Source organism: Brachycentrus maculatus, unplaced genomic scaffold (assembly GCF_059751285.1).
Source record: "Brachycentrus maculatus isolate JH-2025_06_01 unplaced genomic scaffold, ASM5975128v1 h1tg000294l, whole genome shotgun sequence".
Lineage (NCBI taxonomy): Eukaryota > Metazoa > Arthropoda > Insecta > Trichoptera > Brachycentridae > Brachycentrus > Brachycentrus maculatus.
The window spans coordinates 977614-1102655 of record NW_028281045.1 but is presented as its reverse complement, the minus strand read 5'-3'; the positions used below and the strand labels follow the sequence as shown (position 1 = coordinate 1102655).

The 125042-nt window shown below is 32.6% G+C and overlaps 1 protein-coding gene across 2 annotated transcripts; it reads right to left on the bottom strand.

Annotated features, from left to right (window-relative positions):
- Positions 1-20294: 20294 nt before the first annotated feature.
- LOC148305007 (membralin) lies at positions 20295-112453 on the bottom strand. 2 transcript variants are annotated; one of them, XM_088267397.1, is made up of 8 exons: positions 112288-112453; positions 111420-112024; positions 108979-109237; positions 100672-100771; positions 99245-99491; positions 97329-97419; positions 66590-66647; positions 20295-20522 (listed from the first exon to the last, which is right to left on the bottom strand). In XM_088267397.1, exons 2-8 carry the CDS (start codon positions 111923-111925, stop codon positions 20428-20430), a joined length of 1356 nt encoding a protein of 451 aa, XP_088123523.1. In that variant the 5' UTR covers positions 111926-112024; positions 112288-112453; the 3' UTR covers positions 20295-20427. The 2 variants fall into 2 exon arrangements, with proteins under 2 accessions (XP_088123523.1, XP_088123524.1); XM_088267398.1 differs by having other exon boundaries at positions 108985-109237.
- Positions 112454-125042: the final 12589 nt, after the last annotated feature.

Sequence of the window (125042 nt, the reverse complement as noted above, 5' to 3'; positions counted from 1 at the left end):
ATACCATCCGTCGATTGAAAAAATGAATAATAAAATAATATAATACAAATTACATACGTTTAATTTTTAAAATAAAACGGCTAGTTCTGTTAAGGTAACAAGGCTTTCTTTCCATTTTTGGAAGTAAAAAATATTTATCGATATTCCCATGTATCATCCTACTGATCTTGTGGCTAATAAAGATACTATGCCATGTTAGAATTCAAATACATGGTAAGATATAATGTATCGGAATCGCTCCAGGCAAAGGGATTATCGCAAGGCAAATCAAATTATCTTGGAATAGTACAGCCAGCGAAGGAAACTTGCCAACATATGGAAATGCCAAATAGGTTTTTCTTGTTATATAAGTGAACTGAACGTAATAAGCTGGTGTGATATTCGTTAATTTTCTGTAAATATATATTTTCAGACATTACACAATTAATGCCACGGTTTTTTATGTTAAGAAGAACACATCATTCCTCAGTAATTCCTTCTCTGTCCAAGCGGCTAGACTATGGAATGAACTACCTCTCCTTGTAAAAAATGCACTTTCTCTAATAACTTTTAAGAAACGTCTGAGACATTACTATCTATCATTAGAATCCTAACTGTCCATCAAATATCCTACCTTAGTTTTTCCCTCTACCTCATTTCCTAAACTCTCTTTTTACTTTGCCTTCCTTATCAACATCAATTTGTAATTTATGTTCAAGTAATATCTACCCTCTGATTGCAAACAGCTATAGATGGTATCAAACGTTTTGACCAATGTCACTAGTCTGTTTTTGGTTAGTTGTAAGATATAGCTTTTTAACAATAAGCCCGCCAATGTACAAAATAAAGAAATAAAAAAGTTCTATTTAAAGAAATGTGTATAATTAATTTTTACATTTTTTGACATCTCAACAAAGATTAATATGAGTATGGAAGTCTGGATATTTTCAGCGCTTATGACCTGTCAAAAGCTGGCAAAGTGATCACATGCAATATTCATCCTTCTACCTGCCTACTACCTAGGTCCTAAGCCCTGTGCCCAGACTTCGGTATTCTTCTTCAGCTATGTTGAGATATCAAATTAAATATAAAAAATAACTATTTATTGATTTGGCGTTTAATTTGTAGAACTCCATTTTAATTTATGTATTAATTTAAAATCAAATACAGATTTTTTGAGTCTACTAAGTTAGTAGACTCAAAAAATCCGTGTTTGATTTAAAATGAATACATAAAATAAATGATAACTCCTAAGTAGAGAAACTTCAACTGGAGAAGTATTTGGACACACTCCAATTATTGTGAAAAAAATATGTGTATGTATGTATATATATATATATATATATATAATATATATATATATATATATATATATATATATATATATATATATATATATATATATATATATATATATATATATATATATATATATATATATATATATATATATATATATATATATATATATATATATATATATATATATATATATATATATATATATATATATATATATATATATATATATATATATTTATATTTATATATATATATATGCCATCGCTTAAAGCAATTTTTAAGCTGACGTCAAATAACATCTTAGCAGAATCTTAAAGGTAGCTACGATTCTTTCAGGCTTAAATCGCGGCATTTTTCATTTGATAGATTTAACAAAATGGTTTCATCGAATACAGGATAATAGAGCTGAAAACCGGGATAATACGGATTATCATCATCCCCGCCATGAAACATTCATTTACGCGTGCAAAAGAAAAAACAATCAAAACGAGTGATACTTAAGTCGCGAGCTCTCCGTTTTGTGTAAAATAGCGCTCGCGGAAGGCTAATCCACAAATGGGGCGAATCGGGCAAAACGGGCAAAACAGGCAAAACAACAATGCCAGGGCACTTTGCGCAAAGGGTCGGAGCCAATGGCCCGTGAGGCCTGCAGCCGGGCCTGCATACTGCACATTAGATATGTGTCGCCTACTCTCAAAATCCACCAGATCCATGTAAGTCGATTTCACAAAAAAATGCAAAATTCTCCGGGTAACATTTATGTTCCAAAGATTTGTATATCTTTAGATAAAATATTATAAAATTTTCACTTTTTTTTTTAAATTTCAGTATTTAAAAAAAAACATGACCTATAATGACGTCATCTTAATTTTTGACCTAACCCCGCTCTCTGATTAGCCGATATGGGTGAGAAGTTTCATGAATATAGCGGAATTCGAAATACAACGCTGTTTTTTAGTATTTTTAGCAGGGTTTTCAAGTATATAAATATTTTAAACAATAAAACCCACAAAAAATATCGATATTTTTTTTAAAATATCGGAGGGCATGTATGACTAGATGTATGGATGTGAAGGAGGCGAGGAGTGTATGTCAGGACAGAAGAGTGTGGCGTTCCATCCTCTCTGCCTACCCGTGCGGAGAAACGGCGTGATGGTAGTGGAAGTAGTATAAAACCCACAATTGGCATTCCGATAGAGTATTTATTTTTAAATCTTATAAAATTGGATCTGGCGGATTTTCAAAGTAGACGACACATATAGTCGCTCATTAGACTAATGACCCAGGAACATCTAAAACCCCGTCGGACTGGGAAATTAAAGTTTAGTGCAATATTAACGACCGCCGAGAGGCACCGGCGGAGCTGAGCGATCTACGTTCGCGTGGAATCGTTCTGAAAGGGATGAGAGGTCAAGCGAGAATTATTATTACCTTCGGATCCCACTATTAATAAGGGTGGTTAAATTAATGCTTGAAGTATGAAACCGTTCAAATTTACCAAAAAGACTGGGCCTTATTTTGAACTGATTAGAGGACTGCTGGGTAATATATCCAAAATTAAACAAGGTTTATTTGGTTGAATTCTACATTTATTTATGTATATACGTGACGCGTTTCGTCTTTTTTATTTTTTTATTTTTTTAAATTTTATTTTCATAATACATAGATACATTCAATATACATATTCATTTCATACATACATTTATTATACGTATTACGGCTCTTTAGGCATGGCCTGTGTTGAGCCGAATACTAACATGGTAATACAAAATTTATATTTTTATTTTTTTAAATTTTTTAATAATACTTATCTATCTATTTTTTTAATAAGATCTTTGGACACGTAGCTCTTAGAAACAGGGATAGCCTGGAACGACTGGTTGTGATTGGTAGCCTGGAGGGGAAAGGGAGAGGAAGATTCCCACACGGTGGACCGATCAAGTTAAGAAAGCACAGGCACCTCGGTGGTTGGAGCGTTACGTGCAGCGTAGCAAGGGATAACAGGAGAAGAGTCATTGCTTCCACCAGTGTCACAACCCTCAGTAATGATGGGTAAGACAGTCAAGAAGAATCTTACCGATGCAAGTAGATATAATATCGATTCCTGTTGGCAAACCTATGAGGTTTGCGTGAAAAATAAAGCCCGAAGTAAATATGTAAGCTTGGGCCATTACGTTAAAAGCTCTCGGTATAATTGTTGAACGAATCGGGTGTTAATTCAAATGATTGAATTTTTATTTAATTTTCTCTCGGCGACTCTACGGTCGCGTTGAAAGGGTGGCGACAAGATAAATATAAATATGCAAATAGACAAGGGGAGCGGGACGAAAGAGAGTTCAGATGAAAAATAAAGTACGAGCTATTGAGTTTTCATAATCTCTACGTTATAATTTGAACGCGTTTTTAAAGTAAATTGAAAAGACAAAAAAGTGGTAAAAAAACAAGTGTCCTTATTTACAAATTTAAATAAAGAACAAAATAACGAAAATTAAATCCTTGGTTGAGAAAAAGCGCGCTTTATACAACGAAAGCACAATGTTGAAATACTTTTCAGGAGCACGTTTTTTTTTCTCCTTTTAAATCCGTGCGGGAATATGTAAATATTTTGACATCTCAACCCAGATGAAGAAGAATACGGATGTGTGAGTAAAGCTTTTAAATAAATAAAGCTTGCGTAAAAAAGACTCAAAACATAGGAAAATCTGTACTGTCATACCCTCACGGCGATAGTGGTCGAGCGCCGAACTTTCCAATCGGTAACGAAGCAAGCCCTTGCGACCGATTTCCGGTAGGAGACAAAACGAGAAAAGGTAGTAAAACGAATTTTCCGTAATTTATTTCATATTTCCTTCAATATTCCTCCACGACCGAAGAAAAATTTAACCTTCCAGCGCATTTTTTCTTCCCGCAAAATGTCTTCTTTGTGTTCCGTCTCCGCTTTTGGCGAACGTCCACCAGATCGCGTTTCACAAACACTCTCGGCTTCCCATGCTATCTCTGCTTACTCCTCACTCGTTCTGCGCCCCGCGTCTCTTTCATATCCCAACATGCTCTTCTTCTCCTCGTTCACCACGCCTCCACCCTTCGGTATACAAATTCCGTCCGCGGGATGAAAGGAAAGTCGGTAAGGAGGAAAAACTGCAAGTTTTAAGAAGTCTGGTAATTCGATCACCTTAGCTGCGGACGTGAGATATCAGAAAATATTTGGCTCACTCCTTTCAACAACGTCATATATCAAGAATCGTCAATTTTCAATTGTGCATGTTTTCGGAATACCCAGAAAATGAACTATATCCCAGTAAAAGCGGCATATTTTTAACTTAATATTTACCCGTTACAGGGCAGAAATTTTTATTTTAGCATTTTAAAGAAAAAGTTTTGTTTAATTATTTTTTTAAATAAACCAAATATTTTTCAAATGGAGAAAAAATATTTAGGTTTTACATAAAAAGATCTGTTGCACAGTAATAAGTTCAAAAAGAGGGTTGATATTTATTTTTAATACATTTTACTATATTTTTAGACTTTAAAAACGATCTCCTGAAAAATCTAGTTTTTTTATTTATTATGACGTTGTTGAAAGGAGTGAGCGATTTATAAAATAATATGATAAGAAAGTACACAATTGGGTTCTACTACGTACATCGACCTTAATGTATGGAAGAATTAAAGAAGACTTAACACAGAAGAAACATCTTGTCATCAAGGTGCTTATCGAAACAGGTTGGAAAAAGTACCAAAAATAAAAGTGGTTTAAAGTTATATTAATAGTTAATAGTTTTATGTCATCATGTTTATAATTTTGTCCGCCTCCGTAGTGTAATGGTCAGCACGCTCGGCTACCGTTCTGGAGGTCCCGGGTTCGATTCCCAAGGGGGGTAAAATAAATATAAGTGATTTTTTCACTGTAATATTTATTCAATATTACCATGGACTGGTACCTGAAGCGGAGGGCTGATCACCCTTCCTTCATATGTAAACGATCAAGATAACACTGCGTTTAAATGACACAGTGCCCTATGCACCATTGGGGTGCGGATAAGGGTTTTATTTTATATGTTTATAAAATGTGTCAAAAAGTATCACCAAAAATAATTCAATATATCTTTATTTCACTTTAAAAGATAGATTATGTGTCTTTATTTATTATTTGAACTATCTTACTAAAATTGATACAACACGATACGTTTCACAGTACTTATTTTTATCATAGACAAGCGACGAGTAAATAGCTATAATCTGGGAAATAAACCATATTTCTACTATACGAGTGCTGAATACTATACTGTCTGCGGTTTATAGTTTAGTCCAGGTGAAATGATGAAGAAAATGTTAAGGTTCAGATTGCAAAGAGCTTACAAACAAACAAGCGTTTGTGAGGAAATATATATATATTTATATCTATTTTATTTTTTATTCGCATCTTTTCAGCTCATTGCGATAAGGTGAAATTTGTATTATTAAATTTGTATTACTTATATATTACACATACTTATACCCTTTTTTCAGGATTTTTTAATAAAAAAAAAGTAATGCAGTCATGGTCAGTACTATTGTACTATTGTATTTTTAAACTTTTTTGTCATATCAATGCATTATATCTTAACTTTGTAAAAAAATCAGTATCAAAGCTAACAGCAAAAAAGTTATTAATTTAAATTTTACTTGGTAATTTCAACTTTTATTTAAGCACCCTTGCGGTGGTATTTTACAGAAATGGTTTTTATAAATTTTCGATAATTCCTATGGCTATAATTATGATTAAAATCCATTGTGACACGTATTTCGATGAATTCTGCATCATTAAAAATTAGTTACGATCGCGGAAAAATAAATAAATTAAAACATGTGTAACATAATTTTTTAACCACGAGGAAAACTATATTTTTTTTTTAAATATAAATCTTTAAAATTTTTCATTCTTAAAAATGAATACATAAAATTATTACTAGGCATAAACGCCAACATATTGAAATAATAAAAATATATATAATTTAAAAATAATAATAAACCCATAATTAAAAAATATTACAATGACTAAAAAGCCTACGCCTATTGTCCATGTTTACAATGATAAAAAAAATAGATTAAAAAATGAAATAAAAATCATTCATTCTTCAACGTCTCAAGAATACAATTCTGAAATTTAGACTTAGTTTCACATACGGCGTATGTAAATAATACGGAAGTACCGAACATGTGTCATGATAGATATGAAGAAATAGTGGTATTTAAAAAGTGAAATTAAATATTAAAAAAATGGATACATTGTGGATGGATCTACAATCCACAAACAAATAATACTACCTACAACATTTTGAGTGAGGCCAAATACTTATTCACAAATCCCGATTATCTCCAATCATAAGAGTATTTATCATATTATTTTTTGACATCTCATCAAAGATGAAGAAGAATAAATGCCCAGACTTCCAAATTCTTCTTCATCCTTGATAAGATGTCAAAAAATAATATAAATAATACTAGTTTCATGGAAACAAATAAGAGCGATAAAGAGGTGGAAGTAAATATAAATTTCATATATATATATATATATATATATATATATATATATATATATATATATATATATATATATATATATATATATATATATGAACCAATTAAGAAACCTTGTTCTTGAATCACTAGAACTTCACTAGAGACATCTATTGGTGAGGTGTAAAGAAGCTTTTTACTGAGCAGAAACTCTTATATTAGTACGTGAGGTCCGAATCCTGGATTATAATCACACACACATGAGAAACGCCAGAAAATGCCATTTTCATTTAGAATAAATGCCCAGACTTCCAAATTCTTCTTCATCCTTGATAAGATGTCAAAAAATAATATAAATAATACTAGTTTCATGGAAACAAATAAGAGCGATAAAGAGGTGGAAGTAAATATAAATTTCATATATATATATATATATATATATATATATATATATATATATATATATATATATATATATATATATATATATATATATATATATATATATATATATATATATATATATGCAAAATTAATCACAAAGTAAGATGTTATGATATTTGCAAATGGCGTCGTACGTCAATTATATATTGACATTTGTGAGCTAGACAGCTGCAGTATACAAAAATATTAATGAAACGAGCACAAATGTGTATCAACACTGTCGGCAGCCACTTGACGGAAAATCAAATTGGAATATTCATTTTGCACCATCCCGAATCTGTTTGTATACTTCAGCTGGCTAGTTCACAAATATCAAATATGATTGACGTACTACGCCATTTGCAAAAATTATAACATCTTCAGATAGGGTGATAAATTTTTCTCCACTGCAATAATAATATCAAAAAATATAACGTAACGTTTCATGAATATTTCATGATATCGGGTTAAATCGTTTGACACTTCAATTTGGAAAGTTTTAATTGGGTTCTCTAATCACATCATCCTTAATCACTTTAATAGATAATTCCAATAAAACAGCCGATGACGTCTGCGACCACCCTCCCTTCGGCGGTGGGATATTAGGTCCATATTATTTTTGACATCTCATCAAAGATGAAGAAGAATATGGAAGTCTTAGCATTTACAGGGCTGACGACCGCCATTGGCTGGTTTAACTGATCACTTTACACACGTGTAACATTCACCGAGTTCTACCCACGATTGACAACCACACGACTCAAATTCTTGGAAGTTCTACATATATTAAACAATTTAGAAACCTTGTTCTTGAATCACTAGAACTTCACTAGAGACATCTATTGGTGAGATGTAAAGAAGCTTTTTACTAAGCAGAAACTCTTTTATTAGTATGTGAGATGTCAAAAAATAATATGAACATAACTCCTGTAATTGGAGATAATCCAGATTTTGTGAACAAGTATTTGGGCACACTTAAAATGTTGTCGTATAATAATTATTTTACAATACATCCCTAAAATGAAAAAAAAACTCACGAAAGATAATTTTGTAGTTATTGGAGGAATTTTCAATATTTTATAGTGGAATTATTTTGGTGTATCTCTCCGCCGAATGTGTGGCAAAACGATGTTTAATAGATGTTCGAATGGTGATCATATAAGGAAGGAATTCAAGGCTGAGATAAGCATTAGAGACAAAATTTAGAAAGGTGTATTGAGATGGTTCAGGTATGTGAATCATATCATCAGACAGGTAAATTATTTTTGAAAGATGTCTTAATTTGATATGAAATGTATCATTATTCCTTTTTTTATGAAAGAACATGAAAGTTTGAGCATCCCGGGGCTAACGACCTGGCATTTGGCTGGCTTGAGCAATGACTTTATACACTTGTGTAACGTTCACCATTCTGCCCATTATTGATTATTATCCATATTACATTAATTCTTGAAACCTGTTTATATAAGCAATAATGGTCTTGGATTCTTCCACATACCGGTAAGGTTTTCGATACATTCGTGGAGTAGGTCGATTGTTGCGCTATGAGTCGAGGGATTTGGGAACCTTTAAAATTGACATCTCATCCATCCAGTAATCCAGTAATGTAAATAATATTTCTATTGGTAAATTCTGGGCATAGTTCGAGTAACTAATTGGCTCAAGAAGCAAAGGGGACGATAAAAAGGATGGGAATATAATAGACGGAAAAGCGAAAAATACCGCACAATGTATCTCTGATTAGAAGTAAACAAATTAGAGCCTAATAGGTCGTTATAATTTCAAGATATCTCATTTTCTCAATAAGCCACAGCTGGAGAGTTGACCTAGAAGAATGATAAACAACATTTTTGTGCTAGGGATGAGACGATATTCAAACCCCCCTCTCGACTACCCGACTTCCTCGTCAAACACGTGCCGAGGAGGCTAAATAATCAGTCGAATGACAAGCGGAAATAGTGATATTGACACAAGCAAGCAAAACATTTCAGGGTTATGCAGAATTCACGAGTGATGAAGAGCCAAAGGACACACACTTTTTGGCGGAAGAGCATTCTCTGGTAAACTGGATTAGGGATAAATAATAAATGGGCATTTGCATAACAGGTGACCGCAAGAGTCGTGGTCGGTGGGCAAATCGAATGAACCCAATCCGGAAGTGGGTTTAGATTGAGGTTTAATTGACTGGGATGGACGTGTGCCATTTTTAAACTCGATGACATGGGATGACCAACTTGAGCTTTTCTACTAAACTATATTCATTCAGAAAGATTCAACAAGTGATCCAACTCAATTCACGTCAGTCCACAATGAATATTTGATATCTTCAGAAAACTGATTTTTAGGTTGATTTTCAAAATCGCCTATTTATTACCATCGTGTGATAGTTCTTTTATTTTAAGTACATTTTTTTTTAAAAACGTACAAAAATTAAAAGTCATTAAAAGTTCTTGGACAGAATACGAATTATTGTAAATGATGTATAATATCGACGGCCCTTACGTAAAGTACTCTATCTGCAAATCTGTAACTTAACAGGAGAGAGCTTAGAAGATTGTTTCAACGTATTTTTTTTATTGGTTAACGGTTTTATCTGAAGTTCTCAACTAGTATTATACATTCAAAAACACGATAAAATAATGTAATAAATCGTTTTAAAACTTTATGCTTTGTCAAAATTACGTAACTAGCGTTTTAGGAGTTCAGTTCATTTCGAAAATTCGATGCAGATAGCATCTTAAACGCCTGAAAACTAAGCGTAATTTATTTATTTATTTGTTTGTTTATATTTGTAGACAACGGTCAGTTGATAACATACACCAAATATCTCAAAATTGGCAAAAATTTAGTTAGAGTACTTTACGTAGGGCACGTCGATATTATGTCGAGAAATGAAAAGTTGTTTTAGTGGTTTTGTAAACCAATAATCGGACTGTTAGTAATAATAATTTTGGATAATTTATACAGCGCCATATTCGTAAAATACTATCTCAAGGGCGCTCATATTGTTGGCGCCAATTTGGTAAAATAAATTGATTGAGGATCAGGAGGTGCCTTCGAAATTAAAGTTACGATATTATTCACGATAATGTTAAAATATTTGAATAGATGTTGAGTACAATGCAGCTGGTATTTACAAACAAAGTTTCCCAAACTTTCTTGCCCCGTGGACCACTTATTTTGTATCTGTAGACCCCTTGCCAACTTAATAATTATTTTTCTTTACTTATCCTTTCCACATTGATGAATCAAACAAGTCCGCGCAAAGCTCTTAGTACTAGGATTATATTTAATAAAATTTGCATAAAATGATAAAACTTAAAACCCTCACCGCAACTTGAATGCAATTATTATATAAACACTACTTAAATTCATTTAATTTAAATTCATTTCGTCAGAGAAATTATATCAAACAATGGTTTTCAACCCTTGCAATGTTGTCTAGCCTTTTTTTCTAGCCTCTCACCAGGCTGATGATGTCGGTAATGACGAAACCCGATCACTTGACAAATACGATAAAGTGGAACAAACTAAAATGTTATTATTTTATAACATAAAAGTATCGGATTTAAGTATAATCTACAGACAATCATCAGGGGTAATAAGACATTTACAGAACGCGTAAATATTTATGATCATCTGCCTAAATGGTAATACGGATCCCCATTTTCATTTCAAGCCAATATCGACAGTCAGGGGACTTTATAGACCACTTTGGCAAACGGTGTTTTAAAATATTACGATATTACGCAGAAATAACGCATCCTGGACCAAAACCCACTTCAACAGTCCATCGCATCATAGGCACAGTTGGTTTAAAAACTAACAGGATATGCTTCAAACAGACTGAAACAATGTTTACCGAACGTGTGTGCTTTGCATTTTACCCAATTCATATTTACAACGATAACAGAATTTCCCTTCATGTACTTTGGCAGGTAAACATAATTCGAGTTTGTTGTGACTAATAGGTAACTGTTACCTGTTACCCAAATGGGATGATATTATTTTTCATTTCTCGGTTTGTATGTCTTTCCAGCTTAATTTTTTTTATGACGATTTGTCAAATATATCAGGAGCTGGAAACGCGTGGTGCGCAACCAAATTAATGCAATGATTGGCGTGATTAGCTTTGAATGATGAAATCAAAAAAACCGAATGAAGTAACGACTTAACGAAAGTTCTTATTTAGTTTGTTTTTAATTTATTATTAGATTAAAACCAATATTTTTAGCTTTTCCACTTTTTTATTTGACCAGCGACCGAGTTTCGTCGTTACCGACATCATCAGACTGTCGGTAACGACGAAACTCGGTCGCTGGTCAAATAAAAAAGTGGAAAAGCTAAAAATATTGGTTTTAATCTAATAATAAATTAAAAATGCAATTCCATCACGAAGTGTCAGTGGATAATATAAATCTATTAGTTTGTTTTTTTTTAACTGGATCGCCCATGCATAGCTTACACTGCCGTACAGCCTTAAAAGTTAGAGTGTTCTTTAAAAACACACGTTGGCTTTTACAGACAGGTTTACTGTCTACTATATACGGCAACATATAGCAACGGTATTTTTTCATATTTTAATCTACCATAATGCATACCATCAAGCTTGCCTCTTTTACAAGGCATCAGGACGTCCGCCGCTGACAATTCGTAGGCAGTTCTCGTCTGAACTTCGGGACGCAGACTTGACTTGGGAGGATACAAGGGAGCTGGCAGCCAACCGAAGAGCCTGGAGCATATGCATAAATGAAGCGAAACCCTCGAGAAAAGTGATAAAATTAAAATATATTAACTTTTGAATAAAATCGTTCTTGCAGTAAATCAATCAACATTTTTTTTAAATGCAGTCCTGATTTTGTTTTTATTTGAATGTATTGACATTCTCGCGGATGCGAAATTTTAAAGATCGTACCAATGTCGGTGAATTCTAATGGAAACTTTACATGAACATTTTTTCAAGAAGGAAAACAGTCAATTATTAAAACCGTACAATCGTTGATACAACTTTCTGACGTTAAACATACAGATTTACACATTAACAATCCCAATATAACAACATGGTAGTAAGTCATAACCGACCAATGGCAGACACACGTTTTACGGCGTGAAAAACGAGACAAATTATAAACTATAGTCCAATATACAGCAAGAAAAGTTCAAACAAAATGACAAACCCCTTCACCGAAAGCGCTTTTCTTCATAACCAACTGAACGAGGGTTGTTATTATTGATTTCACCCTTTTTGATCGATGTTTCGGTTCAAGGGGATGTTACAGTTTTCGTGTTGTAGGCAGGGTTTATTTCAGTAATCCCAACATCGATGGGAATGTCATGCCTCGCCGGGAGGATCAAATTCGGAAAACGGGGTAAGGGGAAGGGATGAAATCGAAGAGTGGTGAGGGGTGACGTTGTACACTAACACAGATACTCCAAATATATGTTTATATAAAGATGGAATCAAATCTCAATACAAACATAGATTCCTCATAAAACTGAATACAAATTAAAATACAGTAAAACCTTTATCCGCCTCCATAGTGCAATGGTGAGGACGCTACCGTACTGGAGGTACCGGGTTCGATTCCCAGGGGGGAGGTCAAATAAATAAAAGTAGTTGGTAGTAGTGATTGGTAGCTGAAGCGAAAGCTGAAGACCGTTTCTTCATATGTTAACGATCAAGATAACACTGCGTTTATATCATGGAGTACCCTATGTACCGGGTGCGGTTAAAGGTTGCAAAAAAAATTGAAACGGAAAATGAAATTTCATAAAATTATAACTTTTACTGTTTTACCAATAAATATGGTACATATAACTATTATGCACGTATTTTATCGTGTGTCTAGATCAGAAATGTGATAAATTAACAAGAAAACATGAAAAAATAACTCAATAAAACATTATATCTGGGATGTAAAGATTTAGTTGATATTTCAACGAAAATGATAATTCTATCCTTACAGGGACATCTTTGGTCAAGTGTCGTCAGTAAATTTGTATAAAAATTGTAAGAAATAATGCATAACAAAAAGCTTTCTTTACTGATTTGTAGATATCTCACTAAAGTATCTATATAATGTGAACTACCACGCATGGGTGCGTGGCTTAAACTGCGGCTGATTTGCAAATGTAAAAACATACCTACCGCCAAGGTTTGGCGACAGGAAGGATGATGGGTTAAACGGAAAAGAAAAGTTTCCGTCGAATTCCGTATAAGATAATCGGAAATATATTTGTATGAAGTTAGGCGTCGGAGGGGTCCAGAGTGATTTCTGCCGGTCGCGTTAAAGGTTCAGAGTGTGAAGGCCATTGTCGATGCCAGGTCATCCGGATATTTTGGAGAAGGGTTTTCAGACATCGACTCTAATTCAGAGTGAAAACTTTTCAAAGGGGAAAACTTGCGCTTTTAAATGTGAACTTGAGCACTCTTGAAGCTCGGCGAGAGCCATTCAGAAATTTCTCACCCCTCAAACAATAAAATACAAAAAAATACAACACTAGTGTATTGCAGGGAACTTTATAAGTTAAAAAATATATATATATCGGATTTTAAGCATTTATTTGTTATATTCTCAATATTATTAATGTTTAAAGCATTTACTTTGTGGTTGGTCATTTTCACTTATATTTTTTTTTTACAAAAATGTTAATAATATTAGTATATAACCACTCACCGAGATTTTTATGTCTACCGGTTTTTGCTGTTGTTTTGATATATAATATTGTTTATTATATTTTAATTTATTATATGTTATAGTATTATTGTTTACATGCTGTGGTAGTGATTGGCCTGACGAAGAGACGGGTACGTATCGAAACCGGTAGACATAAAAATCTCGGTGAGTGGTTATATACTAAAATTATTAATATTTATTTGTTAACTACATATATACAAACATATAAATACATACATTAATACGTATGCATTCATTAAAATAAATTATAAACATATTTAAAATATTTTTTGCAGAGACCCACCAAGCCACCTTGTGTCTGGTCGGTGGAGTCCGTTTTACACACGTTTTTTAACCTAATTATGCACACAAAAAAGAAATAATAAAAATAATAATAATGTTAATAAGTATTTTACAATTTTCATAGAATTAACCATTAACCAATCAATTATTTTGTTTTTGTTCCATATTTTATTTTTACCTCTTACCTCCGTCGGCAACAAATTAAAAATAATACAATTTAAAACCTACATAAATTATTCAGAGAGACACCATTTTTTGTTTAATTTGAAAGGTATCATTATGTCATTTGTATGAAAAATAACATCGTTCATGCGAGTTTTCATCGACTTTCATCGAGGTGAATAGTAATATCATTGACTATACTAGTATAAGCATTCACCTGTTGATGAAAGCAACTGTATCATTCGAAACTAGTCGTTAAAAATAAATATAATACTCAGGTGGTAAAACAAGTGCTTTCCTTTACAATATAATCGTATCTTACCACAAAGAGAATGCCGAAAAAAGAAATAAAAATTTTAAAAATGTAGTTTTAGAAGTAAATTCAATAGAATACTAGAATTCTATAGCTATATACCGTCAGTCCATTGAATCTTCATATTCGTATGAAAATGCCATAACAATTGTCACAAATGTTATTTTTACAAAAAAATACAACTTACTCAAAAAATCAGTGTTTGATTTAACATTTAATACATTAAGTAAATTCAACTTTAAGTATAATAGCAAGTATTTTATTCAGGCTAAAAGATTACAATAACAGGGATTATTCAAACGGGGATTTTAGAGATTTTTTGCTAATATACCCATGTTATTTGACTTTGGGACAATGAAGTACCTACCAAGCCCCCGTGTAGGAACATGATACACGTGTAAGGGAATAATACACCTAATTAGCTAATCCCATCGAGTAAACAATCATGTTAATGATATCTCTTTCAAAAGGAATCTGGAACGGGCACACAAAACAACAGGAAGTTTTTTGAAAACAAGCCAAGCAGGAGACTAATTGAGGATGATGACGGCTTAGCTTTTCCGAGATTTATTTTGATTAACTTCCCTCGCCGTTGCCGGAAAGGCACCCCTTTTCTTCTGGAAATAATATTATTTTTATAATTTAACCCCATCCCATCGCACTCTGTGTAAAGACGCGGAAAATATGGTCCAGAGAAGAATAAAGGCAATCTCCCGTCTGCCAAGAAAATATTAACGAATCAAGTCCGCTACGGTGGTCGGGTCGAGATCAAATGGAGGCATGAATCCGAGCAAATTGTTTGTATAATCGCCGGGAATCGTATCGCGCGCGCCCGAGCGAGAGGTCTTTTAAAGAATAATCGCAAATTTTATATTGCCAAAAGGTAAACTCGACACTCAAAGGCACCTTTCATTAACATCAAGCGTGAAAAAAGGCTTTCATTTATACAATGCTAGCTGAAGCCGGCGAAGCTTTGCTATTGCCAAATACGAGTGTATACGTGTGCGTCGGTATGTTATGTGTATGTATATTATATATATATATATATATATATATATATATATATATATATATATATATATATATATATATATATATATATATATATATATATATAAATATATATATATATATATTTATATATATATATATAAATATATATATATACATATATATATATATATATATATATATATATATATATATATATATATATATATATATATATATATATATATATATATATATATATATATATATATATATATATATATATATATATATATATATATATATGTATATATATATGGGTAGGCAGAGAGAATAGAACGCCACATCACTCTGTCTTTGCCAACATTATTCGCCTCTTCCACGTTCATGCATCTCCTCATACATACCCGCCAATCATTTCGACACTTAAACTGACCGCTTTCAAGTATTTGACAAACCTGATCTTCAAAAAAAAAATTATGACTGTATGATTTATGTATTTATTTATATATTGTTTTTGAAATACCATAATTATAAAAATATATAAACCATAATTATAAATATACCATAATTATAAAAAAATATATAAGAAAATAATAAATAAAAATTACCAAAATCATTTGTATTCTGTCATAAAGAGAATGTTTTCTAAGACGATCATGCTTATCTAAAATATTAGATAAATTGAAATACATTTTTCTAATTCGAATAAATCCTCTCCATTTAAGTTTACTACTAAATTACTCAAGAAAATTGTATTTCAAAACGTTTTTGTATCTTCAGTTAAGTTAAAGATGCGTAAAAATAAGTAAAACAAGACTTTTTGGTAAGTACTGTATACAACCGAGTTTGTAAGGGAATTCTATGAAGCTTAACCGTAATGTATGTAGGTAATATAAAGATATTGTCTTTTATGCGCGCCCGCAGTCAGCTCAATTAAACGGATGTAGAGCAATTTCTCCACTCTTTTCTCTAACTACACGGGATATCTCGCATCTCACAATTAATTCGCAAAGACTTTCCCCGAATCGTATCCAGCAGCTACCTATTCGAGTCACACATTTTTATGGATCCGCAAAGTACGGCTCTCGTGGAGAACGATGTTTCGGCTTTTAACCCTTTCCGGTCCTATGTCGAATGTCATTCGACATCGACTTTATTCCGGTGAGTCCCATGTCGAATGTCATTCGACATGGGACATTTTTTTCTTCATCATTTTGTGTTAAAATACAAGCAAACATATTTTTTTCTCACTCGTATTTAGTGTAAAATGTAATGATGAGAGAAAAGATTGTATACATTCAAAATAAAAATATTTTTTTAACACAAGTTTAGTTTTAATTTTTTTTTTAAATTTGGATGTATTGTTTAACCCTGAAATGCTGTAAATCTATTGTGGACCTGGTGGATTTTTTTTATGGACCGGAAAGGGTTAAAGGTAGGCAAGCGGACGGTCGTATACTCACTGCTAGGGGAGGGCTACTAAGATGTACGGCGTAGTTGGAGCGGAAAAGGGCTGAAAGTGGAGTCGAAAGCTGAAATTAATTTGGGAGATGAGAGTAAACGTATTCCAAAAGAGGCCGATACGTTTTATACTTCATCTTCTTCTTCTTTGGCTAAGTTTTCTAGACTGAACCTTCAACTAAGTTTGGAGTAAGGTCCTTAGAATAAGAGTTTAATGCCAATGCCCAAATTAACTAGTTGCTCGACATACTTATATAAAATAAAACCCAGTGAATGAATTAATTTTAAAAAATTTGGATATTTGTGTTCATGATTAGTTATATTTTTTTATTTGTTTCCTTTAAACACGCTTCTTCTTAACTTATGTTTTTTTAAATATTTTGTATATGAAAAGCATTGATAACTTTGCGGTATGGTAATAAAACATTCTCCTTACCATCCATTGTTTACTTTGCGTGATACCACTTTTTTGAAACACTTTTTTGTGACTACCGGTTTCGGAATATCATTCCATCATCAGGACATTAAAATTAAAATAAAATTATTACGATTTGACATTTGTATAAAAATCAAATATTTTTATACAGACGTCAAATCGTAATAATTTTATTTTCATTTTAATGACCCGATGATGGAAAGATTTTCCGAAACCGGTAGTCACAAATAAGGGTTTTAAAAAAGTGGTATTACACAAAGTAAACAATGGATGGTAAGGATAGTATTTTATTTTTTTGTATGCCTATTTATTATACCCGTTTATTATTTTATATTTCATATTTTATCCTGTGTTAGTTTTAATACATATTTTTATAATTTTCTTATTTGTGTTTCAGTCGTATTAACCTTAATGTCCCAAAATTAGTAATGCAAATTACTCATCGGGAATATTATATAATATATCGTAGTCATACAGGAGAAAGTGACCAAGTGCATTTCTTACAAAAACGTGATCATTGACTATTTAATATCTTACTAGCTTAATATTGCCCAAAAAAAAATTCCAAAGGATTTTAAACTTGTAAGTATAATATATTGAATTGGTAAAAATGACTAACTGCATCGATGTTTATTTTGTTGCCAAGCAAAGGTGACTTAAATGGCCCTCCTGAACATTTTACGTTTTGTTAGTTGGTCACTTTCTCCTGTACGACTACGATATGTGATTCTATATGTGATATGTTAAAATAAATAGCGTTATGATGTAACAATAAATACCGGTATGTACCGAGTGGAATCTAAATTAAAAACGTGTAAATCAATTTGTACGTTGAAAGTACTGACAAAAGCATATGTGCTCATATTCACACCCTTAACACCGCACAAGACACGTAGCGCTCGGCGGTTCCGCTACCCGGTGCTCAGGAAGCGGAAGAGGAAATCCCGACAGATTGGAGGACTGTTGCGCGCCGGCAACAAGTGAAGAAGCGGCAACAAGTCGCCTGTTGCCGCCGACTCCCTGGCCTCCCCCCGGGCGCTTGGCCGCCTGCCAAGGGCGCCTGTTGCGCGCTATCATCCTTCTTGCGCCCCCCGAAAGAGGTCGCGATCCATCGTTACGGTTTCCACGTGTTGCTTTTTTGTATAACTCTAACTCGAGTGCCTTCATACCATGCATCGCTCTACGGATATTATATCGACGTGCCCTACGTAAAGTGCTCTTACTACATTTTTGTCAATTTTGAGATAGTTGGTGCATGTTATCAACTGACCGTTATCTACAAATATAAAATAAAAAAATAAAAATAAAAATACATATAAAATAAATTCGTCTTTAACGTCTAGTTTTCAGGCGTATAAGACGCTATCTACATCGAATTTTCGAAATGAACTTAACTCCTAAAACGCTAACTATTTTATTTTGACAAAGAATAAAGTTTTAAAACGATTGAATACATTATTTAATCGTGTTTTTGAATTTATAATACTAGTTTAGCATTTCAGATAAAACCGTTAATTAATAAATAAAAATACGTTGAAAAAATCTTCTAAGCTCTCTCCAGTAAAGTAACAGATTTGCAGATAGAGTACTTTACGTGGCGGCCGTCGATATGTTTGATTATGAAAAACTTTCCCCAAATCGAAATCCATTTTGTATTTTCTCTCAACTTAGGTACATCTGTACAAACAGTAGATAAGTAGAAAACTAGACGGTAGTATTTATTTATTTAATGAATTAACGTTAACGATTTCAAACAGAGAAATTCATCATCACACGAGGACATAATGAAATACATGTGGAGCCGATAAACACAACTAAATTTAGAGTAAGGTCTTTACAATATATTGTCTGTACCCAAATTAACCAGCTGCCTGACATATGTAAAATAGAATCCAGTCAGGGATCCGAAATGAATGCATTGAAAAAATACTAAATGGAATGATATTAGTGTTAGTTATATGTTCTATTTTTTTCCTTTCAACATGCTTTTAACCTTAGATTTTTCCATGCCTATTTATTGTACCTTTTATTGGTTTATATTTTATATCTTGTCCTGTGTTTTCTTAATTGCGTTTCCTTAATCTCATGTCCCAAAATGAGTAAACGAAATTACTCATCGGAAGTTTTGTATATGTGAGTTATGTATGAATATGTTTATTTTTTTTTAAACCTCTGTAATTGTTTCGGCAATCACTTTGTAATCCATTTTTAATTTTATTTTTACATGTTTAAAACCACTATTATTTTTTGTTTGACGTGGCAAATAGTGGTTTTTATCAAGTAAAACACAAATGATATATTAAATGAACTTTAAATTTGTTAGTACAGTTACTACTACTGAACATAATGTGAACCAGACAATCGTCATGGATCATCCTCAAGAGACATCAGAGGTAGACCAAAAAATTCATGGCTGCTACAGAGAGATAACATGATTCGAAGGCATATCCTAGGTGACATTGTCCATGATAGAAAGACCTACAATCTAAATACGAAGAGAATTGACCCCAACATTCTACAAAGACGATGAGTTAGGATGGAGCCAGGAAGAAGAAGAAGCAGAAAAATCGGTTCAGTCATAATTATAAACAAATTCAAAAGATTTATAAATTATTATATTTGGTCATTTACTTAAAATTTCGATGGCAAAAATAATAAGTGATCACAAAATATCCGTTAAAATAGTCACCAAAAACAATATTTTGGGGCCAGAGAATAATAAATTAGCAACAGATCGGAAGACGTATTTTTTTTTGTTTTTTTGGCTTAGTCGAAAAAGTGCTGTTAAACCGAGAATTCTTTGGAAAAAATCCTAGAGGTGAATAACAAAAAGGAAACCTAAGAACAACTGGTCATGACAAGTATAGATATGATTTTTTTTAATACTCACCAACTAGAGCCAGGATAACAGTAAGGAGAGGAGCTGCCGGAAATGAGACTGTTACGTTGAACTCCATCATTTGTAGTAAGTCCACTGCAAAAAAAAATATCAGTTAAAAAATATATGGTGTTTGAAAATGATGCGAAATGCATCGAAGCAATAGATTTAAGAAATAGTAGTATTTACCGAGTAAAACTTAAATAAAAAATGGATAGATTTTACCGCAAAGTGACCGGCGAATTAATGAAATAAAAAAATATAAATTATAATGTTTTTTTTGTTGTTCATGTTTAGTACTAACAAGTATCAAACGTGTTAGTACTAAACATTAACGATCGAATTAAAAATAAAAGAATTCAAAAACATATTTTTAAACGTCGTTACTAAATTCTGTTTTCGGATTCGATCATTTAAAGCTTCCATAAAATTTGGCTGCGTATTGGATATTTCTAGCTTTTGAAATATTTCATAATTTGACATAAAAATTTTAAGCTGGAAAGAAATATGAACCGAGAACACATCCTAATCGGGTAACAGAAAAAGTAACAATTACCCACAAGTCACACTTTTAGTTTTACCCAAAAAATAACATCAAAAAAACTTTAAAAACTTTCTTCGTATTCAAAACAGTAAAATACCGTTCGCTTTAAATATGAAATCAGTAGTAAACAGTTATTTTTTAATGATATATTGTATAAAATAAAACAAAAAGTGTATGACTTATTTTCATTTAAGATCATGTGATCTTCACATTCGTTTGATAATGCCCTAACAAGGCGAAACAATTGTCACAATATATTTTTTATGTGTTTTTTGTTAATAAAATACAACTTAGTAGACTCAAAAAATCTGTGTTTGATTTAAAATTAATACATATACCTACTTAGTTGTTGTTTTGTTATACAAAATGCAGATAAAAAATAACATTATAAAACTCAAATTTTGACATATTTTTATTTGATTCATAGCAATGATTGCCTCTAGTTAAATTTTAGGTAATTTTTTATAGATTTAAGCATTGCTTTATTTACTGGTGATAACCCTGTAGCTATATAGTGTTTTTTTAAAGATTATATAAAATGCAGTCCCTTAAAAATGTCAGTTCTGTGATATTGTTATTTGATTCACAGCAATGATTATCTCATGTTCACGTAAAATGTTCATTGGTTTGAAAAAGCCATAACTAGCGGAAACAATTGTCGCAATATTATTTTTTATGTGTTTTTTTTTAAATAAAATACAAATTAGTAGCCTCAAAAAATCTGTGTTTGATTGAAAAATTAATACATGAATTGAAATGGAGTTCTACAAATTAAACGCCAAATCAATAAGTAAAATTTATGTATTAATTTTAAATCAAACACAGATTTTTTGAGTCTACTTAGTTTTAAAAAAATAGTAAAAATCTGTGTTTGATTTAAAATTAATACATGAATTAAAATGGAGTTCTACAAATTAAAAGCCAAATCAACAAATAAAATTTATGTATGAAGTTTAAATCAAACACAGATTTTTTGAGTCTACTTAGTTAAAAAAAAAATAGTAAAAATCTGTGTTTGATTTAAAATTAATACATGAATAATGGAGTTCTACAAATTAAACGCCAAATCAATACATACTAAATAAAATGTTTTTAGTTTTAATCATTGTTTTATTTCCTGCTGATTTGCAAATTAATATTCTCGCTAAACCGATATATTGCTCGTTTTCAATCTCATCAAAATCAAGTGACAACATGTATCGCTTAATCATGAATCGAACCTTTATAGATAGCAATATCGGTTATGACAACGTGTGATGTTCCAACGTGGTGCTTTATCAGTATCGGTAGCACACCATCAGTTCATTAATCATGTTCTTTTACATCGAGGAAGAACAAAACATCTATTGGGACTCAGCTGCAGAAATGGGTATATAATTTAAATTATAAAAAAAAAACACTTGTTTTTACTACTAGAATATTATATTTTTTACCGACTAGTTTCATATGCCACTTCCATCGACGGGTTTAAATATACCCGGTCAGAATTTACGATCAATTAAGAGCGCTACAGAACCATGATTACTGAGTTCTTCGTACCCCAGTTAAAAGGCATTGATGAGACAGAGCTGTGGTTTCAACAATATGGCGCAACATGCCACACGGCAGGTGCCACCATCAAATTATTGTGAGAAATTTGAATTTGTATACCTTTATAAAAACACCATATACAAAACATTTATTGGGACCTTGCTTTCGGAAAGGTGTTTGATTTAAATTATAAATTAAACATTTTTTATTTAATTTTACTTAGTAAACACCACTATTCATTTATAATAGTGGTATTAAGTAAGTATAATTTTAATTAAAATAGATAGGTTTTACTACAAAGTAACTGCCGAATAAATTAATGAAATTATAAATAAAACTCTTGTTTTTCATACTTAAGTATTATATTTTGTATTGACTACTTTTAGAAGCTTAGATGCTTCCATCTACGGGTTTATATATAAACTGGTTAAAATATCAACTGATGTTTGATATTGATGGTGTAGATCGGACGCAAACTGGTTCAAACCCGGATTTCAAAATAATGTCGTAATTCCTGGTCCGCCTAATACTTTTTTGTTAAATATTTTTATTCGAACGAATTATTCGATTCTGAAATCAAACAATACATACTATTAATCCCATCATTAATACTTACCTTACACAAATATTTTTCTATACAAGGGTGCAAATAAATTAATGTGAACACATGAAGATGGAATACAAGTAATCGAATTTGAGGACGGAATTACGGGAAAATAATCTTATACGTGCATATGAAAGTCGAAAGCATCTCGGTGCATTACAAATACAATATTAGATAAAGATGGAATTCCAAATTCGCGAGGAAATTTTTCACACTCTCTGAATGTGAGGAGATTCAAAAGAATGCATTCACCTGAGTGCACTTCCGGTAGGCTGAAGCATCACCCGAAAAGTTACGATTTTGTTGACACCTCAACAAAGATAAAGTAGAAAATAGAATTATGGGCATTAACAGGACTAACGACCGTCTTAAGCTGAAATTAGTGATCACTTTACACAAGTGTTACATAAAGAAATGGGTAAATAATCAAGAGTTAATTCTATGAAAATTGTAAAACAGTTAATTTTTTTTCATTCTCTCTTTTTTTAGTGTATATTAGGTTAAAATGGATGAAAACAATAAAAAATGTGTGTTAAAACAACTCCACTGACAAGACACACTCTGCGAAAAAATATTTTAAATTAGTTTACAATTGTTCTTTTAAATAAATGCACTATTTTTTTTAAAGATTTCAATATACATGAACAAAAAAACGTTAGTATCGGCATTTACAGGACTTACGACCGTCATATCTTATATTCTGATTGGTGGATGACTTTCATTTAAAAATAATAAAGTAATGAAATATATTTTTAAAAATATGGTTGTTGACTCTCCCGGTGGAAAACTAGTTGTTCGCCAATACAACACACAATTGAAAGAAATAGCAAACATATCATGTAGTCTTGTGCATATAGAAAGTATGAAAAGTATTCTGAATATGTAAATCTGGAATATGGAAAAATGAAGCTTCGTGAACCTGTCTCGGTACGAGAGGTGACGCCTTTTCAGCAAAGGAAGGCGACGAATTTTTATGCAGCTTATAATTTGACAAGTTATTTTCATTCATAATATTTATTTTTGTTCACAAATGTTGTTATATATTTTCTTTTGTAGATACCATTATTTCTTAAAACCTGTGCAACATTTTTAACAACTAAAAACACTTGTCATTCCTCGCCATAACACATCATTCTTCAGTAATTCCTTTTCTGTCTAAGCGGCCAGACTATGGAATGAATTACCTCTCCTTATAAAAATGCACCTTCTCTAACAATTTTTAAGAAACGTCTGAGACATTACTATTTATCATTAGAATCCTAACTGTCCATGAAACCTCTTCCCTTAGTTTTTCCCTCTACCTCCTTCCCTAAACTCCCTTTTTCCTTTGACTTCCTTATTATGATCCATATGTAATTTATGTTTTTTTATGTTCAAGTACTATCTACCCTCTGATTACAAACAGCTATAAATGGTATCAAACGATTTGGTCAATATCACTAATTTTGGTTGGTTGGAAGATATTGCTTTTTAGCAATAAGCTCGCTAATGTACATATTTATTTTCTGTACATGAAGGAATAAATAAAACATTTTAAACGATAGAAATTTATAAAAAAAATATAAAAAATTTCACCCATAATTAACAGGATAAAGCCTCCTAATATTTAATGAAAATAATGAAAAAACAAATAAAAATAAAGATAAAACTCCTTCCCCCTGTTCATCCTTCAACGTCCCAAGGACATAACTCTAAAATTTAAACTTACATAGCTTCACATACGGTGTTTGAAAATCATGCGGAATGCATCGAAAAACGTGTCACAGTAGATTTTTTTAAATAATTGTATTAATCGAGTAAATTTTAAATTTTAAATATTTTTTACGTACCTAAAAATATGTTTTTTTTTTTCTTTATTTTAATTTCTTTTGCATTTCACAACATAACATAAACGCAATTACAAAAAATATATAAATACAAAAAAAGATCCCACAAAGGCATGGCCTGTGTGTGTGAGTACACATTATTTTTTAGGTCATAGTAAGGGCACTGGCAAGAATACAATAGATATTATGAAAGTTAAATAAGATTAAATTACTTTTTATGAAAGTAAAATAAGATTAAAAAAAATACTTTTAAGTTTACGTTTAATTCGCCTGAACTATCGATGTATTAATCAAATACAAGAAAAAACTTGTGAAAATTGATAAAAGCCTTAAATTTAATGATCTGATATATGTATATATATAAAAAATATTAAATTCTTGGACAATATTTAATGCAAAATTATATCAAATTTGAGATTTTTTATTTATTTGTCTGAGTAATAATAAATGGGCTGTCTAATAAGACGATACATAATTAGAAAATGGTTCACGAAATAATGTTAAAATTGACGAAAAAATGTCCAATATTCTAAAAATTCGTCGGTTATAATAATCCCCTAAATCATCTCTAGCATACTTCGACCCGTTTCTTATCGAAAATTAATTCGTCAGTTTGAAGGGTGGAATCCGCGCTAATTAAAAATAGTCTCCAAATTGCCGAGATAAGGAGATCCTTAAGGAATTCAACATAATCTTGGCGTATTAAAAAATGAAATTCTAGAGTTCGCAGTGCGTCGTGATGAGAGGGAAGGGCAGAAAGGCTTTGTAATTAGGCTGCAAGTCATGGACTCTAAGATAGGGATTATGGTGTTCTCAAGTTTGGCAAATATCTTTACCCATAGAAGAAGGGTGATTTTTTCTGACCTTAGTCATCGTTTCATTAATTGATACGGCAGTCACTTCGTGGTGATATCTATCCTTATTAATTTAAGTTTTACTTGGTAAATACCACTATTTCTTAAAATCCATTGTGACTCGTGTTTCGATGCATTCCGCATCATTTCAAACACCATAAACGGTACTATTTTTTAACATCTCATCAAAGATGAAGAAGAATATGGAAGTCTGGGCATTTACAGGGCTGACGACCTATTTTAAAACCATAAACGGTGTTATTGTTGTAACGGATAGTAACACATTACACAACCACCTTTCTACTCGTGATTGACAACCACACTACTCAAATTTTTGGAACTCCTATAATTATCATAAATCTCATGACGCTTTATGTATGACTTCACAGAGCCATATATTTTAATATGTATGCTGTCTAAACCCAATCATAGATGACTGTTGTGAACTTAATCATGGAACGTCATGAAATTGATCATACATGTATGACTTCTAAAATTTGAGTAAGTTATCAATCGTGGGTATAAAAGTGAATATTACACGTATGAGAAGTGATCACTTAACCAGCCTATAACAGGCCGTAAGCCCTGTAAAAACCCAGACTTCCGTATTCTTCTTCATCTATGTTGAGACGTCAAAAATGTAAAATAATTCCCAAGTGGAGAAACCGAGATTTGTGAACAAGTATTTGGACACACTCAACATGTTCATGAAAATCAAACGGCTTTCGACAAAAAAATAATATACTTTATAAAACAAAGAATAAAGATAAAAAAAAGCTTTGGTTGGAAACTGACGTTTGAATAACATATATCGCTCACTCCTTTCAAGAACGTCATAAATAAAAAATCGTCATTTTTCAGTTGTGCATGTTATCGGAATGCCCAGAAAATGTACTATATCCTAGAAAAAGAGGCATATTTTTACTTAATATTTACTCGCTACAAGGCAGAAAGTGTTGTTTTTGTATTTTGAAGAAAAGGTATTGTTTAAATATTTTTTTAAATAAACTAAATATTTTTCAAATGGAGAAAGAACCTTAAGGTTCTACCTAAAAATATCTTTAAAAAGTTCAATATTTGATTGATATTTATTTTTAATACATTGTATTATATTTTTAAACTTTAAAAACGTTCTCAGGAATAATCAAGTTTATTTATTTATGACGTTCTTGAAAGGAGTGCGCGATATGATTATTCACTTCATATTTTTGAAAATTCCAATACACTGGACTAACAAAAACAAGTAAATATAGGATAATTTGGACATTTATAAATTTTTTATCAAATTTGAATGTAGAAGCGCTTAACCAGCCTCTGCAATCTCAAGTTTATATGAAAATCTGATTATAACGTAAAGGACCGAGCACCTAGTACCAAAGGGGGGAGAAGAGAATCTCCTACGTTATTACGATCTCGATGAATATATTTTGAAAAAGAAACTGGATCACCCAGCTTCCTCTTCGCCTAGTGACGTTCGGTCTTTCGAATACGTAATCTCGAGTCGATGAAACCTTCGGTCGTTGGTGGTTGAGTTAAAAAAATCAAAAGATACGTTTTTTCAATGAGACGTTTTTTTAAAGACACGTATGTAGATGAAAATCGGTATAACGCGTTATCAAGCGAGTGTTTTTGCCTAGAATTTTCACTCATGAATAACAAAATTATAGTAACTTTAAACATAAAGAGTAAGTCTACTCACGAGTAGGCATAGGCTATAAAACATAAAAAGTTAAAGCCTGAGTAGAGTCATGATAAACGGTGTTGCATAAGGCGTAGCTAGATTTCAGAGTCACTTGGACGTTAGGTAATTTAGAAAAGAAACGCGTTATCATTATTTTCTGTGTCAAACGATTTGTCATACAGTGGAATTCCAGAAATCAGATTTCAAAGAATAACATTTGTAGTGATTTTTTTTTAAAACACGCAAAGTCTGAAGAACACCATTATTAATACATAAAACAATTATATGGTATGTATTCGAATTTTATTTAAAAATTATTAAATATTTATATATTAAATGTTGAAATCAAACACTGATTTTAAGAGTCTACTAAATTGTATTTTATCGCTAAAAACACATAAAAATAAAATTTACGACAGTTGTTTCGGCTTGTTATGGCATTTTCAAACTAATGTCGTAACAAGGTGAAACAATTATCACAAATTTTATTTTTATGTTTTTTAACAATAAAATACAACTTAAAAGATTCTAAATATCAGTGTTTGATTTTAACAATTAATACATAAATTAAAATGAAGTTCTATAAACTAAACGTCAAATCTATGAATAATTTATTTTAAATTTTAAAAATTATACAGTACTGGACGACATGTATTGCTACTTAAGTAGCGTAATATTATAATTTATATTTGAAGCACTAACTTCGTGATTCTCCATTTTATAATTAAAGTGTATCATTGTTTTAAAATCACTATAAACATTTTAATATAACTAAATTATAATGTCTACCGATTTCGAAGATAACCGCTTCTATATCAAGGCTGATTGATACGTATTAATGATAAGACTGATTAATACGTATTTAATCAGTCTCGATAAAGAAGCGATTAGCTTTGAAACCGGTAGACATTACAATTAAGTTATAATAAAATAATTATAGTGATTTTAAAATATATAAATAACTATATAAATACTGTAAAATTTTATTAAAATGTAAAAACTTGCAAGTTTACCTTAAAGAAACGTCATATAGTACCTCATTAACAGTACAGATGAATATTAGGCGGCGTAGGGCGGCGCGTACAACGTAACTGCTATAGTGTTAAGTACTACGTACATATGTACTGTTTTACAAATTTATTTGCAAGTTTGAACTTTTCCAAATCCAAACAGGCCACAGCCCTAATAAGTTCGGATTTTCGAGGTTTCACTGTAAAATTTTCAATATTTTTTCTGAAAATTGATCAGAAGTAATGGTAAAATGAGGACGCGCAAATTTCGAGTTTTGCGTGTAAGGTTTTATGGCGCCAGATGAATCGTGTTTAATTTGCATAATAACAACACGTGTTCAATTAAACTGTGAACAACATGTTTACCAAACAACAATCGGGAAGATTCCCCCTTCTAGCGACCTCAAAATGTCAGGTCAATTATGTGTTCGCCTCGATAGTTCATAATTATTGCGCACAATATGCGAAATGGTCGTTAAAAACGTTATTTCTCTCCGCATAAATTTTCCGAATCAGCAGGCAATGTTTTTAATGAATATTCGAAAGAAATAATTATGACCATCCCCCATCCACCGAACAGATTGAAATGATGTGTTCATCCACAAATAAACATAAGCTAAGCAAGGAAGAAAGCGACATTAAATTTTTCAGACATTTTCACTGAATATGTCACAACAGATATTCATCAAGTAAACTGTTACCATGGCTACTGTAGATTTACATTTTATACGCAGTAGCCAAAACGGATATGGCGCCACTTAAACTGGTAAACCTGTTCCCGTCCCCTCTTCGTCTGTCCCTTCCTTTTCCCCACCGACAGCAGTTGAACTAATGACCTCTGAAGAGAGGTGGTATCATTTATGATAAAAATAGTGAAGGAACCATGACACAAAAACGAACCCTCTTCTAGTGGAACGGAACGCCTGTTGACGACAGTCAACAGTCCGGCTTCTCCTGGGGAGTTTTACGTGATTTTCTCCCAGCAATGAGCAAGTGCTGAGAAGTTCCTAATTGGCCCACACTAATTTATCCTAAAATAAAACATGTTTTTAGATTAAAGAAACAAATATCCACTAATTTATCGATAAACCTTGTACATAATAAGTCCATCTATCATCAAACATACGAGAACGTGCCACATAAGCTGCCCAGTTTGACTTTTATTCCGCGATTTTTTGAGCCACATCTGTAACTTTGGTCTTTTCTTTTATCCAATTAATTTTTCACGCGCTTTCCAAACGCATTTCTTGACTAAATCATTTCCTTTTTCTTCTTTCCCCAATTCAACCACAGTAAAGCGCCCTTAAGGTGATAATATACGAAAATGACGCTTTATAAACTATCCAAACTTACTTTTACTACTGTTTAAAAAATTAATTAAAAAGCATAAATACCGGTATATTTTTTCACCTACATATAACGTTTGAGATGAACCGTCATTGTACCAATTTGAAGTGCATCAAAAGATGCCATATACCTTGGCATTAATTTTTTGTCAAAGTGACATATCCCAAACATTTTTGCCGATCTTTCTTTGATTACATAAAAATACACCCTCTTCCATTTTTCTAATTTATTCCACAGCTAGCGGATGGCATAAAGATTTTTATTTCCTACTTTATTCACGATTCAAAATACAGGAGTGCCGATAAAATGCTGATCAAGTTCCGGGCGGCGGCTTGACTCATTCGCATCAACTAATTTGAAAGGTAATCTTGAGGGAAATCAGGAACACGCTGCTGTCTCATCTTGGCCTAGCACTTCCCCCACTACCGCGACGGAATCCTGTTCCGGGGTGACGGAAATGCAGACGGATAAGCCGCTTGTGCACTACACAAAATTTCACCGTCCGGCAGTCCGGTTTTGAAAAATAAAAGCGAGTACAACAGTTTGGCGTGATCGAATTTACGCGCAACGAGTTAACGCACCGATCAAGAACACCGATCCGAAGAAAGATGGACAAAAGCACAAGCCAATCATCGTTTTCTCACGCTAACTGAAGTGCCGGACGGTAAAATTCTGTGTAGTGCACAAACGCCCATTAGGAGTTTGTGCACTACACAGAATTTTACTGTCCGGCAGTCCGGTTAGCATGAAAAAACGGATAATTGGCTTGTGCACTTGTCCGTCTTTCTCCGGATCGGTGCGATCGATCGGTGCACGATCACGGTGCGCGTGAATTCGATCACGCTTAACTGTCATAGTCGCTTTAATTTGAAAAAACCGGACTGCCAGACAGTAAAATTCCGTGAGTGCACAAGCGCCCATAGGCACTGAACGTCGAACACTGACCAGTGGTGCACGGTCAAATTATACTCGTAATAATAATAATAATAATAATAAAGCATTCTGACATCTCAATATAGACTAAGAAGAATATGCAAGTCTAAGTATTTACAGAGCTTATGACCTGTAATAGGGTGGTTAAGTGATCACTACACAATCATGGGTAGAATGGTGAATGTTGCGTGTGTGTAAAGTGATCACTTAACAAGCCGATGACAGGTATTAAGCCCTGAAAATACTTACACTTTTCAGTTTTGACTCGTAACAGTGTCTTTTATTATTACATCATCCAGAATTTTTATTTTTTAATTCACAGTCATGGGCTAACTAACTAACTAACTAACCATCACGCCGCTTCCCTGCAGGGGTAGGCAGAAGGAATAGAACGCCACACCACTCTCTTTGCAAACATTCTTCGCCTCTTCCAAGTTCATGCATCTCCTAATACATACCCGCTGATTGTTCCGACTCCTTACCTGACCGCTTTCAAGTATTTGGCATACCTGATCGTGCCAAGTTTTTCTCGGTCTTCCACTGCTTCTTTTTCCAATTAAATTCGCCTCATAAATTTGTTTAACCATTCTTTCCTCACTCATTCGTTCTACATGTCCAAACCATCTCAAAAAACCTTTCTTAAATCTATCGATAATGCTTATATCAGCTTTGCATTCCTTCCTTATTTCACTATTCGAACATCGGTTTATTGCACATTCTTCTGAGAGATCATCGCATTTCGATTGCATTCAGTCTACATTTCATCCTTCTTTTGCCAACTCCCTGTTTCACTTCCATACATTAGAGTCGGAACCAGAACTCAGTTATGTACTGCCAGTTTAGATTTCGCTAGTGAGTTTTTATTTGCTATGACTGATTTCAGTGCACCATTCACTTTGTTCCCAGCATTCACTATCCTTTCTATGTCTTTATCAATTTTTCCATCCCTAGAAAACAATCATGGGCAGAATGATGAATATTGCATTATGATCACTTAACCAGTCTATAATACGTCATAAGCCCTGTAAAACCCAAACCTCCATTTGTGTCGCTTACTTTTGAAATCCACCAGATCCATGCAAGTCGATTTTATAAAAATTTCGAAATTCTCCGGGTAACGTTTATGTTTCAAAGATTTGTCGATCTTTAGATAAAATATAATGAAATAGAGAATTTTTCCATTTTTTATATTTTTTTTCAGTATTTAAAAAAAAAACACGAGACACAAACCAATAATGACGTCATCTTAATTTTTGACCTATCTCCGCTCTCTGATTGGCCGATACGGGTCAAAAGGCAAGTTCCATGAATATAGCGGGATTTGAAATACAACGCTGTTTTTAAGTATTTTTAGCAGGGTTTTCAAGTATATAAATATTTTAAACAATAAAACCCACAATAGGCATTCTGATAAAGTATTTATTTTAAAATCTTTTAAAATTGGATCTGGCGGATTTTGAAAGCAAGCGACACATTTCATCTATGTTGAAATGTCTAAATGCAAAAATAACTCCTAATTGGAGATACCTAGATTTGTGATTTGTGAGAGATAACCTTATCCAAAGAGATCGCGGTTTATTCCTTTTAACTAGAAGCTTATTCTTGGTTTTGTTGACTTTTGCGAGTCTAGGACATTTTTAAAAACAAACCCCGAGGCGACCAATTAGCAGTGCATTTCGTTGCAGAGAAAATAAATTTCCACGTTGCCTACAAACAAAGAAAACAAAGAAAATAGCGATACATTTCTTCGTCTCACGAATAAACAAAGACGCCATTTCTCACAATCATTATTTTTTTACAATATCTGTGAAAAAGGTGCATATATACAGGATACTAGAGGTCAAAATAAAATATGGAACAAAGGCAAAATAAAGAAATGGGTAAATGATCAAGAGTTAATTTTATGAAAATTGTAAAATGTTTATATTCTTAATTTTTCTCTCTTTTTTGTGTGTAAATTAGGTTAAAATCGTTAAAAACAATAAAAACTTAATTGAAAAAGAACTCCACCGACAAGACGCACAAGGGTCTCTGCAAAAAAGCTCTAAATATGTAAAAAATGTGATTTAAATAAATGTATACAAATAATAAAAACAAAAAAACTTTCAAAAATAATAAATATTAAAAATTAATCACCATCACGTCGCTTCCACCATAGAATAAATTTATCAAATAATTCTAACGTCGCTTCACATGTGAGTTTGAGACTTTCTCAATCCAAAACAAATGGTTGTTGTGAACTCATACATTTGTACTGTGTCATGAGTGTCTAGGATTCCAAAAGAATTGAGAACGTTGCCGGTGTGTATAGTGATCACTTGACCAGCCTATGACAAGTCATAAACCCAGTAAATATCCTTCTATTATTCAAAGCAAACTATGGATGGTAAGGAGGGTGTTTTATATTTTCAGACCCATATTCTTCTTCATCTATGTTGAGATGTCAGAAATATGGAGAAACTAATGCACCAAGTGGATAACTAAGAGAGGTTTTCCCGGAACGAATAGAATGCATATTCTAAATGCAATTTACAGAATGTACAACGCCGCACGCGGTATTATCCTCTCCCGAAGGGGTCACAAGGACGATTGTTGTTTGCACTCAAATTGCATACGTTAACTTAGGTGATATTACAAACCCGTTAACAACGTAGTATGGACAAACTTTATTCCTATTCGGTAAAATAAGGATGTTTAAAATGTAACAAAAAAATTATTGGTAACATTTACTTCATCTTAATACGGATCGCCGACCAGTTGCAAAAGTCGTTAGAAATAAATGTTCAGAAATAAAGCTATTTGAAAAACATAGTTAACACATACGTTAATTTTATAAATATTTTTTTAATTAATGTTTTACATAGTAAATACCACTATTTCTTAAAATCTACTGTGACACGTGTTTCGATGCATTCCGCATCATTTTCAAACACCGTATGTGAAGCTAATTCTAAATTTTGGAGTTGGGTCCTTGGAACGTTGAAGGTTGAAGAGGGGGAAGTAGCTGTTTCTTATTTTTATTTATTAATTTAATTTTTATTTTTTATTTTTATTTCTTATCAGAGGGAACATAGACAAAAGGGGGGAGGCTTTAGTCATTGTCATATTGTTAATTATGGGTTTATTGTTATTTATATTCTTATGAATTTCTATTGTTTCAAAATGTTGCAGTTTATGGCTTTTCGTATTGGTTATTTTTATGATTTCTACGTTATTGTGGTTAAATTTGTGATCATTATCTATTAAATGGTTAGCGAATTCCGAAAAATTATTATTTCTCAAACATAATTCATGTTCCCTGATTCTTGTTTTGAATTTTCTGGAAGTCATACCAATATACGAAGTTCCACAGTCACAGTTTAATTTATATATGCCACTATTGTCCAATATATTTTCAGGATTATTTTGTGTTTTAAAAATTTTGGTTAAATTATTTTTTGTGTAAAATGCTGGTTTTATATAATTCGGGAATTTTTTGGTTATTTTGATGTTTTATTTATGTAAATGATGCGGAATGCATCGAAACACTTGCCACAGTAGATTTTAAGAAATAGTGGTATTTACTAAGTAAAACATTAATTAAAAATGGATAGATTTTACCACAAAGTGACTGCCAAATCAATTAATGAAATTTATAAATATTCTTAAGTATGTTGTAACATTTATTTTTATATATTACTGTTTCTCATTTCGCATACATTATTTGATTCCTATACTTAAAACTAACTGTTTTGGTATTTACTTGTTTTTCTATGTACATATTTAACTCTGCAATTTTTACATTTTTTTCTTTTTTATATGCCATAATTACTCCTTTTTGCTTATACAATAATACAATAGTAGTAATTTTATTGTCTGTTAAAATAAATATATATTTCTTGAATGCTTTTCGCAGATACTTTGTGGCACATTTTATAAAAAAATAAAATAAAAAATAAAAACCCTTATCCGCACCCGAATGGTGCATAGGGCACTGTGTCATATAAACGCAGTGTTATCTTGATCGTTTTTACACATGAAGGAAAGGTGATCAGTTCTCCGCTTAAGGTACCAGTACATGGTAATATTGAATAAATATTACAGTGAAAAAATCACTTATATTTATTTTACCCCCCTTGGGAATCGAACCCGGGACCTCCAGAACGGTAGCCGAGCGTGCTGACCATTACACTACGGAGGCGGACAAAAACATTTTATAAACTTTATAAAATTAAACAACATTGTTTTAACCACTTTTTATTAGTACACTTTATCCAACCGGTTGTTTGATTTCACAAAGTTTAAAAAAATATATATAGTTATATATTTTGCTTTTTAAATTCACCCGAGAACGAAATAATAATAAAACACACAACCCATTATAAACGCACCATTAGAAACCAGAAAGAATCGAGTATAAATATCACAGGAGAACTGCCTTAAAATATTATTTTATCCTCCCAAATAATATTACACAGCATTATTATGACATCATTAATATGTTAAATGTTTACAACATTTTGAGTGTGTCCAAATACTTGTTCACAAAATCTGGATTATCTCCAATTACGGGAGTTATTTTCATATTCTTTTTTGACATCTCATCAAAGATGAAGAAGAATAAATAAATAAATAAATAAATAACTCCTGTAATTGGAGATAATCCAGATTTTGTGAACAAGTATTTGGACACACTCAAAATGTTGTAAATAAATTATCTGGTCAAATTGTAAGCTTAATAATAAAAATGAAAATGGTATTTTCTGGCGTTTCTCATGTGTGTGATTACAATCCAGGATTCGGATCTCACATACTAATATAAGAGTTTCTGCTTAGTAAAAAGCTTCTTTACATCTCACCAATAGATGTCTCTAGTGAAGTTCTAGTGATTCAAGAACAAGGTTTCTAAATTGGTTCATATATATAGAACTTCCAAGAATTTGAGTAGTGTGGTTTTCAATAATGGGTAGAATTGGTGAATGTTACACGTGTGTAAAGTGATCACTTAAACCAGCCTATGACGGTCGTCAGCCCCGTAAATGCCCAGACTTCCATATTCTTCTTCATCTTTGATGAGATGTCAAAAAATAATATGTTAAATGTTCATATACGAATACCATCATATAATTCACATCTAGTAATAAATTAATTATATTTGTTTTTATAAAATAATATGCATTTCATGAACGTGTGGGGAGTTTTGCGTCCAATCATCAAATTATATAGTGTTATATCGCGTCTCATTCTCTCCTTTGAAGGTGTAAAATTGTCATGCAGAAGGGACGTGTGAAAACCAGAGCAAAGATAATACTGTTGAGATTTTTGTTTAATTTTATTTCGTTTTAAACAACACACGTAAACGTGTGCGAAATGCGATCTCTCAGAAGAATGTGCGACAAAACGATGTATGACAGATGTGCGAATAGTGAAATAAGGAAGGAATGCAAAGCTGAGATAAGCATTATCGATAAAATTAAGAAAGGTGTTTTGAGATGGTTTGGACATGTAGAACGAATGAGTGAGGAAAGAACGGTACAACAAATTTATGAGGCGAATGTTATTGGGAAAAGAAGCAGAGGAAGACCGAGAAAAACATGGCACGATCAGGATGCCAAATACTTGAAAGTGGTCAGGTTAGGAGTCGTAACAATCGGCGGGTATGTATGAGGAGATGCATGAACGTGGAAGAGGCGAAGAATGTTTGCAAGGACAGAGTGGTGTGGCGCTCTATTCTCTCTGCCTACCCCTGCGGGAAAGCGGCGTGATGGTTAGTTAGTTAGTTACGTAAACGTTGAGTGAAATGGTTCCCACAATAAGAGGAGAAATTAAAACGCAACTCATAAGTTATAGAAGGCGGCATACTCCATTTGAATCAACCCCTAATGAATTTATGAATACCGTAGTATAAAATATTTACCATACTAATAATCCTAGATACACGTGTCCAAAATAATAGAGAATTGATTATTTTTCATACATGAGATACGTCGCGTATGAGAGTATCCACACTTCGCTCACTCCTTTCAACAACGTCATATTTAAAAAATCGTCAATTTTCAGTTATGCATGTTTTCGGAATGCCCAGAAAATGTAACAAAAGAGGCATCTTTTTAACTTAATATTTACCCGCTACAGGACAGAAAGTGTTGTTTTTGCATTTAGAAGAAAATGTATTATTCAATTATTTTTATTAATTTATTAAATAATTTTCAAATGGAGAAAAAATACTCAGGTTTTACCTAAAAAGATCTGTTGCACAGTAAAAATGTCAAAAAGTGACTTGATATTTATTTTTAATACATTGAATTATATTTTTTAATATTTAATTAATGTTTTACTTAGTAAATACCACTTTTAATAGTGGTATTTAATAAGTAAAACATAAATAAATAAAAAAATAGATTTTACCACAAAGTGACTGCCGAATCAATGAATGAAATTATATTTTTTAAATTTAAAAACGGTCTCCTGAAAATCAAGTTTTTTTATATATGACGTTGTTGAAAGGAGTGAGCGACTTGTTTACGGATGTATAATACATTCTAGAAAATTCATATCTCTTCATATGTCTGGCGCCACCCAATCAAGAGCCTTTGTCCCATGTACCGCGTAATTCGCCCCACGTTCCGCACAGCAAGGGGTTGCTACAGATCACACAATTACGGGAATACAGTATCAAGATAAATGGACCCTTGTCAGAGAATGTCAACGCTTCTTTAAAGTCGTATGTCGCACATGAAACGGAATAACTTCAAACAAGTCATAACTAAAGATCAGATTAATTTTAAATTTAAGTTTTACTTATTAAATACCACTTATTCTTAAAATCTATTGTGACACGTGTTTCCATGCATTCCGCTTCATTTTCAAACACCGTATTACGAAATATCCTATACGAATTACCGTATTCGAGAATGGTTCGGAATGCATCGAAACACGTATCACAATTGATTCTAAGAAATAGTGGTACTATAAAATAAAATAACAACGTGTATGTTGTTTATTCCACGTAAATTTTAGTTGACCAGCAACCGGGTTTCGTCGTAACCCACATCACTGATCTGATGATATGATGACGAATCCGGTTGCTGGTCAAATAAAATTTACGTGGAAAAAACTACATAGTTGTTATTTTATTATATAAAATGCAGTTCCACCAAGAAATGTCAGTACAAAACTTAAATCTATTGTATTGGTGGTATTTACTAAGTAAAACTTAAATAAAAAATGGTTAGATTTTACCAAAAAGTGACTGCAGAATGAATTAATAACATTAGATCAATTGTTAAATAAAAAAATCAAAACAACATTTTGTTTTTGGTACGCCAGCACCAAAAACTATTAAATTTAAATTTTCGATGCATTTAGCACATATGAGTATGTTGAATGCTTCGTATAACGTATAATAGGAGTAGTAAATTTTGATAAATTGTATTTGCAAAGTAAAATTTATATTTAAAAAATGGTAAATTGAAAAGCACAACTGTTCGAAAAGTTGGCAGTTTACAAATATCACTCAATTTTTGTTTTATTTTACGAAAATAAAATTAAAAAAACAACCAGAAAACTAAAACTCTTACTATTATACTTATTTCATATAAATCACTACGAAATATCCTAGACCTATTATGTCGCCTTCATGTATGGTAAGTAACATTTAAGATATTTTTAGTGTATCAACTTGATATGAAACATGAATATATGGAAGTCTGAGCATCCCATAGCTTATGACCTGGCACTTGGCTGGCTTAAGCCAAATGCTAGGCTGACCTAACTAGTATGCGGTAGGATCTAAGATAATTGCGTAAATACTAGTTTCAAGAATTAGTGCAATATGGATGTTCAATAATGGGCAGAATGGCGAACATAACACAAGTGTATTAAGTGATCACTTTAGCCAGCCAAATGCCAGGGATGCTCAGACATTCATATACATGTTCCATATTAAGTTAAGACACCTTTAAAATTAACATCTCATCCGTAGGGTGAATAATCCAATGTCCGATTTAATAAATAATTTCATTAATTGATTCGGCACTCACTTTGTGGTAAAATTTATTCATTTTTAAATTAAGTTTTACTTAGTAAATAAACAGTATAAATAAGTAAAACTTAAATAATAAATAATATTGATATTAACACTCCCTTTATCATTCATCGTTCACTTTGTGTAATACCACTTTAAAAAAACTTTAAAAAACACTTCATCGTTACTACCGGTTTTTTAATGTTATATTACCATGCCACAAAGTTAGAAAATGCTTTTAATATACAAAAAAATGTTAAATACGGTTAATATAACGCAGATCTGATGCAGCGTCATAGGGTGCGGATGAAAGTCAGAACAGGACAAATATAATTGATGTGTTTACGACAAAGTTGTATAAAACACGCCAATTTGTCGAACAAAAGTAAAATCCTTACAAAGATTATCAGTAAACAAATCATTAGCTCGCAATCACCATAATGTGACTTCTAGAAAAATATGTAGATTGAAATGACCTAAATTCGCAAATGTACTCATTAGAGATAATAATTTTGTTTTGATCCAAGATAGTGTAATAAGCTTGTTGTTCAAGTGAATAATGTATTGACAATAACGACCTAATTTATTATATTTTATTTATTATTTTATGAAGATTTCATCAAATTAAGATAATTTTCTACTGGCAAATAAATCACGCACTCCTTTCAACAACGTCATATATCAAAAAACTTGATTTTCAGGAGATCATTTTTAAAGTTTAAAAATATAATAACAAGTTTTTAAAATAAATATCAAGCCACTTATTGAACTTTTTACAGTGCAACAGATCTTTTTAGGTAAAACCTGAATATTTTTTCTCAATTTGAAATTTTTTTGAGTGTATTTAAAAAATAATTAAACAAAACATTTTCTCCAAAACGCAAAAACAACACTTTCTGCACTGTAGCGGATAAATATTAAGTCAAAAATATGCCGCTTTTGCTGGGATATAGTACATTTTCTGAGCATTCCGAAAACATGCACAACTGAAAATTGCAGATTTTTGATAAAATGACAACCATTTGAAATAGAATTATCTATCGCTAAAATTCATTTCAATTGATGATATTATTCATCTGTAAAATAACTTGTCAAATTGCAGGATTACCTTTAAATTCCATTATTTACAGATATGGTATTAACATTGTGGTAATAATTTCATTCAAATAGAAGAGCAGGGCATAAAAATGCTTAGAATATACTTTTCGCATTATTTTTTGCCAGTAGCCTTGTGGCTATCTATCCATTTTTTATTCATGTTTTACTTGGTGATTTACTTGGCAAATACCTTAACATCCATTCTGACACGTGTTTTGGTGCACACCGCATCATACTGTGTTTTGAAAATGATGCGGAATCGAAACACGTGTCAAGATGGATTTTAAGAAATAGTGGCATTACCAAGTAAAACTATACTTTCCTCCTTTAAACATTATTTTCCCGTAACATTCTTGTTCATACGAAACTGATAGTATTATGCCCTGAATTTTTCATATTTACTACTTATATGATTGGATTCAAATATTCAATAAATAACTAACTAACCATCACGCCACTTCCAGGGGTAGGGAGAGAGAATAGAACGCCGCACCACTGTTTTACAATCATTCTTTGCCTCTTCCACATTCTTGCACCTCATCACATACAGGATGGTATTTTCTTCAATTTCAATTGATTAATTATTTACAATTAATTGATATCTCAGCATGGATGATGAAGAATATGGAAGTCTGGGTATTTACAGGGCTTATATCTATACTTATACTTGATATCTATACTTCAAGTTTCTATAATTTCCTCATCCGTGTAATGTGTAAGGCCGAGCGATAGTTTTCGGTACCGGGTGTGCCGGCTCAGCGCGATGATTGATCGCCCGTTTCGTGTTACATTCGTTTCGTTCGGGGTGTGGATTTTATTAGCCACTCGATAGTTCGTATCGTGGACTTCTTTAGATTACGAGGAAAAAGAAATTGAAATTTCCCCATACAACTTAAGCCTTTAACTTTTTGCACGGTAAGTTGTCCACGCACAAATTTTAACTTACAATGTTTTATAAATACGAGTGAATAAATATGATAGATTTGTGAACAAGTATTTAGACACACTCAAAATGTTGTATTTATTTTATTTGTTTGGGAAATATACAGTTTGTACTTAATTTTTTTTTTAAATACTTACATTGACAATGATAAACCCAGTTAAATAATTCCACATTTATGTTATGAATACTGTTGAATAGTAAGAGATAAAAAAAAGAAATAAAGAAGAGTATATATCGTAGTCGTACAGGAAAAAGTGACCAACTAACAAATCGTAAAATGTTCAGGAGGGCCATTTAAATCACTTTTGCTTGGCAATAAAATAAACATCAATGCAGTTAGTCATTTTTGACAAGTCAATATATTTTATTTACTTATTTTTTTTTTACAAAGATGTTATAAAAAATAATATTAGTATATACTCACCGAGATTTTTATGTCTACCGGTTTCGAGACCTCTTACCATTTTTCGCCACATACATTGCATGATTAAACATTGCATATTTAATCTCGGCTCGTAACGCATGTTTGTGCTGAAAAAAAAATAGTGCATGTTGGTCTTCGGGTCGACCAAAAATTGCACGTGTCAACATTTTGTGTAGTTTTAAGTGTGTAAATGGTGCTATGGTGGTGAAAGGTGGTATTGTTTGCATGCTGTGGTAGTGATTGTCCTGGCGAAGAGACGGGTACGTCTCGAAACCGGTAGACATAAAAATCTCGGAGAGTGGATATATACTAATATTATTAACATTTTTGTTAACCACAAAGTAAATGCTTTAAATATTAATAATATTGAGAATAATATATTATATGTTCTTCCAAATTTAAAATCGCTTTGGGATTTTTTTCAGTGCAATATTAAGCTAGTAACATTAAATTTTTGTAAAAAAAAATGCACTTGGTCACTTTCTCCTGTATGACTACGATATGTATATCAGTTTGTATAGAGTACATTTACCAAAGAAATGAACCCGCATCACTTTTTTCTAAAGAAGGAATCTCCCCGTAAATGAAAACTTCGTTTTTACCGAAATCGGATTAGTGAAAAGATCTTCTTCACTTTTATCCGAGGCGCGGTGAGTAGACGCCATCTTCCGGACGTCCGAAAACTTTAAATTAAAAATTCCCTACAGAGTGAGGCAAGACAAACAGACGGGCAAACAGTCCCGCTAATTCCGAATTAATACGTCAAGTTTCGAGCTCTAAGCGAACCGTACTGCCGGTTGTACTAAAACACCCTAAAAGTCACGCTACATTGTCTGTATTCATATTTCCAGGTGGAAAATATAAAGAACACAACATTTTGGGTGTAAAACATTTTGAGTGTGTCCAAATACTTGTTCACAAAATCTGGATTATCTCCAATTACAGGAGTTATTTTCATATTATTAATAATTGTCCGCCTCCGTAGTGTAATGGTCAGCACGCTCGGCTACCGTTCTGGAGGACCCGGGTTCGATTCCCAGGGGGGGTAAGAATAAATATGAGTGATTTTTTCACTGTAATATTTATTCAATATTACCCTGGACTGGTACTGGGAAGCGGAGGGCTGATCACCTTTCCTTCATGTGTAAACGATCAAGATAACACAGCGTTTATATGACGCAGTGCCCTATGCACCATTGGGGTGCGGATAAGGGTTATATTTTATTAAATAATATAAATATCATATTGTCAATAAATTTTGGGTGCGTCCAAATCCTTGTTCACAAATCCGGGTCCCTCCACTTAGGAGTTGGCATTTCAACATAAATGAAGAAGAATATGGAGGTCTGAGTATTTACGGGTCTTATGACCAGTCATAGTTTTTTTTTTCAATTTCATAAAAGCTTTACTTTGTAACATAGTATTTTTCTACCTCAATTGTTGCGTCATATGTTGGACGTAACAAAAATACGCTTAATACTTAACATTTCTTATTGTGGACAGCGTGCTTCTTGACAGCTGTTAAAATATTGTTTACCCACAGGCGTTGTGAAGTTTCACATTATTTTTACTATGAAAACAGTTTTTTTACCATAATAGCAGCGCCATCTGTTAAACGTAACAGCAATAAGCGCAAATACTAAGCTTTGCTAATGGCGGGCAGCGTGCTTCTTGACCGCTGCTAAAATTAACAAATGTTGAATTTTGTAATTGGAATAGAACAAGTACCTACTTATTTTTAACTCATTTGTGTAAATGACTATTATGTAAAGTTCCTAAATAAAATAAAATAAAAATGAAATATTGTTTACCCACATGGATTGTTAAATTAAGCATAGCATATCAGAAATACGTGTTTTTTTTTCTTCAACTAACCAGACTGGGCCACAGCAACGTGTGGCCGTGTATGTATAGCTAGTCGTATTCATAAAAAAAAAACACCACACAAAAATCTATCATGCCAATTACTGAGGTTTTATTTTTCGGTTGAAGTAAATATTTTGTTTTTTGGTGTCAATCGAAAGGTAAAAATAAACTTTAATTGGATTGCATTCTGCCCGTCGCGCGGCCAACCACTCCCTCCTTCAAGGGTTCGACGAATGAGTGTCGTAAAATTCTTCAAACATTGCCTGAAAGGCGGAGTATGCAGTAGGGTAGGCGAACCATTCTTGGACAGCGTAATGACCGTTGTAATCATATCGTCTTATTAGTTATAGTAGTAATGTTATCATTCTGCCCATACTGTATTAAATTTTGAAACCTGTATATATGCAATGCTCTCGATTACCTTCCCCATGGTGGTACGACTGGGTAGATAAGGAAGGATGAGTGATTATGTCAGCTGTTGAGAAATTCGTGAAGGGTTCATTTACTGTCCGTTCATATTTATATTCCTCTGATTTATTTATATTCATATTTATTTCACCTTTGATTTATATTTACAAAAAAAAACATAACAACTAGATATAAAATAACTGTAGATTCACTGTAGTGTTTGCATCCGTAGGGTAAAAAAACCAGTATCTGATACAGTACATAATATTAATATTGTGAATTCCTATATCGTAGTCATACAGGAGAAAGTGACCAAGTGCATTGTTTTATAAAAACGTGATCATTGACTATTTGATATCCTACTTGCTTAATATTGCCCTGAAAAAATCCCAAAGAATTTTAAACTTGGAAGTATAATATATTGACTTGTTAAAAATGACTAACTGCATTGGTGTTTATTTTCTTGCCAAGCAAAAGAGACTTAAATGGCCCTCCTGAACATTTTACGTTTTGGTAGTTAGTCACTTTCTCCTGTACGACTACGATATGTCCATAATCTGGTCAATGTCCACGAGTGGTTAGTCTACCCTGCTTCGGTGTCTACCCTAACCGTCGCATTGTTTGCTCGAATAACTCGTATTACCGTAACTCTATACCGCCTCGTCCGCGCTCTGCGACGTACTTGGGACAATTTTATTAGTTACTTACCCCCTTTTGCCGCCCACATATGGTCTGCGCTGACCGTTTGAGGGGAAGTGCACTGTTGTCCATACACACAGTAATAATTATATCTTAGACTGTGATATTTATTTACTATACGCGAGGGGACACGAACGTAAAAAAAAAAATCCACGAGTATGACGATTAACGTATTTTACGGACAGTTTAACATGATTACTAGTGATCAGTAGATCAAATTAAAATTGGTGAGATGAAAATAAAAAAAGCTTATTTTCAGCTCACCAATAGATGTCTCTTGTGAAGTTCTAGTGATTCAAGAACAATGTTTCAAAATTGATTCGTATATAATGAACTTCCAAGAAATTGAGTAGTGTGGTTGTCAATAATGGGTAGAATTGGTGAACGTTACACGTGTGTAAAGTGATCACTTAAACCAGCCTATGACGGTCGTCAGCCCTTACTGGTTTGCGAGTAAGGCCTTAATCATATACAAAATGTATTTATTAATTTCGCGTTTAATTTGTAGAACTTAGCCTTATTAAGCCAGAATTCCATATTGTTCTTCATCTATGTTGAGATATCAAAAAATAATATATGGCATATTAATAGAGTGAAAACAATTCTCCCACTCTTCCCTTTGAACTGCCAATTCGCTCACTGCCAACAACGTCATATATCAAAAAACATAATTTTTCAGGAGATCGTTTTTAAAGTTTAAAAATATAATAAAATGTATTAAAAATAAATATCAAGCCACTTATTGAACTTTTTACTGTGCAACAGATCTTTTAAGGTAAAACCTGAATGTTTTTTCTCCATAAAATTTAATAGTATATTTAAAAAAATAATTAAACAATACCTTTTCTTCAAAATGCAAAAACAACACTTTCTGTCCTATAGCAGGTAAATATTAAGATAAAAATATGCCGCTTTTGCTGGGATATAAGTAGTACATTTTCTGGGTATTCCAGAAAACATAATATAATATAATATAAACCCTTATCCGCACCCCAATGGTGCATAGGGCACTGCGTCATATAAACGCAGTGTTATCTTGATCGTTTAACACATGAAGGAAAGGTGATCAGCCCTCCGCTTCAGGTACCAGTCCAGGGTAATATTGAATAAATATGACAGTGAAAAAATCACTTTTATTTATTTTACCCCCCTTGGGAATCGAACCCGGGACCTCCAGAACGGTAGCCGAGCGTGCTGACCATTACACTACGGAGGCGGACAAAATTGACGATTTTTTATATATGACGTTGTTAAGAGAAACGAACGAATTGAATTTGGGGATGGCGAAGCGTATGAGTATTAGTTTAATCCAGGCCAATACGCACTATCACGCCTAAAAAAATCACCTCAAATGTACCATTTATTAACACAAATTCTGTCCAATTTTTTCATTCTTAAATGAATATATAGTGTTCGATTTACTCCACCAATATCGGACATGGGGCGTTTAAAATCACCGCACAGAATGCGGAACTCGACGGTGGCACTTCCGGGTCCAGAATAAATAAAAGTCGGAAACACATCAGACGGGTGCGGCCAGGCGTCGGGGTAATTGAAGCGCCGCGCACACTGACCTAACTCAATTACGGACTGCACACCTTGCTGAAAATGACTACCAGCACATCGCCAAATAAATTATTGTACAAGCACGTGATAAAAAGGGTTTTTTTTTTTCAAATGCGTCGGTATGAAATTACGCTACTTTCTGGCGACCGGATAAACGAAATATAAATTGTATCATTCTTTGACTTCTCAACATAGATGAAGACGAATGTGGAAGTCTAGGCATTTACGGGGCTTACGACCGTCATAGGCTGGTTTAAGTGATCATTTTACTCAGTGTTCCACCCACCAATTCTACCCACAATTGACAACCACACTACTCAAACTCTTGGAAGTTCTATATATCGGTAGTGTAAAGGCAAAGGGGTATATCTGTATCAGACCAATTTTTACAGGCAAAAACAAACTTGTGAAATTAAATAAATCATTTGTTTTATGTATTTTTATATGTACACATCTTAATAAAACTAAATAAATATTGCAACTACAGATATATCCTTTCGCCAGATTATGGAATACATTATTTTAAACATTTTGTGGAACAAACTCAGAAAATGAAAAATTTGACAGATATACGCCTTTGCCATTACACTACCGAAATATGATCCATAGTCTTTGAACTTCTATTAGTACATTATCCAATTTTAAAACATTGTTCAAGAATCACTAGAATTTTCACTAGTGACATCAATTGGTGAGACGAATATTCCATATTCTTCTTCAGCTATGTTGAGATGTCAAAAAATAATATGATAAATAACTCCTTTAATTGGAAATCATCCAAATTTGTGAACAAGTATTTGGACACACTCAAAATGTTTTGATAAAATCAATTCATTTTAAATTTAAGTTAATTAATAATAATTATTATTATTTTTAATACATATAGTCCACCTCCGTAGTGTAATGGTCAGCACGCTCGGCTACCGTTCTGGAGGTCCCGGGTTCGATTCCCAAGTGGGGTAAAATAAATATAAGTGATTTTTTTTATATTAAATTATTTATTCAATATTAATATTTATTCAATATTACCCTGGACTGGTACCTGAAGCGGAGGGCTGATCACCTTTCCTTCATGTGTAAACGATCAAGATAACACTGCGTTTATATGACGCAGTGCCCTATGCACCATTGGGGTGCGGATAAGGGTTTTATTATTATTAATTATTAATACATTAAAAATAAGAAACAGCTTCTGCTTTCTCTTTATTCTTCAAACTCCCAAACACACAACTGTAAAATTTTGAATTAACTTCACATACGGTGTTTGACAATGATTAAATTTTTCCTTGTTCAGCCTTACATTATTTATAATTTCATCATTTATCGTTTACGATTAATTTACATGCTAACCGAAATGTATTGAGCGAAACTGGATTATCTCCAATTATAGAAGTTATTAATAAGCTTAAATAATAAAAAAGAAAATGATATTTTCTGGCGTTTCTCACGTGTGTGATTATAATCCAGGATTCGGACCTCACATACTAATAAAAAGAGTTTCTGCTCTATTAAAGGCTTATTTTCATCTCACCAATAGATCGCCTGTCCAAATTTAAAACACAGAAAGGGACATTTTTTTGTAGTAGGTTTTTTTTGCATTTTTGGAGTAAGTAGAGTCACTTAATCCATAAATGCAAAAAAAACTTATACAAAAAAAATGTCCCTTACTGTGTTTTAAATTTGGACAGCCGAGATGTCTCTAGTGAAGTTCTAGTGATTCAAGAACAATGTTTCAAAAATTGGTTCATATATAAAGAACTTCCAAGAATTTGAGTAGTGTGGTTGTCAATAAAGTCGGGGGTTGTGTCGGGTTGTGGTCCCGTGGTTAGTGTCGCGGACTCTTAAGTCAGAGTTTCTCGGTTCGAACCCACTCTACCACAATTCGATACCTATTTCTTATAATGAGCCGCTTAGGCTCACAGAAATAGTATGAAATTGAAATATTTGTGTAAATAACAAAAACACAAATATTTCTCTATTAAAAAAATAACAATAATAATGGGTAGAATTGAAGAATGTTACACGTGCGTAAAGTGATCACTTAAACCACTCTTTGACGGTCATCAGCCCCGTGAATGCCCAGACTTCCATATTCTTCTTCATCTTTGATGAGATCGTCACACAATCACAATCGTCGGGCGAGTTTATAGTGGTTTCTGACATGGAGTACTGGGGAGATTACACTAGTGGCGTCTGGCCTCAACATCGTCGAACAGTGCGCTATAATGCCAAGCCATTTGCTTCGAGTGCCGCCGGCGTCGCGTCGCCGGAAGTGAGTACGAATTAGTGTGGACGCCGCTGCTCATCTACCCCGCCGCACGACAGCCTGGGGTCGAAATATTATTGTTTGGAAATGTGCACGTATTTTGTATAAATGTGCATATGTTTGAATCATATGTAAAAAATAATGTAGGCGCATTTGATCACCTAATTTTTATATTATTTTTTGACATCTCATCAAAGATGAAGAAGAATGTGGAAGGAAATGTGGCATTTACGGGGCTGACGACCGTCATAGGCTGGTTTCAGTGATCACTTTACACACGTGTAACATTCACCAATTCTACCCATTATTGACAACCACACTACTTAAATTCTTGGAAGTTCAATATATATTAACCAATTTCGAAACATTGTTCTTGAATCACTAGAACTTCACTAGAGACATCTATTGGTGAGATGAAAAGAAGCTTTTTATTGAGCAGAAACTTCTTTATTAGTATGTGAGGTCCAAATCTTGGATTATAGTCACAAACATGAGAAACGCCAGGAAATATCATATTCATTTTTATTATTTAAGCTTATAATTTGACCAGATAATTTATTCACAACATGAAAATAACTAAAGTATTAAATGTTAAATCAAACACTGATTTTTGGAGTCTACTAAGTTGTATTTTATTGTTGGAAAAACACATGAAAAAAACAATTTTGTGGCAATTGTTTCGCCTAGTTATGGCATTGAATTTCAACATTGAATCAGTGTTTGATCTAACATTGATTATATAAATTAAAATGGAATTCGACAAATTAAACGCCAAATTTATAAATAAGTCTTCCTACCACAGGTCTAGGGTAATAATATCAAATAAAAATATCTCTTTGCACATGAAGGGTTTTATATCACAACCGTAGCTGAGTACATAGTATGAATAAACAAAGCTCAAGTGAAAACGGTAACACGTGGGAAGTTAGGTAATTATGCTTTTCAAAAGAGATACTCGAATGAAGGATTACCCAGAGCATACAAGTACAACATATGAAAGCAAACAAAAAAATGTTAACACACAAACAACATTGCAAATAACTCAACGCTTTTTAATTTTTTTCTTGCAAAAACCGGTATTTGTACGTGTATTCTATTAACAGTACATGCACACGCGCGTTAATTAAACGCACGTTACCTTTCGTAACGTTTTTGAAAGTTTTCCTAAAAACAATTCATCAAGAACAATTTTGTGACTATAATTTGGATAAGTCAGATTTTTTATACAGTCCCCAACGCACTGTTGGATGCAGATGAAGGTGAGAAGATGAATACACCTTGTTCAGTAAAAAAACACCTTATTTAGTGATTTGGCGTTTAATTTGTAGTACTTATTGATTCGGCATTAACTTTGTGGAATGACATGTTGATTATTTTTTTAATTAAACACTTGCATATACCACTTTAATGAGCTTTATTTAAATATACGACTAGTTTCGAAAACCTACAGATGTTTTCATCTTCTGGTAAAAATTGAAAACATTTAATTTTTAGAACTCCATTTTAATTTATGTATTAATTGTTATATCAAACACAGATTTTTTGAGTCTACTAATTTGATTGTAAAAAACGCATAAAATGAATATTGTGACAATTGTTTCGCCTATTCATGACATTTTCAAACGAACGTCATTCGTTTAAAAATGCCATAATTTTCCATAAAATGCCAATATTAATTTTTATGTGTTTTTTTAACAACAAAATACAACTTAGTAGATTTAAAAAAACTGTGTTTAATTTAACAATTAATACATAAAACACCTTATATTTAGACATCTCGACATTGATGAAGAAAAATATGGAAGTCTGTGTATTAACAGGGTTTATGATCAGTTATGGTTAAGTGATCACTTTACACACGTGTAACATTCACAATCCTACCCATATTGACAACCACACTAGGCAAATTTTAGTGTGGTTGTCAATCATAGGTAGAATGGTGAATGTTTCACGTGTGTAATGTAATTATTTAACCAGCCAATGACAGGTCAGAAGCATTGTATATACCGAGACTTCCAAATTCATTTTGATCGGTGTTGAATTGTCAAAATGTAAATAAAACTTCTAAGTGGAGAAACCCAGATTTGTAAACAAAGATTTGGACACACAAAAAAAAGCTGTCAAAACAGCCTGTGGATTTTCTAATCAATTGTTAAAAATCAATCTCTTCTTGCCTTAAATCAGTAAATGGATGTACCTAGTAATGTTTCCTTTTTTATATTATAGTACAGAAATATATCCGCCACCGTAGTGTCATGGTCAGCACGCTCGGCTACCGTACTGGAAGCCCCGGGTTCGATTCCCAAGATCGGTTGAAATAAACATAAGTGATTTTTTCACTCTAATATTTATTCAATATTAGCCTGGACTGGAAGCGGAATGCTGATCATCTTTCCTTAATGTGTTAACAATCAAGATAACACGGCGTTTATGTTATACAGTGCCCTATGCACCATCGGGTGCGGATGAAGGTTTGATGAAGAATGAAGAAAGAAATATATTTTATACTCGAGTTAAGGTAAAATTACATGATTTATTTGATTTGGTTTGACTTCCATCGTGGTCAATAACGAACTGAAAATAAACAAAAGTGTCGATTGGGTTTGCGTTTTATCAAAGCATACATGCGCAGGCAACGCTGCGTTGCGTTTGATTTGCTCAAACGCGCGTGTGCAGTTAGTATGAGTAAACAAATAATTCAAAGAAACTATTTTTACGAGCGCACACATATCTAAATAAACAGGTTAAATTTTTCATAAAAGCAAATTTATTTAAATTTCAGTGAAACGATTAAATGGTGCGTAACTATATCAACAGCGAATGGAGTATTTCAACAAACCATAGGATATATATTTTTTATATAATGCAAAAAATGGGCTGAAGGTTATTAAAAATGTGTATTTTTCATCGGATTAAATAAATCTGGGAATGAAATATTGAAAAACAACTTCAATAAAATTTTCAATTAATTTCTACTTTTATTTGAATGGAATTGAAGCATGTATTTGGGAAAGAAGGGTGAAAATAAACTTAGCGTAGTTAAAATTCAATCTCTCAGACGAATGCGCTGCTAAACGATGTATGATAGTTGTTCGAAAAGTGATATAAAGAAGGAACGCAAGGCTAATAGATAAACATTATCGATAAAATTAAGTAAGATGTAGTGAGAGGATTTTGGCATGTGAATCAAATAAGTGAAGAGAGAACAGTAAACAATTTTATAAAGCGAATGTAGTTGGAAAAATAAGCAGAGGAAGACCGAAAAAATATGGCATGATCAAGTATTTCAAATACTTTAGAGCGGTCGAGTTAGGAGTCGGAATAAACGGCGTGTATGTATAAGGAGATGCATACATCGCTCACTCCTTTCAAGAACGTCATAAATCAAAAAACTCGATTTTTCAGGAGAATGTTTTTTAAGTTTAAAAATATAATACAATGTATTAAAAATAAATATCAAGCCACTTATTGAACTTTTTACAGTGCAACAGATTTTTTTAGGTAAAACTTGAAGGTTTTTTCTCCACTTGAAAAATATTTAGTATATTTAAAAAAATAATTAAACAATACCATTTCTTCAAAATGCAAAAACAACACTTTCTGCCCTGTAGCGGGTAAATATTAAGTTAAAAATATGCCGCTTTTAGTGGGATATAGTACATTTTCTGGGCATTCCAAAAACATGCATAACTGAAAATTGACGATATTTGATTTATGACGTTCTTGAAAGGAGTGAGCGACATATGAGAGGCGAAAAATATTTGTACAGACAGATCGGTGTAGCGTTCTATTTTCTTTGCCTACCCCTAGAAGTGGCATGATGATTAGTTGATTAGTTTTTACTTGATTCAAAATACATAACACTTTTCAAAAAATTTAAGATTCTTAGATTATAACATTTCTCTTGTGGGAAATCCCTTATTTTTTTATTCGAATCGGAGCACTTTCTTGCCTGTCAACATTGATTATGACGATGTTCATTAGATCTAGGAACAATATCCTTTGTCAAAAGGACATAAAAATAATATCCACAAAGACATTTGTTTCCAGGTGCCACTTAAGCATTCGTGAGAAAATCCGATAATCATATGTGTCAATAACACATTTTAATATTGTTGACAAGTGTTATCGACAATCCAATCACGCGGAACATTGGTTTGCAGGGTTCAAATAATTACCTAAGACAGCGTCAGAATATGTTGTTACACGTGCGTAACAGGACCTGCCAACGACGAGGCTAGAGTAGGGTTACTATACGTCGCGATGCGTCAGGATATGCCACCACTATTGGCAGAATATGTTCCGATATTCTGTCAAAATACAATCGAAGGATACACAAGGTTTGTAAAACAGAAAATCTTTAACGGAGAAGCGGAGTTCTACCGCTAAGAAAATTAATAAGAATTATGAGAAAGTAAATAGTAAAAATATTGACAATGACTAAAGGCTCCCCCCTATTGTCTATGTTTCCACTTATAAGAAAAAATAAAAAATAAACAGCTCCTTCCCTTCAACCTTCAACGTCCCAAGGACCCAACTCTAAAATTTAGAATTAGCTTCATATACGGTATTTGAAAATGATGCGGAATGCATCGAATTACGTGTCACAATAGATATTCAGAAATAGTGGTATTTAGTTTATTTGCCTTTACGCATTAGTCTTCTATGCAAGCAAGTTGCAAGTATGACCTACGGTTAAAGCAACTTAAAAATCTGAATTAAAAAATCAATTAAATGCTGTCCATAGCCCCCACTCTTAATTTTCTTACGAAAACTTTTCTTTTGAACTTGCACTTACACGACGTAATTTTCCAGTTAAAAATATTTCGTAAGGCACCCTATATTTATTTTCTGGAGGACGTTAAGAGGGGGATCAAAAAATGGAGGTGGGTTTCCGGGAGGCGGAGAATAGTCCCAAGGGAAACCGGAAATGGAGTACCACTGCAGGAGTGTTGAAATAGAAGGAGATGCGAGAAAAACTCACAACATCCGGCAAGGGAAAAACCCCTTAAATGCTGTTAGCAAAAAGAAAGACAAATAAATTATAGAGTATAATTTATTTGTTATACCGTAGAGCTTACATCTGCAACTCAGTTATTAAACTATTTTGTTGCTTTATTATGTTAATGTCGATAAGTGATGACGCTTTTCCATAATAACGAATCTTTCACAAACAAACGCTTGACGTCATATCGTAATCAATTCTTTGAGAAACAGAACGTTCTTAGAAATTCAAGAATACAAACTTCGTAAGTCTTCTAGCTAATTTCCACAATTTATTTACATTTTAATTACTGAGATAATTGAAATGAAAAAAAATAATTATGAAAGATTTTTAAATTAAAGCTTTAATGCAAAGAAAATGAGCATATAAATCTCATTCTGTTTGATGTTATGAGATATTCTGTTTTTTTTTGTAATGTAAAATAATATCTAAAACAATACTGTGCCCTCGGCATGGGAAACCTCGGTGAGGGCACATTATTGTAATTTGTAATTTGTAATTATATAATATGTTGAATAAATTTTAATTGTGATTACACTATACACTTCGTTACTTTCGCCATTCTGTCCATGTTTTGACAAAATACTTCCCAAGTTTTAGAACTTATATATATACAAGCACGTATTCAGTGTGAATGCGACATCTAGCGATATCTTGTAAATAAATAAGAAAATCTTTCTTGTCGATACGCAACATCATTATCTAATAATAATATTAACATGTACTATAAGTTGTTTATACAATATTATTAATTTATAAAATAATTTTGGCTAATTTATAAAGCGCAATTTTCCTAAAATACTACCTCAAGCACTTCACTGTATTATTTATACATTTATTTTTTGTATTATTAAGATTTTAAGTATGACATAATCATTATTGGATTAGAAATGGCCCCACCTCATAAAAATTGTTATCAAAGGGTATATTATTCATGGTGAGGATAATAAATTAAAAATAATACAATAGTAAATGGCAAAAAACCAATGTCATGAAAGGAAACATTACTATGACATTTCGAACGTGTCTTATTAATATGTTTCGCAGTTAAATCAAGAGCAGAATTTATCATAAATTACTTTTTTTACAGTAATTATCTTTTTTAAGTATAAAAATGACAAAACGGTTACTCACGATCCATCCGTTCGGGCTCATTCGTTTTTCAGCCATATGTCATAAGATTTATTTCACAAAAAAACATACTATATTCTTCCCATGAACCTGTCGGCGCAAGAAAGAACAAACAGAAAAAGAAACGAAAAAAACGGATGAAAGAGACAAAAACAGAAAAGCGTTTGTTGCTAGAAGCGGAACACACATTTGAGAGCAATTAAAAAATGTTTATGGAAAAATTCAAAAGCACTTTGGGTAATAATACTACGGAGAGCTCCTACTAAAGCTCTTCGAGTACTTAAGGTAGAGGAGCGGGGGTTGATAGCACAGTTAGTCAAACGGTGGGTCGCGAAACTGCATGTAGAAAGCCTTTCTAAAAGTACACTCGTTCCCTTAATTGCTCACCTGGATCAGGGACTCTAAATAATCCAGTGAAACGTAAAATAGCGATCATTTGACGAAAATTGGTTAAAAATATTATCAGAGCCAAAATACTCGTACGACAAATATTACAGTGAAAAATGTAAATGATTTTTCACTTTAATATTTATTCGATATTACCCTATTATTCGTACCTGAAGCGTACGACTGTTCACCTAGCATTCAAGTAATTGACGATCGATGTAACACTGTGTCCAAGTGATGCAGTGCTCAGTGCAGTATTTGGTGCGGCTAAGGTCTAGAAGAATAAGACAAAGATTTTCCTAGTTTTGACCTTTAGGTGGATGCAATACTAGTTGCATCGAATCAATATTTTTATATGTTCTTGAGTTATATTACACATCCAAATTATATAACTCAAGACAATTAGAACAGGGTACACCTAGGTCACTCTTCTGGTGGGTTTATTTTTTTCTTTATTATTTCGAGAAATAAAAATACTTTGTGTTCTGATCCACTCACATTTTTACTAACCAACTAGTTTCGGCAACAACCTGTTGCCCTCTTCAGGGTTTATTTATTACTAAACATATATATAAAAAAAGAAACAGTGTACAAGTTGTTGGGTTTCAAAAGTTGTCGGGTTTCACCCCTACCCTTTTGATACCCAACAACTTGTAAACTGTTTCTTTTTTATATATATGTTTAGTAATAAATAAACCCTGAAGAGGGCAACAGGTTGTTGCCGAAACTAGTTGGTTAATAAAAATGTGAGTGGATCAGAACACAAAGCATTTTTATTTCTCGAAATAATATATCAATATGATCCACAAAGTTAATATTCAATATTCAAAACATTATTTTTTTTCAGTTTTAGTTTTTTAATAAATAAACAAATTAAAACGTTTCATAAAGTTTTTTTTTTAAATTAAAATGAGATTGTATATCGAATCGCAATTTAGTAGATTTCGTTACTCGAATTTAGGATTTTTTTGCATTTTTCACAAGAAAAGATTAAAATTATGAAAATACTAGAGTGCTTTACATCAGCGCTTCATAAACTTTTTTTCTAACGAAATATATTAAACAATAAATATTTTACATAGCTCAAAATGAAGTAACACCTGGTTTCATATTGACGATTTACTTAATTAATAATTTAATGAAAATCATAAAAAAGGTACATTATACCCTACGAACTTATATATATGACAGTTTGCGAACCAAGATACAACAATACAATACACAAAATGACACTGTATTGATTCCACCGTCATTTTGTTTATATTTCCATTCAATTTAATTAAAAGAGCCTAGTGGAGTCCCAGGGCTCCGCAAAGCCCACTTTGAGAACCGTTACTTTAGATTACATAAAAAAATCCATAGAACTGAACTTCCTATGCGAGCAGGTCGAAAGTAACAATGTAACAGAATATTTAAAGCTGAATATTTGATGAGGCAGATAAAGGTGAATCGTACGGCTGAAACTAATTAGCATAGGATGCAACGTGTTTGTAAAAAACAAGTCATTTACACAAAGAAAAACTCACCTAAGCAAGTAACGTATTCTAAGGCTCATTACATCGCTAATGGAAGCTGACTGAAATTAATGGTGGCATTTTTATGCAACGAAATAGGCTGCCTCCAATGCCTAATGTAGGGTGCTTGAAAATAATTAACTGAATCGTGTATTTTCCCTGAAACGAGATACTCAATAACACGCTCAATAAAATATGTTACTTTCGCTAATATAACATATTGTATAAAATAATCCTGAACATATTCAAACGATCGCCATGGATTTTCCTCGAAAGACATCTAGAGGAAGACCAAAGAATTCATGGATGCTACAGAAAGATAACATGATTTAAAGGCATGAACTAGGTGACGTTGTATATGATAGAAGGACCTACTTCGGCGAGGGTATCTTTAAGAGGAAAATATTACTTTAGAGGTGTTTTTCTCGGTTTATCTGATTATTACCTTATTATTTTATCTACCAGTCCATACATAGGCATGTATGTATGTAAATTTACGTATGTGTGTATGTATGCATGTGTATGAAATAACTTATAAATATGTTTTATGTAATATATGATGGAAATTGTTATGTTACATAAAAGAAAAAAATAGATAAATAAATAGGAGAAAAAACCTGAGGACGAGGAGAGCTGACCATAACAGTATATTTTTTTAACCTCTATTTGCTCCCAATGGCGCAAAGAGCACGAATGCAAGGTGATCAGCCCTGCGCTTCTTGTACCAGTCCAGGATGATATTAATTAAATATTAGAGTCAAAATTATCTATATTTATTTTGACCCCCCTGGAAACTGGGACCTCCTGCACGGTAGCCAAACGCGCTGACCACTAGACTACGGAAGTGGCGCCTGCCTAACAGAATACAAATACGATAAGTTGGGATAGAGCCAGGAAGAAGAGGAAGAAGCTAATGATAAAAAATATTAATGTTTTGGTGATTTTTATTATTTTTTTTTTGACATCTCATCAAAGATGAAGAAGAATATGGAAGTCTGGGCATTTGCGGGGCTGACGACCGTCATAGGCTGGTTTGAGTGATCACTTTACACACGTGTAACATTCACCAATTCTACTCATTATTACCAACCACACTACTCAAATTCTTGGAAGTTCTGTATATATATATGAACTAATTCAGAAACAATGTTCTTGAATCACTAGAACTTCACTAGAGACATCTTTTGGTGATATGAATATTCTAATAATTCTTTTCATCTCACCAATAGATGTCTCTAGTGATGTTCTAGTGATTCAAGTGTGGTTGTCAATAATAGGTAGAATGACGGTCGTCAGCCCCGTAAATGCCAAGACTTCCACATTCGTCTTCATTTTTGATAAGATGTCAAAAAATAATATGAAAAATATTCATGTTTTGGTGATTATTATCATCCGCAAAGAAGTTTGTAGATATGACACAAACGACTCGACATATTGTCCAGACAATGGGCTGTGAGGGTAAAATCTGAAAACTTTTGAAATATTGCTATCAAATGTTACGTTTGCGTTTATGTTCACACAAAACGTTATTTCAACGTATTTTCTTCGGTGTATTACAGTCATTGGATGTGAGCTACATAAAAGCGGGCGGTATTATTGTATCTATAATATTTTTCAGTACGCGGGGCGAAGTTGATACTATTATTCGGTTTGCTTTGGAAAAAATACACAGAACTTTGCTTCTTTGTGGCAAAGGAAATTGGAAGGGATTGGTAACATAGTAACGCGAGCTTACGCTCTATACAAAGTGTTCCATCGTATTGAAAGATCGTTACCTGTGGATCATATGGGGACGTTTTATTCCTGTTCATTTCAAAGCGAAAAGAAAACGAACGAAGATGAAAGGCGGCGGTTTTTGAGACTTAGTAGGTAATTTCTGGGAAACATTTAGTAATGCCCAATTATTCCTGCTTATTTTTATGGAGTAATTGGAGTGGGATTTGCCACCAGAGAAAAAAGGCTTAGGTCTTGAATTTGAAAAAAAAACAACTAATTAGAAAGCAAAAATTCTTTTCGTAAAATCATAATTATCTTAAAACATTTTCTCGGAAAAAATATTCAAATTGGGAGTGTCAATTTAAAATAAGCAATTAAATAATTTTTAAAAAATTCTCACCGATAACAAAAACACTTAACTTATTGTTTTTGTTTCAATAAAACCCCTATCCGCACTCCAATGGTGCATAGGGCACTGCATCATATAAACGCAGTGTTATCTTGATAGTTAACAAATGAAGGAAAAGTGATCAGCCCTCCGCTTCGGATACCAGTCCAGGGTAATATTAAACAAATATTAGAGTAAATAAATCACTTATATTTATAAGACCTCCCCCCCTGGGAATCGAACCGGGGACTTCCGGAACGGTAGCCGAGCGTACTGACCATTGCACTACGGAGGCGGACAAGATAAGGGCGAGTGATAAGGAGAGTGTTAAATAAATATCGATACAGCGCAAAAAAAAATTCTGAAAAAAATAATGAGGTCATCAAAAAGCCGCGCTGAAATGGCGCCGATAAAGCGACACCATTTAGCGTCGATTCGTAGAGTCCTTTGTCACGTGCCGGGCATGAAAATTACTATCAATATCTTTTTCAAACCCTTATCCACACCCCAATGCTGCATAGGACACTGCATTATATAAACGCAATGTTATCTTGATCGTTAACACATGAAGGAAAGGTGATCAGCCCTCCGCTTCAGGCGCCAGTCCAGGGTAATATTGAATAAATATTAGAGTGAAAAAAACATCAATATCAATCAGTACATTCAAGCTGAAAAAATGAATGAGGTCATCAAAAAGCCGCGCTGAAATGGCGCCGATAAAGCGACACCATTTAGAGTCGATTCGAGGAGTCCTTTTGTCACATGGCGGGCATGAACATCCTCTGAAAGGGTTTCCGGCAGTCCGACCATCGGATACCGTAGGCGGTGACACGAGCAGAGTATAATGGCGATGCCTATTTTGTCACCCCGACCATGTGTGCGCCAATATTGGATACACCTTTGTCATTGTGCTCGCACTGGTGGCGTCACGAGGACGGGTCAACTGATAATTTAATCAGGTTATTGGAGAGCTTTGCGCGTCGATAAATGAAGTTGTCAAAATTGACGAGGAAAAATTGCAAAACTAATAATTTAATAGCATTTGGGAAATAATATTCTCGAAATATTCTATATATCAACATCGTATCAAATACTTTATTTTTTCAATATGATATATCACACCGCTTCCCTGCAGGGGTAGGCAGAGTGAATAGAATGCCACACCAATCTGTTTTTTCCCATCTAATTTCATATTTTTAAAAAAATATTCTCAACAGATCCAAAATGTTATGAGTAAAATAACCAGTCAAATAAAATCAAATCAAAATCAAATAAAATAGCAGAGACCCTTTTTGATATGCGCAAGATTAAATTCACTTTTCCGTAGGAGTAGGCAGAGAGAATAGAATGCCACACAATGATGAAAATATAAATGATGTTTTTAGTGGAGAAATCCAGATTTTGTGAATAAGGATTTGAACACACTCGAAATGTTGTGGATATAAAACATATACACAAACAAATATAAAATTCAGTACGTGATCGGTTGCGTGAAGAAAACAACACGTAGATTCCACGCAATTATTTTTTTAAAAATATAAATTGGAATTCGATTTTTTTTAAATAATATATATATTATTGAAAAATTTTATTGTTATTGAATTTTTTTTTCATGTTCATGTTCAATACAAAAACGGTGTTTTAAGCAACAACAAAAAACATTCAAATCCGTTAATTTTTTTCATTGATTGATTCGGCAGTCGTTTTGTGGTAAAACCTATCCATTTTTAATTAATTAATATCAAACACCGTACGGTGTTTGAAAATGATGCGGAATGCATCGAAATACGTGTGGTATTTACTAAGTATTTTGTTTTAAATTAAAAACGTTAAATGTTACCTGGGTTTAGTAGGAAGAAAATCAAGTTATCGATTATCCCACCTTAACATTAAATTTATAAAATAACATGATTGAAATATTTCTATAAATGAAACGTTTGTATAAGACCACTCTATCGAGTTTATTAATGTAAACAAATGTGCTTACATCAATAAACCCGAAAATGTGGTCTCATAGTATTTTTTTATATTAAAAATATTATGGCGGTACACATCATATCAGATACAGTCATAATATTCTATTTGAATGATCCCAAAAGCATTTTCATATGTATATTTTCAATCAAAACAACAAAAAACGAGAACACAAAATAAACCTTCCTTCAAACAAATCGCATGAGCCGGACAAAAATTTGCATCGGCTTATCTTTTGAAATCTTCGACGTGGTCTTCCGACGCACTAGCGGGCATCAAAGGCCGATTCATAATTCCTGACAAGGAAGTAAACGGATATACATAAATGAACAGGTCCCCGGAAAATGTACGCGGATAGAAATGAAGGGGGAAAAAAGGAAATCGGATACATCCGCACAATGCGACCTACTTTCTATAATACCTTAGTCGCTTCAATAGATATTATACTACTACATCTAAAACTAGTAGATATCAAAAACTAACTAACTAACTAACTAACCATCACGCCGCTTCCCCGCAGGGGTAGGCAGAGAGAATCGAACGCCACACCGCTCTGTCTTTGCAAACATTCTTTGCCTCTTCTACATTCATGCATCTCCTCATACATACCCGACGATTATTACGACTCCTGACCCGGCCGCTTTCAAGTATTTGACATACCTGATTGTGCCAAATTTTCCTCGGTCGTCCTCTGCTTCTTTTTCCAACTACATTCGCCTCATAAATTTGTTTAACCGTTCTTTCTTCACTCATACGCTCCACATGTCCAAACCATCTCAACACACCTTTCTTAATTTTATCGATAATGCATATTAGTAGATATCATAATACATTAATTCGTACAACGAATTCTATGAGCATTCGCGGTATAAAATGCTGGGTACGCGATAGATATACTACCATCTAAAACTAGTAGATATCATAATACATTAATTCGTACAACGAATTCTATGAGAATTTGCGGTGTAAAATGCTGGGTACGCGTTTAGGAATAATATTTAAACTTTTTTTGTATAAAAAGCATTGTTTACTTTGTGGTATGGTTAAACAACACTCTCCTTATCATTCATCGTTTACTTTGTGAAATACCACTTTAATAAACAATAATTTTAATACTAAAACTTACTGATCAACTAATCATCACGACGCTTCATCGCGGGGATAGGCAGAGAGAATAAAACGCCAAACCGCTCTGACTTCGCTTCTTCCACATTTATGCATCTCCTCATACACACCCGCCGATTATTCCGTGTCCTGACCTGACCACATTCAAGTATTTTAAATACTTGTTCATGCAAAGTTTTCCTCATTCTTCCTCTACTGTTATATATGTTTTACTTTTCATTCTACACTCATTCGATTCAGATGCCAAAACCATCTGGGCACAGTTTTATTCATTTTATCGATAATGCTAATCTCAGCCTTGCATTCTTTCGTTATCATATACATTAAATAATAATAGAAAAATCTTTATTTCTTAATAATAAATGAACATATAATAATAATAAATTATAAAATCCTTATCTGCACCCCAATGGTGCATAGGGCACTGTTTCATATAAATGCAGTGTTATCTTGATCGTTCACATGAAGGAAAGGTGATCAGCCCTCCGCTTCAGGTTCCAGTCCAGCGAAATATTGAATAAATATTACAGTGAAAAAATCACTTATATTTATTTGCCACATCACATTTAAAAGTGAAATATTTAAACTTTGACAGCGTTTTCGGTTTGGCTTGACAGTAAAGAATTTTCATATTGACCCAAAAATGGGTTAAATTCACACGCTACATAGCTTTTGAGATTTGTGGAAATGGATATTTCATAAATAAAAATAAACGTTTGAAAATATTCATACAAAATAAATTTCTCGTTCGTTTTAGGGTTAAGTGAAAATATTTCACAAATATATTAAATAGATACTTTAAAACACAAACAAAAATGTTGATTTTTCAGAATTCTGAAAGCAAATTCACTTCGGAGCATTTATTTTTTTTTATCTACATGATAAAAATATAAAAATTAACACGGGTCTATGAGGGAACTTTATTTGTACATGTCCGCTGTAAATACAGAAGAATAAATATATCAGAAAAATATGAATCCCATTACAAACGGTCAAGTCAGTAAAATTAGACAAGGTTTATGAATTCCATATTTATTTATGTAGAATTCAATCCAATAAACCTTGAATAATAATAATAAAATTTAATTTAATTTAAAAAATTTAATTAAATTTTATTAAGATCTTATAAAAGTGTTTTATTTTTATTATTTTAATTGTTATGTTATTCTACAAAGTAAATGCAAATTAAAAATAAAAATAAAAAAAATTAAAAAATAAAAATTATTTATATTTATTTATATATATATATATATATATATATATATTTATTTATATATATATATATATATATATATATATATATATATATATATATATATATATATATATATATATATATATATATATATATATATATATATATATATATATATATATATATATATATATATATATATATATATATACATATAAATATATGTATATATATATATATGCGTCGAGGAATATAAAATGATGTATATATATATATATATAATATATATATATATATATATATATATATATATATATATATATATATATATATATATATATATATATATATATATATATATATATATATATATACATATAAATATATGTATATATATATATGCGTCGAGGAATATAAAATGATGAGGTGAGTGAGCTATTATTTGATTTAAAAATATGTGAACGACATAAATTTCTAATATTACTTATGGCTACTTACAGATTTGTAGCTCTATGTGCCTTTCTTTCGTACATTCAAAAATCAACTGAGAATGGCTTCTCAACACTCTGCGCTCATAATCTTCAATAAAAGTAATAAAATGACGAAAAATATGCCACGGAAAGTCAAATAGATTTTTTTCATATAGAAGAAGAAAGAAGTGTACACAAAGGAGTATTGAATTTCTTGTAATTCAGTGAGATGTGAATACTGAATTCATCTGAATGTAAGAGCGGGAGAAGGTTTAGCGGGAGGGGTTGGCGGGAAGGAAAAAGCAAAAGTGAATTTCTGTTCATTTTATTAAGTCACATATCGTTCACTCCTTTCAACAACGTCATATATAAAAAATCGTCGATTTTCAGTTGTGCGTGTTTTCGAAATGCCCAGAAAATGTACTATATCCCAGCAAAAGCGGCATATTTTTTACTTAATATTTACCCGCTACAGGGCAGAAAGTGTTGTTTATGCATTTTGAAGAAAAGGTTATGTTATATTATTTTTAAATATACTAAATATTTTTCAAATGGAGAAAAAACCTTTAAGTTTTACCTGAAAAGATCTGGTGCACAGTAAAAAGTTCAATTAGTGGCTTGATATTTATTTTTAATATTTCATTAAACTTTAAAAACGATCTCCTGAAAAATCAAGTTTTTTGATATATGACGTTGTTGAAAGGAGTGAGTGATATATTGCACACTTTTATTTTTTAATACGACTTACCGAATTATAATGGATATTCGTTCAAACGTACATGCATCCGTAAAAGGCATCCATGTGCGAGGAAATTGGCATTTAATTAATTTACTTATTTTCTTTTAAATAAAAAGTAAGGCAAAGATTATATACGATACCGTGAATAATTCGTTTAAATAAGAATAAAATAAATTGATTTTTTTTGTTGGTTCCAATTCCCATAAATCGAAAAATTAACTATGAAGTTTTTCTAAAGAAATCTACGAGTTTGTTCGGCATACGTAATATAAAATTCATCTAAATTTTAATTACAAAAAAGCTTAATTTCTATGTAGCGTTGACGATAGCAAAATATAAAATAATCATGACATCAATAATTCATTTACTGCAAACCCGAATTTTACTTATTTTAATTTCGAAACGCATTACTTTAATTAGAAAAAAAATGCAGTACAATTCGCTTACTTCTTTCAACAACGTCGTAAATAAATAAAAAAAACTTGATTTTTCAGATCGTTTTTAAAGTTTAAAAATATAATAAAATGTTTTAAAAATAAATACCAAGCCACTTATTGAACTTTTTACTGTGCAACAGATCTTTTAAGGGAAAACCTGAATGTTTTTTTCTACATTTGAAAAATATTGAGTTTATTTTTTTTTTAAATTAAACAATACCTTTTCTTCAAAATGTAGCGCGTAAATATTAAGTTAAAAATATGCCGCTTTTGCTGGGATTTAGTACATTTTCTGGTCATTCCGAAAACACGCACAACTGAAAATTGACGATTATTTAAATATGACATTGTTGAAAGGAGTGAGCGAATTATCAACTACAAAGCGTTAAAAATGCTTTGATAAGAGTTCAGATCACAAATCAGGCAAGCGCAACGAAATGGAAAAAGAAGAAAATAATTAAATTTAAAAGTACAAGGGGATTCGTGGTATAAGGGGTGTGTCAGTGGTAAGGAATACAAGGGTGAAGGGGTGGAAAGGGGGGATGCAATGGCACTGGATTTCGTATCAAAAAACAAACATAAATCAGAGAGGATCATTTACAGCAAGAATGCCGTTCCCAACCTCAGAAAGCAATTAATTTTTTTTTTCAATTATTCCGAAATACCAAAAAAAAAATACAATTAATTAAAACCAGATTAAGTAACGGGAATTTCTAGAGCCAAATTGATCGCTTGAAAATCACCCGTTTAGAAATTATTGATGGTTTTTTTAAACACATATATTTCATTCATTCTGAATGATAGAACACAAAGCATTTTGAATGAAAAAAGGATAGGAATTATTCAAAGTAAAAAGATAAAATAGGGAAAAATAACGACTTAAGAATCGAGTAATATATTTTGAATAATTTATGTTTATGATTGCTATCTTTGCACTCAACTATATCAATCTTCTAGCGTACCGGAAACCAAAGATACGCTAGTTATTGACAATTAAAACTTCATTTAATTCCGTTTGAAAATTGTACACTTTGTTTCTGCCTTGTTATACTTTCCAGTCGGAATTCCGTTTCTGTTTATTCTGTTATCAATCCCCCGCCCCCTGATCAGCCCTCCAGTTCACCCTTCCGTTTCATCTGGCAGCACAAAAATGAAACGGTAAATAATCGAATATCGAATGGCTAATATCGAATATCGCAGCGTCTCGGCCCGCTGGAAAATGGATTAAATCCGCGTTCTGGGACTGTATACCCGAGACAGAAACATTCGTACTTACTCCTACCGACTGCAAACTATAGGACATGAAGATCAATCAGATTTAGTGGTGTCCTATTTAGAAAATATGACTCGACGGAAAAACCTAATAAATGACCTACAGTATAGAACAGATTGATTGAAACAAAACTTTTTTTCTCGTATTTTCAACACTCTCAAAAAAAATGTTTTGGGGGTGTTCCTCATATTATGGACCAGGGCTGCTTCTTTCGGTGACTAAGATGATGAACAGCGAGAAGTATCACCCAATTCTACTGGAAATGATACTACCAGAGATACAAAAACGAAGGTCAAATGGTAATGGAATATTTCAGCAGGATTACAAATCCAAAAAATTTTAAATTTTTCTCACAAAAACAATAAACTGTGTTGGACTGGTCAAGAATTTTGCCAGACATAAACCTAATTGAAAATCTATCGGCAATCTGTAAGAATCGGCTGTCCAAAATGGATTGCACTACGGTGGAAAAGCTCATTTTGTTCATAATTCAGGTACGGTTTTGAGACGAAAAAATGGCATCCACGTGCCAAATCCTTTTATAATAGATGTCAAGAAGAGTGAAATCTTTAATTGAGCCCAAATGAGATCATATCAAATATTAATTTGTAATATAACTAATAAACAAAAGATTTTAGAAAACTTTTTACGAAAATACAACAATAAAAAGTTTAATTTCAATTAATCTGTTCGATACTGTATGTGAAAAATCTTGATTGAAATAAGATATTGAATCCATCGTATACATTGTATTGTTTTTGGGGATCAACCTTGTTTATTTATTATTAACTATACATATCCACATTTATAAGTAACACATATAAATTAAATATAAATTAAATATGCTTTAAATTATAAATCCTTGTACATAAAATGCTAGGGAAATTTTTAAGGCAAATTAAAAATAAAATTTTAATTGAAAAATTTAAATTAACTTCAGGCAACGTATAGAGATATTTTCTAATCCTAATTCTAAAATTGGTGCCATAATCTTCAAAATGATAAAACTTAACGCATTTCAAGTACTTGTTTGTTTTTAGTTTTAATATAAAATATTTTTATGATTACTTCATTTGAAAAAAAAATAAGACAGGACAGTGGTAGAGGCTTCATTTCACTGGGCCAAATAAATGTATAAGAATAACACTATCTTTTTATGAAGGTTAAATTTATAATATTTAAATAATAAAACATTAAAAACTTACCAATAAACACGAATATCTGATGATGTGAGTATCGAAGCAGCATCGATATAGACACCGTCTGTTGACAAAAATAAACATTTTTAACTAATGGCATAAATTCCAATAACTCATGAGATCTGTAGAACCAATTGACAATGTAACACCTAGTAAAAGGGTATTAGGATTATACCTAGGAAATGGGACATATGTATAACGAATTATACATTTTTGACACAAGACTTCCTTTATACAAAAAAGATTTGTATTTTAAAATGAAAAGGCTAGGATGAAATACTAATATTACATATTTGTACTACTGACCCTTATATGCACCCAACGGTGCATAGGGCACTGCATCAAATAGAAGCAATGTTACGTTGATTGTTAATTATATTAAGGCAGGGGGATCAGTGATATTTAGTTACCAGTCCACGTTAGTACATTTTTTAAAAGAAAAAACACTTCTTGCATGATAACATCAAAAGGTGTTGTTTCCGTTAATTTTTTTTCATTAATCATATTTGAATTGTAGAATAACATTGGTCATTAGAAAATAGTAATCAAAATAACGCGGAATGCATCAAAACACGTGTCACAAAAAGGTTTGAAGAAATAGTGATATTAATTAATATCACTATTTAAGTAAAATTTAATTAAAAATGGACAGATATTACAACAAAGTATTTTGACGTAAAAACCAGCTGGGCAAAAATCAAATATGATTATGTTTAAAAAATGTTACAATATGTTAATATAGCGTTAATAACTTCCTATAATTGGCGACATAAAAAAAGCTAAATATTTGTATTATCTAGTAACAAAATTGCACACATCCAACCGTATCTTTATTTCAGCATTCCAAATAATTGCAGTTTTCGTTACATGAAAATCAATCCAAAAAATGATTTTTAATTCACAGCGCTCAATCACACACAAATCCATCACGGCGATAGAAGTGGACGCACTGTTCAAATTGCAAATATGATTACATTTTGTTTATCAAATGCACCATCGAACGTGCTTTATATGCAAATAATGCATTTGAAATGTACCATAGGTACAAAGCAGGGCGCTGTGTAATTTTAAACCTAGCAGCATCCAAAAATTATGGAAATGCAAAAATATCCATGACGCAATTGACATTATGCAGGAGCATATTTTTCGCACTTAATTTCAAATCCCTCTTTAATAAAAAATCAACAATAATGAACTTGAACACAGTATTATTCTAGTATAATGAAAATCATATTAAAATAAAGGAATTCGATTACTGTGATCATTTTAGACTCTACTAATTTTGTATACAATAAATAAACAGTTGATTTAATTAAACAGAATGTGAAAACAAACACGAATTTATAAATTTATTTTCCAACATTTATTCCATAAGTCATAAAGCACGCATTAGTATATTAAACTAGCTGTACCCGGTCATGCGTTGCTGTGCCTAGTCAAGTTGAAAAGAAATAAAAGACCACATAAAAAGGCATTAGAAAATATACATTTAACTAAACAAAAACGACTTTTTGTTGTTGTTAAAAGGTGGCGTGATTTTGAACGCTTCTTTATTTTGTTTTAATACAAAAAATACCAGTTTAAAAAAAAAACAAGAAAATTTAAACTCGATTTTAAGGCCGCTTTCAAAGAAGAGCGAGATAAACAGGGTTTTGTTTTATAATATTTCAGATAGAAACTATGAATATAGTTTTTTCCACATATATTTTATTCAAATAGTGTCCGGATTTCGTAGGTACCGACACCAGTGTGACGATGTCGATAACAACGAAACGCGGTCAATGGTCGAATAAAATTTATATGGAAAAAAACTATTTAGTTGTTATTTTATTTTCGAACACATTGTTCCGCAAAGTGGGTGCTGCGGCACAGTGGTGTACCGTGTTGATTAGTTGGTGTGCCACGGAAAAAAGTCTAGTTTTGTGAAAATAACAAAATTGCTCCAAATTTTGATTGCCTGTGCTCAGTTAAGTAGGCCCACATTACACATTAAACATAATAGGTTCAAAATGTTACCATAATATGGTAAATATGCACTTCTGAAATTTCTTAGTTTGGTAAGTGTAACTTGAATAGAAAAAGTTTACGGAACAGTGATCTAACATATATCGCTCACTCCTTTCATGAACGTCATAAATCATAAAACTTGATTTTTCAGTAGAACGTTTTTAAAGTTTAAAAATATAATACAATGTATTAAAAATACATATCAAGCCACTTATTGAACTTTTTACTGTGCGACAGATCTTTTTAGGTAAAACCTGAAGGTTTTTTCTCCATTTGAAAAATATTTAATATATTTAAAAAAAAATATTTAACAATACCTTTTCTTCAAAATGCAAAAACATTTTTTTTCTGCCCTGTAGCGGGTAAATATTAAGTTAAAAATATGCCTCTTTTGCTGGGATATAGTACATATTCTGGGCATTCCGAAAATATGCACAACTGAAAATTGATGAATTTTTATTTATGACGTTCTTGAAAGGAGTGAGCGATATATGTTACATACAAGCGATAAGAGTTCTAATCCAAAATCCTAATTCAGTAAAGACTTCAATCTTTCAGTGAAAGGTATTTACAGGGCTCATAACTTGTAATACCCAGACTTACATATTCTTCTTCATCCATGTTTAGATATCAAAATTTAAAAATTACGTATTGAATATTGAAAGCATTAACTTTGTGGAGCATATTGATATAATGTTACGGCGTTATATTTGTAGCAACATGAACTATGACCCCAAGCGCCTGCTAGGGGCAGGGCGGGGTGTACGCGGGGAATGTTTACGTTATATCCCTTATGAGAATGCAGGGGATGCTGCACACACTTGTCATTGTACTGTCATGGCGACCTGTTGAATAAACCGATCGCATCCTAATTACGAGTTATTATTACCTATACCCAAGCCCCGTAATAATATTATTTCGAGAAATAAAAAGACTGTGTTTTGATCCACTCACTCACTCAATGCGAGTGGATCAAAACACAGTCTTTTTATTTCTCGAAATAATATACTTAAAAATTACTCCTGAGTGGAGAAAACCCATATTTGTGAACAAGTATTTGGACACATTCAAAATGTTGCGAATCGAGCTTTTTATTTCGATGGACGAGGTCGGTTCTGTACGTATCCAGAATCCTTATTGAGGCACGAATTGCAACACCTTTTTTTTACAGCACGAATATTTCGAGTACGTTTCGCAAATCCGTGCCGTTTATGTTTGTTAATATTAAGCATTCGTGCTGGCCAATTGAACGGGGAGATTTACAACGGAGAGTCGTTCAAATAGACGTGTAATTTGAAACAATCCGGCGCTTTGTTACTTGCGTTACAGTGGAATCCCACAAATGCTGTCAACAATACAATATTAGCAGTGATTAAACTTTGTGGTTGCGATTGTTCAATGAATGTTTACACCTCTGTATGAACCTTTGATCCGACAAACGCGAACCAGATCACACAGCGGAAAAATTGTGTTGATTATTTTAATTAAGGTCCTTCATACATTTTATAATTTTTTTTTTCAAAACATATGACATATAATTATTTTACATCACTACGCTACTCAAATTCTAAGAAGTTCTATATATATGAACCAATTTTGAAACATTGTTCTTGAATCACTAGAACTTCACTAGAGACTCTCGAGAATCTATTGGTGACATGAAAATAAGCTTTTTATTGAGAAACACTTGAAACACTTTTATTAGTGTGTGAGGTCTGAATCCTGGATTATAATCACAGGTATTTGTGAACAAGTATTTGGACACATTAAAAATTTTGTAAATAAATTATCTGGTCAAATTATAAGCTAAAATGATAAAAATGAAAATGATATTTTCTGACGTCTCTCATGTCTGTGATACAATTTGGGAATTATGGGTAGAATTTGTAAATGTTACACGTGTGTAAAGTGATCTCTAAAACCAGCCTATGACGGCCGCCAGCCCCGTAAATGTCCAGACTTCAAAATTCTTCTTCATATTTGATGAGATGTCAAAAAATAATATGAAAAATACTCCTATAATTGGAGACAATCCAGATTTGTGAACAAGTATTTGGACACACTCAAAATGTTATACATATCACATACATAAGTCATATATATATATATATATAATGTTCCCGATGAGTAATTTCTTTTTCTCCTTTCAGGACATGGGACTAAGGTTAACAAGACTGGAGCACAAATAATAAAGTTACAAAATAGATTTGTTTCAAAAACCAAAACTAATAGTAATACATGGCAAAATATAAAAACAATAAAAAGGTATAATAAACAGGCATTAGAATCGTATTTATAAGAAATAAATGAGAAACACATTAGGTAAGAAGCGTATTTAAAGTAAACAAAAGAGAAAGGAGAAAAGGAGAAAATATATAAAAAATTAAGGTAAAAACAAAATAAGAAAATATGACTTATGCACTACATATATATGTATCTTTCCTTAAAGTATTTTTTCAGATCATTTATTTTGGATCCCCGAATGCCTTCTAGTTTATAAAAATTTTTTTTTTTCAAAAACAAATTAATTTTCTTTAATCCCAGGTAACATTTGAGTTTTTTTTTTCACTCTAATATTTATTCAATACTACCCTGGACTGGTAACTGAAGCGGAGGGCTGATCACCTTTCCTTCACGTTTCAACGACCAAGATAACACTGCGTTTATATGATACAGTGCCCTATGCACCATAGGGGTGCGGATAAGGGTTTGAAGAAGAAGAACTTTTGAGGTAATTATTTTTTTTCTTCTTAAAACATTGATAACGTTTTGGAAAAATAAGTTTTTTACGAAATAATTGTATGTTTTTGAAAAGAGAACTGAGAGTAGCCAATGAAAATCATATTTTTAGCCCCCTTGTCGTTTCTCCAAAGCAGTAATATAAGGAAGCCGTATTTTTAAGGGTGTACACAATAAATCTCACCCCCAAATTCTTACCCTTTGACTCCATTGTAATATTAAGAACAAACTCTGCATTTATTAAATGCCAATTCCTCCAACAATAATTCCTGAGAAATTCTCGTATTTCAGCAATACGATGAAGAATTTATTTTCATCCTGTTGGTACAAATATCGAATTATAACATTATCATTTATTTCATTCAGCATTGTATAAGTGACCTTATACTTGAATATTGAACATACTTGAATATATGAAATATTCGTAGTATAATAACAATATATCATCGATAACCTTGCGTTGTTGGAAAATACAGGAAAAATAGCTTTAATTCGTTGATTTTCATCAGAATATAGGCGATTTTATATTAAGAGGATATTTGCAAACGCAGAATTCATTCCAACGGAGAACACCAGGGAGGTCACGTGTCTGTTAACGCCCGATTTTTTAAAGAATGTATATTGGATATTTTTGTTTTTTTAGAATATATGTATGTAGAAATAACATTTTAATAATATTTTTTACTTCATACTTTTCAATACCTCTTTTATTTTCAAAACCATATAATTATTTCGAAGAAAAGCTTATTTTTTCAATGCAAAAACGTTTTCTTTTAAAAAATCAATTACGTCAAATATTACCTGGATTTAGAGAAGATTAAGTTGCGACTTAACGAATGCTGGGCAAAATAATACCCTTCATTAGTTTTTATTTCAGTTGTCCACTACCTGTTAAAAAATTGCCAGCTAAAATGAGAACATTCAGTAATCCAGCTAGCCATAAATACTAGAATGTTTTTAATTCAGTTAGAATTTACCTGTAATCACTCCAAAACAAATATTTGAAGAGATGTCAAAAAAGATACTCCATTTTAGTTTTACACTTCCTGTTGAAAATAAGGACATGAATAATCAAGCTAGCCATAAATACTAAAAAAATCTTTAATTCAGTTAGATGCAAAATCCGAGCGAGGCATTTCTGGGCACTGGATTTTTCGGGGCCTCAGCTCCAATTATCGGCGTTTGCCCGCCGTCCTCGTCAAGGACCTAATTGACTTTGGTTGATCCTCGCGCACATGTGGGACGCGGACACGACGTAACCGGATTATCCGCCGTAGAGATTAGTCTAGCCCGGCGCTTCTCAAAGTTTCGGCGCTCTCGAACCGATTTGAAAATTAACACCGATTATGCTCACGTTTAAGCCACTCAGTGACCACAATAACATCTATCAACCCTTTGCAGTATACAATTTTCTTTCACATTTCCTTATAAATTTCGTTACTTAGTTCATAAAACAAAAACAATAAAATTGATTGAAAGAAAAGGTTTGTCAGGAAGGCTAGATGCTTCTGTATCAGAAATGGGAATGCTGCGGGACAGCTTTCGCGCTTAAGTATTTAGTACGTGCATACTATTCTAGTACCCACTCGGGGATCCAAAATAAATTATCTGAGAAGGTACTTTATGGAAAGATATATATGTAGTGATTAGTCATATTTTCTTATTTTGTAGGTAGATGAAAGCAGAGTGAACGCTGTTGAAATGCGCTCCCTCAGACGAATGTGTGGAAAATCATTGTATGACAGAATTAAAAATGACGATATAAGAAAGGAATGTAAGGCTGAACGAGAAATAATTGAAAAGATTAGGAAGAGTTCTTTGCGGTGGTATGGACATGTGGAGCGAATGGATAGCGAGAGAATGACTAAGAAAATATACGTGGCGAATGTGAGAGGGAAAACAGAACGTGGACGACCGAAAAAGACTTGGCACGATCAGATCAATCAGAACCTAAAATCTGGCGGTGTCAAAAGTCTGCGTAATCGGAGGGCATGAATGACTAGATGTATGGATGTGAAGGAGGCGAGGAGTGTATGTCAGGACAGAAGAGTGTGGCGTTCCATCCTCTCTGCCTACCCCTGCGGGGAAACGGCGTGATGGTAGTAGTAGTAGTAGTAGTTATTTATATTTTGTCATTTGTTATATTTCCTCATTTGTTTATTTTAAATATCCTTCTTATCTTATGTTTTTTCTTTGAAATATGCTACTTATGCCTATTTATAACCTATTTATTGTTTTTATTTTTTGCCATGTATTAGTATTAGTTTTGGTTATTTAAAAAAATCTTTTTTGTTACTTAATTATTTGTGTTACAGTCTTGTAACCCTTAATCCCATGTCCCAAAATGAGAAATAGAAATTACTCATCGGGAATATTATATATACACATATATATATATATATATATATATATATATATATATATATATATATATATATATATATATATATATATATATATATATATATATATATATATATATATATATATATATATATATATATATATATATATATATATATATATATATATATATATATATATATACATATATATATATATATGAGTTATGTATGTAATATGTTTTGAAATAAATAAATTAATGAAATAAATAAGTACCATACCGCCCGCCAATTATCAATCAAATTTCGAGACATTTTACTTTTTAATTATACTTAAGTATACGACTCTGGTATAATTATATTAAAAAGTAAAAAACAAGTAATATAAGATTTTAGAGTGCATCATGGGCACACACAACCCACATACCTTTTCAATTTATCAAAAGTGGAAACGAATAGACGCACAATTGCCAAGTAAGAATTAAAATAAATTAATATCAACATATTTAATAAAAACAAATATTTACGAATAAATACTTATCACAAATTACATTAACATATTTGATATTGTATGCGTGTTTGTATGTTTGTGTGAGGTAGATAGGATTTTTAACATATTTGATATTGTACGCGTACAATATCAAATACGTTAATGTCATTTGTGATAAGTATTTCTTCGTTAATGATTGTTTTTTTTTAAATTAGTATGTTGATATTAATTTATTTTAATTCTTACTTGGCAATTGTGCGTCTTATTTTCAGCAAAACGTATTTCTCACCTACCTTTTAAATAATACTGTACTTTATTGTGCTGCGTACGCAGGAATGCATGTTTGTGTGAGGTAGATAGGATTTTTAACATATTTGATATTGTACGCATACAATATCAAATACGTTAATGTGTACATTTGTGATTAGTATTTCTTCGTTAATGATTGTTTTTTAAATTAGTATATTGATATTTATTTATTTTAATTCTTACTTGGCAATTGTGAGTATTATTTTCAGCAAAACGATTTCTCACCTACCTTTTAAATAATACTGTACTTTCTTATGCTGAGCACGCTTGAGTAATTTATTAACCATGTGCCTCCAGCGATACACTTACACGTACGACAGTTTGAGAAACTCTGGCGTGTTTCGGTCAGCCGTATCGTAGAGTACATTACAAAATTGCAACACTCAGATGTGCTTCAATATTTCACGCTGTTGCAGTAGATAGCGGAAAAATACGTTTTAAATACGGAATTTAGTCCTATTACTGACAGCGGTGGTACTAGGAAAACTCAACTTCACATTCCGAAAAATCCAGAAAAATCAAAAATTATAGGAGTTATTTTTCATTTTAAGAAAAATAACTCTTATAATTGGAGATAATCCAGATTCGTGAACAAGTATTTGGACTCACTCAAAATTTTGTTAATAAATTAACTGGTCAAATTATGACCTAAAATAATAAAATCAAATTCTGGCGTATCTCATGTATGTGATTGTAATCCAGGATTCGGACCTCACATACAAATTTTAAAAAATCTGCTAAAAAAAGCTTCTTTCATCTCACCAATAGATGTGTCTGGTGAAATTCTAGTGATTCAAGCACTATGTTTCGAAATTGGACCATATATAAAGAACTTCCAAGAATTTGAGTAGTGTGGTTGTCAATCATGGGTAGAATTGCTGAATACTACACGTGTGTAAAGTGGTCACTTAAACCAGCCAATGACAGTCGTAAGCCCCGTAAATGCCCAGATTTCCATATTATTTTTTACCTATGTTGAGATGTCAAAAAATAATATGTTAGGTTAGGTTCATCCTAAATAATATGTACGGGGATTTTCCGAAGCAAAGCAGTAAATACGGGGTGGAAAGACGGCCGCTAAGCTTCCGCTTTCTACAATCATAGAGCGCCCTTTTCCTACCTTTCGTGGCCGATTTCCTCTACACACTGAACTTATCGGATTAGGGATGAATCCGGGTGATTATAGTGGCCAATTTTTTGTACAAATTCATCAGAGGGTGAATGGCCACGCATCATCCGAGCAACCCTCGTAGAGTGTATTCAAAACTTGGTAAAAAGGGATCCGTTTTATATGATGGATGCAAACAGATAATGCGAGTGGACTTTGTGTAAAATCGAATACGATCAGGCAACATAATGGCGCTCGGCCTAGGATACCTTCTAACTGGAATAGAGCAAATCCAAAGAAATTGCTAATAATGTATCACTAAATAGTAAACATGTTTTTTTCAAATTCGATACCGAACGTTTTCACGCCGAATTACGTATTGATCGAGAAAATGGTTTTTCTTTTTTTTTACGAGGGTACATGAAATCGAAGTATATCTTTTTTACATTGATATTCAACATAGATAAAGAAAAAGAATATGGAAGTCTGGGTATTTACAGGGCTTACAACCTCTTATATGCTGGTTCAAATGGTGATTTTATACAAGTGTAACATTCACCATTCTACCCGTGATTGCCAACCACACTACTTAAATTTCAAAAGTTGTATTTATCCTTCAATTGAGACCTTCTTTTTTTTAAATATATAATGGCGTTGCATATAAAATATATTGCTTTTGCCAAAGTCTAGTAAATTAAATAATATTGTATAACTTAATTATAAAATATGATAGACTTATTATTAAAGTATAAATTAATTCCGTTCAGTTAAAAAAAAATACAACGAAAATACAACTTCCATATTCTTCTTCGTCTTTGATGAGATGTCAAAAAATAATATTAAAAAAATAACTTAAAGTTTGTAAATACTTGGGTTCCTGCCAGGATGAGACATTCTTCATATGCCAGTTATCCTAGTATGTAAAATAATACGGGAAGAATCTTACAAATATTTGATAAAGGTCTCTGCTGATTAAAAACTTATTTTACTCAACCATAGATGCTGCCAAGAAGTCGCATATGAAAAGTGTCGATTGAAGGATATATATACAACCTTCGAAATACAAACAACCGTCGTGTGATTGTCAATCATGGGTAGAATGGTGAATTTTACACGTGAATGATCAGTCAAACCAGCTTATGACAGTCGTAAGTACTTCCATATTCTCCTTCAACTACGTTAATTTATGAATACATTTTTTAAATAACTCCTAAATAGACAAAATCCAAAATTGTGAAAAAAATATAATCATGGGTGGAATGATTAATGTTACATTTGTATAAAGCGATCACTTAAACCAGCCTATGACAGGTCATTAGTCTTGTAAACTCCCAGACTCTTATATTCTCCTTTCACTATGTTGAGATGTCAATGTAAAAAAATATATAACTTCTTTGTGGACAAAACCCAGATTTGTGAACTTAGATATGGACACACTCAAAATATTATGAAATCGAATCAACATTGAATGAAAACGAGGTAAAAATACTTTTCGCCACCTGAAAGAAATAATCTAATAAAAATATCACAACGGCCTCGTACTTCCCTCATTGGCAGGCAATCCGGAATAATAAACAACCGAAAACAAGATAAATGTTAGGGCGTTTGTACACTACACGGAATTTTATTGTCTGGCAGTCCGGTTAGCATGATAAAACGGATGATTGGCTTGGATTGGCTTGTGCTTTTGTCTTTCTTTCTTCGGATCGGTGCACTTGATCGGTGCGTGATCACGGTGCATGTAAATTCGATCACGCTAAACATACATAGTCGCTTTTTATTTTAAAAACTGGACTGCCGGACGGTAAAATTCCGTGTAGTGCACAAGCGCCCATAGGCAGGCAATCCAGCACTCATAGGGCTCTTGTGCACTACACAGAATTTTACTATCCGGCAGTCCGGTTAGCATGATAAAACGGAAGATTGGCTTGTGCTTTTGTCTGTCTTTCTTTGGATCGGTGCGCTCGATCGATGCCTGATCACGGTGCGCATGAAATCGATCACGCTAAGCAGTCGTAGTCGCTTTTATTTGAAGAAAAAAAACCGAACTGCCGGACAGTTAAATTCCGTGTAGTGCACAAGCACCCATAGGTTTTTTTTAATAAAAGCTTCTACGACAGTTTAGCGTGATCGAATTTACGCGCACCGTGTTCACGCATCGATTGAGCACACCGATCCGAAGAAAGAAAGACAAAAGCGCAAGCCAATCATCCGTTTTATCAAGCTATCTGAAATGCCGGACGGTAAAATTCCGTGTAGTGCACAAACGCCCACAGGCAGGCAATCCGGGACAATAAACAACCGAAAACAAGAGAAATGTTAGGGGAGGCGGGAGCGCAAGTTTACACGGAGTAATCATTCCGTTTTATTAATGAATCAGAGAAGAAGGATTAGTCGGAGGCGGCCGAACGGGCCCTTTGATCAGCTCTCAAAGGGTGGCCATCCATACCTGTAATTAAAACGGAGGCCATCACAATTTGCAAAGAACGCCTCCGAACAACTGAAGCATTTTAACCTTTTAAGCGGGGAAGAGAAGACAAACTTCGAGATTCGTATTATCGTTTCCGGTCAAAAACTGAATGCATGAAATCAGGAAGAAAGCCAAGCCTTAGGATGAATGTACCGTAGAACGGGTCTACTTAAACTTTGATGTGTTACTTGAGCCCAGTACAAAAAAATATTTTGATCTGTATTTGGTCTACAATAAAGAACGTATCGACATGATTCATTGTTTCCCTGACAGGTGAAACTTATTGTCACGATACGTTCATTATTGTAGACCAAATACAGATTTAAATCTCTTTTTTGTACTGGGCTCAAGTAACACATCAAAGTTCAAGTAGCCCCGTTCTACGGTATATACATTATTTTGTGACATCTCAACATATGCGAAGAAGAATATGGAAGTCTGGGCATTTACTGGGCTTACCGGCATAGGCTGGTTTCACTTTACACACGTGTAACATTCACCAATTCTACCCATGATTGACAACCACACTAATCAAATTCTTGGAAGTTCTATATATATATGTATAATCCAATTTCGGTACAAGAATCACTAGAATTTTCAAAACAGACAATTATTGGTGTGATGAGAAGCTTTTTTATTGAGCAGAAATTATTATTTTTGGCAAATTAGGGAAATTCAATAAATTGGAGAGTAAAATACTCTCAAAGTAATTAGATATCACAAAGTTATCGATGCTGTTAATACACAAAAAAATTTGGAGATTCTTCATAGTAAAGCTGTGAGAAAAGTACTTAAAAAAATTATAATAATAACTCAATGGGTTACCTATAAAAAATAGACAAATATGCTTATATTTATACATATTGTTTTTAACGATAAATTGCCGAAATATTTTAAAGATGAAGTAGTTTTATTCAATCATAAACATAGTACCTAAAGAAATAAGGATAAGCCTTTTTTTTAAACAGAGTCGCAAAATTGTAAAATGTATAAAGGTTCGAAAAGGAAAATAAGTTATTTATTGATTAAAAATAATTTGATCGACATATAATGTTGATACTAAAATACTGTGTACATTTGTAGCATTTTTGGTGTCATTGTTTCGAACTTTCAAATAACGACTTGGGTCGGCTTTACAAGTCTGAGTGAGTGACTTCTTTTTTTTAAATACATACAATGAACGAGGTTGATGACGATTATTTTACAATTTTACACCCGATGCAATACAATAAGCGGATCGGGTTTATGCATTAAGACGTAGCTCATTATTCCCGCGCCGTTCTGGCCCAGCGAATCGAACGATTCCATGAAAGGAAACGATCACAGAATACCAATGAGCCGATACAATTAATGCGGGCCGATCGTTTAGCATTCTGATATCTTTTCATCACCGGTTGTTTTTCTGGTTGGTCCACAATCAGCGCCGGTGCGTCAAAGGTGAAGGCGGTCGGCGAGAGATGAAAAGAAAATAAGTCGCTGGATATTTTAAAACCCGCCCTAGGGCGGTGTTTTTCGGAGGAAAATCTTCTCCTCTCTTCCCTCTGTAGCGCCCTGTCCCACTCGCCGCTCCAGCCCATAGCCTCGAGGCATACGGGATAAAAGCACTCATTAAATAAAAGAATATATATATAAAATACCGGGAAAATATCAGAGCAAATAAGTGATTATGGAATGAGGAAAAAAAACATTTTTAATATCGCGATTATCTTCGAGAATTTTATATTCAATACGAAGACATCTCTTTGTTGTTCGCTATGTTTTTTTACGCGGATTTTATACGTTATTTACGCGAACAGACGTCCACTTGTGTATTTTTAGACGAAACTAATCGAATAACACTAAATAAAAATAAAATAAAAAGTATTTACAGAAAATAAATCGAAAATTATCCTAGTCGAGAATGCTGTTATTTCAAAAAATACTTAACGTGTAATTTAAGTGGAGTGAGCCAAAGGATTAGGAAATTCATATATGAATGATATATGTAGGGGTTCCAAAAACTAAAGAAGTGTGGTTGTCAATCATGGGTAGAATAGTGAAAGTTGCACGTGCGTTAAGTGATAACTTAACCAGCCTTTGACAGTTCGTAAGCCCTGTTATTACCCAGACTTCCACATTCTTATTCATCTATGTTGAGATGTCAGAATGTAAAAAAACTCCTGTAACTAAAAAGTGGAGAAAACTTAGATTTGCGAACAAGTTTTGGACTCACTCAAAATTTAAGAATAATTGAATAATTTATTTTATTGATTCCGACTTGTATCTTATTCAAGATGATCTATATTACTTTTTTTTAAATCATGACCACTTAATATTTGTTAATTTAATTCATTGTTCTAGTATAGGTTATCGGCGCTTAATAAACAAACGGCAAAACCCTTTTCCAGGCGTCGTGTGGCGTGCGGCTGCTGCTTATCTCGCGGTTATTTCACAGCCAGTTTGCGGTGTCTGGATACGCGACCATAAATCACGAGAGCGTCGCGACGCCTCTCCGCGGCGCGACGCAGCGCACCGACGACCCGTTCAAGGTACGCGGGCGCTCGTTTTAACACATGGTTTATCGCCTTACCGAAAAGCCAGAAATCTGAATTAACACTCGGTTCTGAAATCTGATTAAACTTGCAGACTGAAGGGTGATCAAATCTGGTGCAAAGATTGAAATACAAAAGTCGGAAAGTCGTTAACCCACCCGGATATATCGCTAACTCCTTTCAAGAACGTCATTAATAAAAAAAACTTGATTTTTCAAGAGAACGTTTTTAAAGTTTAAAAATATAATACAAGGTATTAAAAATAAATATCAAGCCACTTGTTGAACTTTTTACTGCGCATCGTTTTAGGTAAAACCTGAAGGTTTTTTCTCCATTTGAAAAATATTAAGTATATTTAAAAAAAATAATAATAAAACAATACCTTTTCTTCAAAATGCAAAAACAACACTTTCTGCCCTGTAGCTGGTAAATATTGAGTTAGAAATATGCCTCTTTCCTCTTTTCCTCCCTCCCGTCCCTCTTCCAAGTATTTTCTCTAACTTACAAATGTGAAATTTTGTAACAGAAATGGTACAAATACCTATTTTGTGTTAGCTAATGAATTTATGTAACTTTTCTGTTAAATTTCTAATACAACTAAAAATAAAATAAAATAATACTTGGGAATAGGTCAGCATTTTTTCTGTTTTTAATTATTCGAGACGTATGACATTGCTTTGATGAAAATTATAAGATTAATAAATCCTTCATAACGAACAAACTGGAAAACTCGAGTCAAAATTAGTTTTGCACGACCATATGTGTCGCCTAATTTCAAAATCCGCCAGATCCATGTAAGTCGATTTTACAAAAAATGCAAAATTCGACGGGTAACATTTATGTTTCAAAGATTCGTCTATCTTTATATAAAATATTATGAAATAGAGAATTCCCCCTTTTTTTGGATTTTTTGCAGTATTTAAAAAAAAAACACGTCAAACAAACCCATAATGACGTCATCTTGATTTTCGACCTATCCCCGCTCTTTGATTGGCCGATGTGGGTCAGAAGGCAAGTTTCATTTATAATATTTGAAATACAACGCTGTTTTTATGTACTTTTCGCAGGGTTTTCAAGTATATAAATATTTTAAACAATTAAACCCACAATTGGCATTCTGATACAGTATTTATTTTAAAATCTTATAAAATTGGATCTGGCGGATTTTGAAAGTACATAGGCGACACATATAACGACACGTATTTTAAGAGATCAAAAATACACATTTCGCAACAGTGACTTTTCCAGTATTCCGAAGACGAGCCAATTTTCAGCTGCAAGACTCTGAAGAGGTAGTCGGTGTACGTTAGGGTTGCCACTCACCCCGGTTACAAAGGACATCGACCAGATGACACAAAAAAGTCGGGATATTTAATCGAAACGTGAATAATGAGCCGAATAAATTGTCTAATAAATATGACGAGGAATAATTGAATCATTAAAGTGTTCGTTGTATATTTACATATGAGAATCAATTTTTTATATGAAGTAATTAACCTGATTATAATTATTCACACAAGTTGTGAATAATGATCCTGAAAAATTGTCTAATAAATATGATGAAGAGTATTGAATTTCATGAAGTATTTGTTGTGTATTTTCATGTGACTATTAATTCTTTACATTGAGGTACTTTCCTGGTAAGACACTAGATATTTTTATTGCACTATGCGCTTACTGAAAGTGGTTCGAAAATAAATAAAGATCAACAAAGAAAAATATGTTTTTTTAATGTGAATTAATTACACTGGCTCTTGTTGTATGATGAAAGTTGTCAAATCATATTCAAATATTTTAAAATATTGCTTTATCGAAATGTCCCGCAAATGTCAGGAAAATAAGGCAAAACATTAAGTTTACCAGACTGACAATGTCTCGAAATGAAATCAGCTATAATTTAAACATAAAAATAAGACATTTGTATAAGCCCACTTTTTGAGTTTATCAATGTAAACTTGATTAGTTTCGAGAACTACAGAGATTCTAGATTAAAATTTATTACAAAAAAGTGGTATTTATGAAATTTCGTGTGGATATTGTGATAAAAAAATATATAGGCCAAACTGCGAGAAATTTAAAGATTAGAATTAAAGAACATCATAGCGGTCTTGTTAGTAATTATTTTTCGGAATTTGCAAATCACATAATAGATACTAATCACTCATTTCATTCTCATAAATTAAAATTATTACACCTTGTTCCATATAAAGGCCAAATTATGAATTATCTTGAAAATTTAGAAATCCTAAAAAACCTAAGTTCTAATAAAAATTTATTAAATAATATATTGTTTCAAAATTCTTCACCTTTGCTTTCCATTTTTCCTTTGTTTTCAAACTCCGCCCCTTGACTAACCCCCTCCCCCTAACTTTCCCCTCTCCTTATTTATAGAACGATTTTATATTTTATATTTTAGTTATCATACAGACCTGAATGATGGAAATTTAATTGCTGAAACATGTAGTCTTTAATAAAACTCAAGTGGTAAAAAGCAAGTGTTTTCTTTAATCATTGTTACAGAGATTCTCATTAACAGGTGAAATAAAATTTTCATTTTTTTATTAAATAAAAATATCAATGGGTTTTGTTCCTCGAAATATCGCAACGGGGTCTCGGGAAAATGTGACAACCCTATTTACGTTAGGGCTATTATTAGGAGAGAGGGTGTTATGAGGCGCGGGGGTGAGAGAAGGCTGCGTGGCGGTGATAGAGCGCGATGCGCCAAGCCGGAAAATTACTTGAAGGAGGGTGGGCCGGCAACCTTATGGTCAACAGAAACAACGTGAAGGAGGAGTTCTTCATATTTGTTTTCATCTTTTTCGCGCTTTTGTCTTTCCGATATTTTTCAACAACAGATTGATGGAAAATATATGGGAAATGATCCGTGAAACATATGATGAAAATTGTGGAGTAAAAATAATAATAAACGATTTAATTGCATGTTTTCTTTAATTGCTTGACCCCTATCCTTAACCGGATGGCCCATTTGTATGCGGTGTTAACTTGATTAAAAAAAAAACATTTTTATTTTTTTTTCATTTACTTTGTCCGCCTCCGTAATGTAATGGTCACCACGCTCGGCTACCGTTCAGGAGGTCCTGGGTTCGATGCCAGGGGGGGTAAAATAAATATAAGTGATTTTTTTCACTGTAATATTTATTCAATATTACCCTGGACTGGTACCTGAAGCGGAGGGCTGATCACCTTCCCTTCATGTGTAAACTATCAACATAACACTGCGTTTATATGACGCAGTGCCCTATGCACCATTGGGGTGCGGATAAGGGTTTTATGATTATTATTATTATTCATTTACTTTACGCGCTTTTAGTTTTTCGGATATTTCTCAACAACAGATTGATGGAAATTTTATGGGATATAACCCATGATGATGAAAAGCTCAACAAGATGTAAATTGAAAGAAAAAATATTAGGAGATTTAAGATTTAGAACTACCGAACATTTACATTTTTTTATTATCATAGATAAAAATTCGAATGTAATGTTACGTTAAAATTTCAAAGCAATAGTTGAATTAATTTAAGTTATTTAAGATTTTTAATAAGCGAACATTGATATTTTTTTATATTTTAGTTATTATACAGACCTGAATGATGAAAGTTTGACTTCTGAAACATGTAGTCTATAATAAAACTCAAGTGGTAAAAGACAAGTGTTTTCTTTAATCATTGTAACATATGCCAAGATCAGGGAAATATGCGAGATCGAAGATGTCGTTAGGTGGGGAAGGTAACGAAGAAGACAATGGTATGCGCATGTGAGGAGAATGGAACCATCCAGACTCCCCCACATCGCATTGTACGGCCAACCCCATGGTAGACGACTCCCAGGAGACCACCAAAGAGATGGGCCGATAGCTGGGAATCGACGTCGCAGGAGGCTAATCCCTCTTAAAAACAGGCCGTAAGGCCTACAATAAGAAGAAGAAGAAGAAGATTGTAACATGTCTTACCACAAAGTTAATGCCGAAACAATAAATAAGATATTTTTTTATATACCATAGATTTATATATATTTAAACTCGCATCGATAAGGAAAATAATTTTTCAATAATAATAAATAAATATCGGTGTTATTACGAATTATGAATTATGAAAGCTTTTCAAACATAATACGTATTCAGCAAATTGACGAATGAAAATGCGATACCTGAAATTGATATGTTCTATTTCGGAATGGAATATTGAATGGCCTACTGGAATTCAGGTAAAATAATTCATCATCAATATATTGAATTAATTCCAGGATTGAATGATTACCGTGATGCATCATAATGCTTCCATGCACTAACCGCCCATACCCCATAAAGCCTATATACTAATTGTTCATATCTACCATAATTTCGGTTCACATGTCTGTTGTTTTGTTTGCAAAGGTATAATACATACTTAATAGGATGTAAATTTTAACGCAAATATACCCAGTGACAGTTAAATTATTTTTGTAATGTTTCAGTCAGGACCAACAATTTACATATCCACTTGCCATGATACATTCCCACACGCTCATTCCTTTCAACAACATCATATTTCAAAAAACTTGATTTTTCAGGATATCGTGTTTAAAGTTTAAAAATATAATGAAATGTTTTAAAAATAAATATCAAGCCACTTATTAAACATTTAACTGTGCAACAGATTTTTTTAGGTAAAATCTGAATGTTTTTTCTCCATTTGAAAAATATTTAGTTTATTTAAAAAATTAATTAAACAATACCTTTTCTTCAAAACGCAAAAACAACACTTTCTGCCCTGTAGCGGATAAATATTAAATTAAAAATATGCCTCTTTTGCTGGGATTTAGTACATTTTCTGGGCATTTCGAAAACATGCACAACTGAAAATTGATGATATTTGATTTATGACGTTCTTAAAAGGAGTGAGCGACATGTCATACCTTTGCTGCATCTTTTAGATTCGACCGCGCTAGGGGTTAGACGTCTTTCTGCACTCATTTTTGTTTTAAGAATACACATTGGAATTAGCCTTTTTTAGAATTTTTTTTTTTTACGTGCTACCTCACTAAGAGAGCAGATTGCTCGTGTTTAGAGAGGGAGTTCAATATACATTGAAAAAAACATTTTATCATTTTTTTTAACTCCTTACCCTTCAATAACTTTTTTCTTTTCAAAACAATATACTTATGTATATTCGAAGAAAAATTATTTTTTCAATGCGAAAACGGTGTTCTAAGAAAAAATCAATTACGTTAAATATTACCTGGATTTAGAGAAGATTAAGTTGCGACTTGACGAATGCTGGGCCTTAAGAAAACTTTAAATTAAAAGTAAAAATAAACTATTTTTAAATACAACAACACTGTTTTAAAAAAAAATCAATTACCTACGTCAAATGTTACCTGGATTTAGAGAAATTTAAGTTTATCATACTCGTATATTGGGTCTTAAAGAAAACACCTATAATAATGGTTGAAAATAATTCAAAGGAAGAAAAATATAGGAAAACGAGTATTATAGGAAGACCCATCCTTTTAGCAAAGATGTCAATTAGCAATTGATATCATGACAGGATAAAGGACTAAGAAACATATCAGTGACAACAACAACAACAACAACAAAGTCTTTCTTTTATTATAAATAAAAGCAAAGTAATGAATAATAGGTAATCCATTAGCGAATTAGAAACGTAATACCTTGTTTACGTTTTTGCTCAAAAAGCGTGCTTATAATGTTCTAAGACAGTGGTTCTTAACCGGTCCTCCGCGAGCTTGTTGCAAGTGCTCCGGAAAATTATGAAAATCAAAATTTAATGTTGGCTCATTTACTGTGCAATTTGAGTTGCAAATATCATGGCTAGATGGCAGCACTCTTGCAAAGTGAAGTTGTGTGAGCTCACCTCACCTCAACATCAGCAGCAAAGATATCATTGATTCTATATCATCATACTTAGATCAATTAAAAATATCATGGGAGTTATGTGTAGCAATTTGTACAGACGGTGCTCCATCAATGGTAGGTTCATTGAAAGGATTTGTAACCCTTGATTTGTGAACCTCGGCTTAGCAATTTGAATGAAGAAATGAGAGTAGCTTTATTAAATATTAGACCTAATATCGCTGAAATTCGTAAAAGCCGACAAGCTCAGGTGTCACATCAAATAATTTTCGCCGCAAAAAATTTCATTGGAGTATTTATGTTTTTATGTATTCTTTAACCCTTTGGACGCGTAAATTGACTAAAGTCCATGGTTTTTACAAGCCAGGGACATTACTTGAACAAATATAAGGAAATAAAAGGAATTTTATAGAATACTTCATTTTGTATGAAAATTTTTAATTTTTTAAATCAACTTTTATTTTTTGCTTAACGCGTTCAAAAGGTCAAATTAATGTAATTTTTAACTTGTCTGTAATAAAATAATCAGTTTCGTTATTAATAAAAGTTATCTTTGTATGTTTTTTGGATTTTTAATTTTGGTGTACCGCAAATTTTCCTTACGATCAAAAGTGGTCCCTGACTTCAAAAAGGTTCAGAACCACTGCTGTAAGGTTAATAAGGAAACACATACTGTACAACAATGTCTATTCAAATGTTACTGAATAACATCATCTTTCAATTGTGAAACTAATAAATACCCTTATGAGGAAAAGACATTGTACGAGATTGAATGTCCAGCCCGCTAATGCCTCCAAACAAAGCGCGTTGAAGAATAGGCGAAGAGATTCTGTTGACATCAAGGGTCTTAGAGTCGAATCATGGGACGAATTTTGAGGGAGGTTTGCGGGGTGAAAAACTACCGAAAAAACAACCCTGGTGACACGCTATTCTCCACATTAAGAGTGGGGTTGGTAATACATAGTTGAAAATGCCGTTTTCAACAGTGTTTTTATTATAATATTTTGAGTGTGTTTAATATTTTGTTCACCAATACTGAATTCACCCCACTTCGTAGTAATTCATTTTACGATTTTATTCATATAATATATCAACACATATGGATATTTTTTATCTCATTAATTGATTCGACAGTCACTTTACGGTAAAATCTATCAATATTTAATTAAAGTTTTACTTATGTATTAATTGTTTAATCAAACACAGATTTTATGAGTCTTCCAAGTTGTTCTACAACTTAGTGGACTCATAAAATCTGTGTTTGATAAATTAAAATGGAGTTCTACAAATTAAACGCCAAATCGAAAAAATTAGTTTTACTTAGCATTTCCTTAGTATTATTTAGTATTAGTACCACTTAGTAAATTAAACGCAAAATTAAAATAAGTTTTACTTAGTATTTCCTTAGTATTACTTTGTATTAGTACCACTAAGTATTTCTTAAAATCTATAAGTTTTACTTAGTATTTCCTTAGTATTACTTAGTATTAGTACCACAAAGTATTTCTTGAAATCTATTGTGACACGTGTTTCGATGCATTCCGCATCATCTTCAAACACCTTAATTTACTAAGTAAAACTTGAATTAAAAATGGATAGATTTTACCAGAAATGGACTGCCAAATCATTCAATGAAATTCATCATTCTACCCATGATTGACAACCACACCACTCAATTTGTTGAATCTCATACATGTATCATATAATTTCCACGTCGCTTCATGTGTGATTTCGCGGTAGCATCTATGTTTTTTTTCAGTAAACATTTATTTCACAAAGACCCTTTTTATTTCAAATGTTTGCAAAATTATGTGAAGTTAATTCCAAATTTTAGAGTTGTTTCCTTGGGACGTTGAAATGTTATTAAGGTATTTATTAAGTAAAACTTAAATTAAAATTAATTAAGAGAAACGATAGATCTTTCATACCAAGTTGAGACACTTATAAATTGACATCTATATCAATAAAAAAAATCTTGATATGTATGTAAACAATTTTTGTTCATAAATTCTGAATTTGTGACCAAAAATTTGGACATACTCACAACATTGTAAACAGATGAAGAAGTTGACTAATTTAATACGCTTATTACTTCAATTTGTAATCAAGCGGACACGAGATACGATTATTTACCCAACACTTGCAACGAACTGCACTGGTTACGCTTTCCCGAAAGGGTAGAGCAATTACAAACACACAGTTTATAATACTATACCGCGTCTGGCGCGTACACCGCAAACAACATGTAAAGTGATTTATTTTTTTCATCATTTGATACACAATGTAAGATTCTACAGGATGTTTATTTAAAATAAGTGTATTACTTTGTTCCATCATTTAAGAGACCGTCCTGGATCAGAATGTCAAAAACACGTTTTTTCTATTTTTCTATTTCGAAAGATAAATTATCTAAGATTATCTTTACAAAGTGACAAAGGCCAATTCTAAATATATAAAAACGTTTATTTATGTTTATTTAAATATTTTAGACAAATATTTTAAAAACAGTTTATTTTCTGCCTTTTTTTATTTCACCCAGAAGAAAATGTATGTAAATGATAAATCCATTTTTGGTTTTTTGTTTCTGTCAAAATTTACGAGATTTAAATAAAAAAAAAATAAAAAAATATAAATATTTGTATGTTAATTATTTACACAAATATTTCAATTTCATGCTATTTCTGTAAGCCTAAGCGGCTCATTATTAGAAATAGGTATCAAATTGTGGTAGAGTGGGTTCGACCCGAGAAACACTGACCACGGGACCACAACCCGACACAGATGGATCTTTACCGCCGATTGAAGACTGGAGCGACAAGACCCCCCCCCTGAAATAGGCTTAAAAATATGTTGCATGTATATTTTTTTATTCTTTAAAAAAATGTTTTTATTAACCATTATAAAAAAAACTCATTTCTTTCATTCCTTTAAAAAAATCGCAAAAAGTCAATTTTTACGTTCTGATACAGGACACCCCATTAATCTACAATGTAACATTCTACAGGATATTTATTTAAAGTAAGGATTGTCTCACATTGTAACCGCATATTAAAACTGTTTCACCAACTCCAAATGAATGTGTTCAAATGCAACATTTTAAATGCAACAAACTCATCGAAACAATTTGTTTTGAAAATAGGGTAAAATCCCGGAGAGTCCAGGATTTAGTTCCCAAATTTGCGGTCCAGTTACGTCACGAAACCGCAAATAGTCCTGCGACATTAGTGGGAGTACGTGAACGCAATCGGGTTCAACTCTTCGGCGGGAATCGTTCCTGACAGTTAGATAAAATTTGATACACAATGTACAAACGCGCCTCGACACAAACGAGCGATGCAAACGCAAGGTAACCGTCTGTACAACTCGCTCACCCTTCAACATGGGGTATATATAATAAACACAGTGAAAACAAGGAAATCCGAACTAATTGGGGCTGTGGCCTGTTCGGATTTGGAAAAGTTAGGATTAGTCGAGAAATTTGTAACACAGCACATACATAGTATTTTACACTATGGTAGTTACATTGTACGGGCCGCCCTATGGCTCCTAATATTCTTTTACTTTTAAGGTACGAGGATATGTACGTTATTTGCAACTTTTTACATTTCAATATAATCTTACAGTTTATTGAATGTTTTTCGCAGATACTTTGTGGCGCATTTTATAAACTTTATAAAATAAAATAACCACTTTTATTGGTACACTTTTTCCAACCGGTTTCGACAAGAACCTTGTCATCCTCCGGGTTTAATTAGTACATTAACCCTGAGGATGACAAGGTTCTTGTCGAAACCGGTTGGGAAAAGTGTACCAATAAAAAGTGGTTAAAACAAAGTAGTTTTATGTTATAAAGTTTAATCTTACCGTTCTTCAGTAGCAAAACTGGAACAGTTATGTGTCCTTTATCAACTTTTCAACAGTTTTTGAACAAAATTAGGTTGTATTAATAATTTATGTAAGAATAAATATACAGTTTTTGCGTGTTTTTTAAATGTTTTCCGGCAAATATTTTTCTTCAAAATTTTGTTCGGATTTCCGGAGGAAAAATTAGCAGGGCTCTTAGAAGTCAAAACACCGTCTTAATTGAGGACATGATTACAAAAAATAATTGACATCTAAACGTGGCTATAGAGAGAATGTGGAAGTCAGGGTATTAACAGGGCATACTATCTATCGTTATATATCGATGTGCCCTACGTAAAGTGCTCTAACTACATTTTTGCCAATTTTGAGATATTTCAAAAGAAGAAAAAACCTTCAGGTTTTACCTAAAAAGATCTGTTGCACAGTAAAACGTTCAATAAGTGGCTTGATATTTATTTTTAATACATTTCATTATATTTTTAAACTTTAAAAACGATCTCCTGAAAAATCTTTTTTTTTATTTATGACGTTCTTGAAAGGAGTGAGCGATATATCTCCTCATACCTAATTGGTATCTGAGTGGTTGTGTATGAATTTCTCCTCCCTTTCTTCACCTTCCCCTCCCCCTCCGCTCCCGGTATAGCGGTTCATCACCCAAGAGCGGATCGTATTGACACGGCATCAATACAATGTGCGGACGCCACGGGTGACGGTTGTTAGTAAGAAGGAGGGGACTGTTAGGGTGGACCGCTCCCGAAAGGGAGGGGGTATTTGTACGGCCGGGGGGGTAAGAGTTTCCACCCCATTTGTCGCGGAGCTTCGCGGGAAAGGCGATACTGTAATCCCGCGTAAATGTTTTAAATTTGTATTGGATTTGTGTTTTCATTGTCCCCTTCGAACGATGTATTTTGTGTAAATGAAGAAAATGCTTATTGTCGTTTCATGGATGCCATTTTGTTAACGACACGCTTTAAAAAGAAAAAACAGATGTATATTTTATTCCAAAATTTATTTTATTATGTAACGATTATTATGTAACGATGAAATCTGAGCATTGATCAGATTTCGTCGTTACATATATCATCAGACTGGTGGGAGGCTAGACAAAATTATATTACAGTGAAAACTCTATCTATCGTTTTTAAAGGGATCTATTGAAATAAATTATGAATGCGGGTAAACAATGAATTACGAAACAACGATTACGAAGTCAATACACAAGGAGATACGATTGAGTAAAGGTACTGTCCTCCCAATCTGCATAACCATTGGTATATTAAAATTCTAATAAGAATAAAAGTTTTAAAAGTTAATAAATGTTAAGCTAAAATATAATTTAAGCTAAAATAATAAAAATGAAAAAACGATATTCTCTGGCGTTTCTCATGTATGTGATTATAATCCAGGATTCGGATCTCACATACTAATAAAGAGTTTCTGCTCAATAAAAAAAAAACATATTTTCATCTCACCAATAGATGTCTCTAGTGAAGTTCTAATGATTCAAGAACAACCTTACGAAATTGCATTGTTAATAATCTGTGATCGACGTTTGTATTTTCACTGTTTTATCTCCGAAAGTCAAAAGTGTATTTTCGACTTTGCAAATAATATTTTTTTCTCGACTATATCGACCTCTTCAGCTGTATCAGTCAACCTTGCGTCACACAAGCTTTCAATAGTTTCTATCCCAAACACTGGAATATTATTACGAATATAAAGAAATTGAGAAGAATGTAAAAAACAAACAGAAATAATATATCAAAAATTCAGAGTAATTCAAACGACGAATGCGGTAAAATGTTGGATAGAAACGATCGATGCGATCTTTTTTATGTGAAATGAATTCGGGGTAAGAAGAAATAAACGGCACATAGGGAAAACGATGATTCGATGAACAATAATAGAGGTTTCACTGTATTATATACACAAGTCAGGTTTTAAAAACCATGATTATACGAAATCGAAAACTTTACAACAAGAATTCAAAAATATAGATATTTTACCAGAACGGGACTATAAATGAAAATTTAAGAATTCTTTTAATACATAATCGGTAGACACCATCTGTCATCGCATACATCACATACATGGCAAACCCACGGGTATTATCCTCTTTGACATGTAAGATCTTGAGAATCAGGAAATATTACAAGGGCTTAGGAAAAACAGAAAGGGAGAAATCATTTTACAAAAATAATCTTATAATTTTTCCTTATCCACGCATTTCAAAATTCAAATAAATATAAATATTTTTTAATTAAAATGTAACTTTGTTTTAAAATCACTTAAAAATATTTTATTATAAGGTAAAATAATGTCTACCGGTTTCGAAGCTAACCGCTTCTTTATCAAGACCGATTAATAATATTAAAAATAAATGAAAGTGTTCAATCAGTAGACTTTATTAATCACCAGTAATGAACAGTAACATTCTAAGGTGTATTTTTAATAAACACACGCAATTGAAAATATTTTCTGCTAAAACAGGGGTAGGTTAGTAAAAAGTACAATCGGTAGGAGATATAAAATTAAAGATTTATATTATCCACTGACACTTCGTGATGGAATTGCATTTTAATACATTATTAGATTAAAACGAATATGTTTAGCTTTTCCACTTTATTTTTATTTGACCAGCGACCGGGTTTCGTCGTTACCGACATCATCAGACTGGTGGGAGGCCATACAAATTGTTATGTTATATATAAAACAAGGCAGGAGTTGATAACCATGATTTGATACAATTTTGATGAGAAATTAATTTAATTTGAGTGAATTTAAGTATTGTATGATATTAAAAATATTTTTTATAAAGGCTTTTTTGTATTGAGAGCACGATTTTATATAAAGTTATAATATATTATAACTTCGCCTCCCACCAGTCTGATGATGTCGGTAACGACGAAACCCTGTCGCTGGTCAAATAAAAATAAAGTGGAAAAGCTAAAAATATTGGTTTTAATCTAATAATATAATAAAATTAAAGTATATAAAAAAAATAGACACTACACTTTATAAACACAGAAATGAGCATGCTCATTTCTGGCAAAGTACGTGGACGCATGCTACTAAGTACCATTTTTGTCAAATATAGCATGCTCAAATGTATGGAAGCGAAGCATGGAGTTGGCAAAAGAAGGATGAAAGCAGACTGAATGCAGTCGAAATGCGATCCCTCAGATGAATGTGTGGCAAAACGATGTTTGATAGATGTTCGAATGATGAAATAAGGAAAGAATGTAAGGCTGAGATAAGCATTATCGATAAAATTAAGAAAGGTGTGTTGAGATGGTTTGGACATGTGGAGCGTATGAGTGAAGAAAGAACGGTTAAACAAATTTATGGAGCGAATGTAGTTGGAAAAAGAAGCAGAGGACGACCGAGGAAAACTTGGCACAATCAGGTATGTCAAATACTTGAAAGCGGCCGGGTCAGGAGTCGTAATAATCGTCGGGTATGTATGAGGAGATGCATGAATGTAGAAGAGGCAAAGAATGTTTGCAAAGACAGAGTGGTGTGGCGTTCGATTCTCTCTGCCTACCCCTGCGGGGAAGCGGCGTGATGGTTAGTTAGTTAGTTAGTTAGTCAATTGCTCAAATATAGCATGTGCATCTAGACCTTTAAATTAAAAATATTGAAATAAAATTTGATTTCTGTCATGTTTTTTCCGGTGATTCAAAAGCACGTTACATAATATAGTAATACTTAATATATATCATTTCCAACGAACCAACTAAGCATTCTTATCTGAGCCATTGCTGGTAAGCCTATACTCTAGGCTTCTAGAACCTTCCCTCTTTCTACTTTTCTATATAATGGAATATAGATTATATTTAGGAATTATTACAAACATTTCCCGGTAAGGGTTCTCGCCTCAGCGACCGGCCTTCACGCGCGTATCGAACGGCCCGCGCAATAATCACATTGGACAGTCGCTAGAGCTGTCAGATTGGCAGCGACGTTATCTGCCGCCCGTGCGACTCTGCAGCTGGTTATCGCGACAATTTATCTACACCCTTCGCCCTTCTGCGCCCCTAATGATCGAACACACAAAATCATATCGGGATGAATCTTTCCGAATAAATGAACCGCGATGAGATTTTTTGTGACGAGTGGAATAAAATGTGATCATCCCATAATATCCTTTAAACTTTTATAATAAAATACCAAATGTACCTATAGTTTTTTTTCGCATTTATTTCATTTGACCAGTGGCCGTGCTTCGTCGTTACCGACATCGTCAATATCACCGTCAATAGTTCACTTGTACAGATCAGGCATTACGATTCGTGACATTCCGTAAACAGTAAAGCAACACGCATTAAGACTCACGAAATTCTTAGATAAGTGGTACATTTTGCTCACTCCTTTCAAGAACGTCATATATCAAAAATCGTCAATTTTCAGTTGTGCATGTTTTCGGAATGCCCAGAAAATGTACTATATCCCAGCAAAAGCAGCATATTTTTAACTTAATATTTACCCGCTACAGGGTAGAAAGTGTAGTTTTTCAATTTTTAAGAGAAGGTATTGTTTAATATTTTTTTGAAATATGCAAAATATTTTTAAAATGGAAGAAAAACATTCAGGTTTTACCTAAAAAGATCTGTTGCACAGTAAAAATTTCAATAAGTGGCTTGATATTTATTTTGAATACATTTCATTTTATTTTTAGACTTTAAAAACGTTCTCCTGAAAAATCAAGTTTGACGTTGTTGAAAGGAGTGAGCGATTTGTTGAAAATCCGCATTACGGCTCACGACATTCCAAGGTTAGTAGTACATTAGTTAAGCATCACGCACTTTGACTCACGACTCCCGATATTCCATAGTAAGTAATAAAGTTGTAAAGCATCACGACTCACGACATTCGATGGTCAGTAGTACACGTGTAAAGCATCATGCATCAAGCATTACGACTCACGACAATCCACAATAAGCAGTAAAGTTCTAAAGCAACACGCATTAAGACTCGCGACATTCCAAGGTTAGTAGTACAGTTGTAAAGCATCACCCATTACGACTCATGACATTCCATAACAAGAAGTACACTTGCAAAGCATCACGCATTACGATGCACGACATTCCAAGGTTAGTAGTGCACTTGTAAAGCATCACCCATTACGACTCATGACATTCCATAACAAGAAGTACACTTGTAAAGCAACACGCATTAAGACTCACAACATTCCAAGGTTAGTATTACACATGTAAAGCATAACGCATTACGAATCATGATATTCCAAGGTTAGTATTACACTTATAAAACATCACGTATCTATCATTATGACTCACGACATTCCAAGGTAAGTAGTACAGTTGTAAAGCAACACAACTAGCGACATTCCAAGGTTAGTATTACACTTGTAAAGCACCACGACCCGCGACATTCCGGGATAGTAGTACACTTGCAGCAATTACTTAACATCGGGTAATTTCAGCACTTTGCCCGCTCTCTCGCGCGGAGGGGCCGCGGTCCTAAATTCATTTGGATTCATTACCGGGCGCGCCCCATTCGGCGTATCATTTATTAGTTTACGGGATGATTAATGACGCCTTTGTTTGCGCGGCCGGCACGATTGGTATGCTAATACCGGCGCGGGACAGTGTCAACACGCCACACTAGAAAAATCGCCATTTCGTTTTCGTTTTGCATTCGCTCGACCGCCGCGAGAGAGGAAGCGAACGGATAAGAAAAATATCCACAAAAATAGAGTGCAGTAAAACGTTTGTCCACTACCCGGAATTTCACCATCCGGCAGTCCGGTTTTGAAAAATGAAAGCGACTACGACAGTTTAGCGTGATCGAATTTACGCGCAACGTGTTCACGCACCGATCAAGAGCACCGATCCGAAGAAATATGGACAAAAGCACATGCCAATCCAAGCCAATCGTCGTTTTAATACGCTAACTGACGTGCCGGACGGTAAAATTCCGTGTAATTCCGGGTAGTGGACAAGCGCCCTTAGGATACAACGCACGAAAAATCCGGTCGAATGTAAAATTAATAAAAACGTCCTGTAAATATTATACATTTTGTAATTGAATGCTGGACTTTGTGAGGAATGAAGAGATAAGGCGTAGGACGCAGCAAATCTTGGTCACAAATGTCGTCAAGAAAAGGCGATTCAGTTGGCTTTGCCATATACTCCGCATGCCTCCCGAGAGCCGCCATCAAGCTTGCCTCTTTTACAAGGCATCAGGACGACCACAGCTGAGAATTAGTCGGCAGTTCTCGTCAGAACTTCGGAACGCGGACCTGACTTGGGAGGATGCAAGCAAAACTCGGAGACAGTTTGTGGACTCCATATACTCCACATACGGAGCGGATATGGTTTAAATAAAACATGAAAGTATGGGGAAAGTATGTTTTTTTGAACTACCTAACGTCCAAGTGACTCTGAAATCTAGCTACGGCTTATGCAACACCGTTTATCATGTCCCTACTCAGGCTTCAACTTTATAAGTTTCATAGCCTATGCCTACTTGTGTTGGATTTGCTCTTTATGTTTAAAGTTACTATAATTTCATGTAATTCATGAGTGAAAATTCTAGGCAAAAACACTCGCTGGGAAAGTATGTTCTAAATTCCTGCACCTAAAATTCAAAAATCCTCGAGCAACAAATAACAAATTTACGGTAAATGGCAACATCTATTGCAGTAAATTTTTAATACTCCTTTTTTAACTACAAATAAAGTTTTATAATTCCCTCCAAGGCACTGCCATCTGTGAATCTGCGTGTCAAACATCAATAACATCGATGAACAAAGAATGGTAATTTTATTTGATGTTAATTATAATTCTGCCATCTATCTATTGCGTTTCGAACTCGTTGGAAAAGTCTACTTTATCCAAGTTATAAACCATTTTCACTTTTATGTTTTAATGTTAGATGTCTCTATTTCACGAGATATAATATTTAGACGTACGAAATGCAAGTAACGGTAGTGAAAGTGGTTATTACATTACATAAACTTTATGTTAACATATAAAGTATGTACTCACAAAGATCAGCATGATGATGAATGCGAGAAAGTACGAAGTTCGCGCCATCCACAGTGAAACAAAACGATAATGGGCTCCAGTTACAACATTTCTGTAAAAAATAAAATAAAACAATTTCATTAATATCAACAAATGTACACATTAAAGTATAAAATACTTGGCAAAAACATATTTTACAGTTAGTTGAATTATGTATTCTTTAACACTTTTTTAAATGAAGCAATGTATCTCTATTCAAATTTACTTGAAGACAAAAATGTGTAATTTAAAAAAGGGTTAAGCAAAATTGAAATTGATATTTTGTTATAATGAAAATGTAACTTTGTTTTTAAAATCACAATAAATATTTTATTTTAACTTAATTAAAATGTCTACCGGTTTCGAAGCTAACCGCTTCTTTATCAAGACTGATTAATACAAAGTTACATTTTAATTATAAAATTGAAAATCACAAAGTTAGTGCTTCAAATATAAATAATATAATATTTTCTTTTTTAATTTGAAACATTTATTTTCAACATAAGCAATATATTTTTTTCGTATCAAGATACGTTTATGTAAGTACCTAAAATTTAAGAATGTATACAAATTTTTTAAATTTTATGTACAGTTTTACCCAGAGTTGTATTTAACAAAACATTAAATTTTTAAATATGCTTGATTTTTTTTTTAATTACCTAAAGTCCAAGTGACTATGAAATCTAGCTACGGCTTATGCAACACCGTTTATCATGTCCGTACTCAGGCTAAACTTTATAAGTTTCATAGCCCATCCCTACTCGTGAGTGGATTTACTCTTTATGTTTAAAATTACTATAATTCCATGTATTTCATGAGTGAAAATTCTAGGCAAAAACACTCTCTAAACACTCGCACTTGATTTTATCCTTCCTTGATATAACATATGCTAGATTTCTTTATCAGACTCTTAAGTTTTACTTAATTTAAGTAACATTCTGAATCATTACATATATTTATAGTAAAAAGATTAACCTACAATAATTTCATACAAAAATGTGTTGCAAGATCATGATATTTTAATAACATTATTTATATTCAAATATTTAAAAATATACATATTTCAACTTTGAAACTAAACAATAAAACTCGCTCATAAGGAACAGTTTTATTTGTAAATTTTCAATAGAAGAAATGTTAATTTGCCTTTTTATTTACATACATCGCTCACTCCTTTCAACAATGTCATATATCAAAAATCGTCAATTTTCAGTTGTGCATGTTTACGGAATGCCCAGAAAATGTACTATATCCCAGCAAAAGCGGCATATTTTTAACATAATATTAACTCGCTACAGGGCAGAAAGTGTTGTTTTTGCATTTTGAAAAAAAGGTAATTTTTTTTTTTGTAAACTTAATATTTTTCAAATGGAAAAAAACCTTCAGGTTTTCCCTAAAAAGATCTGTTGCACAGTAAAAAGTTCAATAAGTGACTTGATATTTATTTTTAATACATTTCATTATATTTTTAAACTTATAAAACAATCTCCCGAAAAATCAAGTTTTTTGATATATGACATTGTTGAAAGCAGTGAGTGACGTGTGTTTATATGACTCAATTAAATGTATTCCATATTTCTGAAGTATATAAGGAAAAATATGAATTTTATGCGTTTCAATCTCTACATCTCAGAAAATGTTTTGTTCATTTTACTAAAAATGTATTTTTTTTTTAATTACGCTATTTGATTTCAATTGATCTTCATTATTGAATTAACACTCTATTATTCACAAAAAAATGCATATTAGTTGTATGATTTAATAAATTCATTTTCATTTTTATTTATTATTGTATTATAGTTAAATAATCAGTATGATCGTTCTGCAACATCATAAAACTAGTAGAATTTTAAGATAAGTAAAAAAATCTATTTACAGGGTAATTTTATATGAATCACCTCAAATATCCTGCATTATCACTTTCATTCTCAGCCAATGTCTTCACAGATGCCATTAGGAGATCATCGTATCCGAGAAATTTATCCAAAACGAATCTCGAGAAAGAATCGCCAAAGCACTTGTCTACGTTGGGGTCCAGCGTCACAATCTTGACGGGAATGCTAAGTTTTTGGCGGGTCTTTGGTGACAATCTCAAGAAACCATACTCCATAGAGTACTCCACGATATATTCATCATCAGGCCAAACTGAAAGAAACAAGAAACATAATTTTATTGTTGGGTAATATTTCCAAAGTAAACAAGGTTTATTTGGTTGAATTCTACATTTATTTATGTATATGTTAATACGTGACGCGTTTTGAGTAATTGATAATGTCCTAAGAAGACGAAACGCGACACGTATTGACATATACATAAATAAATGTTCATGAATTCAACCAAATAAACCTTGTTTAATTTGGGATATATTAACCAACAATACAATTTGGAATTCTACCAACTGTCTGCAGTTACAATAAACATTTTTTTGTTGATAATAAACTGTCTGCAGTCACAATAATTAACATAATTTTATATTAATTTTGCCATTATTCTTCAATCTCTAATGCTAAATTATGCTCCCAGCAACTAATTATTACGTATTAATCTCTTCTTCTTCAAACCCTTATTCGCACCCCAATGGTGCATAGGGCACTGCATCATATAAACGCAGTGTTATCTTGATCATTAACAAGTGAAGGAAAGGTGATCAACCCTCCGCTTAAGGTACCAGTTCAGGGTAATATTGAATTAATAATACAGTGAAAAAACCACAAAATTTATTTGACCCCACCCCTGGGAATCGAACCTGGGACCTCCAGAATGGTAGCCGAGCGTGCTGATCATTACACTACGGAGGCTGATCAAACTACGGATTTTTATTTTTAATTAATGTTTTACTTAGTAAATACCACTATTTCTTAAAATCTACTATGACACGTGTTTTGATGCATTCCGCATCATTTTCAAACACATACGGTGTTTGAAAATGATGCGGAATGCATCGAAACACGTGTCACAGTAGATTTTAAGAAATAGTGGTATTTACTAAGTAAAACATTAATTAAAAATGGATAGATTTTACCACAAAGTGACTGCCGAATCAATTAATTCAATTACGGATTTTTATTTTTAAAAAAAGGAAAATATGTATTGATTCTTGGAAGGACATTATATACATGTCATTTAAAACAGATTTACATAATAAAAATTAGGTAATTCTGTTTATTTGAGTATGTATGTAGAGATGCATGAATGTGGAAGGGGCGAGGATTGTTCGTGAAGGCAGATTGTTGTGGCGATTCTCAAAATAATAAAAAATATCGATTCACAAATTTCGTCCACAAAAAGAGCTTAAATTTGAGTATCATATACTTGATTTGTATACCTGAAACATCACTTTTGGCATCTTTATCATTAAAATCGTTGTCCGTCTGATCAGGGGACAATATTTCGGTTGTTAAGACTGCAGTTTGTGTCTGATTTATCTGAAAAGAAAAGGTCACATTAGAAAAGTGAGCAATAAATAAGAAGAATATGGAAGTCTGGGCATTTACGGGGCTGACGACCGTCATCGGCTGGTTTAAGTGATCACTTTACACACGTGTAACATTCACCAATTCTACCCATTATTGACAACCACACTACTCAAATTCTTGGAAGTTCTGTATATATAAACCAATTTAGAAACCTTGTTCTTGAATCAATAGAACTTCACTAGAGACATCTATTGGTGAGATGTAAAGAAGCTTTTTACTAAGCAGAAACTCTTATATTAGTATGTGAGATCCGAATCCTGGATTATAATCACACACATGAGAAACGCCAGAAAATACCATTTTCATTTTTATTATTTAAGCTTATAATTTAACCAGACAATTTATTTACAAATTAATTTATGACGGTCGTCAGCCCCGTAAATGCCCAGACTTCCATATTCTTCTTCATCTTTGATGAGATGTCAAAAATAATATGAAAATAACTCCTGTAATTGGAGATAATCCAGATTTTGTGAACAAGTATTTGGACACACTCAAAATGTTGTAAATAAATAAGAGTTTATCTCTCTCAATGTGTGAAGAAAACTAGATAACATTTGGAGGTTACTCCATCGAAAACATGTTTTGCAGTAAGTTATGGCACGCATTTGGTACAATATTATATATTTATTATTTATTCATGCAATATGACTCAGTGAGCATATATTATAAAATGCTTATCAATGCAAACAAAAAGGTATGTAAAATTATCAATTGCAATTCCGTTTGTATAAAATAAAGTATACTAATGCAAAATGAATGAATTCACAATTACTTTTTTTTTTTACAAAAATGTTAATAATATTGTACCGGTTTCGAGACGTACCAGTCTCTTCGTCAGGATAATCACTACCACAGCATGCAAACAATACTGCCCTTCACTACCATAGCACTATTTACACACTTAAAACTTCAGAAAATGTTTAACACATCGCTCACTCCTTTCAAGAACGTCATAAATCAAAAATCGACAATTTTCAGTTGTGCATGTTTTCGGAATGCAAAGAAAATGTACTATATCCCAGCAAAAGAGGCATATTTTTAACTTAATATTTACCCGCTACAGGACAGAAAATGTTGTTTTTGAATTTTGAAGAAAATGTATTGTTTATTTTTTTTTTAAATATATTAAATATTTTGCAAATGGAGAAAAAACCTTCAGGTTTTACCTAAAAAGATCTGTTGCACAGTAAAAAGTACAATGAGAGGCTTCATATTTATTTTTAATACATTGTGTTATATTTTAAAACATTAAAAACGTTCTCCTGAAAAATCAAGTTTTTTTTATTTATGACCTTCTTGAAAGGAGTGAGCGACATGTGATTTTTGGTCAGTAGTGAAGGGTAGTTTTGTTTGCATGCTGTGGTAGTGATGATCCTGACGAAGAGACTGGTACGTCTCGAAACTGGTAGACACAAAAATCTCGGTGAGTGGTTATATACTAATATTATTAACATTTTTGTAAAAAAAAATTAGTAAAAATGACTAACCACAAAGTAAATGCTTTAAATATTAATATAATATAGAATTCACAATGCTATTAACCTTTCCGGGAGTATGGACGTAAATAAGCGTCGGTGCGAATTTTCCTCAAAGGAGTATCGACGTTAATGAACGCCGAAGTCTATCTGTTAGTTAGTATGATGTAATTTGTATTGTAATGACAATTGTGGATATTAGTATTCAACTTATCATAAAATAAAACCTAAAGATAGTGAGCATTATTTTTATTTAAATTATTTTTACATAATTTCTATCTTCATAATACAAAGATTTTATTTAAAAAAATACATATTTAATGTAAAAAAACCCACTCCCCAGGAAAGTTGGACATCAATTATTGTACTCCTGGAAAAGTTAAAACTTTTTGAAGAATACTACTGGAGCAGTCATATCAGAGCTCAAATATACTGAACGAAATCAAAATACAGCTTTAGTTCAGTTGTTGTTCCTATAACTGTTCCTTCGGGAAGACTGAAAGAACTATAGTTATATTTCTTCTTCTTCTCCGTCTTACTCCTCATTTTTGAGGGCTGTGACCCCTGTGAAAGCAATGACTATTCTCCAATTATCCCTTAACAGACTGCACGTAGCGCTCCAACTACCGAGGTGCCTGCTGCTGCCTTAACTTGATCGGTCCATCGTGTGGGGGATCTTCCTCTCCCTTTCTTCCCCTCCAAGCTACGGACCTCAACCAATAATCCCTGATTATCTTCATTGCCATGTGCAACATGTCCAAAGAACTGAGGAATCCGTCGTGTACAGACATTGGCCAGAGTGAAGAAATTCAGTTATGTTTACCTCATGTTTATAGATTCTTTTAAATCTTCTTCTTCTTCATCTTCTTGCTCAATGCTGAGCGTCGTGGTCTTCTGGAATGTCACTTGGTGCACAAGTCCTCTCCATTCTTCCCGGTCCTGGGCCAACTTGATGGCAGCGTTTAGCGAGGATCCAGTTAATTCCTTTATTTGGTCTGTCCATCTTGTTGGAGACCGTCCTCTTGCCCGCTTGCCTTCAACTGTACCTGTTACTACCAGTTTTTCAAGACTCTTCTCGTTCTTTCTGGCGATATGCCCAAAGTAGGACAGAATCCTTTTCCTGCAAGTTGTGGAGAGTCTTTCTGTCACTGACAGTTCGCGGAGAATGGAGACGTTTGTGCGTCTTGCAGTCCAAGGAATGCGCAGCATCCTCCTCCAGCACCACATTTCAAACACATCCAGCATATGTCTTTCCTTTTTCCTCAGTGTCCATGTTTCCACTCCATACAGCGCAATGGAGAATACAAGAGATTTCACTAGACGGGTTTTCGTTCTCCTCAGTATGGACCGATTTTTCCATATCTTCGCCAGACTAGACATTGCTGATTTTGCCATTCCAATTCTTCTCCGGATTTCTGCTTCACAGCCTCCGTCTTTAGAAATGAGTGCACCTAAATAGATAAAGTCGTCGACTTCTTCATAATCCCTTAAAGAATTGTTCCTTATCAGGGTGCCGAATCGGTCGATGACAAGAACCTTGGTTTTACTTTTGTTTATTTGAAGTCCTAAATGCTGGCTTTCTATTTCGACTCTATGGAGGAGTTCAGCCATTTCGTCCTCATTGTTGGCTATTAGCGTTGTGTCGTCTGCAAACCTTATATTGGAGATCTTTTTGCCCCCTACTGATACGCCACCTTCCCACCCGTCTAGTACTTTCCTCATTATATATTCTCCATATATATTGAAGAGATCAGGAGACAGTATACACCCTTGTCTCACGCCTTTTTGTACTTGAAATGACTCTGAGAGGAAATTATCAACTCTTACCGATGCCAAATTTTGTACGTATAAGTTGTGAATAAGAACTATCAACTGTCTCGGTACACCCATTGCTTCCAAAACCTTCCACAGGCAATTCCAATTCACGCAGTCAAAAGCCTTTGTATAATCAATAAAGCAAAGTACGACCGGAACCTTGAACTCCCGACTTTTCTCGATTATTTGTCTTATGTTCAAGATTTGCTCACGTGTACCCTTGCCTTTGACGAATCCAGCTTGCTCAATTGAAATTTGCCAGTCGAGGTAGTGTTTTAGCCTTGCTTTTAATATGTGTAGCAATATTTTGCTGGCATGAGAGATGAGTGAGACAGTTCGATAGTTTTCACACTTTAGCGTAGAACCCTTCTTGTGTATTGGAATAAATACAGATTCCACCCAGTCCGTTGGCCATATTCCTGATTCCCATACCGAATTACATATATCGTGCATCCTCTTAATGCCGTCATCGGTCATATTCTTTAGGAACTCAGCTTGGATTCCGTCCTTTCCAGGCGATTTGTAGGATTTGAGTTTTTTAATGGCATTCTCTACTTCCTGGAGGATTATATGGGGTTCATCTGGATTTAAATCATTGAATTCTGCCTGGGGTTGCATACTATCATCTTTGTATAGATCCGCACAATACTCTCTCCACCTTCTGATGACTTTGTCAATTTCACAGATGGTATTTCCCTGCCTGTCCTCAATGGTCCATGTTCGAGGCTTGAACTTCTTGGCGAGTGTTTTCACTTTTTGGAACAAGTCGCGAGTGTGATTAGTGTTAGCGTGACTTTCAATATCCTCACAAATCGAATTGATGTAGCGCTCTTTATCCGCTCTGCAACTTCTTTGCACTCTTCGGTTCAGTTCGGAGTATTGGACTCTTATTTCCTGGGTAGATGTGCTCAATTTCTTAAGCCGTTTCCTCTCTTCAATTAATTTCCAGGATTCTTCGGATATCCATTGACCTCGTGTTTCCATATTTGTCCTCGGGGCTTGAGACTCTTTGATGCTTGACGCTATGATATTCTTTAGCTGTGACCATTTGTCTTCAGGATTATTAGAATTATCTTGAGAACTCTGGATCATGGATGAGAATGAGATGAGAATTCTTTCAAATAAAGCACTGCTTTATGGTATTATGTATTTGTATATATATTATATGTATGTATTTCTATATACGGTGATGCATGGCATATCGAACTTTGTGTTCGTCCATTACGCGACTCACAACAAACCTCGCTTCACACAACTGACCGTATCATAGTAAAGAGTTGACAACTGAAGAGTTTCAAGCACTTCAAGTCCAGCAATGTGATGAAACTCGAAGAAAAGCTTTATCTGACAATGAGGAGGACCAATCAAATCAACCATTCTCAACTGCTGCCATGAAGGACATCCTGGTCAAAAAGGGAGAGGTTCTGGAGTTTACCAACACTCACTATCCAAACTCAACAGAGGCTTAGTTAACACATTGTTTACGGGAAATACTTAAAAGCAACTTTTACACAGTGTTAGTATAGAGTGGGAGACACTTACAAGTGTTGTATTTGCTTACTTTTGGTAGGGCGTGAGCGATGCCAAAAAACATGTATAGATCAGAATTGGGTTTGCGGTTACTTGTTTTTAGTATACTGAGGGTCGGGCAGCAGATTGTCTGAGTATAATTAGGGTCCGATGATGAAAAAATCACCCGACTAGAATATGTTACAGTACCGTATTTTATGCTACATAAGGATTTTTTTAGCATGTATTTTTAGGGGAAAACGCGAATCACATATCGTAGAACGGGGCTACTTGAACTTTGATGTGTTACTTGAGCCCAGTACAAAACAATGATTTAAATCTGTAATTGCTCTACAATAATGAACATATCGTGACAATAAGTGTCCCCTGTCAGGCAAACAATGAATCATGTCGATACATTCATTATTGTAGACCAAATACAGATCTAATTTTTTTTTGTACTGGGTTTAAGTAACACATCAAAGTTCAAGTAGCCCCGGTCTACGGTAGTGTATTTATATATACTTAAGAAAATGGCTAAAGGATAGAACATGGAGAGGTTTACAAAAGGGTCCTTGACTTTTACAAAATTCACTATTTTGCGTATTACAAAAATAAAATACAGATTTTTGCTGACCATGCATAAACATCAAGGGTTAGTGCACACAGGTATGAGTTCAATAAGATGGTTTTATTAAAATAATATAAGATCCAATGCAAATTATCCCTTGACAAAATCAGATTGCAAGTTGAGATATCAAAATCTTACACAAATGGCTAAAACGATAAATATGCAAATGATTAAATTCGAGATAAATTCTGGATATGCTGGAGGTGCTCGAAAAAGTCATTTTTACTATATCTGATGATTTATAATCTTCAAAATATTTATAAATAGTATTTTCATTGTTTTCATATTTAACTCTTCAAATTTTATCTTATCTTAACTAATCGTGTTTTATCCATAACTTATTTACTTTATTTTGAAAAAAAATATTAAATCCTAAGCATTCTTACATATCGCTCACTCCATTCAAGATTGTCATATTTCAAAAATTGACAATTTTCAGTTGTGCATGTTTTCGGAATGCCCAGAAAATGTACTATATCCCAGCAAAAGAGGCATATTTTTAACATAATATTTACCCGCTACAGGGCAGAAAGTGTTGTTTTTGCATTTTGAAGAAAAGGTATTGTTTAATTATTTTTTTTAATATACTAAAAAAAATTCAAATGGAGAAAAAACATTCGGGTTTTAACTAAAAAGATCTGTTGCACAGTAAGAAGTTCAATAAGTGGCTTTATATTTATTTTTAATACATTATATTATATTTTTAAACTTTAAAAACGTTCTCGTGAAAAATTGAGTAATTTGATTTATGACGTTCTTGAAAGGAGTGGGCGATATATTTGCTAATTTTTTAACTTTTACGTATATTTATAAAAATATCATGAACCAAACCAGAGCTCAGGATCACTGTGTGATTTTAAGGCATTATTTTTGATTTTATGATTTTCAGCTGATTACAGTAGAACCTCCATTATCCAGACCTTGATTATCTCAATTTTCAATAAATATTGCGTATATATAATAAAAATATATAATAAAACCCTTATCCGCACCCCAATGGTACATAGGGCACTGCTTCATATAAATGCAGTGTTATCTTGATCGTTTACACATGAAGGAAAGGTGATCGGCCCTCCGCTTCAGGTACCAGTCCAGGAAAATATTGAATAAATATTATAGTGATAAAATCATTTATATTTATTTGACCCCCCCTGGGAATCGAACCCGGGACCTCCAGAACGGTAGCCGAGCGTGCTTACCATTACACTACGGAGGCGGACATAACAACAACAATAATTAAAAACTCTACTCAAGACAACTAATGTATCTCAAAAGTAACTAATGCTACTTTTACTTAATTTGGCAGCGTCAAGAAGGGACAGCTTAGAATAATAACAACAACAAAAAAAAAACATGTAAAATAACTATGTCTGCCTCCGTAGTGTAATGGTTAACACGCTTGGCTACCATACTGGAGGTCCTGGGTTCGATTCCCAGGGGGGGGTCAAACAAATATGAGTGATTTTTTCACTCCAATATTTATTCAATATTATCCTGGACTGGTACCTGAAGTGGAGGGCTGATCACCTATCCTTCATATGTCAACAATCAAAATGGCAATCATACTGAAGGTCCTGGGTTCAATTCCCAGGGAAGGGGTCAAATACAAGTGATTTTTTAACTCTTATATTTATTCAATATTACCCTGGACTGGTACCTTAAGTGGAGGGCTGATCACCTACCCTTCATATGTCAATAATCAAAATAACAATGCGTTCATATGATGCAGTGTACTATGCACAATCGGGTGCGGATGAGGGTTTGAATGTAAATAAGTATGCGTATGTAAAGTTATAATTCAAATGAAAAGTTTTAAAAAATCAAATTTTTTCTCTCCTCAATTACATGCGTTTTTTATTATCTGGATCAGTGATCCTCAACCGGTGTGTCGTGGCACACTGATGTGCCGTGAGCCGGATACAGGTGTGCAGCGATCAAATTCAATGTATTGGACATCTTACATTATGTATTTAATATAATAAACATAATACACAATTCACATGCGACACATTATTTTTTTTAAATATTGTTTTTTTTTCAAAATAACACATGGAATAACTATGTACAACATTTTGAGTATGTCCAAATACTATTACACAAAATCTGTATTATCTCCAATTACAGGAGTTATTTTCATATTATTTTTTGACATCTCATCAAACTTCCATACTCTTCTTCATCTTTGATGAGATGTCAAAAAATTATATGAGAATAATTATTATAACTAAATAATTTTTCAATGGTCTATGTTTTCGTCAGCCTCCGTAGTGTAATGGTCAGCAAGCTCGGCTACCGTTCTGGAGGTCCCGGGTTCGATTCCCAAAGGGGGTAAAATAAATATAAGTGATTTTTTCACTGTAATATTTATCAATATTATTACCCTGGGCTGGTACCTGAAGCGAAGGGCTGATCACCTTTCCTTCATGTGTAAACGATCAAGATAACACTGCGTTTATATGACGCAGTGCCCTATGCATCATTGGGGTGCGGACAAGGGTTTTATTATTATTATATTCTTTGTTTTAGCTTTAAGTGTGCCGTGGAATTCTAGGAAGAATTTTAGTGTGTCGTAGGTGAGGAAAGGTTACTGAGCACTGATCTAGGTTACGATAATCCACAGTAAGTCGGAATAATAAAGGTTCTAGTGAATTTGCATGCCTACCGCACTCATTCTTACCATTTCAATTAATGCAGTAGTTTTTTATTTAAGTTTTAAAAGTTACCTGTACATTTGAACGCATTTCTGGATCAGACGGGTTGCGGGTAGATTTGATCCATTGCCCGGGGTCAGAATCTTCATCCATTATCCCGTATCCATACTCAACAGTTTCATCTCCCTTGTCAAAATCATCGGGACTCCCGACACCTTCCGTATTGTTCATCGACGATACATTGTTTAATGGGCTTTCATTTATTGTATTTTTTGTGGAATACTCGTCTTCTTTTGTTGATGGTTCGATTTTAACAAAAGTGGATATGAGACTGTAAAATAAAATGTCAATTAAAATTTTAACAAAGGGAAACACAGGGAAACCCTATCTATCGTTTTTAAAAGGACCTATTGAAGTAAACTATGAATCGGGAAAACAATGAATGCGGGATTAAAAAGTCAATACAAAAAGAGATATGATCGAGTAAAAGATACTGTCCACGTAATCTGCAAAACCATTTGTAGGTTAAAATTCTAAGAAGAATACAAGTTTTTGATGTAAATAAATATATATATTTTTTTTTAATACAAAGCTGAACAGAACCCAAAAAAATATTAAAGTTTATTGCATTATAAATAATCTGTGATCGACACTTGTTTTTTTACTGTTTTATTTCCATAAGTCAACAATATATTTTCGGCTTTGCAAATAATATTTTTTTCGACTTCAGTTATTGAATGTTTGTATATTTTCATTTTTCTTTATATTCTTATGTGTTTGTTCCTCCACACCGAGTTTCTGAGGCATCCGGATATAAGTGCAGCCTTATTAATTTGTTTGAAAAATGAAAATATACAAAAATGTGTTCGACCAATAGCCACTTATGGGATTGAGGCAAGAGCAGAGAACAAAATCTCGACTTCAAACCTCCGAGATGAAGACTCTCTGATCCATAAACAGAAACACATTGCGAGACCGAGTAAGAAATACCGACATCCGGAGCATGTGTAAGACGGAGGATATCGTGAGGTGGGGACGACAACGAAGGCGATACTGAAATGATCATGTAAACAGAATGTCAGATGGCAGACTTCCACGTATCGCCCTTTAAAAAATCCCTAAAGGACGCAGACCTCCAGGCAGACCTCCAAAAAGGTGGAATGACAGCTGGGCGTCAACATCCCAAGAGCTACAAGCGGAGGCACAAACAGATCCTTAGGATCTAGAAAAAGAAGAAGAAGTTATTGAATATGTTAGTGGAAAGTTTTCAATCTCTCAAGGAGTGTGCATGCTTCAGAAAATGAAGGTACAAGCAGTGACTCGATTTCTGCTGTTTCTGTCAACCTTGCGTCACACATGCATTCGATAGTTTTTATCCCACGCGTTAGAATATTGTCATTGAATATAACAAAATAAAGAAAATTGAGAAGAATGTAAAAAAACATGGGCAAAATATATCAAATATGCAGCGTAATTAAAACGATGAATGCGGTAAAATGGTGATGGGGAAACGATTGATGCGATCTATTTTTGTATGAAATGAATTGTGGGTAGAAGAAATAAACGACCCATCCGGGAAAACAATTGTTTGAGGAACGATAGATAGAGGTTTCACTGTATATGGAAACGTTATTTTTATTAGCATATAAATAAACAGCAATAATAGCTTAAATTAGTCACTATAAACCTGTGGAGCCGTACCAACGTATTCTTATTTTAATTCTATAATAACTGTGTAGTATATTTAAACAACATTTACTTATCAAAGTACTGAATAATTTATTTAAAACCATTACACAATGTTATGAAATAGCATATCATTTGCACAATGTTATGAAATCTTTAAGAATAAATTAATAAACATAATTCAATTACACAAAATAATAAGGCACATTTCTCGTTATTTGAAAATATTTTTAAAAATATATAAATGATAAAAAATAGCATCTGACCAAAAAAATATTAATTTCTAATTGTTTTTATTCACTGTGATATAAAAATAGCTTATTTTACTGACCATGCTGAGGTTATCAATCGCAATACCAATATTTTGAGATAATTCGGCTATAAAACTGATAAAGATGAAGAAAGAAAACTAAATTAACCTGAATAGAAGGAGAAATTTAGGAAACCTCAATTTATGAACTTAAGTGTTAAAACTATATGACAAAATATATTTTAAAGCAGTGGTATTTCTTTTTATTTTTGTGCTTGAAACACTTCACTTGTATAAATATATTAATTATATTGTAACAATAACACAATGCTTTTAAAGTGGTAAGGTGAAGACGGCTGCGATTATTATTATTTTTTTCATGGAAAGGAAATTTATGTCAATTTTTTTTTCTAGGTAGGGTCTGCTAATTACTAAAAACAGCCTGATTTACTATGGTTTCTTGACTACGCAACAAATTCACAAAAATGCTTTTTTGTTTGTAAGAAAAATAGCTGTCCCACTTTGTAGCGGGCAAACCAAGGAAAGATATTTAAAATAGAAAATATAAAAAGTTTACCCTTCTTTCGCTATCATTCCCAGCATAGATTTCACATCATCCTTGTCTTGTTTTAACCGACTTTCTTTGGCGTAACTTTGTTCCACATTATAATCGTCCGATGGATTCTTCATAATCTCCACGCGGAGGATACCATCCCTGGGCCATGTTGACTTCACATGATCCAAGCAAGTAGTGGGCGATCGAGAAAATGAGATGTGAATATACGCTAACACAAAGAATGCCAGTATCGCTTTTAGTAATATCACAAACTCCAAGAACCGTCGCACTGAACGAGGCACTGCACGGGCGTAGGCCAAAGCCAGTTTGAAGAATAACGCGTGGAACAATCTGTCCCTCACATTCAAGAGTGGGTTTTGATTATCATTCCTGGGCCTGTTTATTGTGTTCAGTATCGGCGCTCCGGGCAGTATGTTATTCTCTGGATTAACCCCCGGGGGCAAATTCAAATCGGGCACGGGCGCTGCCTCCGGAACGACGGGCCCCTCGGCATTTTCACCAGACATTATTCAAATTTCAGAATTTCTCGCCAGGTATCCGTCTTAGCCCAGAGGTCGGTCGTGCATCCGTTTAAATTCATGTATATGCATCTTTTAGATATGTTGCTGGAAATAAATAAAAATAGTTCAAATTCACAATTTACAAGCTGTCAAAAGCAAAATGACATTTCATAACCTAACCAAAACATGTAATATATCGTAAGGTTTAAAATTATAACTGATGTATACGAAATTAAGGAATCAGAAGAGTAAAATCACGATTGTTTAATTGTTTTCATTGTTAAAATTACTAAATTGACAGTAAGTTACAGAATCATAACAGGATTAAAGTTAGCCATAAGTGCCATTAGATGACGTTGTTTACATACCGAATAATGTGTCTCGATTACACCATGAAATGAAATGATAAATCTCTTAAATATTTCGTTTATAAAGAGCATATATTTATTTCACATGAATTGATACGAAATTTAAACACTAATAGATGACGAGCGACATTAAAACCAAACGGGTCGACAGATGATACACGTCGGTAAAAGCACAGGTGATTATTTGGTAATTTTTAAAAACATTATCAGCTGTCCGAGAGTCTACGTCGAAATCATCGGACTTATCGGAACAAATATATTACTCTTAACCTTTATTAGAGGACAGAAACAAAAATTGTATTTTTTATTATTTTTTGATCGACGATATTTAAATCTTATTTTTCATTCATGTCAAAATTTCATTCTCCTATCATAATAAGTAAACCTATTTTCCATGATAGTACAGCAGTCCGAAATCTTTCACTTAAATTACACATTTTATCCATAGATGTCATTAGCTTCTAAAATATCCTCTATTTTGTTGACTTTCATCTTTGTCCCTAGTAATGTATGATTATCAGAGGCGCAATTTTCTAATGATATAATATTAAAATTTATTTTATATTCAATCTTTTTTGAAAATAAACAATTGATAAATGAACGGTTTTATAAAATTTATTTTAAAAAATTCAAATCACGCAAGTAAGCAATTAATAAATAATGCATATTTTCGGTTTCACCCATGGGAAGGAAAAATCGGAAAAAGGCATTTTGAATTTTATGAAGGGGTTATTAATGACTTGTTTTTTATACAATATTTAACAATATTAATTTTCAAATATTTTTGCAATTATGCACTCAAATTACACATCCATAGATGTCTCTAGCTTCCAAGATGGTCTCTATTTCGTTGACTTTCTTCTTTGTCCATAAAATATGATTGATGAGGCGCAATTTACTAATAATTTTATCCTATTTTATTCATTTTTTAATGAATCGTTTTTTAAAATGAACAATTGATAAATGAACGGTTACATAAAATTTCATTAAAAAATATGACTTCAATAAGCAAGCAATCTAATAATGCATATTTTTCACATCACCCATGTGAAGAAAAAATCGGAAAAGGGTGTTTTGAATTTTATGAACGGCTTATTAATCGCGTATTTGTTTAAATATAATAATTAACAAGAACAATTTTAAAATAATATCGCCTTTTTTATATGTTTTTTTATTCATTATATCAAAACCCGAGTTAGTATGGAAGAGCAGTTGAAAAGTAAACTAATAAAATGCATATTATTTTTTGACATCTCATTAAAGATGAAGAAGAATATTGGAAGTCTGAGCATTTACGGGGCTAACGACAATGCTCAGACTTCCATATTCACACACTCCAAATGTTGTAAATAAAATGCATCCCAAGAATAAAAAAATGCGATTTTGAAAACAAATAATTTATCGTGAATATCGATGAACTGAAAGCTTATAGTTGAAATCAGAGTTTTATTATAACGACTAAATAATCGTTATAATATAAATAGGTCAAGAATGAATACATTTATATTTTTTGATGTATAAAACATTAAACTGAATAATATATCGGCCATAATTTAATAAATAGGCATACTCAATAATTACAATCATAATATTATAGTTAGTTGGTGGCCTTAAGTTTAAACGACATATAAAGTAAAATTAAATATCTTGTTTTCAAAATGTCTAACAGATAAAGGTCCACAATTGTTGATATTATTTAATTAGAATTGTTAATTACTTCATTTAAGAATCAGTTGAACATATTTTCCCATCTTAACTGAATGCCACACTCTAAGTACAAAGTCATATGTATATTTGATTGAAAATAATTTTGCAACACTTCATCTACGTAAGTATCTACTATTATAGTGCTAATTTGTTTACAGCCAACATTATCAGTATTTATTAACAGCTAGGTATATGTTGTATTGATCAGTATGTTTAACATTTAATATAATAATATAATTAATGTTTGATCTTACCATACCTTTATAATAAAAATATACGTTATTAACACTATCATACAAATCTATTTTATGATTATTTAAAATGTAATCTCCATCCTGTTATGTTATTGATATTGGATTTAATATCGTAACTAACTAACTAACTTACCATCACGCCGCTTCCCCGCAGGGGTAGGCAAAGAGAATCGAACGCCACACCACTCTGTCTTTGCAAACATTCTTTGCCTCTTCTACATTCATTCATCTCCTCATACATACCCGACGATTATTACGACTCCTGACCCGGCCGCTTTCAAGTATTTGACATACATGATTGTGCCAAGTTTTCCTCGGTCGTCCTCTGCTTCTTTTTCCAACTACATTCGCATTTAATATCGTACCTTTAATTAATCTGGTATTTATGAAAAAATAATATGTTTTCTCTTTTTAAGTATTTTGTTCGTTCGAAAACATCTTATCTTAACAAGAATGAACATATAAAACAAGGAATTATGCATTAGCCTGAAATAATGTAATTATTATTACTTTATAGTTAGGAAGTGACATATTCCAGATATCGATATGGTTCACCAAAAAATTGCCGAGATTTTGCATTCGGTATATAGAAGTAATGAATCCAGACACTGTCCGGTTTTTATTAGAATAAAATATATTGAAATCTTATTATATATTAGGATGAATATCGAAGTCTGTTACGACATGTCACAGGCTGGTTTTGTTATCATTTTATACACGTGTAACACTCACCTTTCTACCCATAATTGACAAGCAAACTAGCCGAATTTCATAACTTATATAGGTGTATATCCTTTAATTGACACCTTCTTTCATATGCGAGTTCTCGATAGCATCTATGATTTAGTTGAGTAAGTTTTTTTTCTAATTAGCGGAGACCTCTGAGACTTTCTGAATTATTTTACATACTAGGACACGCTTTGGAAACATGATTTTCCATTTTCATTAAACGTATATTTTGACCAGTTATTTTACATAATACTGTGTTTGTTTGAATCTGGATCAAAATTCCGAAGTGGACAAAACAAAAATTTGTGATAAAAAAATTGTGCACACTCAAAATATCGTGAATGGGACTAATTTTTATTATAATTATATATTTTTTTAAATTTCTTTATTTGAGAATTTTACAGAGCAGTTGCAACAAGTCAATCACAAACAAGAATTTTCAAAATAAGTACTTATACTATTCCAATTACATAATTCCATATTTGTAAATTTGTGAAAATACCTGGGGGACGTACGGGAGGGAGGAAAAGGGAAAGATCAAAGTTCACAAATTAAATTAATATTAAATAAACAAAACAAATGAAAATGTTAAGAAATTTGTAGGATAATAGAAGAAACATATTGTCAATCGGTGGTTTGACATTGGCATGATGAAATGGTGACTTTAATTTGTCTATTTTACGAGTAAGGCCTTCGTATAATCTCACTTGAGACGCTTTAATATTTTTTATATTATTGTAAATTTAAAAAAAAATAAGTAAAAAAAATATAAAAAAATAACTCTAGAAAGTAAAATAATAGAGAAATAAAAATTTAGTGCAGTGCACAACGGAGTCCTGGTTTTTGTCCGCCTCCGTAGTGTAATGGTCAGCACGCTCGGCTACGGTTCGATTCCCAGGGGGGGGGGGTCAAATAAATATAAGTGATTTTTTCACTGTAATATTTATTCAATATTACCCTGGACTGGTACCTGAAGCGGAGGGCTGATCACCTTTCCTTCATTTGTAAACGATCAAGATAACACTGCGTTTATATGAAGCAGTGCCCTATGCACCATTGGGGTGCGGATAAGGGTTTTATTATTATTATTTTAAATTAGCTGCACCAAGATTTTTTTTTCAAACTTCAGTTAAGGTTCAACATATGTTAAATCTCAACTTAATTGTATTTTTTTTATTTATTTTTTGTATTGGAAGGAAGAACAACAGTTACAATATATGATACATCAGAATACAAAAAATAAAATCATGAGTACCAATTACAGTTCTTCACAACTATGCATAAGAGAGGTCTGTATAAAGGAGACATGAGACAAGGATGGGATAAAGAGAAAAGGAGATGGCAGTGATAGGAAAAGAAGAAAAGGAAAGGACAGGGAATAGAATTACCTTCTTATGTTTTTAAGATTAGAAGATTAATGTTATGTAATGTTATTGATTTTTTTAAACACCGTTTTTCAATAGAACAAATAAGATTTTCTTTGAAATAAACATATGGTTTTGAAAAAAGAGCATTTGAAAGGTAAGGAGTTTAAAAAATTATTAAGATATTTTTTCAATATGAATTCTATAAAAGAAACCAAAATCCAATAAACTCGTATATTCTGTAAAAAAACGGGTGTGAGGTAACGAGTGGCTCTCAACGCAGCCGGACGCTTAATGATTTCTATTATTACGAGTAAGGCCTTCGTATAATCTCAATTGAGACACTTTAATATTTTTTATATTATTGTAGATTAAAAAAAAATAAAAGTAAAAAAAAATATAAAAAAATAACTCTAGAAACGTAAAATAATAGAGAAATTAAAATTCAGTGCAGTGCACAACGGAGTCCTGGTTCCAACTCTAATGTATGGAAGTGAAACATGGAGTTGGCAAAAGAAGGATGAAAGTAGACTGAATGCAGTCGAAATGCGATCTCTCAGAAGAATGTGTGAGAAAACGATGTATGATAGATGTGCGAATAGTGAAATAAGGAAGGAATGCAAAGCTGAGATAAGCATTATCGATAAAATTAAGAAAGGTGTGTGGAGATGGTTTGGACATGTAGAACGAATGAGTGAGGAAAGAACCGTAAAAGAAATTTATGAGGCGAATGTTAGTGGGAAAAGAAGCAGATGAAGACCGAAAAAAACATTGCACGATCAGGTATGCCAAATACTTGAAAGTGGTCAGGTTAGGAGTCGTAACAATCGGTGGGTATGTATGAGGAGATGCATGAACGTGGAAGAGGCGAAGAATGTTTGCAAGGACAGAGTGGTGTGGCGCTCTATTCTCTCTGCCTGCGGGGAAACGGCGTGATGGTTAGTTAGTTAGTAAGTTATAAAAATTCATGGCGGAATTCCTTGAAATCGGATATAACTACTTAAACTAAAGGCCTGAGAATCTGCTTTGTCATTCTATGAATCAGAAATAATAAAAAAATACTTATTTAACCGATAAAAACAGAATCCGTTGCTAATGGTTAAACTAACCATTTACCTTTAATTCTTAAATACAATAGTTAAGTTGAATGATCTTTCTCGTTTAATCCTTATGTTTTTTTTCCTTTTTATTGAGGCATTTACTTTTTGACATCTTTTAGGTAATACCTAGACTACCATATCCTGAAAAAGAATATGGTAGTCTGGGTATTCACAGGGCTTGTGGCCTTTTGAAATTGAGAAAAATGAAGGTACGATTATAGATCGAAGACGAGTGACGTAACAAAGTTGGGTTTCAATAAAAATCGCTTACAACTTTTATAAAATAGTTTATTTATTTACAGTATTTTGAACTGTATATTTGAACAATAAAAATATACTTTTCATCTCACCAATATATGTCTCTAGTAAAGTTCTAGTGATTCAAGAAGAATGTTTCAAAATTGGTCATCATATATAGAACTTCCAAGAATTTGAGTAATGTGGTTGTCAATAATGGGTAGAATTGGTGAACGTTACACGTTCTACCCATTATTGGCAACCACACAACTCGAATTCTTGGAAGTCCTATTTATATGAACCAATTTCGAAACGTTGTTCTTGAATCATTAGAACTCCACTAGAGACATCTATTGGTGAGATGAAAAGAAGTTTTTTATTGAGCAGAAACTTTTTTATACACGTGTGTAAAGTGATCAATTAAACCAGCCTATGGCGGTCATCAGCCCCGTAAATACCAAGACTTCCATATTTTTCTTCATCTTTGATGAGATGTCAAAAAAAAAATAAGAAGTTTTTTTTTGTTCCGTGGTAAGACATGATGAATCACTTTGTGGTAAGACATGATGAAATTTAAAAGAAAACACTTGTTTTTTACCAGTTGAGTTTTTTTTGACAAAATAAAAATAAAATAAAATAAATACAACTCAAATGGTAAAATAAGGTGTGTTCTTTTCAATTTTATAAAATAGATCTAAGGTGATATTTAGACTTCACCATTCGAGCAAATCTCCCAAGAAATCTGACCAAACGATGTGATAAAAATAATATGAATAAATCACTCGATGTTCAAGTACATTTCCCACAATTGAGTCTTACAATGAACCGATCCACAAATATTTTATGTTTAACTTAAATAAGAAATAAATAAAATAACAATAGTTTAACTCTTCGTTCTGAAAATTTCCGGGGCAGTTTCATTCTAATCGTACTAATTATTTTTATAGCGATTTTTTATGTTCTTTCCCACAGAAAAACTAAGGTTAATCAATAAATTTCCGCTAAAAGCCGACATTTTCAATGGCATATCAACTATTTAAGTTATAACGAATTTAATAGATCATGGTCCTTGGATTAAACCATTATGTACGTTTATTATGTTCAAACTTGGTTAAATATGTTGAATACTAACCGAAATTAATTGTAAAATTAAGCACAAGTAGTGCATTACGCTACTAAAGAAACCACGAGTGATATATACGTATAAATAAATAAATATATATATATATATATATATATATATATATATATATATATATATATATATATATATATATATATATATATATGTATATGGACATTTATACTTATATAAATAAATAAAATATGCACATTTATAAATTAAAATAGAATAAATATTTTCGGTCATAGTAGAATCACTGATTGACTTTTTGCCTGTTATTATTACTATTATTATTCATATATTGATGAAAATTATTATTTCTACTATTCGTTCGTTTCAGTTTACATAAAAATACGGTTTTGATTGGTTTCAATTACATCCTTTGCAGATATATGGTCGTATTCTAAAAAGCGAAAGGTCGCACTACAATCTGAAAACTGGATTTATATTTCTTGTCCAGTAAATTAATATTATTTTTCATAAATTACGTCGACAGTAACATTTTGGCCTCCATCCTTTAAAATGAAAAATTTAATCATAATTTCAATTTATTTTCCTTCAATTGAGCTGAAGAATTTATCGAAAGACATTAGCATAATAGGATGTGTTTATCAAGTTAATTTTTTTATTTAAGTTTTACTTGGTAAATACCACTATTTCTTTTAATTTATTGTAAAGTGTTTCGATGCATTCCGCATCATTTTCAAACACCGTACGCTGATTAAAAATGGATTGATATTACCACAAGGTGACTGTCGAATCAAATAATGAATTATTTTGTTAAGCTTTAATTTTGCTTAATTGATTTCGAACACATGTTTTCTTTTTTTTAAATGTTTCACAGATTTATCCTATTTACAACATTTTGAGTGTGTCCAAATACTTGTTCTTAAAATCTGGATTATCTCCAATTACAGGAGTTATTTTCATATTATTTTTTGACATCACATCAAAGATGAAGAAGAATATGGAAGTCTGGGCATTTACGGGGCTGACGACCGTCATCGGCTGGTTTAAGTGATCACTTTACACACGTGTAACATTCACCAATTCTACCCATTATTGACAACCACACTACTCAAATTCTTGGAAGTTCTTTATATATGAACCAATTTATTTAATTTTAATTTTTTTCTTTACATCTCACCAATAGATGTCTCTAGTGAAGTTCTAGTGATTCAGGAACAAGGTTTCTAAATTGGTTCATATATAAAGAACTTCCAAGAATTTGAGTAGTGTGGTTGTCAATAATGGGTAGAATTGGTGAATGTTACACGTGTGTAAAGTGATCACTTAAACCAGCCTATGACGGTCGTCAGCCCCGTAAATGCCCAGACTTCCATATTCTTCTTCATCTTTGATGAGATGTTAAAAAATAATATGATTTATCCTATATTATTTTTGTTTATGAATGGGTTTGAATATATCGCTCACTCCTTTCAAGAACGTCATAAATCAAAAAACTTGATTTTTCAGGAGAACGTTTTTAAGTTTAAATATATAATAAATGTATTGAAAATAAATATCAAGCCACTTATTGAACTTTTTACTGTGCAACAGATCTTTTTAGCTAAAACCTGAAGGTTATTTCTCCATTTGAAAAATATTTGGTATATTTAAAAAAATATATTAAACAATACCTTTCCTTCAAAATGCAAAAACAACACTTTCTGCCCTGTACTGGGTAAATATTAAGTTAAAAATATGCCTCTTTTGCTGGGATATAGTACGTTTTTTGGGCAATTTGAAAACATGCACAACTGAAAATTGACGATTTTTGATTTATGACGTTCTTGAAAGGAGTGAGCGATATGTTTGAGGATAATGGGAGAACAGGAGTGGGAAGGTGCTATGGCTTTGCGGCCATGAAAATCAAGGCGAAATTCCTGACAGGATCACAAATCACCCGATACACACAACAATATTGTAAAAACAAGCTCTTTGGCTCACCTAGATGACGTGGGTGCTTGGCGTTATTGAATTTTCAAATAAACCTGTATCTATCATAGCATAAACAATATATTATTGTATTGCATATAATTCAAACTATATCAGATTCATGAAATATCGTCTAATGGGGTGAATGGAAAGGTTTTTATTTTTAAATTTAATTCTTGAATAAAATTAACACTGCTTCCATTCACCCCATTAGACTGATAGGATCTGATATGATTTGAATTATATTAAATATAACAATACCATGTTTGTACTATGATAGATAAAAGAAAACACACATATAAAATTCAATAACGCCAAGCTAACAAAATCATCGCTTTGTTTTTGAAAACATTATTTGCTTCTTGCACATTGGTTTTTTTACACACAAATTTTAAAAAAAATCTTCCTTCATGTTGGTAGCCTTACTAATTTTTGCTACCATTATATATAAATAAATATACATACAAATAATATACTGTGATTTTTTGTACATTTTCAATGATGGGTTCGTTTGGAATTAGGTCCCACATATTGCGAATGATAAATGTATGTAAAAGTAAAACATACCGCATTACAAACAATACGTTTTTTTAGTACGTGGGAATTAGCAAAACGTCTCTTGAATCGTTTTTATTTAAATAATGATTGAATAAGGTAAGGGTTTTAATGACAATACATCATTTAATTTGCATATTAGCATGTATATTTCCATAGTGCAGTGGTTATCGCGTTTGACTACCCGGATTCGATTCAAATTCAAAATATATATTATATTATTTATAAAGTTATTTTTTGTACCTGAAACGCAAAACAGGACCCTACAAGATGGACCCCAAGGATTTTATGAAATAGTTGTATTTACCAAGTAAAACTCAAATAGAAAATGGATATATATATATATATATATATATATATATGTATATATATATATATATATATATATATACATATATATATATATATATATATATATATATATATATATATATATATATATATATATATATATATTATATATATATATATATATATATATATATACATATATATTTATTTTCACAAAGTGACTGCCGAATTAATTAATGACATATTTGATGTTATGATTGTACATTTTTTTAAAGCAATGTTTTCGCTTTTGTTTTATCCACACCTGAATGCAATTCGCACAATGTGTACGATGTAGTTAACATATCCATTGATATATGAATGCTCATGTAGTACGTTCAGTTATCTGATAATTCAAATTACGAGAAAAGCAATACTTACAAGACGACCACTATCCGGACAGCGTAGTTGACTTTTATGGTAATTTATCGTCTGTACCCAACTCGACCGCATGTTTCAAACAAAAATATATTTTCATAATAATAACAATAAAACCCTTATCCGCACCCCAATGGTGCATAGGGCACTGCGTCATATGAACGCAGTGTAATCTTGATTGTTTACACATGAAGGAAAGGTGACCAGCCCTCCGCTTCAGGTACCAGTCCAGGGTAATATTGAATAAATATGACAGTGAAAAAATCACTTATATTTATTTACCCCCCTTGGGAATCGAACCCGGGGCCTCCAGAACGGTAGCCGAGCGTGCTGACCATTACACTACGGAGGCGGACATATAAATACATAAATACATAATAAATGCTAAAATCGGTAATTTAATATATAAATTAAAATGGAGTTCTACGAATTAAACGACAAATCCATAAACAAATATGTAATTTTAACTAATATACGTAAATTCCTGAAAAGATAAAACCATATCAAATCATAAATAACTCATCGAAAAAACTCACCGATACAAATATTTTTTAAAACCTTATCCGCACCCAATGTTGCATAAGGCACTGCATCGTAGCGACGCAGTATTATCTTAATTATCCACAATTAATAATGAGTTTTTGTACTTTATAAAGTAAAACAACTTTGTTTTAACCACTTTTTATTGGTACACTTTATCCAACCGGTTTCGACAAGAACCTTTTCATCATCAGGGTTTATGTATTAAATCCTAAAACATTGAAATACTCTATTTGAAATATTAATGAAATATTATTTTTTGACATCTCATCAAAGATGAAGAAGAATATGGAAGTCTGGGCATTTACGGGGCTGAAAATGACTCCTGTAATTGGAGATAATCCAGATTTTGTGAACAAGTATTTGGACACACTCAAAATGTTGGAAATACTCATAGTTAATTACCCTTTCCTTACCAAATACCAAAAACATCAACGCACTCAGTATCCCATATGAAAATATTATTAAAAAAATATGATTTAAAAACTCCTCAATGCTGTTTTTATTGTGCATTGCGTAGCGAATATGTAGTCTATGTACTGTTTACTATTATTTTTTTTAATGTTTAAAAATACTGAACTTCAAATCTGAAACATAGATTTTAGTTGTGCATTACTGTGCATTATTGTGAAAACGCGTGTGAAACATATACTTATATTTTATTGATTTGCTATACAGCAATATGTAGCCAGGGCTTTTTTCCATGTAACGTTTTTCACGGATATGTAAATTTTTTAAATTTCAAAATCAATTTGACGAAACAATGAAATTACGCTTACATAATTATTATTCCACCTCCGTAGTGTACTGGTAAGCACACTCGGCTACCGTTCTGGAGGTCCCGGGTCGATTCCCAAGGGGGGTCAAGTAAATATAAAGTGATTTTTTAACTCTACTATTTATGCAATATTACCCTGGTCTGGTACCTGAAACGGAGTGCTGATCACCTTTCGTTCATGTGTTTACGACCAATATAACACTGCGTTTATATGATGCAGTGCCCTATGCACCATTGAGGTGTGGATTAGGGTTTGAATGAATGAATTACAATTTATATTTCCTGTCAAAATGATAAAATATTGTATTGCAATGAATATTTAAATATATATTTTTTTGTGTTTATTAGGTTAAAATCGTTAAAAACAATAAAAATGTATTCAAAAAGAACTCCACTGACAAGTCGCACAAGATGGCTTGGTGGGTCTCTGCAAAAAAAATGTTCTAAATATGTATTAATTGTGATTTGAATAAATGTATACAAAAAATGAAAAAAATTAAATTACAAAGCATGACATGAGGTGAGTTATCTAAATCTATACCGCTTAAATGTTGTAATTCTTTCTTGGTCTGCTACAGTCGGACGGCTAGAACTATTACGTATTCTTCCCTGATATATTGAGTAAGAGCTAAGAATGTAGATAGGTAAGTACTTGTTTAGTTAGTGTAACTACAGCTCTCAGCTCCAAGGCTAAGGTGGTAATGAACCCCAGGAATCCAGCTATTTATTGAAATTCCTCGCAGTACGAGTCGGTGCAGAGCGTAACGTCCATTTTGAGGAAATTGGAATCAATTTGACGTGTTTAATGGACCGGGAAACTCGAAGATCCGGCGTCTGCTAATACAAATTTATTGAACTTGTATTGTTTCATTAATTAAGGCCGAGGTCTTACTCAAACTAGAACGCATTAGGCAGCGCTGAGGGCTGGACGTCTCTCTGCCCTCTATTTTAGTTAGAACATATATTACAACTTGACAATTTTTTTAAAATATATCGAAAAAAAATTAACTGTCAATAACTCTTATTTTCAAAACCATATATTTATTTGGAAGTGAAACGATAAGTTGCAATTTAATTTTCTCTGAACCCAGGTAACATTCAACGTTATTGTTTTTTTTTCTTCTTAAAATACCGTTTTTGGTTTTTAAAAAAAGAGGTATGTCAAATACTTGAAAGCAGGTTAGTAGTCGAAAGAATCGGCGGGTGTGTATGAGGAGATGCATGAACGTGGAAGAGGCGAAGAATGTTTGCAAAGACAGATTGGTGTGGCGTTCTATTCTTTCTGCCTACCCTGCGGGAGAAGCCGTGACGGTTAGTTAGTAACGTATTTAGAGTTGTTTAAAGGTGAGGAGTTAAAATAAAATTTAAAATAAAAAAAACATCAGCATATATTACAAAAAAACACATATACTAATACATTTTCTAAAAAGAATGGGCGTGGAGAACCGACTGCCCCCTCGGTCGCTTACTGAATTCTTTGTTTGCGAGTAAGGCCTAAAGGGGATATTCGCAAACACAGAATTTATTCTACCAGAGACCACAGGAGAAGTCATATCGCTCACTCCTTTCAACAACGTCATAATATCAAAATTCATAAATTTCAGTTGTGTATGTTTTCGGAATGCCTAGAAAATGCACCATATCCCACAATATCCCAAAATGTGTGTAGGATTTTTTATTTGTTCTCTCTCCTTTCTTTTCTTTTCAAAACAAAATATTTAT

Bases quoted from the DNA above. Each gene is read 5' to 3' on its own strand.
- LOC148305007 (XM_088267397.1), bottom strand. From the start codon at position 111,925: ATGTCTGGTGAAAATGCCGAGGGGCCCGTCGTTCCGGAGGCAGCGCCC. The intron at 109,238-111,419 runs GTAAACTTTTTA...TTTATTTTACAG, and splicing joins GGAATGATAGCGAAAGAAGG to TCTCATATCCACTTTTGTTA. The intron at 66,648-97,328 runs GTGAGTACATAC...TTTTGTCAACAG, and splicing joins TCATCATCATGCTGATCTTT to ACGGTGTCTATATCGATGCT.